Source organism: Ornithorhynchus anatinus, chromosome 7 (assembly GCF_004115215.2).
Source record: "Ornithorhynchus anatinus isolate Pmale09 chromosome 7, mOrnAna1.pri.v4, whole genome shotgun sequence".
Taxonomy (NCBI): Eukaryota; Metazoa; Chordata; class Mammalia; order Monotremata; family Ornithorhynchidae; genus Ornithorhynchus; species Ornithorhynchus anatinus.
The window spans coordinates 61,666,430-61,808,413 of record NC_041734.1 but is presented as its reverse complement, the minus strand read 5'-3'; the positions used below and the strand labels follow the sequence as shown (position 1 = coordinate 61,808,413).

Sequence of the window (141,984 nt, the reverse complement as noted above, 5' to 3'; positions counted from 1 at the left end):
TGACGGGCTTACAGTCTAATCGGGGGAGACAGACAGACAAGAACAATAGCAATAAATAGAATCAAGGGGATGAATATCTCATTAAAACAATAGCAAATAAATAGAATCAAGGCGATGTATATTTCATTAACAAAATGATTAGGGTAATGAAAATATATACAGTTGAGCGGACGAGTACAGTGCTGAGGGGATGGGAAGGGAGAGGGGGAGGAGCAGAGGGAAAGGGGGAAGAGTGTTTAGCTGCGGAGAAGTGAAAGGGGGGGTAGAGGGAGCAGAGGGAAAAGGGGAGCTCAGTCTGGGAAGGCCTCTTGGAGGAGGTGAGCTCTCAGTAGGGTTTTGAAGAGGGGAAGAGAATGAGTTTGGCGGAGGCAAGGAGGGAGGGCATTCTGGGACCACGGGAGGATGTGGCCCAGGGGTCGACGGCGGGATAGGTGAGAATGGGGGACGGTGAGGAGGTGGGCGGCAGAGGAGCGGAGCGTGCGGGGTGGGCAGTGGAAAGAGAGAAGGGAGGAGAGGTAGGAGGGGGCAAGGTGATGGAGAGCCTCGAAGCCTAGATTGAGAAGTTTTTGTTTTGTGCGGAGGTTGATAGGCAACCACTGGAGGTTTTTAAGAAGGGGAGTGACGTGCCCAGAGCATTTCTGCGGGTAGATGAGCCGGGCAGCGGAGTGAAGAATAGAGCGGAGTGGGGAGAGAGAGGAGGAAGGGAGATCAGAGAGCAGGCTGACACAGTAATCTAGCCGGGATATTATGAGAACTCGTAACAGTACGATAGCCGTTTGGGTGGAGAGGAAAGGGCGGATCTTGGCGATATTATAAAGGTGAGACCGGCAGGTTTTGGTGACGGATCGGATGTGTGGGGTGAACGAGAGAGCCGGGTCAAAGATGACACTGAGATTGCGGGCCTGAGAGACGGGAAGGATGGTCGTACCATCCACAGTGATAGGGAAGTCACGGAGAGGACAGGGCTTGGGAGGGAAGATGAGGAGCTCAGTTTTGGTCATGTTGAATTTTAGGTGGCGGGCAGACATCCAGGTAGAGACGTCTTGGAGGCAGGAGGAGATCCGAGCCTGAAGGGAGAGGGAGAGGACAGGGGCAGAGATGTAGATCTGTGTGTCATCTGCATAGAGGTGATAGTTGAAGCCGTGAGAGCGAATGAGGGTACCGAGGGAGTGAGTGTAGATGGAGAAGAGAAGAGGGCCAAGAACTGACCCTTGGGGAACCCCAACAGTTAGAGGATGGAAGGGGGAGGAGGAGCCCGCGAAGGAGACCGAGAATGACCGGCCAGAGAGGTAAGAGGAGAAGTGGGAGAGGACGGAATCCGTGAAGCCAAGGTGAGCCAAGGTATGGAGGAGGAGGGGATGGTCGACAGTGTCAAAGGCAGCTGAGAGGTCAAGGAGGATTAGAATGGAGTAGGAGCCATTGGATTTGGCATGAAGGAGGTCATGGGTGACCTTAGAGAGAGCAGTCTCGGTAGAGTGGAGGGAACGGAAGCCAGATTGGAGGGGGTCCGGGAGAGAATGGGAGTTAAGGAATTCTAAGCAAGGTAACTGAGGCACAGAGAAGTTAAGTGACTTGCCCAAAATCACACAGCTGGCAAGCGGCGGGGCCGGGATTGGAACCCATGACCTCTGACTCCCAAGCCCAGGCTCTTTCCACTCAGCCACGCTAGTGGCAATCAAACTTGGCATTGTCAGTTGGTAACCTTCAACCCTTTTTCCCCTCTATACTGTAAGCTCCTTACGGGCAGGGAACAAGCCGGCAAACTCCGTTGCATTGTATTCTCCCAAGCGCTCATTGTGGGCCGTGGGCCTGATATACTGTTTTACTGTACTCTCTCAAGTGTTTTGTACAGTGCTCTGCACACAGTAAGCGCTCAGTAAATCGGATTAGACTGACTGGCTTAGTTCAATGTTCTGCACATAGTAAGCGCTCAATAAGTGCCATTGATTGATTGATTGGTGGAGGGGGTGAGGCCTGCTGGTTATGGCCTGCAGATGTCGCTCTAGAGACTGTGTTGCTTCTGCATCCGATTCATTTATTCGTATGTATTGAGCGCCTACTGTGTGCAGAGCACTGTACTAAGCGCTTGGAAAGTACAATTCGGCAACAGATAGAGACAATCCCTACCCAACCACGGGCTCACAGTCTAGAAGGGGAAGACAGACAACAAAGCAAAACAAGTAGACAGGCAATACCATCAAAATAGATAAATAGAATCATAGATGTATTCACATCATTAATCAAACAGAGTAATAAATATGTGCAGATATACACAAGTGCTGTGGGGAGGGGGAGGGGGTAGAGCAGAAGGCAGGAGTAGGGGCAATGGGGAGGGGAGGAGGAGCAGAGGGAAAGGGAGGGTTCAATTGGGAAGGCTCCCTGGAGGTGAGCCCCAATTCTTTTTTCCAGGGAACTGTTAACTCTTTCAGAGATAAAGGCTATTTCTTTCCTCATTCCTGATGTTGCGAGACTTGGGAGGACCAGCCCTGGTCAGAAAGAGAAAAATAAATCCTGATGCTTCAGGATTTCCTTCAGGGTCCCAAGAATTCCTGGCAGTTTGTTCGCCTTGGTTCCTCAGGTTGAGATGGCAGAGGGCAGGACTGAATCGTTAGAGTTCTAGAGGGAGGGGATAATCAGAAAGTTTATCCTGAGAGAGAAAAGTAGAGCAGTGATCAGATGTTTATGTAGAGAAGGAACTGAGAGAAGGGCAATGAAGTGACCACAAAGTTTAAATTTTTTTTCTCTTTTTAAAATCCCAGGGTGGAAAAGGGAGGGACAGATAAAGGGGAAATCTGAGGAATAAATGTTGAAAAGAGATCCAAACTGAGCATAAAAAAGATTGGGGATCCCATCATCTGATAGAAACTGATGAAAATGCAAGGAAAAAAATAACACTTTTGACAGTTACATCATTTCTACCCTGACTCAACCTAAGCAGAACCATCTGTTGCGTTTGCTTTTTTTATGGTATTTTTTAAGTGTTTACTATACATCAGGCCCTGTACTAAGCATTGGGGTAGATACAAGCTCATCGGGTCGAACACAGTCCATGTCCCACATGGGGTAATCAGGTTGGTCACAGTCCATGTCCCACATGGGGCTCCCAGTCTTAATCTCTCTTTTGCAGAGGAGGTAACTGAGGCACAAAGAAGTGAAGTGACTTGTCCAAGGTCACCCAGCAGGCAAGTGGCAAAGTCAGGATTAGAACCCGGATCCTTCTGACACCCAGGCCCCTGATCTATCCACTAGCCACTTTGCTTCTCATGCTGTTGGGTGAGGAGTTGAGGTAGGGGAATGATCCATTTATAGAATTCTCAGTGGGACTGTCAAACACATTCATAGATCCATCAGCCCACCGATTTGAAATACACATCTCTTCTTTTTCACTAGTTTTCTGCGGCTACATTAATGCATATTTTTTAGTAATTTGGAAGTAGATTGCTTTACTGTGATTATTTAAATATACTTCAAGAAGCTCTTTCTGTCACAGTCTTCAGTCAGTCAATCATATTTATTGAATGCTTACTCTATGCAGAGCACTGTTCTAAGAGCTTGGGAGAGTACAAGAGAACATTTGATTCAATTTATCGTGATTATATTGTCTGGTTTTCCATCTGTCTCCCCCATTAGACCGTGAGCCTGTCATTGGGCAGGGATGGTCTCTGTTGCCGAATTGTTGTCCATTCCAAGTGCTTAGTACAGTGCTCTGCACATAGTAAGGGCTCAATAAATACTATTGACTGAGTGAGTGAACATTAAACAGTCACATTCCCTGCCCACAGTGAGCTTACAGTTTAGAGGGGCAGACATTAATATAAATTACAGATGGGTACCTAAGTGCCGTGGGCCTGGGAGGGGGATAAATAATGAGCAAGTCGGGGGATCCAGAAAGGAGTGGGAGAAGAGGAGGCTTAGTCAGGGAAGGCCTCTTGGAGGAGCAGATGGGCCTTCAATAAGGCTTTGAAGCCGGGGAGAGAAATTATCTGTCAGATTTGAAGAGGGAGGGCATTCCAGGCCAGAGGCAGGACATGGGCAAGAGGTCAGTGGTGAGATAGAGGAGATCGAGGTACAGTGATAAGATTAGCATTAGAGGACAGAGTGTGAAGGAAGGGTTGTAGTAGGAGCGTAATGAGGTGAGGTAGGAGAGGGTAAGGTGACAGACTCCTTCAAAGCCGATGATGAGGAGTTTCTGTTTGATGCCGAAGCGCATGGGCAACCATCGGAGGCTCTTGAGGAGAGGGGAAACGGGCCTGAAACGGGTTTTTGTGAGAGGAATTGCTATGCATATTTCATCCATTCATTCATTCAATCGTATTTATTGAGCGCTTACTATGTGCAGAGCACTGTACAGTGCTTACTATGTGCAGAGCGCTTGGAACGGACAATTCGGCAACAGATAGAGACCATCCCTGCCCAATGACGGGCTCACAGTCTAATCGGGGGAGACAGACGGCAGAGCAAAACAGAACAAAATAAAAACATGACAGCATCATCATGATAAATTCATTCATTCATTCAGTAGTATTTATTGAGCACTTATTCTGTTCAGAGCACTATACTAAGCGCTTGGAATGTACAATTCGGCAACAGATAGAGACAATCCCTGCCCATTGATGGGCTTACAGTCTAGTTGGGGGAGACAGACATGACATGACAGCATCATCATGATAAATTCATTCATTCATTCAATAGTATTTACTGAGCGCTTATTATGTTCAGAGCACTGTACTAAGCGCTTGGAATGTACAATTCGGCAACAGATAGAGACAATCCCTGCCCAGTGACGGGCTTACAGTCTAGTCGGGGGAGACGGACAAAAACAATAGCAATAAACAGAATCAAGGGGACGTACACTTCATTAATAAAATAAATAGGGTAATAAATAATGCAGACAAACGAGCACAGTGCTGAGGGGAGGGGAAGGGGGGAGGAGCAGAGGGAAAGGGGGCTCAGCTGAGGGGAGGTGAAGGGGGGAAGGGGGGAGGAGCAGAGGGTGGAGGGGGAGCAGAGGGAAAAGGGGGGGGCTCAGTTGGTGACATTTCTTTGAAAGAGACTCAAAAAATTGATGATAGGCTCATGTGATCATTTGGGTACCAGTTAGCAGTTCTGTGCAGGCAGGTGAGTGCTTAGTACAGCGCTCTGCACACAATAAGCGCTCAATATCATCGATTGGCCATCTGCCAAATTTAGTCTACTAGACTAAACTTGGCCAATGTTTTCTAAATAAATGTTTCCACAAATATACGTTTTATTTAAGAGAGTTTTAACAGCCCAGGCAAGCAGTGATGTTTTCTTCAGTAAACACATTTCACTACCAAGTGGTTCCGGAAGGGAAGTGCTTGTTTCAATTGTTGCAGTTTTAATAAACATTTGTCCCAGGGCTGTCAACATGGTCGCATGTTTTGCAAACATTACCTCCCACTGCTTTCATTGGGGGAACACTGTCTGTTGCAAACAATTTCTCTGGGAATATTTATTAGCCTGCTGCAGGATGAACGTTTGTGACAATGTCTTTGCCTTTCCAAAGGGCTGCTTCTGCTCATCTAATTCGGATCCTCACTCTGCCACAGGTCTGCTGTGTGACCTTCGTCAAGTCACTTTACTGCTCTGGGCCTCAGTTCCCTCATCTGTGAAATGGGGATTAAGCCTGAGTCCCATGTGGGACAGGGACTGTGTCCATACTGAGAGCATGGGAGTCAGAGGACGTGGGTTCTAATCCTGGCTACACCACTTGTCTGCTGTGTGGCCTTGGGCAAGTCACTTCACTTCTCTGTGCCTCGGTTACCTCATCTGTAAAATGGGGATTAAGACTGTGAGCGCCAAGTGGGACAACCTGATTACCCTGCATCTACCCCAGCACTTGGAACAGTTCTTGGCACATAGTAAGCGCTTAACAAATACTATTATTATTATTTTTATTAATCATGTGTCTACCTCAGCAATTAGTAGAGTGCCTGGCACATAGTAAGTGCTTAACAAATATCTTTATTATTATTAATAATCGTGTATTTACCTCAGCGCTTAGTAGAGTGCCTGGCACATAGTAAGCGCTTAACAAATATCTTTGTTATTATTACTATTAATCGTGCATCTACCTCAGCACTTAGTAGAGTGCCTGGCACATAGTATGCACTAAACAAATATCTTTTTTATTATTATTATTGTTATTAATCGTATATCTACCCCAGCGCTTAGTAGAGTGCCTGGCACACAGTAAGTGCTTAACAAATATCTTTATTATTATTATTATTAATCGTGTATCCACCTCAGAGCTTAGTACGGTGCCTGGCACATAGTAAGCACTTAACAAATATCTTTATTATTATTATTATTACTAATCGTGTATCTACCTCAGCTATTAGTAGTCCCTGGCACATAGTATGCACTAAACAAATATCTTGATTATTATCATTATTATTACTAATCGTGTATTTACCTCAGCGCTTAGTAGAGTGCCTGGCACATAGTAAGCGCTTAACAAATATCTTTATTATTATATTATTAATAATCGTGTATCTACCTCAGCGATTAGTAGGGCCTGGCACATACATAGTAAGCACTTAACAAATATCTTTATTATTATTATTATTACTAATCGTGTATCTACCTCAGCTATTAGTAGTCCCTGGCACATAGTATGCACTAAACAAATATCTTTATTATTATCATTATTATTACTAATCGTGTATTTACCTCAGCCCTTAGTAGAGTGCCTGGCACATAGTAAGCGCTTAACAAATATCTTTATTATTATATTATTAATAATCGTGTATCTACCTCAGCGATTAGTAGGGCCTGGCACATACACAGTAAGCGCTAAACAAATATCTTTATTATTATTATTATTATTATTATTAATCGTGTATCTACCTCAGCGCTTAGTAGAGTGCCTGGCACACAGTAAGCACTTAACAAATATCTTTTATTATTATATTATTATTAATCGTGTATCTACCTCAGAGCTTAGTAGAGTGCCTGGCACGTAGTAAGCACTTAGCAAATACCATTATTATTAATAATAATCATAATCATAGGGTATCCACCTCAGCGATTAGATTGAATGAATAATAATAATAACAATAATAATCATCATCGTGTATCCACCTCAACGATCAGATAGAATGAATGACTAACAATAATAATAATAACAATCATCATCGTGTATCCACCTCAGCGATCAGATAGAATGAATGAATAATAATAATAACAATAATAATCACCATCATGTATCCACCTCAGCGATTAGATTGAATAATAATAATAATAACAATATCGTGCATCCACTTCAGCGATTAGATAGAATGAATGAATAATAATAGTAACAATAATCATCATCATCGTGTATCCACCTCAGCGATTAGAATGAATGAATGAATAATAAGAATCATCATCATCATCGTGTATCCACCTCAGCGATTAGAATGAATGAATGAATAATAAGAATCATCATCATCATCGAGTAATTAGAATGAATGAATGAATAATAAGAATCATCATCATCATCGTGTATCCACCTCAGCGATTAGATCGAATGAATGAATGAATAATAACAATAATGATCATCATCGCGTATCCACCTCAGCGATGAGAATGAACGAATGAATGAAGAACAATTCTACTACCACTACTATCGTGTATCCACCTCGGCGATTAGGTTGAATGAATGAATAATAATAATAACAATAATCATCGTGCGTCCACCTCGGCGATCAGTAGTAGACAAGGACTTAAAACCAGGCCTAAGGGCCCTCAAGACTCGCTGCGGGGAGGGGACGTGTGGGGGGAGGAGGCCGGAAGCAGGGAGGCGCGCGCCGCCCTCCCAGCCGGGAGAGGAAGGAGCGGCCGCCCCCGGATGTGACGTAGGGCGGCTACGGCGGCCGGGAGGGCGGCAGGGCGGGGCCGAGCGCGCATGCGCGAGAGGGTTGAGGGGGGGGTGGGGGGGAGCGCGCATGCGCGAGGGGGTTGAGGGGGAGGAGGAGAAGAGATGCGGGCGGCTGAGGGGAGGCGGTGGCGGCGGGGGGTTCGCCTCGGCCGCCCCGCGTGAAGAGGAGGAGGAGGAGGAGGAAGAGGAGGACCGGCGCTCCAGAGGGGGAGAGGAACCGCGGGCTCGGTGAGCGCCCTCCCCGCCTTCCCTCAGGCCGCCGCCGCCGGTGGAGCGATGGTGGCCCGCCGCTCCTTCGCCCGGCCGCCCGCCCGCCGCCTCCCGAGGCGTCGCGTCGGGGCCCCCGGCGGGGGGGGGGGCGGTGTCGGGGCGGAGGGATGGGGAGGGGCGCCCCGAGGGAGGGGGAGGCCGAGGCGTCTCTTCGCGTGGGGCCCGGGCCGTGGGGAAAATGAAAGTGCGGGGCCCTCTCCCTCTTCCCTCTCCCTCTCCGAAAGCCTGGCCCTCCGCCGCCGGGGACTGGGATCTCCTAGGCGCCCCCGCACCGCTCGCCCCCAATCCGGGCCCGGCCTCTCCCTCCACGGAAAACAAAAATCTCACTCAACTTGGCCCGGCGGCAGCGGAGGACACCGGCCCCGAGGAGCTCTCGTTTTGGGGGGGGGGGGGACCCAAGAAACGAGGGCACTTGTCTTTTGGGGGGGGTGGGGGGAACCCGAAGAAACGAAGGCCCTTGGTTGTCTTTTGGAGGGGGAACCCCAAGAAATGAGGGCATTGGGTTGTCTTTTTCGGAGGGAACCCCAAGAGACGAAGGCCGTTGGTTGTTTTTTGGGGGGATGGGGGGGGATTCCCCAAGCAATGAGGGCACTTGGTTGTCTTTTTTTGGTAGGGGTGGGGGGAACTCCAAAAAAAGAGGACACTTGGTTGTCTTTTGGGGGGGGTTGGGGGGAACCCCAAGAAACGAGAGCACCTGGTTGTCTTTTTTGGAGGGGGAACCCCAAGAAACGAGGGCCCTTGGTTGTCTTTTTTTGGTAGGGGTGGGGGAAACTCCAAGAAACGAGGGCACTTGGTTGTCTTTTTGGGGGAGTTGGGTGGGGGGAACCCCAAGAAACGAGGGCACTTGGTTGTCTTTTTTGGGGGGACACCAAAAAGCGAAGGCAATTGGTTGTCTTTTTTGGGGCGATTGGTGGGGGGGGACCCCAGTAAATGAAGGCACTTGATTGTTTTTTATTGGGGGGATGGGGAGAACCCCAAGAAATGAGGGCACTTGGTTGTCTTTTGGGGGGGGACCCCAAGAAACGAGGGCACTTGGTTGTCTTTTTGTGGGGGGGACCCCAAGAAACGAAGGCACATGGTTGTCTTTTTTGAGGGGTTGGGTGGGGGAACCCCAAGAAACGAGCGCACTTGGTTGTCTTTTTCTGGGGGGTTGGGTGGGAGGAAACCCAAGAAACGAGCGCACTTTGTTACCTTTTTGGGGGTGAGTGGGGGGAACCCCAAGAAACGAAGGCACTTTGTTGTCTGTCCAAGAGATGGACCACCCTCTCTGGCTCAGTTAGTGTGGCTTAGTGGCAAGAACCGGGCCTGGGGAGTCAGAAGTCATGGGTTCTAATAATAACAATAATAATAATAATGATGATGATGGCATTTCTTAAGCGCTTACTATGTGCAAAGCACTGTTCTAAGCGCTTCTAATAATAATAATAATAATGATGGCATTTCTTAGGCACTGGAGAATATCTCCTTGATTCTATTTATCTGGATGATATTGTCTTGTTTTTTTTCTGTTTGGTTTTGCTGTCTGCCTCCCTCGATTAGACTGTGAGCCTGTCATTGGGCAGGGATGGTCTCTATCTGTTGCCCAATTGTATATTCCAAGCGCTTAGTACAGTGCTGTGCACATAGTAAGTGCTCAGTAAATATAACTGAATGAATGAATGTGCGAAGCCGTGTTCTAAATGCGGGGTAATCCTGGCTCCGCCCCTTTATAATGACATTTCTTAAGCGCTTACTATGTGCAAAGCACTGTCCTAGGCACTTATTTAGAAGCAGTGTGGCTCAGAGGAAAGAACATGGTCTTGGGAGTCAGAGGTTGTGGGTTCTAATCCCGACTCCGCTGCTTGTCAGCTGGGTGACTTTGGGCAAGTCACTTCTCTGGGCCTCAGTTACCTCATCTGTAAAATGGGGATTAAGACTGTGAGCCCCACGTGGGGCAACCTGATCACCTTGCACCCCCCCCCCCCAGCACATAGAACAGTGCTTCACACATTGTAAATGCTTAAAAAATACCATCATCATCATTATTATCAGCTGTGTGACTTTGGGCAAAGCACTTCACTTCTCTGGGCCTCAGTTACCTCATCTGTCAAATGGGGATTAAGACCATGACCCCACGTGGAACAACCCGATTGCTTTGTATTTACCCCAGCGCTTGGAACAGTGCCTGGCACATAGTAAGCGCTTAACACATGGCAGCATTGTTATTGTCATTGCCGTTTGAAGTTAGTCCAGATCGATACAGGGCTCTGCACACAATAAGTGCTCAATAAATACAATTGAGTGAATGAATCTGTCTCTCGAGTTATTAGAAACGTGTCCATGTTATTTTGGAATAGGGGATCCCTCCGCCTCCATCTACCCAATACCCTACAAGACCAGGCCCAAATAGTTGTCAAATTGTACTTTCCAAGCGCTTAGTACAGTGCTCTGCACACAGTAAGCACTCAATAAATATGACTGAATGAATGAATGACTCCTGGAGAGATACAGAGTTCGTTTATAGAGACCGAAACGCCTGCTGGATTCTGTCCAGATCCCGCCCTGGCGTTTTTATTTTGAATTAAAACCTCGTGCGATGTGATTTGTTGCTTCCGGTAAAGTGTGCCCTCGCTTTTATTTCCAGTATATTTTGCTGTTAATTCAGCACAGTTGGGGGCTCGTCTAATGAGCCGAGATTGCTCTGATTCAGCTTCACATTCACGATTTTAGAGGCTTGTTTATTTTTAGGGGTTTAGCTACTGTTTCTGGAGAATAGTCGTACTGTGTGTTGCCATAGCAATGATATTGTGTATTATAAACATATTTAGTGTGGAGAAGGTTTCATTTAAAAAGGATTTCCTTTGCATAATAAAGTTAGTATCCACAATGTGAACAGTGCCCTATTTAAACATTTGTTCAGGAATTATTCTCACCACCATCTTGAAGAGGCAAACGCTAGTCTGTTACAAAACATGATGTATTCAGCGTCCAACTTTTTTTTCAGTTCAGACTGGTTCAGCATGGGATAAATCAGTATTTGTTTCCTTTCGTGTTTGTCTCAAGAAATAGGCGTACCTTTTTTAAGCAAAATTTTCAGAGAGATTGGCATTTCATAAAATGTAAAATGAACCCCCATACCTCTTACAACCTTAGCCCCTGACTCGGCTCAGTGGAAAGAGCATGGGCTCGGGAGTTAGAGATGATGGGTTCTAATCCCGTCTCCACTTCTTGTCAGTGGTGTGACTTTGGGCAAATCCCTTAACTTCTCTGCGTCTCAGTTTACCTCATCTGTAAAATGGGGATTAAGACTGAGCCCCACGTGGGGCAACCTGATCACCTTGTATCCACCCCAGCACTTAGAACAGTGCTTTGCCCATAGTAAGCGCTTAACAAATGCCACTTTACTATTATTATTATCTCCTTCCCCCACCCCCCAGCTTGGCCAACATAAGGAAAAAAGTAGCATCTTTTGAACACCTATTGGGCACGATGTATTTTAGGAGGCACCTGAAGCGTGCAACACAACTAAAGTGTCCCTGCCCTTAAAAGTTTACAGTGTCATGGGGAGATACCAGCCAACACAATTCCTTAACCTTCCCCCACTTCTTCATCCTCCTCTTTCTTCCCCCTCCACATTTTGCCCCCATTTTTCCTCCCCCCTTATTTTTTCTCCTCTTTTCTTCTCTTCCACTTCCCCCTCTCTCGAGGAAATCTGTCCTTGCAGCCAAACGAAATTTCCTAAATTCTCACCATGCAAGTTGTAGTGAATTTTCTGGGGTTTGCTCCTTTGAGGGGAATAACCAAAAGTATTTTTTGAGTGTTTACTTGGTGTAGAGTACTGTACTAAGCACTTGGGAGAATACAACAGAGTTAGCAAGCACGCTTCCTGCCCAAAATGAGTTTGTCTAAGGGAATAGTTTGAGAACATGTTTTCTGATGTTAGAAAATATCACAGTAATGCACATTCACAGAATTGGGAATTTCTGAACAAAGTGAAGAGGGATTCAGATAATGTGGATGGCCAGCTGAATTTTCAACAACAGAATGAACCTGAAATCAAAATCGGCCCCCCTTGTAAGAATTCTCTTTTCTCCAAATCAGGAATCATGTTTTTCCCCAGCTGCCAATCCCCTACCCAGTCTACTTTGGACTTCTCTTCCCCAAATTCAGTCTTTGCCTCGAGTGTATTTATTTTGAGGCAGGGAGTGTAAGATCCATGTAAAACTGACTGCAGTGCTCAGCATCTACAGTGTACTTGACTGGCTAGAGAATAACTAACTTTTCAAGGACTGCCCTGTCAGTGGGAGTTCAACAACCTTTGACACGCAAATGCTAGGTGGAGAGAAGGAATGACTTTGTTAACCTTCCTTGTGTGATTAAAAAAATGTTAACCTTCCTTGTTAACCATTTGTGATTAAAAAAAATGCACACATGAGGTTCAACTATAATTTTTTTTTTCCTCCCCTTATAACTTGCAACATGCTTTGGAATTGTAAGCATTTATTTGCAATTCTGAATCTTCCAGTGATCAAATCTTTTTTTTTCCTTTTTGGCCCATCGCCATATTACTTCTCATTGAACGGCTGATGGAAGGGCATGTGGAAATCAAGTCTTTTAGTGCAAACTAATATTTGCTGCTAAGAATGTCAGGTAGTTTTAACAAGCTTTGACAAGCATTTAAACTGGAAGCCTCGTGCAAGCCTGAAGGCAGCTTGGCCTTGCAGAGGCATGGTTCATCACCAGAAGATTGCTCAAAAAGAATTTTGAAATTAGTTCAGTAAATCGTACATTCTGACATGGAAGAAAGGACATTTTATGCGGTCTGAGCTTTTGAAATCTATTGGCCAGGTGTTCAGAGGTCTGTTCAGGAAGGCTGCCCAATACACTAAAGGACAAGGCCTGAATGACTCTACCGGAGAGATGCAGAGTCCATTTATACAGAGCACAATTAATTTGCATTTATAATGTTTTATTTACAGATTATTAGGATTCAACATTTTTTGAATTCTAGGACATGAACGGATCTTCAACTGGTGATTTCCTTCTCCATTTAGGAAGACGGTTAAGGGATAGTATACCTAACTGAATTCTAGTCTCAGCCCTGCCATTTACACAGTATTTGACTTGGCAAGCCAATTCCCACTCTCCCCATACTAGAATTCACCCCCCTGTACAGTTGGGATAAATATTCCTAACCTTCTTACATGTCTAAGGACCCTACCCTACCCTACCCTAATAGGGGACGGTGGAAGAGGAGGCCGGAGAGAACTGGCTCAAGTAAACTTGAAAGAGAAGAGTCGATTGTCCACCAGCTTTTCCTGTAGCCACCCAGATAAACTAGGAGGGACCTTGCTGGGTAAAACTGGGAGCAGGCTGGCGGATTTCCCTTTGGTTTACCTTTTTGGGCTTTTCCCCCAGTCCTACTGTTTCTTGAGGGGAAGGAGTGGGGAGGTGGAAAACCAAATAGGTTGGCAAGTAGATCCTGATTGGTCTGAAACTCCTCATACATATAAGAAGAGTGTTATTTATTAAATGCTTACTGTGTGCCAAGCACTCTACCAAGTACTGGGGTAGATATAATATCATCAGGTCAGACACAGTATCTGTCCCACAAAGAGCTCAAAGTCTAAGTAGGAGGGAGAACAAGTATTAAACCCCCATTTTTCAAATGAAAGGAGGCCCAGAGTAGTTAAGTGACTTGCTCAAGGTCACCTCTAGGCAACTGGCAGAAGCCGGGATTAGAACCCAGGTTCTCTGATTCCCAACCCTTTGTTCTTTTCATCAGACCATGCTGCTTATCTAATCATTTAAGAGTTTCTGGTAGCCTGTTTTAACATCCTTGCTTCATTAATGTAGTGAGTTTGGGGATCATTAAGTGGTATTCTCTAAACACTTTGAACTTCTTAGAAGGAAACAAGAAACCCAAATTATTATCATTTTACACAAAGTCAGGTCAGAAAGAATAAAGACACTCAATTAGTCTGCAAGATTCAGGTCTCTTGACCAGCCCTCTGAGTGTGCTGATTCTTAATCAAGAATCTGCTTACCTGGCTGGAGTTGCAATTGGTGACTCTTACCTGAGTGACAGAATGAGCAGGAGGAGTTGAGCAACAGACCGAGTGTTTCTGTCTCTTCCCACTTCTCACCAATCCATGTCTGCCATTCTGCTTTCGGGTCCCCACTTCAAGCGTGCTTCTCATTTGGTTGTCTGCTTTTGTGAGTCCCGTCCTTTAGTTTCTTGAAGGTCCAGGTTTCTGCTGTACATTGATGAAATCCTCCCAGCAGGTGTGATGTTTTGAAGTTTTATAGGGTGAAATTCTCCCACGGTACTCCACCACTTAACGATGAGACGTCGTGCAACCTGTAGTATTGGCTGGGTTTTACTTCTGTCATTGTTGAAATGATCAAGAGAGGCCGCCTGGTTTAATTTATAAAGGCAGGAGTGTGTAGGAAAACATGTAAGCTTTCAAAATGAGATGATGGGAAAATACTGGCTGAATTCCCAGTGTTGCTCATTTGTCTACGAGTGATAGTTTTGTCACCTGTGAGATCTGTAGGGGATGGTGACACCTTCACAAATTCATATTGTTTTCCAAAGCTACCCGATCCATTTAATCATGGCAAATGTAGCCCTCTGTGGAAAAAAATAAGATATTCTGGAGGAATGCCGCCAGTTCTTAAAGGAAGATTTAATGTTGGAAAAGGCAGCGGCAATGCATAATAATGATTCTGACCCATTCATTCATTCAATCGTATTTATTGAGCACTTGCCGGGTTTTGAAGCACTGTACCGAGCCCATGGGGAGAGTACAATACAACAGACAGACATATTCCCTGCCCACAACGAGCTCAATAAATAAATAACAGGTATTTCATTTACAGCTTCTGGCAAGAACGTTCTCTCCCCTGCGACGTTACCTGAGGTGAAGGCCAAACCCTTTGTTCACCAGTCACTGTATGTCGTATCTGTATTCCTCTTCCAGCTCACTGCTATGGACAGTGCCATCACTCTCTGGCAGTTCCTCCTTCAGCTCCTCCAGGAGCCTCAGAATAAGCACATGATCTGCTGGACCTCTAATGACGGGGAATTCAAGCTACTGCAAGCAGAGGAGGTGGCCCGGCTCTGGGGCATTCGCAAAAACAAGCCGAGCATGAATTACGACAAACTCAGCCGAGCTCTCAGATACTACTATGTGAAGGTATTCCATCTTTCAACCTCCTTTTTCCGTTCTCCCTTCAACCCTGCTCCAGGTCAATAAGGATCATTTCTTTTGTTCCCTCCATTGAAAGGGGTAGGTGATAATAAACCATCCAGTGGGTTTATCCTAAGCCGAGTGACTTGGTTTTTGTGCCCAAATATTCCACTCCACTGATACCAACAGTATTTAATCAGCACGTACCCCGGGCACCTGATAACCTACTTTTACTTCTCTCACAAACCTCCTGAGTTGTCAGTATTACCAAGTGGAGTTAAGGACAGAGTGAATGAATAATTTGAAGTAGGATAAAGGTAGTTGAGGACTCACAAAACAAAATGTATTTTAGATCTTACTGTCCAGAACAGTAGGACATTTTTCTCTTATAACTTAATTGTTTTTAAAAGTGTCATGAGGTTGCTTTTCATTTTAACAAGCTTAATTTACTTGGAGCAGGGGATCAGTATGTAAATAACCATTTAATTATGTGAATAACCATTGCCTTATTAAAATCAGGATTTTAATTTTTTCACTGGACACCGAGACAAAAGCAAATAGTTCAAAAGAACTACATTTAAACAAATGCAGAGTTTTACAAACCTCAGGATAGGTGAATTATCCCGCAACTGTTTATATCCAGGTGTCTTAGGAAAGAAAATAGCCTGAAGTTCATGAGTGAAGGGGAAATCTTAGCAGAGATAATGTTCTAATCCTAGGGTGACGTTGATTGTTCTTCGTTTTCTCATCGTCACTGTTCTCTTAATACGTTTTGCATCTTTGGAATTTATTGAAATTCATTGCTTCTCTCAGCTTTCTGCTAGATATAAGACAGATGGGAGTGTTACAGTGTTAAATGTTGAAACGTTTTAATCAGTTCAGTTGATAAAACTTGATTGCCTCCTGTGTGCAGAGCTCTGTTCTCAGCACTTAGGAGAGTGCACTAGAGTTTTAGAAAGTAATTGGGGAAGGCCTCCTGGGGCAGATGAGCTTTCAGAAGGGTTTTGAGGATGGGGAGAGCTGTGATTTGTCAGGACGGAGTGGCAAACGGGAGAGGGCTTGTGAAACAGGTTAGTGGTGTGAGGTCCAAGAACGAGGCAGTGAGTAAGATGGCTGAGATAAAGGAAGAATATAAACTGGGGTACAGTGCGAGAAGAGTGGGTTAGTAGGAGGGTGAGAGAGCTGATTGAGTTCCTTAGCGTTTTCCTGAGGCTTCTAACTCTATTATATTGTAGTCTCCCAAGTGCTGAGTACACTGCTCTGCATGTAGTAAGTGCTCCATAAATACCATTGATTGATTAAGGGATTTCCAGAAGCTTGTGTCTTTTCTCTCCTCATACACGCATCGGTAAATCCATGTTTAAAGATTGCCAGCTTTATCGAGAGGAATAAAGGCTCACCTAATGAGAGGGGGTGTGAGCACGTTCTCTCATTTTGTGTCCCAACAGAACATCATCAAAAAAGTGAATGGTCAGAAGTTTGTGTACAAGTTTGTCTCCTACCCAGAGATTTTGAACATGGACCCCATGACCGTGGGCAGGATTGAGGGAGACTGTGAAATCGCAGGTTTCACGGAAGTCAGCAGCAATCTGAAGGATTTGGAGAATGGGGGGAAAGAGAAGCCACTCCAACCCTGCTCCAAGACTTCCAGCCGCAACGACTACATTCACTCTGGCCTTTACTCTTCATTTACCCTCAACTCTTTGAATTCCTCCAACGTAAAGCTCTTCAAGTCGATAAAGATTGAGAATCCGGCTGAGAAGATGGCAGAGAAAAAAATGCCCCAGGAGCCACCGCCCTCAGTCATCAAGTTCGTAACGACGCCGTCCAAAAAGCCTCCGGCAGCACCCCTTACCTCCGCCATTTCCACCGGCCTAAGTGTTTCCACGGCCCCAGAAGACACCCTCCAAGTCTTAGAGACTCTCATCCCTCCCAAACTGCCTCCCCCGGAAGCCCCGGTGTCGGGACTCGAGGCGGCCACCGCTTTCCCCACAGCGTCCCCTGAGTCCTCTCTCTCCCCTCCCTTAGGGGAGACGTCCAGATCCCCTTCCCCTCCCTTGAGTTCCAACCCAGACCTGGATATCGATACAGACATAGACTCGGTGGGCTCGCAGCCCGTAGAACTCCCCCAGAATTTATCTGTGGAGCCCAAAGAGCAGGAAGCAACTCTACAAGACAAGGACAGCACAAATAACTCATCGCGGTCCAAGAAACCCAAAGGGCTGGAACTAACGCCCACCCTCGTGATCACAGGCAGTGACCCAAGTCCACTGGGGATCCTGAGCCCATCTCTCCCTACGGCTTCTCTTACGCCTGCACTTTTTTCACAGGTAATTCTGCCCTCTCACTTCCAGTTCCGTTGTTGCTTGTTGGGTTTCATATCTGCTTTTTTTCAAAGCGAGAGCTCCCTGGAGTTCACTCGCTCGTTTTTCCGATCTGTTCCCGCGCTTGGATTACATTGAGTTTGGGGGCATTGCCCGGGGAGAGGATTGGGAGGGCTTCTGAACAGTCTGCTGCTACTCCCGACCCCGTGCTTCCCTCCCCACCTCCCCCCCACCGCCTCATTTAGCAAAGGCAGCTTCTCCTGCATGATTCTGGGCCTGGATTGAAGGTAGAATATTGGAATTATTGGGTTGGGTCAGCTGTTTTGTTCTTCTAAATAAAACTTGACTTTTTTTTAGTATCAACTGGGAAATGAATTATTGTCATTGAGTAGCAATATGTTAGAAAGCAAAAACAAGTACAGAAGGACCTTAAAAAGTTCTTTGTGATGTTGGGTAACAGGTTTGCACAATTACTTGTAGCTGTTCATTAACCTACTCATCTCACAAAAACATTTTTCTAGGTGGATTAGTCCTTTCATTTCAGAGGTCAGCTGCAACTTTCTCACATCACTAGGGAAGAGGCATGCTTTAGGATTGTTACTCAGTGCCCCTGCCTTGAAAAATGGAATTGTAATGAATTAGGAAAATTTTCTCTTAGAAAAGCCCCTAAGCTTTTAAAATGGTCTCTGGCCAGTGTGGACTTTTTAAAGTTGGATAGTAATATAGAGGTTTGGGGTGGGGGAAGGACATTAATTTGGCTTCAGGTTCATTGGGTACCAAGATAGAAATGGCACATTCTCTGATCTAAATGATTTGCTATTGTGTGTTCCAGACTCCTATCTTGCTGACGCCAAGCCCCTTGCTCTCCAGTATTCACTTTTGGAGCACTCTCAGTCCTGTCGCTCCCTTGAGTCCAGCCAGACTGCAAGGTGCTAGCACTCTTTTCCAGGTAAACTAGCTGCTACGCTTCATTATTTTTATATTTAACAGTTAGCATTTTGTTCAGGGACATGAGTTATCTGGGCAAGAAAGTAGGGACAAGGTGCTGTAGATTGTAAACTTGTTGTGGGAAGGGTACTTGTCTCCCAACTCTGTTACGTTGTACTCTCCTAAGTGCGTAGTACAGTGCTCTGCACGCAGTAAAGCACTCAACAAATACAATTAATTTTGCCGTAGTGTTATAACTTCCAATAACTGCATATGTTTGTCCCAGCTATTTTTTGAGGTTTGTTGTGAACCTCAGAGAAAGTTCACCCCTGGGATCTAACTTCTTGTAGCAGAGTATTCTCTCTCTCTCTCCCTCTTCCCGTATGTTTTGCATAAATTGGAATCAAAACAGAATGTGCCCCATACTGTTCTAATTTGGGCCCCTCCTCAAATATCTTCAGTCACTTTAAACATTGGGATAAAATACAGTGGGTAGATGTGTAACGTGTAGATGTGCATTTTTACATTCACACTTATAAGCTTTTGAATGTTTGGGCCCTTTTTAATTGGGTTGAAAATTTGAGAGCCCCAAATACTTGATATTTTGAGTAAGCATTTTCACTACTTTCATTCATTCAGTCGTATTTATTGAGCGCTTATTGTGTGTAGAGCACTGTACTAAGCCCTTGGAAAATACAATTCAGCAACAGATAGAGGCAATCCCTACCCAAGGGCTCACAGTCTAGAAGGGGGAAGACAGACATCAAAACAGGTAAAGTGGCATCAATAGCATCAATATAAATAAATAGAATTGTAGATATATACATATCATTAATAAAATAAATAGAATAATAAATGTACATATATATACACAAGTACTGTGGGGCGGGGAGGGGGGTAGAGCAGAGGGAGGGAGTCGGGGTGATAGGGCGGAGAGGAGGAGCAGAGGAAAAGGAGGGCTCAGTCTGGGAAGGCCTCCTGGAGGAGGTGAGCTTTCAGTAGAGCCTTGAAGGGGGGAAGTGTGCTAGTCTGGCACATCTGAGGAGGGAGGGCATTCCAGGCCAGAGGTAGGACGTGGGCCAGGAGTCGATGGCAAGACTGGCGAGAACGAGGCATAGTGAGGAGGTTAGCGGCAGAGGAGCGGTGTGTGTGGGCTGGGATGTAAAAGGAGAGAAAAGAGGTGAGGTAGGAGGGGGCAAAGGGATGGAGTGCTTTGAAGCCGAGTGAGGAGTGTTTCCTTGATAGGGATGTTGATAGGCAACCACTGGAGATTTTTGAGGAGGGGGGGTGACATGCCCAGCACATTTCTGTAGAAAGATAATCGGGGCAACAGGGTGAAGTATAGATTGAAGCCACGGGGAGTGTCGGTTAAAGAAGCAGTGGTAAAACTCAAAGCCTTCAAATTCTGTTAAAGTAGGGGTTGAAACTCGTGAGTAAAAGAGTCCCTTGATTTCACTCAGTTGTACTTTCTGTGTTCCCCATTAAGAGGGAGAATCAGGGTTTGACTGTACTTGGGAGGTAATTGGGGTGTCAGCCATCTTAAATATTTTAGAGTCCTCTTGAGGCAGCAGGACTGACAGGCAGTTATCCGAATGTTGGGTTATTCGAACCAAGGCTAGATCAATTTTTTAAATATTAGGTACCTGTGGATTAGAGATAGCCAAATCAAATTGCATGTGGTTATGTGAATTTTAGATGATCTGAACTCTTCTCCATCAAGTTATTTCAGATAAAAGACCTTCCAGCGGGAAAGTAGGTGACAGACTAATGATGTGCTAATTTTAAAGATTTCTCTAGACATTTTTAAAACGTTGGTATAGGAGGGGTTTCACAATCGTTTCTGCCTCACAGCCTGCTACAAGGAGTTTCCCACTGGTAGCGGAGCATCAGGCAAACCCTTGCCCCTTAAGCTGTGGAGTAACATGAGAGATATTTGTGTGCTTAGACTTTTCATTTCAGTACAGCAGGATGGGGAGCAATAACGTTTGGGTGGCTTTTAGAAAAGAAGATTTCTTTTGTCAGATGACTTTTCTAGATGATAAGCAGTGCCCGTTTCTGGCAGAGGACTGGGTCCCATCAGCTGCTGTAGAAGCTATTTTGTTCTGCCCCAGGGAGTTTAGTAGGGACAGCGAGTGAAAGTTGGGGTTGAGTAATAAGATTATAATGTGTGTCTATTTTCTCTCTCAGTTTCCTTCAGTGTTGAACAGTCATGGGCCATTTACGCTCTCCAGCCTGGATGGACCTTCCACACCTGGCCCCTTTTCCCCAGACCTTCAGAAAACATAACACATGAACTTGTGGACAGGGAGAACTGGGGAACAAAGAAGGAAGAGACGTCCAATGAATCCACATTTAAAAGGAGCATTTTGTAATTCCACAGAGCTGATAAGGGAGGGACACTTGTGATTTTTGCCCATTCCCAGGTTAAAAAAAAACCCAACAAACCATTTTGGAATTTTCTTTGGTAGGACTCAAGTGGGAATGGAAATGGAAATGCCTTAACTGGAGTCAAGACTCCACCTCTCATCTCCCTCTTTCCCTCTGGTAAGAAGATTTCAGTTCGGGTAACAAGAGCCTTTTGGGGGAATACAGTGACTGAATCTGCTCTGACCGAAGCCAGTGAAAGCGAGAGATCTTTTCCTTTTTGCTGCCAGAACCCACCAGCGGAAAGAAGATTCATGATCAAAATCGATGATTCCTTCAAGCTGGTCTTGAAACTGACCACCCCTTACTTAAGACTGTTGGTTTCCCTGAGTACCCCGTAATTTTCACCTGGTCACGTACAGCAGAAAGCTGAATATCATTTCTCTTTCATACAGGGTGAAATTTGAACACTTTCTGTAGGAAAGAGTCAAGCCAGTGTTGGGGTGAAGCACAGAAGAGACAACTCAGCAGAGGCATCTAGTTTCCGTTTCTGTAAGATGGTTGTCAGCCCATTTAGGCTACAGGGTGATCTTGTCTGAACTTGTCAAGAAAGTATGGGATGGTGGTTGTGTTCTCCAACTGCTGTAGCCTAAGGGGCCTCTTTAACTCAAGATGACAAGCGTTGGTTTGAAACCCAGTCCTTGGACGATCCACCAAGAAGGTGGGACTCCACATCTGGCATGGAAACATTGGCCGCTTTCTGGGTGGTGTGGTTGTACACCCACTGACTGCAAAGTCACGCGTAGGTGGTCAATAGGCTTTTGTGAGGATGGGGCTGAGTTGTTGAGAACGCTAGGCAGGCCTGGTGAGATACAGAATTGAGCAATCGGAGAGAACACTTATTGCTTTTTCTCAGTCCAAAAGCATACCCAAAGTGGAGGCCCCTTACTTTCTATTACCTCAAAGTCCATTGTTCATCCTTTGTGGTTTGGTTTTTTTTCATGCTTTTTTCTTTTCAGGCTGCGATATCCTTGGGGTTATAAGTAGACAAGTCACAAGAAAAGTGAACCATCCAAAATCAGCATTGAGTAGAACTGTGCTTGTCCAGCCTCTGGGAATGGCACTGTCTCGGAGGTGGGGAGTTCATCTGCAACTCTACTCTCCCAAGCGCTTAGTAAAGTGCTCAGCACATGGTAAGCACTCAGTAAATGCCATTGATGGATATCAGTGCTTAGAGATCCAATTGCCGAGTTATTGGGATTGGGAAGTGCAGGCTTTCGTTTCCAGGTCCCAGAATCAGCCAAACATCAGTCATAAAATAATGCATGGCCAATTCCCTACCTGCCTGGGACGGATGAGGGTGTAGGGCTCTCTTGGACAATTGGGCGGTAGGTCCACAAAAATTGGGCTGAGGTGACTGTTACGTTGGGCTCCCGAGTTGGTTGCCTTGTCTCGGAAGCCAGGATCAAGTATTCTGCAGAGTCTAAACCACTTTCTCAAGCCTAGAAATGATCCCTAGCGTGGAGTCACGTTGAGTGGAGTGAAAAAAAAGTATATGTTTACTTGTTGTGTTGAACAAAGAATTTAAGGCCTTCAGACCCTGTCGATCCAGCACCTTTCAGCCGCACAAAATTCACTTTAATAAAATTTTTTTAAAATATAGTTGTATAGGAAAGCTCACGGCCAAGGCTTAGCTTAGTGAGGAAGAGGTAGCTGGCGATCGAGAGGTAGCTGGCGATAGAGCTGTGTTGTAGACGATGTTTGCGGAAGCCCGCTAAACCAGTGTTCTTGTAGTTGTGTGGTGTTGCCCTCAGGATGGGATGCTTCAGGATGGCCAGTTTCTGTCTGATGTCTCTTTTCCTTAGCACAGTGGGGTGGAGGGAAAGGTTATATCCTGGAAGCGACCTTCATATTCTGTAGCATCAGAGGCACTTTGCTGGTTCATTTGTAGAGAACAACAGAGTAGCCTTCTGGGGCTCTCGACAAATGTGCAATAGTAACACTGAAAGGTATCTGTAGGTAGTGATCAAGAACGGGTGCATTGGCTTGGCAATCCCCATACCTGTTCTAAAATGAAATTTCCCCGAGGCACTTTTTGAAAGTTTTATATTGTTCCTAGGATTTTGTGCATTCAGTGAAGTCTTACCTAAGATTTTTTCTTTTAGTTAGCAAGCCACATAGGCTGGATTTTCTTTTCAAGAAATGAATGCAGTAAGGAGAGCAGTCGTTTGTTTTCAAAGATCCCATCTTCGGCCCTGCACCTTATGGAGGCCCAGACCGTTCTTGCTACTTGAGGGCAGGGAATATGTGTGTGTCTTCTGTTGTGCTCTTCCAGGAGCTTAATTCAGTGCTTTCAATCAATCAGTGGTATTTACTGGGGACTCACCATGTGCAGAGCACTTTCCGCAGTAAACACAGATTGATTACAAGAGAACTTGACTGCTCCAGTAAGGAATCAAGAAAGTTTGGTCCAGTCTTATCTGGTTCTCTGCTCCTGCATCCTCTAAGAGGAGTGTTGCCTTACCTGACTGGTGATCATAAACCTCCTCGTACGTTTTCCCCTGATTTGGGCGCTTTCATCACTAGGACTTTTCGGTTCTTAATTGAGTAAGCATAAAAAGGGCTCCTCTGTGATTTGCATTCGGTTTTCAGTCAGTCCAGTAGCATTATCCAACTTTTAACTCCCTTAAATCTGTTGCCGACTTGTTCATTCCAAGCGCTTAGTACAGTGCTCTGCACATAGTAAGCGCTCAATAAGTACTATTTAATGAATGAATGAACTCCCACAGTTCAGATTTTCCCCATGCCACTATCCTGGGGACTCAGCCCACCCCCTCCCCACTACAGACAACTCCAACCCTGGCTATTGTCACTTAGGCGTCCAAGACTCCCATCCTCCACAAGCAATTCTTAGCCCCAGATAACAACCCACACCATCTGGGCTATACTTATTCTGTACGGGGTGGGACAGATTCAAAGAATAATAATAATTGAGTTATTAAGTGCTTACTATGTGCCGAGCACTGTTTTAAGCCCTGGAATAGGTATAAGGTAGTCAGGTCGGATGCAGTCCCTATTTTACATGGGGCTCACAGTCTTAATCCCCATTTTGCAGATGAAGTAACTGAGGCCCAGAGAAGTTAAGTGACTTGCCAAAAGTCACAAAGCAGACATGTGGCAGAGCTGGGATTAGATCCCACATCCTCTGTTTCCCAGGCCCGGGCTCTTTCCACTAGGGATGCTGCTGGCCAAACAGTCCCAGTGTCCAGGAGCCTTGCTGCCCTTCCAGTGGCTTGTGGGTTACACTGGCTACAGTGTCAACATTTTCTTAGTCCCAGTTCTGCTGTGGTGTATTTTGTGAAGGTGGGAGGCCCTTGCCCTCCCTGCAGTAGAGAATGGGGAAACCTCTCTGAGCCCACTTTGTCATCACTCAGGAGCGAAGCCTGATATTTTGAATTTTTCCCATCTACAGTGTGCAACAGAGAGCAGATCTGGAGTTCCTTCCGAGAGGGAAATTTTCTTGCTCAACTCTGACATTGGTAATTCTATTCTCTACCTCCTTCCTGGCAAGTGCCCCCACAGCAAACCCTTTTGAACATCCCATTGAAGGTTAGGTTTCACCAGAGTGACTCTTTTAGATGCAGTGTGAGTTGGATCTGCTGTCTCTTAATAGACCTTTTGTCAGAATGAATGCTGTTGGGCAACTGTAGCCTGTTAAAGAAGGGAAGCCGGTTAAACTGGGTTTTAGATTTTCGGCGAGACAAGTTTTCTTAGCTTTCTCCCTTACATTCTCGCTCATCGTCTTTCCCATCCGTTGTAAAGGGGCCACCAGGTCGTTGGAAAAGAAATTCTGTAATACATCTCTGTAACTTTTTCCTTCAGATAAGGGCTTTGGAGTTAGTCTGTTGATATAGTCCCACTAGCAGGGTCTTTGGGCTCAATGGGTCGTCATCTCTATCTCTCAGCCTTCAGGCAGGGCTGTATTTAAACCTCCCTGATAAACATCTGTTTTATTTTTAAAGTTCTGCAGAAGAAGCGATCCCACCAGTCTGCCTTACCAGGTATTTTTCAGGGGTCTTATCAATGTACTCCTAGGAGCTGTATGTTGTTTTTTTAATGTAGATGATTACTTTTCAGTGGAGTCTCATTTCAATTTCCCCCACCTCACTTCAGCCTAGAGGGCTCTGGAAGGGTGTTTAAAAGAACCACAGTAACACTGCAGTGAGAGAAAAATATTGTATTCTTTAAAGTCCCTAGCTGTGAACTGTAATGCCGGCTGGCTTGTTTGAGGGCTGTTGGGTCCCCAAACAGTACCGTGAGAGAGGTTCTCTGCGGGTTTGGGATTGCTGATCTTTTGGGTTTGGGTGGGAACCACCCTGAATCTACCTTGTCACTTGACCACAGAAGAAGGGTGAGCCGAGGTCAAGAAAGAAGAACCCCAAGCCAATCCCAGGAGGGAGGTGGCTCGATGAGCTGAGAACTACTGGAGTGAACTTGGACTGCCAGAATGCAGCACTTGGTGTAGGCTTGTGGGATTTTTATGCCTCTGGGCCTTTGTGTTTGTCTTTTCTCTTTGGAGGGTGTTTTAGGGGCTTTCATCTCTTGACGTTACCCTATTGGGTGTTAATATACCACAGAAACTGACTACCATGTCACTCTTAGAGCTGGAACCCAGCCTTCTGACTCCCAGTCTGGGATTCAGTATTTTAGAACTTGCTTTTTTTTTTTTTTTTGTATTTATAAAGCACTTACTGTTTGCTGATCACTGGGCTAAGTGTTTAGGTTAACACAAAGCCACTGACTCAGACATAGTCCCAGTTCCCACACAGAGCTCACAGTCTGAGCAGGAGGGGAAATATGTATTTTATCGCAGTTTTACAGCTGAGGAAACCGAGGTCCAGAGAAGTGACTTGCCCAAGATCTTCCGGCAGGCAAATGACAGAGCCAGGACTAGAACCAGGATCTTCTGACTTGCAGGCCCTTACTGTTTTCACTAGGTTATTCTTCCTCTTTCTTGGTTGGGCGTAGTTTGGGGAAGACTGGTAATCATCATCTACCTTTCGCTTTTCTAGGAGGAGAATTCTGACTCGAGAGGGCTCTTGATTTAGCACTTGAGCTGCACAAAACTCATGAGACCAATTACTGACAGGAGACTTGTACACAGCCCCGGGAAGTTAGTAGGAGATGGAGTACAGATTTCTCTTCATGGTCTGATGGGAGTAGTAAGCTCAGGAGCCTCTGTAACTTATATAAGGGGTGCTAAATTATTAACTTTGGTGTAACTGGAAAAAAAACCCTTGGGGGCCTACATGCTGTTACTTCAGAGAGCAGGAATGCAGAGCTGACTGTTGAATCTAATTGCCAAACATGATTTCTAATCACACCGAGACTAGGTTACTTGGGTAGAAGGTTTAGAGAGGAAGAAAAAGAAACGGAGTGCTAGTTTTCTCACGGCTTCTGATCCTATCACTCCTTTTTTTTGCACACACCTGGTTGGAAAAGATGCACAAGAGACAGGAATGGCTAGGTAACCCATCAGCATCCTTCTTCTTGGATGAGGGGTCTTCATTTGACTCCTAAATTGGAATAACCTTTAATAAATTGAGCACTAAAGTTTAGTCCTGGGTGCAAGCGTATCTGTGCATACAATCAATGTAACCACACACAGAGGCACTTAAACACATTTTTCTTTAGGCATCACATCTGATTCAAATTTCGAAAATGACATCTGGTTTTCATTGTGGTACTTGGGGGAATCCCTCCAGTTTTAAATTCCCCACTCATCGCAAGCATATCTGTTACAAATTTGGGATTTGTACGTGAGAGCCTGTCCGGAACTTCTTTGAGAACTTCGTATTTACCTCTCCTAAGGAGGTTGTCAAATAGCAAGGGATTACAAATTACCCAATCATTTATCCAAGTTTTCCTATTGCTGCAGGCAGGTTTACAGGTTTGACTGTCTCTGGGCCAGCCCTTTCCTTCCCTCCAGTGCAACTGCCATGTAACAGTATCTACTTGCTAACTATTTAGTGTACTAGATAATTAAAAAGTCTCTTTTGTCAATCTTGATGTAATCACTCCAAAATTTACAGAATAATTTCAGGTTGGATTTTTCTGATGCATAATTACGTGGTTATTTCAGGGTTGCATGGGAGTATATGATTCATCACAAAGAAATCTATTTCAGGACCTTAAAAGGGATCTAGACTCCTCATTACTTTGGTTTTGGGTTGTCTGTAATAGCTCTGTTGTATTTACAGCAAATTAGGTTTTAAACTGTAGTAGAGCTGTGCTGACTGAAGGGCTAAGAAATTTATTCTTCCATAGTTTAGCACAGCCTGCAAGTAAAAGCCTAGTGTATCTGAGCCTCTGGACAGAAATCTGGGATCCTGAATTAATTTTGAGGCCTGCAAAGAGGTGGGAAGACTACTAATATTGTTGTTCTTGGAAGGGGGATTTGACAGAACACCTTGTTTCTAAAGCGAATTTAAAACTGAGTTAGGAGGTTCACTTTGCCATTGTGGGTGTCTGCCTTAATTCTTATCCTTCATTCTAGTTTTAATATATGGTTCTGGTTGTAAAAAGGTATTTCTTGATGTTTGAGGCATCTTTGGCATCTTAGGTTTGTCTGTCTTCATATCATCCGCTCTGTTTTTCTGTCAAGCAAACAGGCAATTTGGATGGTGATTTTAAAGCACTGCTGGCATTGCCTAAAGAGAAAGTGCCCTCTTCTGCTTCCTGTACCAGCAGGAGAACCACCATTTTAAATTGTTTGAATCTTCGAATCAATAATTTTTATAGGTAACAGAGACCCAAGAGAGGAGAAAGAGCAATTTGAACTTGGTTTGGTGCTTTCGATGGAGTTTGTGATTAGGAAATCATGCTTTGATTTGCCAGTTAAGCCCTTCTGATAGGTGAGTTGTGAATGGAGAATAGGTGTGTGACTGGAAGCTGTCTTTTTTTCTCATTTTTTCCATAGCCATTTTTCTGAAAATATTTTAAGGGGGAGGAAACTGCCAGGAAACTTAGCTGTTGCTATGGTGCTGCCATTCACACTGACCACTGTAAAAGATGATAATCTCGAGTGGTGCTTGTGAACAAGAGAACTTTGGCCTTATTTTAGGCTTTCTCCAAGAGACTGGAAATTTCATTTGATCATTTTACCAATTTTTGAGGAAGTCTTTCACAGGAAAATTCATGGAATGTGATCACACCCATAAACCTGGTTTGACTGTGCTCCGTACTCCTGGATACATACACATCAAGCAGTTGTAGAACTTAAAATTTATTTTTTAATATTTAATTGAGAAACTGGAACAGTTCCTTCTGTGTCATTCTGGAGTATTGGCTGAAAATGCATATTTATTTATAGATGTGTGTATATGTACATACACACAAAGTCTATTTTTTAGAGGGATGTGTTTTATCCATCCTCAAGGCTGGGATGGCTGTGAGCCTATATATTTTGTACTGAAAGGGAAAAAAAAGCTGCACTTTGCAGCTGCCACTTTTTAAAATTTAATGTCTTGCACATTTCAATTTTGTATTTAGTATTTATGTCCCCTAGACTGCAAGCTCATTGTGGACAGGGAACATGTCTGCCAACTCTGTTGTTTTCTACTCTCCCAAGCATTTAGAAAAGTGCTCTGCGCATAGAAAGCTCTCAGTAAATACCATTGATATGTCCATAAGCACTAAATAACTTGGCTCTGACAGTGGACTCATTGCTTGCCAACTTTTCAAAACTCAATTATGTTTTTGATTTAATAGAAAAATCATAATAAAAACCCATCTTAAACTCACTTGCTAGCCCTGTGAAAGTGGGGAACCAGGTTTCTTTCTAAAATCTAATTATCATTTCATTGTAGCTTGTGCCCAATTCATTTAGGTTCCATGCATATTTGAGGAGCATAGGTAAAGACCCCCTGTAGGTATTTATACCAGAAACAATGCCCTTAATTGCAAAACTGTGCCTGGAAATTAAAGGAGCCCGGAGATGTCCTGGCATTTTGGCCTAATTTAGCTTTATAAGCCAGAGTCCTAGCAGGTCAGTTTGCAATGGAAAATATCCCAGTGACCTTTTGCTTCTGAGTTCCCCCGAGGGCTTGGGTCCATCTTTCGGGGAGGGCCTGCCCAAGTTGACTGAAGCACACCAGCCCGATTTCTGTAGAGCTGACCTAAAACCCCAGATCAAGCGTAGAGTTGCCCTGGTCTTCCAGGTGCCTTCAGGAACAGGGCTGGGGTGGGGTTGGGCAAAGTAAGTGACCCATCCATCCCTCCCCCCACTGCCCCAGGGGTGGCCCAAAACCTTCACATCTGGCAAGAGACCTTCATTGAACACCATTTATGAGCACTATTTTTGTAACTGGAAGCACTTAATCTTTTTCCATTTCTCACCCAAAGGCTTTTGAGGATTGGGGAGAGGAGAGTATCATTATTATTATTATAATGGGATTTCTGTAGCTTGTACTTATTTTGGAAGGGGAAGGGCATAAATCGATTAGCACGATTGGCTAACTAGGAGGCTTCTCGAGGGTGCTGCTGTATTTTGGCTAAAATATTTTTATAATATACCAGCTTTTAAAATTGCGCTTTATGAAATGGGTAATATTTCTGGTTTGCTATTGATCGATTGCATAAAAGCTTTGTGAAATAACAGGTTTCTAGTTTCTTTTCTCTTTGTGGCTAACATAGCTGGGTGTTCATCAACGTATGGGGGAGAACTGAACACCCCCTCCAAGACATTTCACCTTTTTTTTGTTTGTTTCATGGTGCAGTGTTACCAACTGGCCTTATGTTCATAACATTCATTGCTTCCATTTATCAGATATTTTATAAACTCTTCCTGTGTGTATGTATGTATGTGTGCGTGTGTGCATATGCACACACGTGCGCGAGTGAATCTAGCTAAGATGCATGTACAGTATGTAGTACAGAAATGAATACAGTTAACTCTCAGTTATTCAGGGACTGACTTATCCAGTTTGAGTATTATCTGGATTTGTTGCTTTTAAGCGCTTAGTACAGTGCTCTGCACTCAGTAAGTGCTCAAATACCATTGATTGCTTATTCTTCTTTTGGCTGACTGCCTTCTGGCAATTTAATCCTCTTTATGGGAAGGGAAAATAAATTCAGGCAGTCATGCTCTTTGTTTTAATAAGTAACAGGTCGAGGAGGGAGGAAGCTCAAGTTTTGACTAAAAGGAGGTTTTCGGGTTATCTGAGGCGCTCCCATAAAACGCAGTGCCTAGCTCAAAGACCATGGATAATCGAGAGTTGACTACAAATATAGACTAGAATTTGCAATGCAAGGAATTGACTAATAATTCTCTGTGATCCATGTTGGATCCAACTAAAGAGCACTTTTGTGACTGCACAAACTGGGTGAGAGCCAATTGCGACAGTGAGCAGTTAGTGGGGAAAAAATTTAGGGCTACAATTTGTAGGTTCCAGTTGGTTGAATCTCTATGGCATTAGCAGCACATACTAATATGTCAACAGTCAAAAGTTTGGATAATGGTAAAAAAACAAAAAACAACCTTAAAATGAGCTGTTGCTAATCAGAAGACTTTCACTCTTGGTTCGCATTCACGTGTTCCATGGGGCAGATTCTGAAAAAGTACACTTCTGCCTCGGGAATATTATTGGTTATACATGTCAGCATTAAATGTTTGAAAATTTATTTTTTTGGGCATATGCTTTTGTTTGAGGTAGGTGGTAATTTAGAAGTTGTCAGGGGGCGTTACTCGCTCGTAAATCCTCCCGCCCCCCATTTTATTGCATTGAAACCCGTACAGAATCAAATCTAGTATGTATCATCATTGCATAATAATGCTCATTTATAACATAGGTGCATAAATAGCCAAAGTGGAAAATAACTGTTGAAGTGTTATTAATCCTGGTCTTAATTAACCCCAGTGTAATTTACATTAGGGAGACCTTCAGAGTGTTAAGATGGCCTTTTAAATGAAGCATTCAAAATTAGAGACAACTGAAAATTGACTCAGTAACATTCAGTGCTCTGCAGCTAGAGAAAGAGACAAATTCTGGCTGATAAATACAGTCTGATGTTGGACGTAAAGCAGTGGCAGGAAAGATTGATGAGAATGATTGAGCAGTAAATAGTCCTGAATGTGTTTTATCAGCAGTGATAGCAATTCTGGAAATTGGATGTAGCAGCATTTTGAAGACTTTAAAGGATGCTGCTTTCAAAGAAGAAAAAGTGTAGCCAGTCCTGGGGTCCTTTCCCAAGTGCTTAGTACAGTGCTCTACACACAGTAAGTGCTCAATAAATACCATTGATCAATTGAATCCAGCTAATCCCAATGAGGGGCTGCTCCTGAATAATCAGGTGACTTTTTTCTATTGCTTAAAGTTTTCTGCAAGAAATAAATCCTATATATGGCAATGTATCTTTTTTTATGGGGATTGGTTTCAGAAAAATATTTTGTGTAAGAACTGACAGGAAATCTGCTTTGTATAATGCAGCTGGCTTTAAAAGGCATTGTAGCAAACTTATTCATGTCAAAAGTCATGCATATCTGTTAATGGATATATGTGCAACCAGACAAGCAAAACAATTGTATTTTTTTAATAAATATTTTTAACAAAAATGTCTTGCATGGATTATTCACTGCCCTTTCCCACTCTTGTTCATCATATGAGCTCATCGCAGGTCAGGTAAAACGTGAAGGAGTTTAGCATCTTTGCCAAGTGGTGTGGTTTGTAGGTTTTGAACTCAAGCTGTAATGTATATTTTGTGTGCAAATGCACACTGTTGATGAATGGCCCCATAATAAAAATTGGGGTCCAACCTTCGGGTTATAACACATCAGGGGACAAAAGGGAAATTGATCTTAACAGGAATGAAGGCAGAAAAATTAAGTTGCAGAACTTATAAAATGTCTCTTCTCGTAAATATTTTTCCATTTAGAACCTCAAAAGGAGCTTTTTGTGCCATCCAAATGCTTTGTTCTAGTCTCCACAAGCAAACTTGTCTGCGATTTTCCACTCAACTCAATGGCTCCTCCATGATTCTTTGAAACAGGAAACCAGACACCTGGTGCGGGTGGTGTGTGAAATTAAACTGCTCCAGAACTGATCTACTTCCAGAAAAGTAGAATTAACAGATCACATCCAAAAAGTGAGTTGCAGTTATGATTCTTTGAAAATAGCAAGAGTAGAAAGTGCGAGATGAACATGTGTTAGTGACCTGCAACCTTACATGGGGAATAGGAAGGTGACATTTAGTAAGTTGCTTGATGTGTGTGTGTGTGTGTATTCACACTTGAAGATGCCACTGATGGTGAAATTCACCTAGGAGTATGTGTGTATGATGTGTCTGAAAATGGATCTGTTTACAAACAGTTTAGCAATCCTCATCAATTACTCCCCATTCAAGTGTTCTGATTATATATCTCTGGTAGGGAGCAGAGTGATCTGAAGGACAATGGCAGTGGTGTGCTGATTGTGCACAGTTTAGTAAATACATGACGATTTTAGAGGCTTCACTTCCGAAAAGACAAAGCAACCGAGGATTCCTTAATGCCAGATACCGACTTTGGGGAGTGTAGGATCTGAGTTCTAGGAGTTAGTGGGATTTCATAGTTATAGTAAAACTGGCATTTAAGGTGACAGGGTTGGTTCAGAGCATCTCTTCATGCTGTGGACTTTAAGCTAGATTATAAGCTCGTCATGGTCAGGGAATGTGTCTTTTTTATTGTATTCTTCCAACCGCTCAGTACAGTGCTTTGCCCACAGTAAGAGCTCAATAAATACAATTGAATGAAGTTGTGAGACACTGTGCCCAGAGTTAAGGGGCAGGTGGGGAGAGGGCCCTTGAATCAGTGTGATGATCCAGAGCCACCCTATCTAGCTCTACCTGCAGCAGGGCCTAATGGAAAGAGCACAGGCCTGGGAGTCAGAGGACCTGAGTTCTAATCCTGGCTCTGCCACTTACCTGCTTTGTGACTGTGGGCAACTACTCTGTGTTTCAGTTTCCTCATCTGCAAAATGAGTATTCAAGAGCTGTGCTCCTTCTACTTGAATGTAAACCCCATGTGGGATGTGATTATCTTGTATCCACCCCAGCATTTAGTACCGTTCTCGGCAATCGGTAAGCACTTAAGTGCCACTATTATTGTCACCTGGCTCCTCCCCCTTTGCCCTCCAGAATTTGACAAAAAAAAAGTTTTGTTTCCAAATTGTCGAAACTCACTGATTTGAGGGGTGGGCTCCAAACGATGTTGTTGTTCTCCATCTAAGATGACTGAGAGGAATTCTCCTGCCTAATTGAAATCTCACCCATTGGAGCCATATTATGATGGGAGAGGCCTGTCTTGTGGCAACATGAAAATTCACAGATTGTTTTTGCAGCTTGAAAGGATTAAGGTTTTCTCTGCCCTAAAGGATGACACACACCGGTAAAGTCAGTGAAACTTTCCAAACTACCTTAGCTCATGATAGGTAAACTTGGATAACCTGATTTTTAAAATTTAGCTTATAGTCCTCCCCCACCCCCACAATCAATCAAGACAGGAAAATTTACCCAGTGGCTCCTGAGGCTCATAGTGCCCCACTCTGAATGCAGTGTGGAAAGAATTGTAACTGGCTAAATAAGGAAGACAAAAACACTTCTGCTGATTTGTGTTTACTAAAGAAAGGCAAGCATGTACTCTCAGTGAGACTAAATGTGATGCTACTTCATTTTTGGTAGCTAAATTATTTTTAAACCTGAATGTCAGACTTCTTAGATGAATATGACTAACCAAACCATACCCCAGGCACTAGTTTTCAAAAAGCCAAGTCTGTGTGGCTCATAATGAATGTGTCTTCCAAGAGTATTTATTGCATTTGAACACCTCCCATTAAGCTGTTTATGAGTTCTTAGGCAGAAAGTGGCCAAACTGCTAACCCCTCGAGTGTGGAAGAAAAGCTTCAGAAGAGCAAACGAAACAGAGGCCAGCGAACAACACCCTGAGAACCAGAATCACTTTAATCTGAACATTTTCTCTAGACTTTAAGCTCCTTGTGGGCTGGGAACGTGACAACCAACTCTGTTGTACTGTACCCTACCAAGCACTTAGTACAGAGCTCTGCCCACAGTAAGTGCTCAATAAATACCACTGCTTGCTTGATTTAAACATATGCACTCACACATACAGAAACTGCAGCTAAACCAATATACCATCCAGAAGCCATTGTAAAAATCATTCCTTTACAAAAATACATCTAACTCTTATCCTACTCTCACTTTTTGATCCAGCATGGCTACATTCCTTGTTAATAGTACTTGTTGGCAATGCTATATACAGTACCTCTAGCTCTCTACAGGCACCACTTTTTTGTATTGCACTGATTTAACAGCCTTAGCTTTCCCTTAGCTAAGACCTTGCCCTGATTTTGATGTTCTGTGATAAGGGTGAAACTCTTCTCTACAGCAGGTACCCCATCTAGAAGGAGGGCTTACTTTTTTTTTTTTTTTTTTTTAACACTTTCCACCTCTGTCTCCCAGCTTTAGCCCTTCAGATTAGAGAAAAATAAACATCTTTTTCTTCGCTTCAGGGTTAATTAATCATGGATCGTACATCTTGGAAACATTGGCATTCGAGTTCACACTGAATTTACCTTCTCAAATTTTAAGCCCTAAATGAACCCCGCAGTTTCTACAAACTGGTTGGTTTCCCTTCAGCAACACAGGAGACTATTGGATTCTTTCCATGCCCCAAATTGTTAACAAGTCTAAACACACTAACAGCTGTCGAGTGCAGCAGTAAGTAAGCGCTACAATTATCTGTTAATTTTTTTAAAATCATTTTTCTATACCGACTACCAACGAGTGTCTTAACTATAAACTTTGCTATTTCATTGTTTCAGGTCATTACCCAAGTGACTGCCAAGAGAGATAAATACCACATATGAACTGTTCAGGAGGCAGCAGATGAACTCAGATCAAACCCTGGAAGTACAAGGGATTTGGATAGAAAGAGGAGTCAGTCTAAGAGGTCAAGGAGACATTGGAGATGATCTGATTCCTTCTGCCTCCAACACTGGGCCTTCAAACTCCCCAAAAATTCAGGGCTGAATTTCACAATGCTTCATGCACTGTACCTCCTGATCTTCCCCAACATTCCTAAGAGTGGATGGTGCTGTGCCCTGAGTTGGGGCGTTTCTTTTCCAGCTGCAAAGGTTCAGCCAGGTCTTTACCTCTGATAAGAGAAGTCGGAGCCGTGCATCTCGGTTGCCTTGTCTGGGCCGGTTACTGTGAAAAGAAAAAGGTGCAGCCTCCATTATGCAGGGGCTGAAATCCAGTTGGAGAATGAGTTAGGTCTTTTGGTTCTCCTCTTCTTGTTGGCTGACCTGTTCATTTTCTGTTGCTCAGTCAGCCCTTGTACTTATTGACCGCTTACTCTGTGCAGAGTATTGTACTAAGCTCTTGGATGATAGACACGGGGGTAGGGAACTGCAGCCCGTGGCTTGGAAGCCACGTCTTCCTCTTTTTGGAATCACGTGTGTCTCAAGCCAGTGGAGGCGTATGGGGCAAGGTGTTTAAAGGTGCTGCCCTGGCCTTGGGCAAAAGGGGTGGCCACCACCAACTACCCCAATACAGGGTGCCACTCTCCGGCCCAGCACCAGCCTGGCAACCTACCTAAAAGCCATACAGGTAGGAAGTGACCACTGTGCTCTGTCCAGCTCATTGCTGCCAGGGGCAGGGAGTCAACAACAGGCAGCCACCTCTCTGAGGTACTTAGGGAGGCACCAGCGGAAAGAGCACAGGCTTGGGAGGCAGAGGACCTGAGTTCTAATTCTGCCTCCACCACTTGTCTGCTCTGTGACCTCGGGGCTTCACTTCTCTGGGCCTCAGTTACCTCAGCCGTAACATGGAGATTTGAAGCTGGAGTTTCATGTGGGACAGCGATTGGGTCTGATCTTATTATCTTGTAACTATGCCGTGCTTAATAGAGCACCTGGCACAAAGTACGCACTTAAATACCATTTAAGAAGAAAAAAAGGCACCTGTGGGCCAGGCTGCTCTTTGAGGCTGGGAGAGGAGAGAGGAGAGAAGGCTGAGGGCAGGAGTAGGTTATAGACACTGACCACGCTGCCCTGGAAAGGCCCCACTCATCCTCCCCCTCTCATTCCCGCTGCCCTCCCCCCCGCCCACCCCAAAGGCTCCCAAGTAGCACCTCTGAAACCTGTCATTTGCTGCGGTTAGGGGAGGGAACCCGGCTCCAACCTGAGAACCTGGGCCCGGAACCCTTCCTGGCTGCACCCACGGGGGAGGGGAAAGAGGGATTCTCGTCCTCATATACTTCACTTGGGAATCTGGGTGGTGACAGAGGTGCACTACCCTCTAGCCTGAAAGCCCCTTCTGGGCAGGAATGGTGCCTAGCTATTGTATTGTACTCTCCCAAGTGCTTAGGCCAGTGCTCTGCACGCATTGATTGCACAATGATTCTTGGAACAAGGAGAATTAAAGGGGAAGAGACTAACCTTGGTCATTGTCAGGTTACCACCACTTTTTTTAATTTTAATGGTACTCGTTAAGCACTTATTATATGCCAAGCACTGTACTAAGCTCTGGGGTACATACAGGATAATCAGGTTCATTCATTCAATCAGCTGTACTTATTGAGTGCTTACTGTGTGCAGAATACTGTACTAAGTGTTGGGGGAAGTGCAATAGAGCAATAAAGAGAGACAATCCCTGCCCACAACCGAGCTGTAAATGATCCCTGGGGCTCGCAGTTGGAAGGAGGAGGATTTAATCCTCATTTTACAGATGGGGTAACTGAGGCACAAAAAATTAAGTGACTGGCCTAAGGCCAAACAGCAGGCAACTGCCAGAGCTGCGATTAGAACCCTAATCCTCCAGCTCCCAGACTCATGCTCTTTCCCCTAGGCCATGCTGCCTCCCTGTTGAGCTCAATGTGGAACAAGGACTGCATCTGACCTGATAGTCTTATCCCCCAACACTTAACACAGTGCTTGGCACATAATAAGTCCTTAACAAACACCACAGTTTTTACTCTATGCCAAGGACTGGGGCTCACAACCCTAAGCGGGAGGGAGAACAGGTATTGAATCCTCATTTGACACGAAAAAGTGGAGGCCCAGAGAACTGTAGTAACTTGCCCGAAGTCTGACAGAAGACAAGTGGTGGAGCTGGGATTAGAAACCAGGTGTCCAGACTCTCACTTGGCTTCGCTGCTTCTCCCCTGAAGCCGGAGTCTTTCTAAAGTAGTTTGTGAGACTCCACCTAAGGGTTCAGAGACTGTGACTGCAACTGTGGACCTCCCTGTCCCAGAGGAGGCTTTCTGTGCAACTTCGACTAGAAAGTGGAGTTTGGAAGAGTCAGCCTCTGAATAGCCCAGATCCCGCCAAACAGGGTCTTGGACCAGCTCCAAAAGACAAGAGGCAGCAGCCCTGAGGGGTTCAGGGGTGATCTCTTGACTAGTAAATCCTAGAGAGGGGCGGGGGTGGGGACAGGCAGCCAGCCAGGTCTGTGAAGCCCGTCTCTCCCGGCTGAGAAACTCTGAATCAGACACACAGCTTTCTTCACCCCTCCACTCCCAGCACTGACAATCGCAAGGCAAAGCAGGAAGAGGGAAAGGGAAGCAGCCGAAAAACAAATATTTCCTTGCATTTTGCTTGGAACAGAGGGAGGGAGCTGGCATGTTAAGCTCGACACCGCTTCCCCACTTTCCTCCTCCCATAGAAAAGAATACTTCCCTTACCTGATGAGGGCCTAGGGTGCATCCTGTGGAAAAACAGGAGCAAAATGTAGAAGGTAAAAGCCAAACAGCCAAAGATCACCCCACAGACCAGGAAACTGTAGCTGCCCTGTACCTGGAAAATCTGCCAAAGGAGAGAAAACACAGACAGACACAGGCTCATCACCGTCCCCAGGGCCCACTTCATGCACGAACCGCCTTGTTCTCTAAAGCTTCTTTCCAAGGCTCCGGATGCATTTTTAATGAAATACCAGCTCCTAACTCCCTTGTGAGAGACGGCAGGGACCCTGGTAGACCATAAGCTCCTTGTGGGTTGGGATTGTGTCTTAACAACTCTACTGTTTTGTACTTCCCCAAATGCCTAGTACAGTGCTCTGCACACAGAAGCGCTCAGTAAATACCACTGATTGATTGCCCACTTATTTTGTAATTAAGCAACTTCGGAGAGGAGAAGGGGGCAACGCTAAGATGACCTCTTAGGGTCTCTGCCCCCTTTGAGTACTACAAGACTCATAGTTCCTTAATCACCGACCAGGCTGGAAGCAGTATAGTCTAGCAGATAGAGCGCATGCCTGGCACTCAGAAGAATCTGGGTTCTAATCCCAGCTCCGCCACTTGTCTGCTGTGTTACCTTGGGCAAATCACTTCACTTCTCCGTGCCTCAGTTCCCTCATCTGTAAAATGGGGATTAAGACTGTGAGCCCCAAGTGGGGACCGCCCCCCCCCCCCCGACCTGATTACTTTGTATTTACCCCAGTGCTTAGAGCTGATTTGCACCAGGTGGCTAAGCTCCCCTCTCTGCCTCTAGCCTGCAGGGATAAGAGCCTTCATGGGAGGAAAAGGGGCCATTGACCTGAGCCTTATCATCATCCTCTGTCTCTTGGACTGAAAACAGAGCAGACTTTAGGACAACTAGACAGACCCTGGAGTAGGAGATTTTTTCCCAGGCTGGCTGCCCTCTTTGCAGAACAACCCTGCAGGCTGGAAATGAGAGAGCGCAGCTGGAAGTAACTCGGCAAACAGAATGGCATTCCCACATGTCAGCTGGCCCCTCTCCCTGACAATCCTCTTGTTTGTTCTCGCCTTTCCCATGCATCCCCTCCCTGCTCTGGCTCCCACTTCCCATCCCCAGGTCACCAGGCAGCCTCTGCCCAAAGCAGGATGGGGAGGGGTGGGGTTTGCCAAGCTCAAGATGGGTAGGGGCCCCTTTTGGAAATTCAGGCAAGCTCTGCTGGGCTTCAGACTTGGCTCTGAAGAGGGTCAGTAAGAATTTCTTGTACTTAAGCCAGAATTCTCATATGCACTCACTAGGATTTCCTACTTACCGAACCTACTAGCAACTGCAGTACCATTTCACCAATGCCCGCTCCTGTCACCAACACAGTTGTAGCACAGCCTGGCATGAGGGGGGAAAAAAAGCTTTGGTTTTACAGCAAGTGGGCAAAGGTCCCCGAGGGAATCTTTTTTACTTATGTCCATACTGAATCAATCATATCTATTGAGCACTTACTCTGTGTAGAGCAATATACTACTAAGCACTTGGGACAGTTGGTAGACACGTTCCCTGCCCTAAAAGTGCTCACAATCTAGAGAGGCAGAGAGACATTTTTGGATGCTCCCAAACACTAAGTATAGTGCTCTGCACACGGTAAACACTCAATAAATACAATTGAATGAACATGGATATAAGTAAATAAATGATGGATATGTACATAAGTGTTGTGGGACTGAGGGAGAGGTGAATAAAGGAAGCGAATCAGGGTGACACAGAAAGTAGTGGAAAAAGAGGAAATGAGGGCTTAGGGAAGGCCTCTGAGAGGAGATGTGCCTTTAATAAGGCCTTGAAAGTTGGGAGAGCAATTGCCTGTCAGATATGTCAGATTTTAGTGTTGTTCTCTGCCCATAATGAGCTTAAAACCTAGAGGGAGAGAGAGATAGTAGTATAAATAAATGAACAATTGATACTATATAATTTAAATGATAATATTAATTGTTAATGCTTACTAGATGCCAACCACTATACTAAGCTTGAGCATATTTAATACTAGTAGATCACGCACAGTCTCTGTCTTAAATGGGGCTCACAGTCTAAGTAGGAGGGAGAACTGTTACTGAATCTCCCATTTTACAGATCAAGAAATGACAGCACAGAGAGCTGACTTGACCAAGGTCACACAGTGGGTAAATAGTAGTAGTAGAAGTGATATAATCAGCTAATCAATTGTATTTATTGAGTGCTTACTATGTGCAGAGCACTGTACTAAGCACTTGGGAGAGTACCTTACAATAGAATTAGCAGGCACGTGCCCTGCCCATAATAAGCTAAGTCTAGAGGGGGAGACATAAATCAATGTGAATAAATAATTTATAATATATAATTTAAAGATATGTACCTAAGTACTGTAAGGTAGGGGGTGGGGCAAATATCAAGTGTCCAAAGATCACAGATTAAAGGGCATAGATGACGCAGAAGGGAGAGTGAGCCAGGGAAAAGAGGCAAGACCTCAGCACTCAGGTATATAAGTATAATTGGTGGAACCTTCAATTTTAAAAAATTGATTCCACAGTTGTTTGTGGCTATTTCTACACCTGTCTCCCCTGAGGAGGGTAAGTTCCTCACGCGCAGGAATCCCATCTTGCGCTATTCCTTGTAGTTCTCAAATGCTCAGTATAATTCATTCCAATTAATAGGAGCCCAATAAATACCATCATCATTATTACTATGACCAACCCTACCACCTCAATGCTCTGAACTGTGAGGTGGGAGAGTTGTTCCCTTTTGGGCTTCTAGACTAAAGTCCAGTCCCTAGACCGTAAGCCCGTTGTGGGAAGGAAATATGTCTATCAACAGTGGAAAGCCGTGGGGCCTAGTGGATGGAGTATGGGGCGAGGAGTCAGAAGGACCTGGGTGTTAATCCCAGCTCCACCTCTTGTCTGCTCTGTGACCTTGGGCAAGTCACTTCACTGTGCCTCATTTACCTGATCTATAAAATGGGGATTAAAACTGTGAGTCCCACGTGGGACATGGACTGTATCCAACTTGACTAGTTTGTATCATATACCCCAGCTCTTAATACAGTGCCTGGTACATGGTAAGTGCTTAACAAGTACCATCCCAAACAAAAACAAAACTCTGCTGTGTACTCTCCCAAGCGCTTAGCACAGTGCTTTTTACACAGTAAGTGCTCAATAGATGCCAGTGATTGATTCTAGAGAGACATGGTGGATCTTGGACATTTTAGAGAAGCTTCCCATCTCTAAGTTTTTTCTCCATTTCTTCTTCAGTTTGGGGCTCTCCAAGCCCTCTGCTTCTCCTTCCCACCTTCTGGCTCATTTACGGCTCAACAACAAGTCCTTTAGAGCCGAGGCAGGAAAAATAAGAATGAGTCTCCCATCATGCCTTGTTAGCTTTGATGGAAAGGTTTGTTGGGGGAATACATTAAAACTAGTCATTCAAATAGATTTTGGGTTGATGCGCAGTTCCACATCAGGGTGTGTTTTCACTACACATCTTGACTAGGACTCGGTTTGGGAATAATATTAATAATAACTGTGGCATCTGTTAAGTGCTTATCATGTGCCAGGCACTGTACTAAGCGCTGGGGTGGATACAAGCAAATCGGGTGGGACACAGTCCCTGTCCCACATGGGGCTCCCAGTCTCAATCCCCATTTTACAGATGAGGTAACAGAGAAGTGAAGTGACTTGCCCAAGGTCACAGAGCAGACAAGTGGCGGAGTCAGAATTAGAAAGCACAACCTTCTGACTCTCAAGCCCACGCTCTATCCTCTACGCCAGGGAATTTTGGAGAACATTCTTCCGAGCACGCAGGTCAGCATGGTAGCAGAAGAAACCGACTGTGGGCTCACAGTGGCTTTGTACGGGTGAATACCACAGTGTGAATTGTGTGGAGTTTAAAGCAGTGCAAAGCCCACTGTGTAGGAGAACTGGAGGGATTAGGGTGTCAATGAACTTCTCTCCCTGGTCCCCAGAAGCACAGGAAGTTGGGGGCCTGCTGTCTGGCCTGTCATCTTCCCAGATCACTGTTTTCCTCAGCTCCTTCCATCTCTCCACCCTGTGAGAGACCTAGTTACGTGAACCCCACCCCCAAGCAGCCCTCATTTCCTCTTCTCCCACTCCCTTCTGTGTCACCCTGATTTGCTCCCTTTATTCATCCCTCCCTCAGCCCCAACAGCACTTATGTCCAGCTCCTTAATTTACAGTCCCTCTAGACTGTAAGCTCGTTGTGGGCAGGGAATGTGTCTATTTATTATTCATTCATTCATTCAATAGTATTTATTGAGCACTTACTATATGCAGAGCACTGTACTAAGCGCTTGGAATGTACAAATCGGCAACAGATAGAGATAGTTCCTGCCTGTTGACGGGCTTACAGTCTAATCTTATAGACTGTAAGGCTTACAGTCGTATAGTAATAGTAAGTTATTACTATCTTGTACTCTCCCAAGCACTTAATACAGGGCTCTGCACAAAGTAAGTGCTCAATAGATATGATTGAATTATTTATTCCTATTAATGTCTGTCTATCCCTCTAGACTGTAAGCTCACTGTGGGCAGGGAGTGTGTCTATCAACTCTGTTATATTGTGCTCTCCCAAGCACTTCGTACAGCGCTCTGCACAAAGTGAGTACTCAATAAATACAACTGATTGACTGAGCTGCTCACCTAGGCTGTAAACTCCTTGAGGGCACGGAGCGTTTCTACCAACTCTTTTGTAGTGTACACCCAAGCGCTTAGTGTGGTTCTCTGCGCACAGGTGAGCACTGAATAGATACCATTTGATTGACCTGAAAGATTGAAGGGAGATCTGGAGACCCCCCCCACTTCCCAGTCCTCCCCACCCCGGCTTTCCTTGGCTCCCCTAAACTGACCTTTGTACTGAAGGATGTCTTCTGTGTAGGACAGCATGCTGGGGAAGGTGCTGCTGAGAAAGAGCCCCAGGCAGGCCGTCCCCACAAACAGGAAGATGACACTGTGGGAGAAAATGAGTAGCAGCAAGAAAGTCCCCACCACGCCGACCTGAAAGAGCAGAGACAAGGTGGGTGTCAGCCCAGGCCGGAGGTGACCTTCAGAAGCTGGTGCGGAGAGTTACTAAGCAGGAAGACTTAAAAACCTCACGGTCTAGTGGAAATTGCGTCAGCCTGGGAGTCCAATCCCGGCTCCCCCAATTGACTGCCATATGACCTGGGTCAAGTCACTTCACTTCTCTGTGCCTCAGTTCACTCATCTGTAAAATGGGGATTAAGACTGTGAGCCCTATGTGGGATGTGCGCAGTGTCCAACCTGATTATCTTGTATCTACCCCAGCACTTAATGCAGTGTCTTGTTCATAATAAGCGTGAAAAAAAAAAGAAAAGAGAGAGGAGAGGAAAGAGGAGAGAGGAGAGGAGAGGAGAGAGGTGGGGAGGAAAGAAAATAATATGCCTGAAAAGCCCAGATCTGGATTTCCCTGAAGTCATGCCACCTTAGTCTGTGTGGTGCTCAAACTTCAACATGATCAACCCTGCTCATCAAAAAAGTCACCCCAATCCAGACCTACATCATATGTATGAGCTGAACCCCAAATGGCCTGCTTGATCCGCTTCCTGCGTTTCGATCCGTGATGAGCGAAGAGCACAGCCTCTTCCCTCCCGGTCAACTCCTGGCTAGCCAAGGTGGGAGAGGGAATCGGGCCTTCTTTCTTAATCAAAGACTCACAGGGGGCTGCACTTCTAGCCCCCCTGGCTCCAGCAGGGGGCGCTACCACGTTGGAGTTGGCGATCTGGCCGCAAAAGAAAGGATCCTTCGATGAAATTTTGAGATCCAAAAGGGTGGAGAATCCCAAAGTGGATTCCAAGACTCTTGGTCCCCAAGGTCGGGCAGAGGTAACTAACTTCTAACTTCTAACTAAAAACCTCCAGTGGTTGCCCATCAACTTCCGCACAAAACAAAAACTTCTCACTCTAGGCTTCAAGGCTCTCCATCACCTTGCTCCCTCCTACCTCTCCTCTCTTCTCTCTTTCCACTGCCCACCCCGCACGCCTCCGCTCCTCCGCCGCCCACCTCCTCACCGTCCCCCATTCTCGCCTATCCCGCCGTCGATCCCTGGGCCACGTCCTCCCGCGGTCCCGGAATGGCCTCCCTCCTCACCTCCGCCAAACTCATTCTCTTCCCCTCTTCAAAACCCTACTTAAAGCTCACCTCCTCCAAGAGGCCTTCCCAGACTGAGCTCCACTTTTCCCTCTGCTCCCCCTCTACCCTCCCTTCACCTCTCCTCAGCTAAGCCCTCTTTTCCCCCCTTTCCCTCTGCTCCTCCCCCCTCCCTTCCCATCCCCTCAGCACTGTACTCGTCCGCTCCACTGTATATATTTTCCTTACCCTATTTATTTTATTAATGAGATGTACATCACCTTGATTCTATTTATTTGCTATTGTTTTAATGAGATGTTCATCCCCTTGATTCTATTTCTTGCTATTGTTCTCCCCCGATTAGACTGTAAGCCTGTCAAAGGAGCTCTATCTGTTACCGATTTGTACATTCCAAGCGCTTAGTATAGTGCTCTGCACATAGTAAGCGCTCAATAAATACTATTGAATGAATGAATGAACTTCTTATATTCAAAATATAAAGGAAACAAACTGAAGGGATAATCTAATCACTGGGCTTGAAAAAGCACCCTGATGATTCACAAAAAATCCGTGTTGAATGGTTTTCCCAGACGATCCTTCCGGGCAGCCCTTTGTGAGTTTAAGTGATTTCTTCAAAGCCTAAATAATCCAAGATCATCTTAAAGAGAGGCAGGCGAGTTCCACTTAAAGCATAAACAGTAACCCAAGAACCTCACTGAGTGAGGTCTCTACCTTTACTCACTTAGGTCTTCCAGTGCCTTAGCAGCCCCTCAAGCCAGAACCGGCATCCTTACAGGGTAACGAAGCTAAGCACAGAGAAGGGTCATGCAGTAAGGCCAAAGAAAACTAGAATCCAGGGGTCTATAGCCCATCCCTTAAGGTCCCGAATAGGGCGGTAAATGGGTTGCCAGGTAAACCTGGTTGTCTTTTCCCTTCCTTCTTCGACTGGAGATCCAACATGAAACATGGAGGAGCTATTACCGGCAGGCCCGGGGTAGGCACCAAAGTGCTGCCACTGCAAGTCAGCGTGAACTGAAGCCACACATCGGGCTAGCTGCTCCCGCCTCCTCAGGAAGGTTTGCTGCTGCCTTTGCCCTCCCCCTTTTTACTTCAGTCCTCTCCCACCCCAGTCTTTTTGGTTATAATAATTATAATAATGGTATTTGTGAAGTGCTTACTATATGCCAGACATTAAGCACTGGGGTGGATATAAGCAATAAGGTTGGACCCAGTCCCTGTCCCCTGTGGGGCCCATAGTTTCAATCCCCATTTTACAGATGAGGTAAGTGAGGCCCGGAGAAGTGACTTGCCCAAGGTCATCCAGCAGACACGTGGCAGAGCTGGGATCCCATCGTGGATGCATTCCATGCCCAGTGAAATACCTGAAGGAAGCGCCTTAAACTCCTCCCTGGTCCCCTGGAGGTGGGAAATGTTGGGGGAGGAGGGGCTACTCACCACGTTGATGAGGACCATGGTCGCTGGCTTCAGCCTGTAGGAGATGGGGATGGAGAGGAGACGTCCTAGGGTGATGAAGCCCCAGAAGAGACTGGGGAGGTAACCAGCCACCTTGTGTCCCACAGAGAGTGGCTCTTCCACGGCATAGCTGTACACAAACCCAGAGTACTCGCCCTGTGGACACACGCCCGGATAGGCTGGCTGAAGGCGGCCAGGGAGGAAGGGAAGAGGGGGACATATCCCTTCCTTTCACTTTGCACCTCCACTGTCAGCCAATCCTCAACCAATCATATTTATCGAGCACGTATTGTAGGGAAGTGATTAGGGCAATAGATATGTTGGTTGATGCGTTCCCTGCCCACAGGGAGTTTACAAGTCTGGAGGGGGAGTTTAAGTTTCCGGGGGAGCAGGGTGTCTGTCCCACTGTTGAGGGGGAAATGGGACAGGACCTTAAAGCCCTGCCGGGGCAGAGTAAATAATAATAATAATGATGGTATTTGTTAAGTGCTTACTATAGGTCAAGCACTGTTCTAAGTGCTGGGGTAGATACAAGCTAATCAGGTTGGACACCGTCCCTGTTCCACATGGGGCTCACGGTCTTAATCTCTACTTTACAGATGAGGCAACCGATGCCCAGAGAAGTGAAGTGGCTTGCCCAAGGTCACAGAGCAGACAAGCGACGGAGCTGGGATTAGAACCCAAGTCCTTCTGACTCCCAGGCCCATGCTCTATCCAGTAGGCCATGCGGCTTCCACAGTCCAATGCCAGGGCTTCCCCTCCCAGAGAAGGCCAAGACCTTTCCTTTCACCGCACACTGAGAGTGGCCGACCGGATTCCACTCCCAGTCCAACATGTTGTGGAGCAAGAAGCGGCAGCGGACCCAGAGCCACATTTTTGTAGCTGTTCGGTTCAAGGGAAAGGGACCGCCCAATTCCCCAGAGCCCCTTGCTGCCCTCGGCCTACTCACCATGATCCCGTCCGTCATGAAGAGGACCAAGGCTCCGGCGATGTGGATGGCGAAATAGGAATACGGGGCCCCTTTGAAGTTTTTGCCTTGGCAACAGCTGAACAGGTCGTCGTGCCCTAGAGGAGCGGGACAGAGTACGCCGGGGTGGGACTCCCTACTTCCAGGTGGCTCCCCGACTCTCCCCTTGGCAGAGTCGACTGAGCAACTCTCCCTTGCTGAACGGACTGAACCCATTCTGAGCATCCCCCAGCCCTGGATCTGGATCCCCAGTTTTCATCTCCCTGCAGAGTGGTGAAGGGAGACTCAAGTTAATCCCTCCTCCCTGCAGAGTGGAGGTGCAGAGAGGTTATTAATAATCATCATCATAATAACGGTATTTGTAAAGTGCTTACTATGTGGCAAGCACTGTACTAAGCACTAGGGTAGATACAACAGCCACATGGGGCTCACAGTCTAAGTGGGAGGGAGGTCAGGTATTGAATCCCCATTTTGCAAATGAGAGAGCTGAATGACTTGTCCAAGGTCACAGCGGAGAAGTGGTGAAGAAGGGATTAAAGAAGTGGTGTGGCCTAGTAGAGGGACCACTGGCCTGGGAGTCTGCCACTTGTCTGCTGTGTGACCTTGGGTACGTCACTTCACTTCTCTGGGTCTCAGTAACTTCATCTGTGAAATGGAGATTAAGACTGTGAACCCCATGTGGGACTGGGATTGTGCCCAACCTGAGCCTCAGTAACTTCATCTGTGAAATGGAGATTAAGACTGTGAACCCCATGTGGGACTGGGATTGTACCCAACCTGATTCTCTTGTACTTACCCCAGAGCTTAGTACAGTGCCTGGCACATAGTAAATGCTTAACAAATACCACAGTTATTTACAACCCAGGTCCTCTGATTATCAGGCCTGTGCTCTTTCCACTGGGCCAGGCTGCTTCCCACTGTTAAAATACGGTTAAGTTATGAGCTCACAGTCTGACAGTCAGGAGATGGCATCCTGTCCTCTAGTAAGGTTTCTTCGTCCCCTCCAAAAGAGGGGCAGAGAGCTCAGAGACAGTGACCCCCCAGCCCCTGCTCCCTTACCCACACCCCAGGAGGTAAAACTCCTCTCTTACCTGCAATCCCATTTCACGTCTGCTACCAGCCTCACCTGTACCCACAATGGGCAGTGTGGGATGAGAGGACTGTTTAAATGGGAATAATAATAATAATAATGATGGCAAAGCACTGTTCTAAGCGCTGGGGGGTGTTACAAGGTGATCAGGTTGTCCCATGTGGGGCTCGCATTCTTAATCCCCATTTTACGGATGAGAGAACTAAGGCACAGAGAAGTGAAGTGACTCGCCCAAAGTCACACAGCTGACAAGTGGTGGAGCCAGGATTAGAACCCATGACCCCTGACTCCCAAGCCCGTGCTCTTTCCACTGAGCCATGCTGCAGGAAGGCAGCCCCAGCTAGGGTCAGCCCAGCAGCTGGCGGGTGCCCCTCCCACCCCCCGGCCCCCATCCATCCCCGACACCTCACCTTGGTCCAGAGGGGCTTTGGGAGGCAGGGAAGACCCACTGTCCTTCTCGGTCGGCTGCGTCTCCAGAGCCAGCTCGTCTGCGGCCAGGAGCCGGGGGCTTCTCCACCAGCAGCAGGGAACCAGCCTCTCCTTGTACAGCAGGAGCAGGACTGCAAAGGGCACGGGCAACTGGAGGGGTGGGGGGAGAAGGACTGCACGCTCAGGACAGCAATCAATCCGTGGTATTTACTGGGTGCTCACAGACACTTAATGTCTGTCTCCCCCTCTAGACCACAAGCTCACTGTAGGTAGGGAACGTGTCTGCTAATTCTGCTCTCCCAAGCGCTTAAGACAGCTCTCTGCACATAGTAAGTGCTCAATAAATGAATGCAATTGAATGTATTGATTGAGTATACAATAGTGCCGTACGCATGATCCTTGCCTAGATCCCTGCCAACTTTCACCCCCAGCCCAAGTTAACCACAGAGGGCGGGATGAGAGGCACACTGCCCAAGGTCACACAGCAGACCCGTGGCAGAGCCGAGATGAGAACCCAAGTCGTCTGACTCTCAGGCCCGTGCTCTTTCCACTAGGCCACCCTGTTCCTTGCAGCAAGAGATTTTGATTAACTACAAACAAGGCCAATTCCTTGGCACGAGTAAGGCAGGGGAAGGTATTGAAACAGGAGACTGAGCGAGGTTTGAGGAGTCTCCACTCTGGGAGAGCTTTATAGCAGGGTGAATCGGGATGGTCTAAGGATTGCTTGCCCGCAGGCAGGGGGTTGGAACTGATGACCTCCAGGAACCCCATCCAGTTTGGGGATTCCCTGGTTCTAAATACTACTGGATGGCTTCCAGAAAGGAGTGTTAATGTGCTTCAGAACTCTCTGAAATGGTACAAATAGAAATGTTAGCATTAAAGTGACAGGGTGATGTAAGAGCCAGAAGGACTTGGGATCTAAACCCGACTCCACCACATGTCTGCTGTGTGACTTTGGGCAAGTCACTTAACTTCTCTGTTACCTCATCTATGAAGTGGGGATTAGGACTGTGAGCCCCATGTGGGAGAGGGACTGTGTCCAACCTGATTATCTTGCATCCACTCCAGCACTTAGAACAGTGCTTGGCATATAGTAAGTGCTTAAAAAATACCACAATTATTATTATTACTATTAATAAACTCATTTACTCTTGTCGATGAATAATTCTCTTTAGCCTTGGAGAGACCAGAGACCAGTAAGGAGTCCCATGGGTCCAGGTGGGGAGTTAGATCGGACTTTATTTTTCAGTGGCATTTGTTAAGTACTTACTCTATGCCAGGCATTGTACAAAGTGCTGGGGTAGATATAAGCTAATCAGGTTGGACCCAGTCCCTGACCCACATGGGGCTCACAGTCTTAATCCCCATTTTACAGATGAGGGAACTGAGGCCATGGTGGGAGGGACGACCATGGAAGGACTGTTTATTTTGCGACCAGTTCTGGTGGAGAAAGCCCGGAAATCCTCCAGTGAGCACAAACTCCCTGCCTTGGCCCGCTTGGAAAGGCAGTGCGAGCTCTGGTTCGGCAGCCTTTAGTCCTCCTCCTCCTCCTCTTCCACTTCCCCCCACCTCCTCCCCTTCTCCCCCAACCCTGGCTGCACGGGTGAGAGCCCCATTGTTCCGATAACAATGGGAGAGCACCCAGTCCGTTGGTCCCTGCCGGCCGCCTGGACGGACTCACGGAAGGACTCACGGAAGCGGGCCAAGTGGCTGGCGGGGCCGAAGGTCGGGCCACTAAAGCGGGCCAGCAAGTGGAGCGAGGATGGGCCAGGATGGGGGTGGGGGGAGGAGACAGAGGGGGGTACGCTGGGGGAGGGGGCCCTGGGCCTAGAGCAGCCCAGCAGCACACGGGTTGATGGGCCGGGCCTTCCTGCTACTGCCTGTCAGGCCGCAGTTTGCAAACATTGGCGGTGCAGCTGGAGGCAGGGGTGTGGCGGGGAGGAACATCAGGCCCGCAGCCGTGCAAACGTGGCCAATGGTGGACACCTTCCAGGCTCTCATCCGGAGGACAACTGCCACTCATGGAGGGCGACTGGGGGAGGGGAGGGTCATCTCTCCAGCCTCCTGGTCCAGGCAGGGACGCAGCACCCCAGGGGATCCTGTCCTGAGAGCTCCGGGCCACGGACCCGTCCTCACAGCCAACCTCTTCTAGACTGTGAGTCTGTTGTGGGCAGGGATCGTCTATCTTCGTCGCTGAATTGTACTTCCCAAGCACTTAGCATGATGCTCTGTACACAGTAAGCGCTCAATAAACATTAAGCGTGGCTCAGTGGAAAGAGCCCAGGCTTGGGAGTCAAAGGTCATGGGTTTGAATCCCGGCTCTGCCACTTGTCAACTGTGTGACTGTGGGCAAGTCACTTAACTTCTCTGTGCCTCAGTTACTTCATCTGTAAAATGGGGATTAAGACTGTGAGCCTCAAGTGGGACAACCTGATGACCCTGTATCTACCCCAGCACTTAGAACAGTTCTCTGCACGTAGTAAGTGCTTAACAAATACCAACATTATTATAAATGAGATTGAACTGAATTGAACCTCAACCCACGCTGCAGCTGGAAGACCTTCTCCAGCCCAGGAGAAGCAGTGTAGCCTCAGGGATGGAGCCCGGGCCTGGGAGTCAGAGGATTCGGGTTCTAATCCCAGCTCTGCCACCGGCCTGTTGGCTGACCCTGGGCAAGTCGTTTCACTTCTCTGGGCCTCAGTTCCCTCATGTGTGAAATGGGGATTCAATCGCTGTTCTTTCAACCCCTTAGACTGTGAACCACATGTGGGAAAGCGACTGTGTCATCCATTCATTCATTCAATCATTATTGGGCACTTACTGTATGCAGAGCACTGTACTAAGTGGTTGGAAAGTACAATTCGATAATAAACATTGACATTCTCTGTCCACAACGAGTGTCCAAATTGATTGCACTGTATCTTCCTCAGAGCTTAAAATGGTGCTTGCCACATAGTAAGGGCTAACTAATACCCTTATTACGATGCTGCTCCATGTCACTTCAGATCAAATTTCTGCTGACACTTTTTCATCTCCAGGCCTCCATTTTCACCTAAACTAACGAACTCTTCTAGGTGCTTAGTATAGTGCTCTGCCCAAAGTAAGCACTCAATAAACACCATGGATTGATTTATCTGAAAAGGGCAACTACAGAGGTTGGAAGAATGGATAGCCTTCTTGAGCCTGGTGGCTTAACCCAACAGAGCTCCCGACCTCCAGCCTCCCAGAGAGACCCCACCAGGGATTAGAAACACCTCCCCCAACAACCAGGTCCAAGGAAAGGATGGTTCACAGCTCTATGGGGGAGAGGAGAACATGCCCATGCTCAAAAGACACCATTCCCAACCCTTAGGAAAGACCTTTATTTCAAACCACAGTTATCTGTATTCTCTTTTTATGCACTTACTCTAATAATAATTATGATGATAATGGTATTTGTTAAGCTCTTACTATGTGTCAAACACCGTTCTATGTGGGGGGGTAGATACAAGCTGATCAGGTAGGACACTCACTGTCCCACATTGGGCTCACAGTCTTAATCCCCATTTTACAGAGGAGGTAACTGAGGCACAGAGAAGTTAAGTGACGTGCCCGAAGTCATACAGCAGATGAGTGGAGGAACCGATATTAGAACCCAGGACCTTCTGACTCCCAGGCCCGTGTTCTATCCACTAGGGTATGTTGCTTATTAAGCACTAGGGTAGGTACAAGATAATCATGTTGGGCATTGTCCCTGTCTCATATAAGGCTCACAGTCTTAATCCTCTGAGGGAACTGAGGCACAGAGAAGTTAAGCAACTTATCCAAGGTCACAACAGACAAGTGGCAAAGCCTGAATAAGAATCCAGGTCCTCTGCTCTTTCCACTGGGTCAAGCTGCTTCTCACTCTTACTGTCCCACTCAGTAACTGGAATTTTATTTCATGTGCCACAATATGTGTTCTGTGTAAATGGGGATATGATCTGGGTCCCTTTAGGCCCTGGAGCTCGTTGTGGGCAGGGAACGTGTCTACCAACTCTGTTATATTGTACTCTCCCAAGAGCTTATACAGTGCTCTGCACACAGTAAGCGCTCAATAACTACGATGGATTGACTGGTCTAGCAGAAAGAGTACAGTCCTGGGAGTCAGAGGACCTGGGTTCTAAATCTAGCTCAGCCACATTGCCAACCTCGGCCAATTCACCACATCTCTGTACCTTAGTTGCCTCATCTGTCAAATGAGGATTATACAACTTTTTTCCCCCTTAGACTGAGCATCTAATGTGGGACAGTGACAGGGACTGGGTCTGATCCACCTATACTTTATCTACCCTAGTACTTGGTACAGTGTTTGGCACATAGTAAGAATTTAACAAATCCCCCCTCCCCTGCCCAAACCCTCCTCCTCCCTGGTCTTCAGTGGGTGTTTAGGCTTTTGGAAACGGAAGGTGGGAAGCTATCTGATTCTTGGGCATCAGACAAACCTTTCTGACAAAGCTGAGAAGCAACATAGACTAACGGATAGAGAATGGACCTGGGAGTCAGAAGGTCCTGGGTTTTAATTCCGGTTCTGCCACTTGCCTGCTGTGTGACCTTAGGCAAGTCACTTAGCTTCTCTCTGTCTCAATTTTCTCATATGTAAAATGGGAATGAAATGCCTGTTACCCAATCAATAGAATTTACAGAGTGCTTACTTTCTGCAGGGCACAGCACTAAGCTCTAGACTGTAAGCTCATTAATAATAATAATTATTATGGTATTGCTAAACACTTGTGCCACTGTGTGCCAGGCCCCATACTAAAGCACTGGTCACTAGTGGGCAGGGAACGTGTCTACCAAGTCTGTTATACTGTACTCTCCCAAGCACTTAGTACAGTGCTCTGCACATAGTAAGCACTTGATAAATACAACTGATTCTATGCACTTTGAGAGAGTACAATACAGGTCATTCAGGGACTATGTCATTCATCCATTCAATCGTATTTATTGGGCACTTACTGTGTGCAGAGCACTGCACTAAATGCTGGAGAAAGTATAATACAACAATAAACAATGGCATTCCCTTTTCACAGTTCTAGCTCACAGTCTAGAATGGGGGAGACAGACATCAGTACCAGTGAATAAAATTAAAGATATGTACGTAAGTGCTTTGGGGCATTGGAAGGCATGATCCGTGCCCTCAAGGAGCTTACAGTTTAATTGGGGAAACAGGCAATAAAATAAACTACAGGTGAGGGAAAGAACTGAGTCTAAAGATTTGTACATAAGCTCTGTAGGGGTGGGGTTGGATGGGGGAGTGCCTAAGGGCTAAAGGGGGGGGATTAAGTGCATGGGAGAGAGATAGTAGGGAGGGAAATAAGATGGGGGAATGAGAGCTAAATGACGGAAGGCTTCCTGCAGGATTTCAGTAGGCCTTTGAAGATGGGAAGATTGCTGGTCTGTGGGATGTGTTGGAGGAGGGAGTTTGTTGAGCAAGGGGTCACAGGCAGGTGAGGTGAGAATGAATGAGGGACAGGGAGTAGGATGGTATTAGAGGAGTAAAGTGTGTAGGTTGGGTGAATAGTGAGGATAGATAAGGGGGAGAGAGCTGATTGAGACCGATGGTAAGGAGTTTCTGCTCAATGAGGAAACGGATGGGCAGCCATTTGGAGGCACTCGTGGAGAGGGGAGAAGTGCGCAGAACAATTTTTTAGGAAGGTGATCAGGGCAGCAGTGAAGTGTGGACTGGAGAGGGGAGAGGCTGGAAGCAGGGAGGTCACCGAGAAGATTAAGGTAGTAGTGAAGATGGGATATGACAAGTACTTAAACCGATGTGGTAGCTGTTTGGATGGAGAAGAGGGAGAGAAGTTGGAGTTTAGTGAGTGACAATATGAGGGCTGAAAAAGAGAGATGCGTCAGGGATAATGCCAAGATTGTTGGCTCAAGAAACAGGAAGGATGGTGGTGGGGTCTACAGTGATTTAAGACTGTTAGCCCCCTGAGGAACAGGGACTGTGTCTGATCTGATTGCTTTGGCGTTGCCCCAGCATTTGGCATAATGCTGTTTTCTACCACGTTTGCTGGCAGGACTGGAACAAGACTTTGGAAGCATCTTTCCTCTGACATCAAGATCCCCTGCCCCCCCCCCCAAAATAATAATAATAACTATGATATTTGTTAAGTGCTTACTATGGGCCAGGCACTGTACTAAATGCTGGGGTAGAAACAGGATAATCAGATTGGCACAGTCTCTGTTCCCCATGGGGCTCCAAGTCTCAATCCCCATTTTACAGATGAGGTAACTGAGGCACAGAGAAGTGAAATGACTTGCGCAGCGTCACACAGCAGACAAGCGGCAGAGCTGGGATTAGAACCTATGTCCTGACTCTTAGGCCCATCTCTATCCATTAGTCCACACTGCTTCTCAAGATGCTCCGTACCCACAGGCTGGGAGTAAAAGCTGCTTCCACATGCTCTTGGATCTGACTGAGGTCACACAGACCTTATTTTTCTGTTATCTGTCTGTGTATTTATCTGTTGTGTTTTCGGGTTTCATTATTCCTGATGTATCTGTCTCCAGTCCCCTCTCCCCACTCATACTCTTCCCTTGTGAGCTTCCCCGAAGGACAGGGACCATGTTTAATTTCCACCTTGGAATTGGAACAGTGTTCTGCACACAGTGAGTGCCTGATAAATACTTCCACCACTACTGCAAGAGAGGTTTCTTAGAGCCCCAGAGTAACTGTGAGAATGGAATGGGGGGATGACAAGAGAGGAGGTTGGAGGGAGAAGGTGATGGAGGGAGTGGGACAGAGAGGAAGGAAAGGGTGAGGGAACTAGCCTTCTATTGCTAGGCCACGCCCTCCCTCTTCATACCTGACAGGTAATTACTCTCCCCACCTTCAAAGCCTTACTGAAGGCACATCTCCTCCAAGAGGCCTTCCCTGGCTAAGCCCTCATTTCCTCTTCTCCCACTTCCTTCTGCGTCACCCTCACACTTGGATTTGTTTCTTTTATTCACCCCTCCCTCAGCCCTACAGCACTTAGGTACATATCCGCAATTTATTTATTTTAATAATAACGTTGGTATTTGTTAAGTGCTTACTATGTGCCGAGCACTGTTCTAAGCGCTGGAGTAGACACAGGGGAATCAGGATGTCCCACCTGGGGCTCACAGTCTTAATCCCCATTTTACAGATGAGGTAACTGAGGCACAGAAAAGTTAAGTGACTTGCCCACGGTCACACAGCTGACAAGTGGCAGAGCTGGGATTTGAACTCATGACCTCTGACTCCAAAGCCCGTGCTCTTTCCACTGAGCCACATCTCCCCCTCTAAACTGAAAGTTCATTGTGGGCAGAGAACACGTCTATCAATGTTTCCATTGTACTCACCCAAGCACTTGCTACTGTACTCTGTCCACAGTAAGTGCTTAATAAATACCACTGATTGATTGATTCTGCTGTTGCAGCCTGAGCCAGGGCCACTGCTGCCCGGGCTGTGGCAGAGGGGTGGTGCCTGGAGCTGGACACCCACCCTGGCTCCAGAGTCCCCGCTAGGCTATCTGCTGGGCAGTGGGGAGACGAGGGGGCCCCTCTGCTCATCCCCAACGGGCTCCGGCGCAGGGAGCAAAGAGACAGCCCATCTTGTGGCTCCATTTCTGGCCCTGCTCTGACTCCAAGGAGTGGAGCAGGTCAAATATGGTAGACATTCCTGACCCCAAAATGGTGGGACTGGTGATCTGGGGGAGCCCTCTGAACTTGCCCCTTGCAGCTGATATTCCTCAAGGTAGCATGCAGAAGGAAAATTTGGATCTGGCCCAACTGGCAGGGACCACTGGCTTCCCTCCACCTTCAGAGAGCCAGACATCAGGAGACTGGAGGGGGGAGGGAATTGGAGGGGTAAACGTAGCCCCAACCTGTCCTCGGATGACAGAAACACCAACCCAGCTCCCTTGCTTTTGGAGTCACGAGGCTCATCCCCAGAGGTCACCTCATCCTTCTTCCAGCCTCTCCCAGAGAATTTGAGTCCACACCTTTACCTCGGCCACCATGCTAAGGGCTCTGTCACTGAGTTCTTCCTTGTGCTTAAACCACATCTCTCCTGAGATGTAAGCCTTTTTCTGCTTTTCTCAGCTTTCTCTCAATAATAACAATAATAATAAGTGATATTTGTTAAGTGCTTACTATGTGCCAGGAACTGTACTAAGCACCGGGGTGGATACCAGCAAATTGGGTCTGAGTGCCACATGGGGCTCACAGCCTCAATCCCCATATTACATATGAGGTAACTGAGGCCCAGAAAAGTTAATTGACTTCCCCAAGGTCACATAGCAGATAAGTGGCATAGCTAGGATTAGAACCCATGACCTTCTGACTCCCAGCCCCGTGCTCCATCCACCACACCATGCTGCTTCTCCTTCAGACTGAATAACGCCCGTTCCTTTAGTCTTTCTTCCTGGGTCTCAACCTGGAGCCCTTTCTTCATCTCTGTGACTTCCAGGGAATATGCCTGGGTTCTCCCCCATGCAGGAGCTCATAAGAGAGCTAAGCATTAGGGTACACTATGCTTCCTCCTCTCCCACCCCTAACTCCTTGCTGGTAAGCGTAGAGGTATTTGTCAAGTGGAAGTGCTGGGATGGAGACAAGACAATTAGTCCGGGACTACAGAGCTCACAGGAAGGGGGAGGGAGAACAGGTATTGACCCCATTTTACAGATAAGGAAACCGAAGGCACAGAAAAGTGAAGTGACTTGTCCAACGTTACACAGCAGACAAGTGGCAGAGCTGGGATTAGAAACCAGGTCCTCTAAATCCAGGTGCCTTTTCTTTCTACTAGGTCACGCTGCTCCTCCTGATCTGTCTTCCCACTGCCCCATTCCCTCCACATGTCGCTCCTCCCGCTCCCACCCTCCCCGGCCCCCCAGGCTCCCCGGTTGGGCCGGACCGAACACTCACATTGATCAGGGCCATGATCCAGAAGGCGTAGGACAGGCGGGTGACCACCAGCCCCTCAGAGGGCAGTTCCAGGTGGGACAGATTACGGGGCTGGTGGGGGAGGCTGGAGTTGGCTGTGCCATTAGCCTGGATACAGTTGGATTCAGAGAGGAAGGGGTCGGCGATCAGGGGGCTCAGCAGGGCCCCAAATCCCATGAAGAAATGGAGAACCTGCAGGGGGGTGGGCAGGGGAGGGGAAGGAGTTAAGTTCTTGACTCCCCCCCGGAGCACTGAAGCTACCCAGCCCAGATTTCCTCTCAGGAGATGGGGGCCCACCCCAAGACTGGGCTCTATCACCATAGTCCCTTCCCCAACCCCACATTTCATCCCTATGGTACACAAAGACCCCCACCTGCTGTCCTTGCAGGCTCAATTACCCACTTTGCTTCTGCTCAAATGAACCAATCCAGTCAAATCCAATCCAGTCAAATGAACCCACTACTACCCCTCCCTATGGATTCTCCTGCCTCCGGGCCACCCAACGAACCACTTCCTTGACCGAGGAATGCTCCAAAATCAGGTCCCTTCCATTCTCCAAAATGATCCTAAAACCCACCTCCTCCAAAAAGCCTTCCAGCTCCTCTCAAACACTTATGGGCCAGAGCAAGGTGTGCACATGTGCCTGTTGTCTGTGTTCTTGGGTTTCTTTGTTTTTTATGGTATTTGTTAAGCACTTACTGTTTGTCTAACACTGTTCTAAGGGCTGGGGTAAATTCAAGTTAATTAGGTCCCGCACAGGGCTCACAGTCCAGGTAGGAAGGAGAAATGAGGCATGGAGAAGATAAGTTACTTGCCCCAGGTCACACAGCAAGCAACTGGCAGAGCTGGGATAAGAACCCAGGCCCATGCTCTTTCCATTAGGCAGAGCTGCTTGTTTTCAAGTTGGATATCCCTCTATACTGTAAGCTCCTAGCGGGCAGGGAACATGTCTACCAGTTCTATCGGACTCTCCTAAGCGCTTAGTACCGTGCTCTACACACAGTAAATGCTCAATAAATATGATTGATTGAAAACAGGTAGGATGGAGAAGGGCAGGTGGGACAGGGGTCAATCATATTTATTGAGCACTTACGGTGTGCAGACCACCGTACTAAGCACTTGGGAGAGTACAATATGATCAGAGTTGGTAGGCACGTGCCCTGCCCACAGTGAGCTTAGAGTTTAGACGAGGAGATAGACCTGAATATATATAAATTACAGATATGTACATAAGTGCTGTGGGGCTGAAAAAAGGGGGAAATCCAAGTGAAAGGTGATGCAGAAGGGAATGGGAGAAGAGGAAATGAGGGTCAGAGAGGAGGTGACCGAAAGGCAGAGAGTGTGTCCACGGAGAGCTCACCTGGAGGAAGATAGCAGAGTCCTTCTGGTAGATCTTAACGAGCTGCATGTTGGAGATGGTGTCAATACAGCCCATGGCCAGGCCGGCCATCGCCATGACAATGGCCAGGACCACCACATTGAAGCAAAAGGGGATGACAGCAAAGACCAGAGAGATGGCCAGGGACGAGGTGAAGAGAACCCACAGGGACTGGGCCAGCCTGCGAGGGGAGAGGACCGGCCAGTCGTCAGGTGGGGCCCCGGGACCTAGCCGATCGACCCCAACCCCACCGGGTCCCTCCCAGAAAACAAGCACCCCGGCGGGGGTCCCCCTGGAAGCTGGGATCCATCCCTGATGTACTGGGTAACCTGGAGTAAATTGCTTCATCTTTCTGCGTGCCAGTGTCTATAAAAAGGGGAAAGATGACCCTGTCCCCTCCCCGATTCATGGAGAGATTGAGCAGACAAGCGAGACCAGAGACAGGAGGGCCCTGCAGAAGTCAAGTTATTGTCTTTGGGTCAGAGGTCTTTGGTCACTTGCAATTATGCTGACCATAAATGAGGAAACCAGGGACACCCTGTCTCAAATATATTTCCTTCTGAACGATTTTCTGATCCCCCTCATCTTCTTGGTGATTATGACAACTGCAGGGGCCAAGAGAAAGGGGAGGCCTGTGCCCCTCTACGATCCTGGGATTCGTTGTAAAGGCGACTGAGCAGACACATTCAACCAGCCTGTGGGTTCTAAACCCAGATCCAGAAGCCTGGGTATGTGCTGTGAGCAGAAGCCCAGGACAGTTTACCCAGGGTCGGGGGGGAGGGGGTGGGGGGAGATGGCTAGGGTTTAGCTGGGACCATCCTGATTCTGGGGAGATGAGTATCTTTTCAACAACTGGCCGAAAAATTTCAGACTCTCCTGGCTAAACCATAGACAGTCTAACCCAAGGGAATGACACTACACCTAATTCGGTGCCAGATGATTTCCTTGAGGTGGTGCTCATCATTCCCACTGCTACATTGTGCGAGGCTAAGACTCTGATCTCATCTTTTAGAGCAACACGTATACTAAAGCCATCTTGGAAAGAGTAGAAAGGTTCCCAACTGGACAGGCTTTATGGATGGCATTGGGAGTTCCTCATTTAGAAGGCTAGCTTCTGACACCGCTCTAAAGAAGCAGCATGGCTTAGTGGATAGAACACGGGTCTGGGAGTCTGAGGACATGGGCTCTAATCACGGCTCTGCCACATGTCCACCATGTGACCTTGGGCAAGTCTCTTAAGTTCTCTGTGCCTCAGTTTCCACTTCTGTGAAATGGGGATTAAGACTGTGAGCCCCATGGGGGACACGGATTGGGTCCAACCTGCTTAGCTTGTATCTAGAGGTTAGTATGGTGCTTGGCGCATAGTAAGCACTTAAATAGAGGAGCGGGGACCAGAGCAGAGCCGAGGAGGGTGGGTTTAAGGTGCATGAATGAGGGCTCAGTAAAGACCATTGATTATAACATTATAATTTAAATGCTTCATCTTTCTGTGCTCCAGTGTCTATAAAAAGGGGAAAGACGACCCTGTCCCTTCCCTGATTCATGGAGAGGTTGAGCAGACAGACGAGACCGGAGACAGGAGGGCCCTGTGGAAGTCAAGTTGTTATGTTGGGTCAGAGGAGGTGGTCTTCAGTCACTTGCAATTATAGCAAATAATAATAATAATAATAATTGTGGTATTTGTTAAGATTGATTGATCCTGACTTCCCCCAGCACACATAGAGGCTCTAGCACAGCCTAGAGAAAGTACATTTTGAGTGCTTGGCAAAAGTGGACTTCATATACTGCCCTGCCTCTTTCTAATCCCCATTTTACAGATGGGGAAATTGAGGCACAGAGAAGTTAAGGGATTTGCTCATGGTCATACAGCAGGTGAGTGGCAGAGACAAGATTAGAACCCAGATAATAATGATAATAATAACTGTGCTATTTGTTAAATGCATACTCTGTGCAATGACTGTATTAAGTGATGGGGTAGAAACAAGATAAGCAGGTCAGACACAGTCCCTGTCCCACAAGGAGCTCCCAACTCCTAATCTCTCCACTGGACCACACTGCTTCTCTGTTGGCACTTTGGAACAGATTAGGAATTCTGAATCCTAGTATCAGTACCAGTGACATTCAACAGGAGAGCATGACCTAATTAAAATAAATCCCATTTGAAAAATGCCATTCATACAATATCTGTTTCCAAAGCTCAACTCTCTAGAAGAGAAGTGTTATTCAAAGGAGGTAGGTGAGTCTATTGAAGAGCACTGGGCTGCGAGACAGACATCCTTGGTTCAGGTCCCGATTCTGCCCTTATTTGAGCAAGTAGTTTAACTCTGGTAACAGTTTTCCCCTCTATGTATCAGTTTTCCCCTCTGTAAAGTGGGTCGGATCATCCCTGCTCCCTTGTCCTGGGACTCGGAAGGATTGGTGTGACTGGAGATGGAAAAGTCTTCTGGGACTCTTAGCTGGGGAGGGGCTGGACAATACTTTCTAAGCCCAAGGGGAGCTAGGAGAGGGAGGGAAGAGGAGCCGTGTTGCCTAGTGGATATAGTATGGGCCTGGGAGGCAGTAGGACCTGAGTTCTAGTCCCGGCTCTGACACTTGTCTGCTGTGTGACCAGGGGCAAATCACTTCACTTCTCTGTGCCTCAGTTACCTCATCTGTAAAATGGGGAGTAAGACTGTGAGCCCCATGTGGGACAGGGTCTGTGTCCAACCTGATTTGCTTCTATCCACCCCAGTGCTTAGTACAATTTCTGGCACATAGTAAGCACTTAAATACCATAATCATTATTATTATTATGAGGTTACCTCTAGAGTCAGAACCAGCTCAGGATGATTCAAGTCTCTTTGCTTCTGCTCTCCATCTGTCCTGTCTTTCCTCCATTGCCAGATTAAATTTTTTATCGCAAAACTGGTTTGGTGTTCTAGTTTGTTATCTTGTGGTCTGAATGAGGTGCTTCCCCAGTAGGCTGGGACAGGATGGATTCGGGGTAGGAAGACCAATCTGTCATGAAATCCTGTCAGTTCTACCTTCACAACATCTCTAGAATCCGCCCTTTCCTCTCCAAACGGCTACCCTGCTGATCCAAGCACTCATTTCCCGCCTTGACTACTGCATTAGCCTCCTAGCTGACCTCCCTGCATCCTGTCTCTCTCCACTCCAGTCCATACTTCATTCTGCTGCCTGGATCATTTTTCAAAAAAAAAAAAGAAAAAAAATAGCATTCAGTTCATGTCTCCCTACTTCTCAAAAAACCTCCAATCATTACCCATCCACCTCTGCAAACACAAAATTATTGCCATCAACTTTAAGGCACTCGATCAGTTCTCTCCCTCTGACCTAACCTTGCTGATCCCTTACTACAACTCAGTCCACTCACCCCGCTCCTCTAGCACCAACATATTTTCTGTACCTCCATTTCAGCGATCCTACCACCAACCTTCTTACCCACGTCCTCCCTCTGGCCTGCAACTCCTTACCCCTTCATATTCTACAATCCACCACCTTCCCCACCTTTAAAACCCTCCTTAAAAAATAAAAATAAAAACCACCTCCTCCAAGAGGCCTTCCCAGACTAAACACAATATTTCTCCTATCCACCCTTCCCTGAATCAACTATGAACTAAGTTGTGTACTTCTTAAGCACTCTGATACTCACCCTAGCCCCACGATAACTTTATAACTCTTCTTACATCCTATTTCCCCTATTCAAAACCTATTTTAATGTCTTTCTCCCCCTGTAGATTATAAAATCCTTGTGTACGGGGAGAACATTTACCAACTCCATGGTACTGTACTTTCCCCAAGCGCTTAGTACAGTGCTCTTCACACAGTAAGCACTCAATAAATGCCCTTGATTGATATTGACCAGAAAGTCCAATTTGTAACTGTTTGGTGCTTTTTTAAATAGTATTTGATAAGCACTTACTGTGTGCCAGACATTGTATTAAACACTGGGATAGATACAAACTAATCAGGTTGGACACAGCCCATGTCCCACATAGGGTTCACAATCCCAATTTACAGATGAGTTAACTGAGGCACAGAGATGTCAAGTGACTCGTCCAAGGTCATGCAGCAGACAAGAACCCAGGTCTTTCTGACTCTCAGGTCCTAGTCATTAGGCCATGCTGCACGTTCTCTGGGATCAGCATAGGAAACTTCTATGGCCAGAATATTTTAGTTTTCCGTACCCAGTGGCGGCCCCCTGCCTTAGCTCCTGCAGCTTGGAGATGGTGGCTTGTGTTCTCAGCGACCTTGGAGGGGAAACCAAAGACTCTGGAGTGGTGGGAGTGGAAATCAGAACTCTCTCAGTAGAAATGCTTCGCCAGATTTCATGAGTCCCCTTAGGTCACTGTTATGTTAAGTTGTATCAAGCAGCCTGAATTAATGGATGGAGCATGGGCAGGAGAATCAGAAGGATCTGGGTTCTAGTCCTAGCTCTGATAGTTGTCTGCTGTGTGATCTTGGACAAGTCACTTCACTTTTCCGTGCCTCAGTTACCTCATCTGTAAAATAATAATAATAATATGGTGGTATTTGTTAAGCACTTACTATGTGCAAAGCACTGTTTTAAGCGCTGGGGGATACAAGGTGATCAGGTTGTCCCACATGGGGCTCACAGTTTTAATCCCCATTTTACAGATGAGGTAACTGAGGCACAGAGTAGTGAAGTGACTTGCCCAAAGTCACACAGCTGGCAAGTGGCGGAGCTGGGATTTGAACCCACAACCTCTGACTCCCAAGCCCGGGCTCTTTCCACTGAGCCACGCTGCTTCTCGATGAAGACTGGGAGCCTCAAATGGGACACGGACCTTGTCCAACCTGATTAGCTTGTATCTACTGTAGTGTTTAGTACAGTGCCTGGAACATAGTAAGCAATTAACGGGTACCATGAAAAAAAACGGGGGCATCTGCTACCCCTGGGTCAGGAGAGGGGCATCTGAGGTTTCCAGGACCATTCTTAAAGAGCCAGAGAAAGCAAGTTCAGGCTGAGGGCAGGAAAAGACTTTGGGAGCAGAAACTCCTGACTTCTCTCTCCCAGAATGCTGGACCAGGACCAGTCTCTAGACTGTAAACTGCTTGTGGGCAGGGAACGTGTCTACCGACTGGGTTGAATTGTACTCTCCCTAGTGCTTAGTACAGTGCTCTGTACACAGTAAGCATTCAATAAATATCATTGATTGATCTCACCCTATGGAGTAGCCATTTCCCCTCTCATGTCGGAGAAATGGACGATGTTTAAACTGGTTTCCTTCTCTTCATCATCATCCGTGGTGTTTATAGAGCACTTACTATTTTCAAAGCACTATGCTAAACACTTGGGAGAGTACAAAAAACAGAGTTGGCGGGTATGTTCCCTGCCCACAGGGAGTTTATTGCTTCCCACTGGAGAGCTTCAGGAATAGGATGCCTCAACAGCATTTAGAATAGCCCCACCTGGAAGGACCCGGACAGAACATTTCATAAGAACAATAACTGTGGTATTTAAGTGCTTACTATGTGCCAGGCACTGTACTAAGCGCTGGGGTGTCCATCCCCCTGCCTCCAGGCAGGATGGCAATGCATTCCTCCAAACGGCTGAGAACCTTTCCTGGGTTCACAGAGGAGGGATGCCCTACTCTGCCCAGCCCAGAGGCTGCCACCTAACGGACCAGAACGTCTTCCTTGCAGCAGCCACCAGCCGTGAACCTGCTCAGCTCATTAAGTGAATTAGAAACAAGGACACCTGACTGATTCCTCCAGAAGCTGCCCCAGCCCTCTGGACCCGTAGGGAAGAAGGTGGCCCAGAGCTGGGGGCAGCTCTGGCCCCGAGTCCCTAAGGACCACCTCCCCACCCCCTCCAGCTCCCCAGAGCCTAGCCAGCTTGCCTGTGTCCGTTCCTCCCTCCCACCCACCCGCCCATTCCCACCGGATGAGACAAGCAGACTCCAGCTGGCAGTGGCTGAGGCCTTCGGTGCCAAAGTCCTTTTGGCAGGAAGGAAACGGAGACCAGACAGCGAGGGAGCCGGCCGAGCCAAGTGTGGGAATCAGTAACAGAGCAGGAGGCTCCTGTGGGAGAGGGCTCCTCCTCCACTCCCAGCTCCCGGCTCGCTTCTCATCTCCCACCGGCAGCACCATTCCCAACCGGGCCACGGGGCGTGGTGGCGGAAGATGGGGGGGCGCTGGGGCCTTCCCGTTCCCCCAGGAGGACGACGCTGGCCGAATTCCAGAGCCTGTGCTGACCTGGGAGAAGTTGCAGGGATCCACTGATGGGATTCTCCTTTCTCCCCTGAGCCACGGCTTCCCTTGGGTGGGTGGCATGATGAAGAGAGACAGACGGAGATCCAGAAGGGGCTAAGAAGACCCCAGGAAGAGGGCAGCTGGAAGTGTAGGGCCAGACCCTCGGCCTCGGGGGGCAAGGGTGGGGGAAGAAATATGGGGAACCTGGACCGAGAGGTCAGCCTGGGTCCCGGGAATCTGGACATGCTGGATCTGGAAATGTCTTGTCCTGACTACCATTCACCACCCAGTTTGCTCAGGGAAAGCAGCGTGGAGTAGTGGATAGAGCATGGGCCTGGGAGTCATAGGACCTGGGTTCTAGTCCCAACTCTGGTTCTTGTCTGCTGTGTGACCTTGGGTAAGTCATGTCACTTCTATGTGCCTCAGTTGCCTCATTTGTAAAATGGGGATTAAGACTGTGAACCCCATGTGGGACAGAGATTGTATTTAACCTGATTAACTTGTAATCTACCCAGTATTTAGCACAGCGCCTGGCTCATAGTAAGCCCTTAAGAAATACCATAAAAAAAAAGAGAGGATGGCATTAAATGTTGCCCACTTTGACCCCTTGAGAAGCAGGAAGCCCCAGGGGCCCAGAATCTCTATGCCAGGTCAGCTGGGCTAGAGGAGGGGGCAGATGACAAGTCTACCACTGGGGAGTCATACTGGGGATCCCAACTCTGAGGAGAGGGGGCAGAGAACAACTCTCTGCTTTGTCCATCTGCTGGGCGACTTTCAGTAAGTCACCCAACCTCTCTGTGCTTTAGATCCCTCATCTAAGGGAACAGGGAGAGGGAGCCCCTCCTGCCTAATCCAGGGTAAATGGGGCTCTAGATGGCCCAGGACAATTGCACCAAGAGGGTGGCCCATGGGGTCGGGTGGACAGCAGAGGGCAAGCTGGGTTGAATACAGGAGGTCCCGAAAGACTCATGCGCTCCCCCAGGCTGTTGGACTAACCCAAGCAGCCAGCCTAACCACCCACTCAGACTTCATCTTCCTCCTCCCCCTGCCATGGCCTGGCCCTAATATGGGGGCCTACATCCTGCCCACAGTGGCCCAGATGCCCTTGGTTTTCTCCCATTCTGGCCTTTTATCTCTTGAGCAAGTGGTTGAGTCAGGCCCAAGGAAAGCCGGAAAGGCTACATTGGCATCCTCAAGACCCTGCCAGTCTCGGCCTGGGGAGGGGCCAAGATCACCATCCTTCCTGAGCGGAGGGGGGTGCGGACAGCGGGGGGTAGGGGGGGTGTCAAGCCCCAAGAATAGATGCCAGTCTGACTCCCAGCAGGCAGACCGTGCCCCGTCACTCCCAATTAACCCCAGGGAGAGTTAGCCTACCCAACCCGATGGCTTGATCAACCATATTTATTGAGAATTTACTTTGTGCAGAGTACTCTAAGCGCTTAGGAGAGTACAATATGACAGAGTTGGTAGACATGTTCCAAGCCCACAGTGAGCTTACGGGGGAGCTGAGGGCCAAGGCAGGTACACCGGCGGTAGAGGGGCCCTAAGGGTGTGGAGAAGCTATGGGCAAGGAAGAGCAGTGTGGCCTAATGGATAGCACACAGGCCTGGGAGCCAGAAGGACTGGAGTTCTAATTCTGACTCTGCCAAATGTCTGCTGTGGGTGACCTTGGGCAAGTCACTTAACTTCTCCATGCCTCAGTTACCTCGTATGTAGAATGAGGGTTAAGACCATGAGCCCTTCGTGGGACAGGGATTGTATCCAACCTCCCCGCTTCTACAGTGTGAGCCCGTTGTGGGCAGGGATTGTCTCTCTTTGTTGCTAAATTGTACTTTTCAAGAGCTTAGTACAGTACTGCACACAGTAAGCACTCAATGAATACAATTGAGTAAATGAATGTTTAACTTATATCTACCCTAGTGCTAAGTACAATTCCTGGCACCTAGTAAGCACTTAACAAATATCATAAAAACAAAATGAAAACGGCACACAGGGCCCAGAACAGATGCTCTGAGTCTAGAGAAATACCCTGTGCTGTAAGGAGGCTGACAGGTAGAAGAAAGAAGGAGGGCCGGGATGGGCTGGGATTTTACAAACTGGGCTCAGGGGACAGGGTGGGGATCTTACCTGTTAGGTGGGAAGGTGGATGAGAGGAGGCAGGTGGCAGCGAAGTGTCATCTAACCCAGAGCACTAGAAGCAAGGTCAGGGAGAGGGCAAAAGGAGAGGAAGAAACAGAAACTGGAAAGAATCCTACAGCCTCTGCCGGACCATGGGGCAGCTGCCGGCCAGCAACAACAGAACAAAGATAACACAAAACTCTCAGGGCTAACATCCTGATCTGGGGAAGATAAGTTTGCTCAGAAGGTCCTGGAATGAAAAAAACAAAAACAAACCTGCTTCCAAAATAACCTTCCTGGATCTGAGAAAACCTAGAACCTGGAAGGTCAGCACCGGAAGGATTGAGCCAGTGAATTTCACCCAGCAGACAGCTGCGGGCTCTCAGGCATCAGGCCCACAGCCATTCTGTCACTGACCTGACGGCTGGGAAGTCGCTCATTATGCTCCACCTCAACCATTTCTACTGCAGTTTCACCCCCCCCCCCCCCGTCTTTGTCTCTCGATCAGGATTAAATGGAAGTGGAGATCAGCTGTGACCTCTTGAACGCAAAGGACGTGGGCACCTGCCCTGGGGCTGTGGGGAGAGGCTGACAGCCTGGTTCAGGAGGAGCCAAGAAGCCCTCATTTGAACTTTAACCCCTCCCTACCTGGGAGGAACCTAGGTTTAGAATCAAAGAGTGGTTGTGGGGAGAGGGAGGCAGGTGACCTGTATAAAGACCTAACTTCCTAGCCTTCCACATTACAACTCACAGAACGATAAATGTGTCTTCCACCAGGGCCACCCTGTATCCCTGGTGGGTGGGATGCACCCTGAGGAGGCAGGGGAGACCCAGTTGTTTTCAGGACCAAGGTCTGAGGGGGGTTGTGGGGGTCGGGGGTGGGGAGTTGGGAGACAGCCAGGGTTAAGAATGGAGGAGAAGGCCAGAGGGCAGGAACCCAGGTGACTTCAGAACATGACTTCAGGTCAGGGCCTTTAGAAAGAACAGAAGAGGCTTTCAAGAACACACACGTATGTGCGCTCAAGCAGGCGTGGGCATATGAGCCACCTTGGCTGGGCACTGATCCAGAGACAAGTCAACTCTGGCTAGAAGTCAGTCTCTACTTCATTTTCACTTAAGTGTGGCATTAACTATGCGTCGGTGGCTTCAGAGCTTCTTTTGTGGATGGGGATAGGGAGTGCTTATCTTCTAATAGCAGGGCACAGATGTCCTGATAGACACATGCATATATGAGTGTGTAAACACACCTAGATGTGCTGCAAGGTTTTTTTACACCCCTCTGACATCCCTGCAGCTCCTTGCAGGGGATGGGAGAGCAAATGGCCCAGGGCATTTTTCCAGGGACAAAAGCTGAGAGGACCCAGTGGCCCCTTTGGAGACTGACATAGGGAGCCCCTCCATCAAAGAAGTAGTGGACAGGAAGGTGGAAGGGAGGAAGCACTGTAATCTAATGGATGGAACTGACCTAACCTGTCTCTAAGCGCTTAGTACAGCGCTCAGTAAATACGATTGAATGAACCTAAACCTGTCTCTACCTTGTCTCTAACCCTGTCTCTAACCTGATGCTAATCTATCTCTAACCTGTCTCCAACCTGCTTCTAACTGTCTCCATCTCTAAGCCCACCTCTAAACCTGAAACTCTGGATGACTGTGAGCAAGTCACCTAATTTATCTGGGGCGTATTTGCTCCATCTGTAAAATAGAATATTCTCCCCTGGATGATTGTGAGCATGTCACCTAATTTCTCTGGGGCTTATTTGCTCCATCTGTAAAATAGAATATTCTCCTCTCTGCCCCTCCCTGGAAGGACAAACGAGATCACAGAGAGGAAGCTGCCATCCCAGAGATGGCATGTGCCATCCAAACTTTCTGCTCATGAGGGTTCAGACAAGATACCTCACCCAAGGCTCCCCCCCAAGACCAAGAAATGCCAACATACCAATGAAGTAGTTGGGAGACGCAGGATCCCAGAGTTCCACGGAAAGAATTGTACTTCCTGTCCAGTAAGGACACGGTTAGCCGGTGTCCCCATATCACCTGGGTCCTAGTTTTAGTGGTTTCCCCACCAGCACAGCCCAAGATGCCATTCTAGGTGGACCAGGTTTTTCCGGGGTGTTTAGACCTAAGTCAGGGGCACGCGGGTGGGAGAGGAAATTCCCAGCAGCTCCTGTCAACAGCAACCCTGGGGAAGGTTGACATTCAGCCTGACTGATCTAATCCCTGACCCAACCTTGGATTTAATAATAATAATAGTATTCGTTAGGCACTTACTATGTGCCAGCTACTGCACTAAACATTGGGGTGCTTACCAGCAAATTGGATTAGACAGTCCCTGTTCTGCACAGGGCTCAGTCTTAATCCCCATTTTACAGATGAGGCAACTGAGGCACAGAGAAGTGAAGTGATTTGCCCAAGGCCACACAGCAGACAAGTGAGGGAGTCAGGATTAGAACCTATGACCTTCTGATTTTCTGGCTCACACTAGGCCACACATCTCAATGTGTGTGGAGATGGTTGGGGAAAGGGGGAGAGAGGAAAGGAAACACAGAAACAGAAGAGAGGGGGAGCATGCAGGCACTTTTTAAAAAATGGTATTTAAGTGATCACTATGTATCGGGCAATGTACTAAGAGCTGCTGATGCTTTCACCTTTTTACCAGGCATGATACCACCTAGGTTCTAGTGGGAAGAGAGGGATGGTGGGAGAAGGGTCACGGCCCAATTTAGCCCCCTCCCTTGGCCCCCTTTTTCCTTCAAATGGGTGAACTGTAGTTTTAACCATACTCTCTTGGAGGTTGTGGTGGGGGGAGGGGGTGTGAAGCGGGGGGGAGGGGGTGTGAAGTGGGGGTGGGAGCCCGTGTTCACTTGGTGAGTTCGGGAAAATAAATAAACCAGGAGTCACCTTGGGAGCTGCCTAAGCTTCAGTTTGAAGAAAGAAGTTTCTGGAGGGAATTTCAATAGTTGGTAGTAGTAGGAGAGAGGAGGGGGAGGAGGGGAGTGAGCCCGCTGTTGGGTAGGGACTGTATCTGTTGCCGAATTGTACCTTCCAAGCGCTTAGTACGGTGTTCTGCACACAGTAAGCGCTCAATAAATACGATTGAATGAATGAGGGGGCAGGGGGCAGAGACGGGGAAGGGGTCAGGAAGAAAGCATCGCCTATGGACTCCAGTAGTTGCCTATCAACCTCCACACTTAACGAAAACTCCTCACTCTGGGCTTCAAGGCTCTCCATCCCCTTGCCCCCTCCTATCTCTCCTCCCTTCTCTCTTTCTACTGCCCACCCCACATGCTCTGCTCCTCTGCCGCTCACCTCCTCACCGTCCCCCGTTCTCGCCTATCCCGCCTTCGATCCCTGGGCCACGTCCTCCCGCTGTCCTGGAATGCCCTCCCTTCTCACCTCCGCCAAACTAACTCCTTTCCCCTCTTCAAAGCCCTACTGAGAGCTCACCTCCTCCGAGAGGCCTTCCCAGCCTGAGCTTCCCCTTTTCCCTCTGCTCCCTCTCTACCGCCCCCCACCTCCCCTCAGCTAAGCCCCCTTCCCCCCCCTTCCCCCCCTTTCCCTCTGCTCCTCCCCCTCTCCCTTCTCCTCCCCTCAGCACTGTGCTCGTCTGCTCATTTACATATATTTTTATTACCCTATTTATTTTGTTAATGGGGTGTACATCTCCTTGATTCTATTTACTGTGATTATGTTGTCTTGTTTTTGTCCGTCTGTCTCCCCCGATTAGACTGTAAGCCCATCCCTGGGCAAGGATGGTCTCTATCTGTTGCCGAATTGTACATTCCAAGTGCTTAGTACAGTGCTCTGCATATAGTAAGCGCTCAATAAATACTACTGAATGAATGAATGTCTGTAACCTTAAACCACTTGATATTCACCCCACAGCACTTGGGAACAGATTCCCAATGTATTTATTTATATTAACGTCTCTCTCCCACTCTAGACTGTAAGCTCATTAGGGACCGGGGAAGTGTCTACCAACTCTATTAAATTGTATATTGTATATTAGTACAGTGCTCTGCACTTATTACTCTATTATGTTATCTATTTCTCTATTTTATTAACGGTGTGTATATATCTATGATTCTATTTATCTTGATGGTATTGATGCCTGACTACTTGTTTTGTTGTCTGTCTCCTCCTTTTAGACTGTGAGCCGTTGTTGGGCAGGGATTGTCTCTAGCTCTTGCCAAATTGTACATTCCAAGCACTCAGTACAGTGCTCTGCAGACAGTAAGCGCTCAATAAATATGATTGAATGAAAATAAGTGCTCAATTAATACCACTGATTGATTAACGGATTGAGGGGGGAGAGGACAGAGAGAGGGGGAAAGGGAGCAATAATAATAATTGTCATATTTGTTAAGCGCTTACGATGTGCCAGGTACCATATGAAGCGCTGGGGCAGATACCAGCAAATCATGTTGGACTCAGTCCCTGTCCCACATGGGGCTCACAGTCTCAATCCCCATTGTGCAAATGAAGTAACTGAGGCACAGAGAAGTAGAGTGACTTGCCCAAGGTGCCCCAACAGACAAGTGGTGGAGCCGGGAATAGAACCTTCTGACTCCCAGGCCCATGCACTATCCACTATGCCAAGTGAGCTGCCCCACCTCCTTCAGTTATGGTATCTGAGGGGCAACTGACGGGCAGAGATGTCAGGTATCAAGACCGCAGGGGCAAGCTGTGACCCACCCCCCCTCCCCTAGCAGGGCAGGGGAGGTGAATGGGGGTGGGGGCCAGGAGCCAGCGGAGAGAAGAGACAGAGCAAAGGGAGAGGGGTCGGGAAAGAAGTTGAGAGAGGAGAGGGATCTGGAAGATAATGCAGGGAGGCAGATGGGGGCCCGAGGGGGTCAGAGGGCAGGGTGGCAAAGGGGGCAGAAGAAGACAGAGGAACAGAGACGGTTGGGGTCAGAAGAGGGGGGTGGCAAGAAGACAGAGGTGGGGGAGGGCTAGGAGATGAAGGGGGTGGGGGAGGTAGGGGGATGGAGGGAGAAGCGGTGGGACAGAGTGAGAGGGATGGGGGACACGGGGGGAGGCAGGACTCAGGGGACACTGGGGGAGGGAGGAGGACACAAGGGGAGGCAGGGGGATACAGAGGGCAAGCAGGGGCATACGGGGAGGAGGAGGCAGGGGACACAGGGAGGGAGGAGGCAGGGGGACACAGGGAGGAAGGAGACGGGGATACAGAGAAAGAGGGAAGAGACAGGGAGAGAGGAGGCAGGGGGACACAGGGGGAGGAAGAGACAGGGGGACCTAGGGAAGGAAGGAAGAGGCAGGGGACAGAAGGGGTGGTAGGGGGACACAGGGAGGGAGGAGACAGGGGGACACAGGGAGAGAGGAGACAGAGGGATACAGGGAAGGAGGGAAGCGATGGGAGGGAGGAGGCAGGGGGACAGAGGGGGAAAAAGAGGCAGGGGACAGAAGGGGAGGCAGGGGGACACAGGGAGGGAGGTGACAGGGACACAGGGAGGAAGGAGACGGGGGAGAGAGGGAAGGAGGGAAGAGACCGGGGGGGGGGGGGGAGAGGAAGCAGGGGGACACGGGGGAGGAAGAGGCAGAGGACAGAAGGGGAGGCAGGGGGACACAGGGAGAGAGGAGACAGAGGGACACAGGGAGGAAAGAGACAGGGGGAGAGAGGGAAGAAGGGAAGAGACAGGGAGGGAGGAGGCGGGGGAGGCAGGGAGGATGGAGGCAGGGGAGCCCAGGGGTAGGCAGGGGGATATAGGGAAGGAGGAGGAGGAGACGGGGGGAACAGAAGGGGACGCAGCGGGACAGCGGGAGGGAGAGGATGGCAGAGGGACCCGGGGGGAAGGAGGTGGACAGAGGGAGACCCGAGGGGGGACTCACGTCCTCTTGAAGACGCCCCCCAAGGTGCTGCCCAACAGGAGGCAGAACTGCTGGGCGAAGAAGACCCAGGTGACCTGGGGCAGGGAGCTGTGGGTCTGGCAGCGCAGGTCGAAGAGCGTGGGGCCCAGGAAGGCCACGCACAGCCCGAAGCTGAAGAAGACGCTCCAGTAGGTCAGGGTGGGCTGCAGGTTGCGCACCAACAGCGCGGAGGCGCGGCCGCCCCAACCCATGCCGCCTCTCCGGCTCCCCGCCCGAGGTCTCCGGCTCCCCGCCCGAGGTCGCCCGGGCTCCCGGCGGCGAGTGGGCAGGGCCGGGGCTGGGGGAGCCGAGGGCAGGGCAGGGGAGGGCGCCGTGTCCCCGCCTCCTCCCGGGAACCGCGCCTCCCTCCTTTTATAGCGCGCCTCCTCCCTCCTTATACCGCGACGCCCCGCCAGCTCCGACCCCTTCGCGGCCCTTGCCTCCCCGACCCCTCCAGGGTCAAGAACCGGCGGCCAGAGCCCGGGCCTGGGAGTCATCGGGTCCTGGGTTCTAATCCCCACCCCGGGCCTGCTGGGTGACCTGGGCGAGTCGCCTAACTTCTCTGAGCCGCAGGGACCTCATCTGGAAAATGAGACCGCGAGCCCCACGTGGGACAAGCAGCGTGGCTCAGTGGAAAGAGCACGAGCTTGGGAGCCAGAGGTCATGAGTTCGAATCCCGGCTCTGCCACTTGTCGGCTGTGTGACTGTGGGCAAGCCACTTCATTTCTCTGTGCCTCAGTTACCTCATCTGTAAAATGGGGATTGCCTGTGAGCCTCACGTGGGACAACCTGATTACCCTGGATCTACCCCAGCGTTTAGAACAGTGCTCGGCACATAGTAAGCGCTTAACAAAACCAACATTATTATTATTATTACCCCCGGGGCTTAGCACAGTGCTTGGCACATAGTCAGCGCTTAACGACTACCATTATTCTATTTATTGGAGAAGCAGTCGTGGCTCAGTGGAGAGAGCCCGGGCTTGGGAGTCAGAGGTCATAGGTTCGAATCTCGCCTCTGCCACTTGTCAGCTGTGTGACTGTGGGCAAGTCACTTAACTTCTCTGGGCCTCAGTTCCCTCATCTGGAAAATGGGAATGAAGACTGTGAGCCTCACGTGGGACAACCTGATTACCCTGTATCTCCCCCAGCGCTTAGAACAGGGCTCTGCACAGAGTAAGCGCTTAAACACCAACATTATTATTATTTACCATTATTATTATTACTCTGCGCTGCGGAACAGAGTTCTTCCCCATTCATTCAGTCGTATTTATTAAGCGCTTACTGTGTGCAGAGCACTGTGCTAAGCGCTTGGAAACTACCATAGAGCAATAATAATAATAATAATGTTGGTATTTGTTAAGCGCTTATTGTGTGCAGAACACTGTTCTAAGCGCTGGGGTAGATACAAGGTCATCAGGTTGTCCCACGTGGGGCTCACAGTCTTAATCCCCATTTTACAGATGAGGTAACTGAGGCACAGAGAAGTAAAGTGACTTGCCCACAGTCCCACAGCTGACAAGTGGCAGAGGCAAGATTCGAACCCACGACCTCTGACTCCCAAGCCCGGGCTCTTTCCACTGAGCCACGCTGCTTCTCTATAAAGAGAGACATTCCCTGCCCACAACGGTTTCACAGTCCCCACTTCGCTCCCCTCCATCTCCGAGTTGGGGAAACTGAGACCAGAAGTCCGGAGGGCGAAGGAGGAGGGGCGGTGGCTCAATGGCAAGAGCACGGGTTTGGGGGTCAGTAGATGTGGGTTCTAATCTCGGCTCCACCCCTTCTCTGCTGTGTGCCCTTGGGCAACTCCCTTCACTTCTCTGTGCCTCAGTTCCCTCATCTGGAAAATGGGAATGAAGACTGGGAGCCCCACGTGGGACCACCTGATGACTGGGTATCTAACCCGGCGCTCAGAACAGTGCTCGGCACAAAGTAAGTGCTTAACAAACACCATTATTATTATTATTGTTATTATTATCGATAAAATAAGGAACCCGAAGGATCAGAGCAGCGCCCAATGTCCCCCCCTCCCACCCAGGGTGCCCTGTGCCACCACCCCTCCCCCATCCCTACCCTCCTTTAGAGCCCCCCAACTCCCATCCCCGTCATTCAAACCCAGTTTTCCCACTGCAAAGACTTACGGAGCACCCCTGAAATGGGGCAGCCCGGAGCTTGCTGTTGTTATTGTTCTTATTCATCTTATTAGTAGTAGTATTAGAGAAGCAGCATGGCATAGTGGATAGAGCATGGGGCTGCCAGTCAGAAGGTCATGGGTTCTAATCCTAACTCCACCACTTGTCTGCTGTGTGCCCTAGGGCATATCACTCAACTTCTCTGTGCCTCCATTACCTCATCTGTAAAATGGGGGTTGAGACTGTGAGCCCCAAGTGGGACAGGGACTGAGTCCAACCCCATTTCTTGTATCCACCTCAGCGCTTAGTTAGTACAGTGCCTGACACATAGTAAGTGCTTAACAAGTACCATTATTAGTATTATAATTATCATCATCATTATCAGAAAGGGGGCAGGGCCACCACAGAGAATCCAAGGTCCTTCAGCTTCAGCAGTTAGGAAAGGACTCCCCAAACAACTCTAATATGACCCCACCAGCCCCACCCCCTAACTCGAACGACCCCTTCCTCTCTTGCCCACCCCTCCTAACTCTTGCACCCCCCAGCCCTCACACCTCCTTCCTCCAACTCTACCACTCCCCACCTGCCTGCCCTCCTGACCCTAACACTCTCCCTCCTACCATCCCCCCAACCCTAATGCCCCTCTCCCCCACCTACACTCAGCCACCTGGTGAGGCTGGAAGGGGCAGGGAACTCCTTTAGACTCCAAAGATAGGGAAAGCACCCCTAAAGCCCCAGAGAGGGAAAAAAATAATGATAATTGGGGTAATTATTAAGTCCTAATGTACCGAATGCTGTATAATACAGCCAGATAAGAATAACAGTAATTACAGCATTTGGTTTTTATTATTATTTGTATAATTATTTATTTTTATAATTATATTTTAATTATAAATTAATTATATAATTAATTAATTATAAAATTGTAATTATTTGTATAATAATTAAGCCCTTATGTACCAAATGCTGTATAATACAGCCAGATAAGAATAACAATAATTACAGTATTTGTTGAGTGCTTACTATATGCCAGGCACTGTACTGAGCTTTAGGGCGGATACAAATAATTCGGGTTGGAGACGGTCCCTGTCCCTCATGGGACTCACAGTCTCAGTCCCCATTTTCTAGATGAGGTAACTGAGGCCCAGAAAAGTGAAATGACTTGCCCAAGGTCACACAGCAGCCAAGTGATGGAGCTGGAATGAAACACAGTCCCTGTCCCACAACCAGAGTTTACAGTCTAAGCGGGAGCAAGGAGCAGATATTTAATCCCCATTTTAGAGGTGAGGAAACTGAGGCCCAGAGAGGTTAAGTGACTTGCCCAAGGTGATACAGCAGGCAAGGGGCAGAGCCAAGATTAGAAGTCAAGCTACTGACACAATCAGTAAGTGAATCTGCATGGTCTAATGGATAGAGAACGGACCTGGGAGTCAGAACTGTGCCACAGTTACCTCATCTACAAAATGGAGATTAGTACAGTGCCGGATGTAGAGTAAGCACTTAACAAATACCACAAAATATTAATGGCTTTTATTATTTACTGTGGGTAGAGCACTGTACTAAGCACTTGAGAGAGTACAATACAGTAGAATTGGTTGGCACGATCTCTGACCACAAGAATTTTGCAGCCTAGAGAGGAAATTAAAGTCTTGAGTGTTTTCCAGTGGACCGTGCTGGTTTCCTTGAGGGGGAAAGAATCCCTCACCCCTAAGAGAGATGGTTCATTTCAGTGCACTGGAAGGTTATGGGCTGATGTATATGTCTGCAAATGAAAGCCTGGGCCAGAGATTATGAGTATTCCATATTTCTGTGCAATCAGATGTGGCTCTGAGACAGATCTCCTGGGCTGCCAGGGCACTGCCAGCTCCTGTACCCCCTTGGGAGGGCTGATAGTGCCTTTCAGCTCTAACTGGAGGCATCTGCCTTTTATGCTCCCCCTTGGTTACTGCGAGTCCTTTGTGGTTAGTTGTTTGGGGGCCACAGGGGGCAAAGACATTCCAAGCACTTAGTACAGTGCTCTGGACATAGTAAGCGCTCAATAAATACTATTGACTGAATGAATGAATGAAGAGTTGGGGGTCTATCGTGGATGGGATGAATTTGGGAATAGCCCCACTGGCTATAAATTTGTTTAACAAGGTGTGGGCTGGCGTTTTGTCAGATCTCCATCTCCAGGGCTCTTGTAATACCTTAATAGCAACAGCAATTGTCATTTCCGTCTGGATTTTCAAGACACCTTTCTTCCCAAGAACAAGCTCCCACATCTGCTACCCCATGCGTCTCGCCGGCGGTGACGGGAGGCCAGGAGGAACGTTGGGTTTTTCTCACCACGTTACAGATGGGAAGACTGAGGCTCAGACTGCAAAGTCAGTTGGTGGTGAATGCCCCTTCCTTCCCCCCCCGCCCCTCCGGCCCCCAATCTGGGAGCCACAGAGAGCGGGTAGAGGAGTTGGGTTCCCGGACCAGGTGGTGGGGCCAAAGCTGGTTGGATTAGCTGCTCTTGCCAAGAGTAAATACAAATACCCAGGATGCTTAAGGCACACAAAACCACCTTCCTCAAATATCCTGTTGAGTTCCTCCCGGGCACAGGGTGCCCAGGGGACCAGGGGAGGAGGCAGGAGAGAAGGCTGGTGGGTGCTGGCTAAAATAAGAGCAAGTAGCCAGTGGGCCAGTGGGCTAGGGAGCCTGAGGAGCTGTAGGTCTAGGGCCGGCCTACTAGGTCTAGGGCAGGGTAGTTGCGGTGACTGACGAGAGGCTGAAGCGGTGGGGGAAGAACAGGACAAGACCCCCGGCCCCCGACTCCCGAGTGGCATCTTGTATTGATTCTCAGCTTGCTGTCACAATATATTTCCATTACCCTATTTATTTTGTTAATGAATTGTACATTGCCTTGATTCTATTTAGTTGCCATTATTTTTATGAGACGTTCTTCCCCTTGACTCTATTTATTGCCATTGTTCTTGTCTGTCCGTCTCCCCCGATTAGACCGTAAGCCCGTCAAACGGCAGGGATTGTCTCTATCTGTTGCCGACTTGTTCATTCCAAGCGCTTAGTACAGTGCTCTGCACATAGTAAGCGCTCAATAAATACTATTGAATAAATGAACCAAGACTAATTGACTAGATTAGCTCAATCAGTCAATGGTCAACTGATGGTATTTATTGAGAGCTTACTATGTACAGAGCACTGTACTAAGTGCTTGGGCGAACACAGTACAACAGAATTAGCAGAATCATTCCCTGCCCATAATGAGCTTACAGTCTAATTATAGTTTACAGCTTACATAATGAGCTTACAGACTGCCCTATCCCCTTCCCTGGTGTGGTTGGGGCTGGGAGTGTTCAATCTCCTTGGGGGAGGAGGGTCGGGAGGTCAGGCCAGGACCCTGGGATTGAGGGAGGGAGTGGGGCATTTTGGAGGGTGTAGGCTTGGAGACTGGTACCCCCACTCTCCCACCTTTAGACTGTAAGCCCGTCAATGGGCAGGGATTGTCTCTGTTACCAAATTGTACATTCTAAGCGCTTAGTACAGTGCTCTGCACATAGTAAGCACTCAGTAAATACTATTGAATGAATTCATTCATTCATTCAGTCAGTCATCTGTTGAACGCTAACTGTGTTCAGAGCACTGTACTAACCGCTTGGGAGAGTATAATATAACAATAAACAGACACATTCCCTTCTCACAGTGGGCTTACAGTCTAAAGGGATAGACTTCCCTCCTAACCCTCTTTCTCCTGCTCCCTTTCTCCCACCGGGTCGGGCCAAGGAATGGGGAACATAACCCCCACCTTCCTTGCTCCCCCGTCCCACCTTTACCCCTACAAGTCGTGCAATCGAGGTAGAGCCACAACTCCCCTTTCCATTCATTGTTAAGGTCAGAAAGTTCTTCCTTAGGTTAAACTAAATGCTTCCCACTGTATCTTCTTTTTTTTTCCCCCAGAGAAGAGTGAATACTGAACAGTCCAGTTACCCGAGGCCTCTGGGGTCAGAGGTCAGTGGATGGGGTGCCCCAGCAGGCAGCATGGATGTAAATTGGTTTGCAAGTGGGCAGGGAACGTGTCTGCCAACTCTGTTGTATTCTCCCAAGCACTTAGTATAGTAGTCTCTGCACATAGTAAGTGCTCAGTAAAAACCACTGATGATGATAATAATAATAATAACTGTGGTATTTGTTAAGCACTTAGTATATGTCAGGTACTGTACTGAGTCCTGGGGTAGACACAAGCAAACTGGGCTGGACAAAGTCCCTGTCCCACCTGGGGCTCACAGTCTCTATTTTACGGATGAGGTAATTTAGGCCAGTGAAATGAAGTGACTTGCCCAAGGTCACACAGCAGATAAGTGGCAGAGCCAGGATTAGGACCCAGGTCCTTCTGACTTCCAGCCCTGAGCTCTATCCACTAAGCCATGCCATTTCTGATGATGATGATGTTGATGATGATGATGGAGGCGGTGGCTGTGATGGTGGAGTCTTTGGCGTGGAAATCTGCTCTGGCAGATGCTGGCTGAGGCAGCAGCAGGGTCGACACCCAAAATGAGTCTCGGATGACTCACCTTGACTGTACTTCCCCTGAAAAACACCAAGACCCCTCCTCCCAGCCCCAAACCCTCCTCTGCTGGTCCCCTCCCTGGCCCTCTTGTTCCTGGGAACAGTTCCTTGGATGCAGCGGACAGGGTAGGGGATCAAGGAGCTGTCGGGGGACAGGGAAAGTTCCTGCTTTCCCTGAGGACATTTGGACATTTTTCTGAGGCTCAACGACCTCACCCATCCCGCTCCAGCAAGTTGTGTCCCCAAGCCCTAGGCTGGTAACCTGCCTGGGTTGCGGGGGACCTTCCTCCAGGTGGTGAACTCTTTCCCTGCAACCCCAGGCCAAACATTTCCCCTCTCCAGGGCTCCGTCTCCTCAGCAAAAATGAAGAACTACACTGGGGAGTCTGGAGTCACCCAGCCTCGGATCTTGCTCCGTGGGGAGGAAGAAGGGGGCCAGCAGATCGGAAACTCTTGTTCATTCAAGACAAGTGTCTGGGGGTGGCTAACGGCCCAGGGAATTGTGGCAGAATTTATGACAACTCAGGTTTAATATAGTTCCGGGCACAGTGCCAGGCTTTCTTGCTCCCAGAGCACATTGTTTCTGCCGTGGGGCCGTTTCTCCTGTCGGTCAGCCCTCTCGGAGAAGCTGGACACCCTCTCCCTCCCAACCCTGGACATAGGGCCTGGGGCAGTGGGGTCTAGAGGAGGCGGTACTGGTGGTGAGCCCCAATCAATCAATCAATCAATCAATCAATAGTATTTATTGAGTGCTTGTATGAGTGCACTACTAAGCGCTTGGGAGAGTACAGTATAACAGTTAGTAGACACATTCCCTGCCCACAATGAGCTTATAGTTTAGAGAACCAAAAACTGGGATTTCCTTTTTTGTTCTGCTCGGTGTCCTTAGGCGACCCCTAACTGTGCCTCAACTTCTCGGCTAATTTAAATGGGAGTAACTCACCTGTGCTGGGCAGCAGCGGCGTGGGAGAGAGTCGAGGGCAGAGACTCAAATCTACTGCATGGAAGGAGGCAACGGTAAACCACTTTCTTATTTTTATCAAGAAAACTCTGTGGATCCACTACCAGAACGATTGCAGATGGAGGTGGGGAGTTCTGGGAGAGATGCGTCCATGGTGTAGCTATGGGTCGGAGATGACTCGAGAGCATAATACGAGACAGCAGTCTATTGAGCTCCTCCGAGGGGCCCAAGAAAGAATTGGATATGGAGAATGAGGGAAATGGGGCTCAGAGGAGGAATCTGAGCTGGGACTTCCTGGAAGCTGGAACTCTGAGAAATGTGAGGTGTCGGTGTGGGGGCGGTGGGTATGGAGGGGGATAGGCGAGGGAGCTGTGGGCAGGGAAGGACCAGACAAATCTAGAGGGCAGGATTAGGGGTCTTGGCTGCCCCTGCTGCCCCCTCCCCATTCAACTCAAGTGATTCTCCCTTTCCTCACCTCTTCCCTTCCCTCCTCCCATAAACAGCACTTCTGAATTAGCTCCTCCAGCAGAGAATAGAAAGTCTTTGGATTTATCCTCCTGAGGCAACAGTTAAGAGTTGGGGAGGAGGCTTGGGTGAGTGAAATTTCACCAACCTTAGAACAGTCTTGAGAGAAGCAGTGTGGCTTAGTGGATAGAGCACAGGCCTGGTAGTTGGAAGGAGCTGGGTTCTAATCCCAGCACCTCCCTGTGTCTGCTGTGTGACCTTGAGCAGGTCACTTCACTTTTCTGGGCTTCAATTACCTCATCTGTAAAATGGGGATTAAGTGTGTAAGACCCATGGGGGACAGGGACCGTGTCCAACCTGATTAACTGTATCTACCCCAGCGCTTACAATAGTGCTTGGCAAATAGTAAGCACTTATAAAGTACCATAATTATTATTAAATAAGAGCCTAGAATAGACCAGTCTACCAACTTCCCTTCTTTTCCCTCCTTCCTTTCCCCAAGAGTAAAATCAAGGATCTTGGGCAAGTTGGTGGGAAGGTCCTCGGTCAATCGACCAGTCTCCCTCCTACTTAGATTGTGAGCCCCATGCAGAACAGGGACCACGTTTGACCTAATTAACTTGTACCTACCCCAATGCTTAGAATAGTGTTTGGCACATGGTAAGCACTTAATAAATATCATTAAAAAATCCATCAAAGGCATTTATTGAGCACTTCCTGTGCACTGAGCTCTGTCCTAAGAGCTTGGGAAAGTACAGTACAACAGAGTTGGTAGACGTGATCCCTGCCCACCAGGAACTTGCAGCCTAGGGAGGGAAGACAGACATTAAAATTATTCTGGGTTTGTAAATAAATACCAACCCCCGCCCCCCACCCCAGCCTTCCCTCCGGTAGCGCTCCAATCCTCAACTGTAACAGTGAGGGGAGGCTTTTTGTTGGGAGGGAGGAAACAGCTGCCAGGGCCGGAACAGGGAATCCAGATGGAATGAGAAAGAGCCCGCTTCACCCATGAAAGGCCCCCCTCTGCATGACCGAGGCCCAACACTGACTCAAATCCAGCCAATAGATTTGCCCTCGTGTTCCCTCCGTAAACCAAATTCTGTGGTGGTTGACCTAAGGGATTCAGGCCAAGTTCCGATCAATTGATCATTGGTATTTATTGAGCACTTTCTATGGCAGAGAACCACTCTGTTGGAAGAGTACAAGCAATCACTTGGCTTTATTGAGTGCTTACTGACTCCGGAGCACGACACTTGGGACGAGAGGTTATGATCTATCGCAGGCCGAGTGGCCCAGTGGAAGGAGAAAAAGGATTTGGAGACCTGGGTTCTGGTCTCGACTCTGCCACCTGCCTGCTGTGTGAGCTTGGGTAAGTGACATAACTTCTCTCTGCTTCACTTTCCTCACTTGTGAAGTTGGGATTAAATACCTGCTTTCCCTCCCTCTTTGTGAGCCCTGTGTGGACAGGGATGGTTTCAGATCAGATTCTTCTGAGTTTACCCAGAGCTTGGCAAGGAGTGTTCTATAAATAGTATATTATTATTATTCTCTAGAAACCTTTTTTTATGGTATCTGTTGCTCACTTACTATGCGTCAAGCACTGTTCTAAGTGCCCAGGTAGATACAAATTAATCAGGTGGGGCTCCAGTTAAATAGGAGAGAGAACAGGTACTGAATTCCCACTTTACAGTTGAGGAGACTGAGACACAGGGAAGTTCAGTGGCTTGCACAGAGTCCCACGGAATTCAAATGGCAGAGCTTTGTGGGCAGGGATTGTGTCCACAAACTCTATTGCATTGTAATCTCACAAGCACTTAGTACACTGTTCTGCACACATGAAGTGCTCAATAAATGCCATTAATCAATTGATATTCTTCCAAGCACTTAGGACAGTGCTCTGCACACTCATTCATTCATTCAATTGTATTTATTGAGTGCTTACTGTGTGCAGAGCAATGTCCTAAGCACTTGGGGGAGTACAATATAACCACAGACAGACACATTCTCTGCTTACAGTCTCACTTGGGAGAAGAGGCCACTCTAGAAGAGCAGCTTGGCCTAGTGGATAGAGTACGAGCCTGGGAGTCAGAAGGACCTGGGTTCTAATTCCAGCTCAGCTACTTATCTGCTGTGTGACCTCAATAATAGTAATGATGATGATGGTAATAATAATGATGATGGTATTTGTTATGCAGTTGCTAAGTGTCAAACACTGTTCTAAGCTCTGGGGTAGATACAGGCTAATTAGGTTGGACACAGTCCCTGTCCCACATGGGGCTCACAGTCTCAATCCCCATCTAACAGATGAGGTAATTGAGGCACAGGGAAGTGAAGCGACTTGCCCAAGGTCACACAGCAGGCAGGTGTCAGAGCCGGGGCTTAGAACCCTGCTCCTACTGACTCCCAGGCCTGTGCTCTATCCACTGGGCCATGCTACTTCAAATCACTTCACTTCTCTATGCCTCAGTTACCTCATCTGTAAAATGGAGATTGAGACTGCGAGCCCCACGTGGGACAGGGACTGTGTCCAACCCGATTTGCTTGTATCTACCCCAGCGCTTATTACGGTGCCTGGCACATAGTAAGCGCTTAACAAATACCATAAAAAAAAGAGAGCGAGTGCAATAGAGTTAGAAGACATGATCCCTGCTCTCAAGGAGTTTAGTCTCACAGGGGAAGAAGACACTAAAATAAATCAACAGGTTGAAGAAGCAGAGGAGTACAAAGATCTGTATGGAAGTGTGGTGCGGGGGTCGGGGGGAGCAGGGTGAGTAGCTAAAGTGCTCAGGGGGCATGGACGCGGGCACAGGTGACTCAGTAGGGAGGGAAATGAAGTGAGGAGATGGGAGCCGAGATGAGTCACGGAAGGCCTCCTGAAGGCTTTGTCCTCCTTCCTTCTGGCAAGCAGTTCTCTGAGGTCAGGTGTCCGAGAACCACACGTCCTCCCCTAACCGACCAGCCAGGTGGCAGCTCCTGAGGGCCCTTTGCCCTCCCCCGGCCCACCCGCCGGAAACACGCCCTCAGCCCGGACGCTGGCCCTCTCGCTCGGCGCCGTGGGCCGTGGACCGTCCCGGCTCCGCCACACAATGGGCTCGGGGCAAACAATGGGCCGGGAAACATTGTTCAGAAGGTCACATCCCCTCTGGGGACTGAACCTGCCAGGCTCCAAGCTTCGAGCTGAGCCTCAACTTGCTCACTGAGTCCCGGGAGGGCGGTGGAGGGAGAAGGCCAGCAAAGTTAGGCGGGTCTGCAGCTCTCCCCTCTCAGGGCTAGGGGCTCCAGCCCCACCAGGGTTTGCAGTATGGCCTAATGGAAAGAGCTGTGCCCGAAGAGTCTGAGGATGTGGGTTCTAATCCCACTCTGCCACTGGCCTGTTGAAGAAGCAGCGTGGCCTTGTGGATAGCCCACGGGCCTGGGAGTCAGAAGGATCTGGGTTCTAATTTCGACCCCACCATTCGTCTGCTGTCACTTCAAGTCACTTCACTTCTCTGTGCCTCAGTTACCTCATCTGTGAAATGGGGATTAAGACTGTGAGCCACAGTTGGGAAAGAGACTCTGTCCAACCTGATTTGCTTGTATCCACCCCAGTGCTTAATACAGTGCCTGGCGCAGAGTAAGCGCTTTACGAATACCACAATTTTTATCACTTCTATAGGCCTCAGTTTTTTCATCTGGAAAATGCGGATTCAGAATCTGTTCTCCCTCCTATTTAGTTGGTGAGCCCAATGAGGACAAGGACTGTGTCCAACACTCTCATCTCGCATTTACCCCAGCGTTCGGCACAGTGCTCGGTGCTTAAGGAATGCTACATGATTAGCAGTATCATTGTTCAGCTGGCAGGTCAAAGTGAACGAGAGTGCCAATTTATAGTGCTTTGTTGCAGCCCAGTCTGCCGGTACCCGTCTTCTGGTTCAACGTTCTGGTTTAATGCAGAGGCAGGTTTACAAATAAGAATAGAGCATCTCCCCAGCCAATCTTCCCAGCTTTGCTCCCTCCCACCCTACCCACTTACACTGGTCTGCTTATTTGCCCTGGCTACTTGGCAGGGTATAACTCACCAGCAGGAAGCATCCCGAAGGGTCCCCGAGCCCTCCAGAGATCCCAGAAACCCAAAGCACTGAGCTCTATCAATTGACTCTAAGCTTGTTGTGCCTACCAACTCTCCTATTTAGTTAATTATGGTATTTGTTAAATGCTTACTAGGTGCTAGGCACTGTACTAAGCGGAGGGGTGGATACAAGCAGATCGGGATGGACATAGTCCATGTCCCACGTGGGGCTCGCAGTCTCTATCCCCATTTTACAAATGTGATAACTGAGACACTGAGAACTAAAGCTACTTATCCAGGGTCACATAGCAGACAGCTGTACTTTCCAAGAGCTACTGTACTTTCCAAAGGCTTAGTACAGTGCTCTGCACACAGCAAGCGATTGAATGAATGAAGTGACAAAGCCGGGATTAGAATACAGGTCCTTCCGACTCCCAGGCCCGTGCTCAGCGTAGTGCTCTGTACGCAGTAAGCACTCAATAAATAAGATTGATTGACATCGTCAGGGTGAGGAAGGGAGGGTTTGGAATTGACTGTGGGGATCACACCCAAGAGGAAACAGGCTGGCATTAGCGCAGAAGGAGTTGGTTACTGCTAGGGGAAAAAACTCCCTTTCTGTCAGGGGATCAGCTGGACCAGGTAATCAGATTGTGGACTGAATACTCTTGAAGTGGCATCTAAATCAAGGTAGATTCCGATCTGCCCCAAATAAGTTAAGCATTTTCTTTTTTGGAAGCAGAGGGTTCTAGAATGTAAGCTCATTCTAGAGCTGTAAGACCCCAACTCTTATGTACATATTTATGTATTTATTTCTATTAATGTCTATCTCCCTTTCTAGACTGTAAGTTTGTTGTGGGCAGGGAGTGTCTACCAACTCTGTTATATTTTACTCTCCCAAGCGTTTAGAATACTGCTGTGCACACAGTAAGGACTCAATAAATATGATCAATTGACTTCTTGTGGTCTCTTCTCTCAGATTCTGTGATTCTAAGATCAAAAATGTCTTCCCCAGTGATGAAGGGGCTTGAAAACCTGGCACAAGAGGCAGGGAGAGACTGTGGAATCTGCTTCCTTGGAAGGCTGGAGAATGAATGAAATGACTGGAGAGGGGACGTACAGGTAACCTCAATCCACTTCCCCAGTACAGATTCCCAATGGATTAACTGGGGAGTGAGAGAGAGAGAGAGAAAGTATGTGTGTAGCTAGCTCCAGTTTATGCCCTGCTGGTCTCCTTGTCTGTGTCACCAGAGCCACCCCAGGAAACTGAGGCCTGGACACTTATCATTCCTGCTGCACATTGGGAAGTCAAGGAGGGGGAAGGCCAGGCTGGCATCACTCGGCACGCCACAGGCTCCCCAGGTTCCTGCCATGTCCCCCGCCTTGAAAAAGCAGGACCGACTCCCCTCTGCCCTAAGTGTGGGGACAATCTGATGATGCAAGGAGGACACGGCGGCTTGGGAGAGCACTGTGGGAGGGCAGCTGTGGAGAAGCAGCGTGGCTCAGTGGAAAGAGCACGGGTTTTGGAGTCAGAGGTCATGGGTTCGAATCCCAGCTCTGCCACCTGTCAGCTGTGTGACTGTGGGCAAATCACTTAACTTCTCTGTGCCTCAGTGACCTCATCTGTAAAATGGGGATTAAGACTGTGAGCCCCATGTGGGACAACCTGATTCCCCTGTGTCTACCCCAGCGCTTAGAACAGTGCTCGGCACATAGTAAGCACTTAACAAATACCAACAACAACAACCTAGCAAAAGAGGGAACAAGCAAGGTACACTGCCTGCGGCCCCCCTGAACAGTGGGTACCCGGTGCTGAGCCCAGGACATAAAGCTGGGAAGGAGAAGATCCAAATCAGGTTGGTTCTCACTGGCGGCACACAGTCTCCTGTGGGGCACCAGCTGCTACTGCTGGCAAGAGCGGGACCTGGATGGAGGATCCGGTTTGCCCACTGCGAGGCTGGGTACGGCCAACTTTTGGAAGCCTGCTCTTTGCAAACAGGGGTGATTTCAGTCTTTGGTGAACCAAGGTGGGAAAAGAATGGGGCGGCCCCTTCCTCACCACCCTCCAGGCTGCAAATATCAGACAACTGGACAGGTAATAATAATAATGATAATAATAATGTTGGTATTTGTTAAGCGCTTACTGTGTGCAGAGCACTGTTTTAAGGACTGGGGGAGATACAGGGTCATCAGGTTGTCCCAAGTGAGGCTCACAGTTAATCCTCATTTTACAGATGAGGTAACTGAGGCACAGAGAAGTTAAGTGACTTGCCCACAGTCACACAGCTGCAAGTGGCAGAGCCGGGAGTCGAACCCATGACCTCTGACTCCGAAGTCCAAGCTCTTTCCACTGAGCCATGCTGCTTCCAGTTGTGGTATTTAAGCACTTGTACTACGTGCCACGTACTCCACTAAGCAGTGGGGTAAGCACAATAACATCAGGTTGCCGAATTGTACATTCCAAGTGCTTAGTACAGTGCTCTGCACATAGTAAGCGCTCAATAAATACTATAGAATGAATGAATGATTGAATGAATGAATCAGGTTGGGCACCGTCCCTTTTCCAAGTGGAGCTCAGTTGAAGTAGGAGGGAGGACAGGTATTGAATCCCCATTTTCCAGAGGAGGAAACTGAGGCATAGAGAAGTTGTGACTTGCCTAAGGTCGCACAGCAGGTAAGCGGGAGAAGTGGAATTAGAACCCAGGTCCTCTGACTTGCAGGCCTAAACTGTTTCCACTAGGTCCCACTGATGCGTGGAGAATGCCGGGGCAGCAGTGCTCTGTAATGACATCACACGGAAGCCCGGCTGACCCGAGAGAGTGTTCTGGGGCACCCCGACCTCCACCTGGCTCCAGAACCCTGGCATCGTTACCCTGCTGGTCCCGTGGGAACTTGGGGGCCTCTTCTGAGCAGCGGAACTCAGCGGGCAGGAGCCAAGGGAGCCTGTGCCTCCCAAACCAAGAACACCAGGCATGAAGGGAAAATGTTACTCTGTGGAATATCGGCTGAAACTAGCACATCAGAATGTCAAGGATATAACAATAGTACACATAAATGACACATGCAGCCTTTTAAGAATTTTAATCTTCCAACTTAACCCCGAATTGCTATTTTTCTCTCTGCTCCTCCAAAGCTGACAAGTGGTGGAACCAGAAATAGAACCCAGGTTCTCTGACTCTCAGATCCATGCGCTTTCTGCTTGGCTACTCTGTTTCTCTTGCTGTAATAATGCTAAAGATGCTTATTGGTTTCACTCCATTACACTTTGCTCCACAGCCTGGCACTCCCCGCCTTGCTCCTTCCCCTGCACCAGATACTACCTCCCCCTTTCAATTCCTCAGAACACAGCCCTCTCCCCCGTGAGAGTTCCTAACAGCCCACTTCCTCCTGGAGGGCTTCCTCTAATTAGTGTCCACCTCCTTCCATTGCTCCAAGCCAATAGGCATCCTTGGAGTTAATGTTTATGGAGAAAGAGGAGAGTAGTCTAGTGATAAGAGCACAGACCCGGGAGTAAGAAGAGGTTCTAATCCTGGCTCCAACACTGTCTGTTGTGGAACCTTGGGTAAATTTCTTAATTTCTCTGACCCTCGGTTTCCTCATCTGTAAAATGGGGATTAAATCCTACTCCTTAGTTAGACTATGAGTACCACGTGGGAAGGGATGAAGACTGTCCATCCTGATGATCTTGCATCTACCTCAGTGCTTAGCACAGTGCCTGGCTCATAGTAAATGCTTAACAAGTGCCATAATTAGTTTTCTTCAGCCCCCGCCAATTGAGTAGGCTCATTTCTTCTGTCTTCATGCCCCTCTTGGGACAGAATACAGTGAGGAATTGCAGAAGGCCCTTCCAGAAACACCCATGTTTCTAGATGGAACCCAGTTGGGTTTTTTTAAATAATGGTATCTGTTAAACACTTACTATGTACCAGACACTGTTCTAAGCACTGGGGTAGATACAAGTTAGACTGGTTACAGTCCCTGCCCAACATGGGGCTCACAGTCTAAGAAGTTGTGCACGCGCATCCTGTTTGGTCTCAGTATTCAGGCTACACAACCTGTCCTTAATTCTGGATTTGTTGAGAACATAGCCCCGCCTTTTAAAACTGAACCAATTGGCTTAAAGGAAAGCTTGTTTCTTCACTTTGTTCATCTCATACTTCTTTAATTACCAGTTGTTGCTGTGCTTTCTTTCTCTTCGGCTACTGGCCCATAATTAGTCTATGCCCGGCTCCCTCCCTGGGTGGTAGGCAAGTTGAGGGCAGGACCTTGGTCTCAGTGGTCCCGCCGAGAAGCAGCATGGCCCAGTGAAAGCTGCCCGGGCCTGGCAATCAGAGGATGTGGATTCTAATCTGCTCTGTCACCTATCTGCCGTAGGACCTTGGGCAAGTCATTTCACTTCTCTGTGCCTTGGTTTCTTCCTCTGTAAAAGGGCGATTAAACACCCTTCCCCTCTCCCACTTGGACCGGAAGAGCCTCCTCCAACACCGCACCGCATTCTGTCCTACGTGGGTGCCTGAAGACATCCCTCAGGTTGACAGGGACTGTGTCTGACCCGATGATCCTGTATCTACCCCAGCGCTTAGTACAGAGTTTGGGACACAGTAACCTCTTAACACCAATTTTCCCAGGAGTCACCACATCCACTCAGACTCAATCGTTTATTTCTCTCTTGTGTTCACGATACATCAGAGAACAACGGGAGGCAGTGAGGTCGCCAGGGCAGCAGGCTCACACAAAAACCAAACTCCGCCTGAAAAACCCAACCAGTCCAAGCCCCTGCCCTAAATCTCTGCCTCCTAATCCCAGGGAAGGTCTGGGAAAGAAACCACGTCTCCTCATCATTTAGAAACACCCATTTTAAATTATCTCTTTGTTTCGATGCAGCTTTCGTTTTTTTGTTATGTTACAGTAAAGTTAAATATATTATCTGTCTTTGCGCTGAAATCACACACAGGACGTTCACAGTACAGTGAGGGCTGGGGTGCTGGACCCCGGCATGGGCAGAAGCAAGAGGACTGGGGGGGGGGGATGTGGCTCAGAGGGGAGTGGTCCCTCGGTGGGGGGAAAGGAAGGAGGGTGTTGGAGGCCAGGCTTAATACCCCAAATGGTACCAGAACCAGCAGGCAGGATGGAGAGCAGCAGAAGGTGGGGGAAAGCTAACCGTCCTGCTGATGTCTGGGAGGCACAGCAGGGGGAGGGGCAGGGTTCTGCTCTGGGCCAGGGCTCCTTTCCATCCCTTCTGTACAGACTTCGATCTTTGTTGCGCTGCGACTCCAAGCTCCAAAGCCAGCACTGGTCCCCTTCCTCCCGCGGTCACCTCCAGCATCACTCCATCTTCCTTGCCGTCTCAGGAATCCTGAACTCCCAAGGGCTGAACTCCAGCAGGGAGGCTAAGGCCAGCTTGAAGTGGAGGTGGGGGGCGCAGACTGTGGGGCAGGAGGAAAGATGCAATCTGGGCCAGAGCCGGTGGCCCAGGCCCTGCCCCCTGGTCCCTCTAGCCTCTGTGAGGTCTGGGAGCCAATATTGACCTAGAATATCGTGGCTCCAGCCTCACCGAGGATGGGGTCCAGGGGTCTGGTCAGAGCCTGGTATGCAAGAGGCTCATCAACACTTGGGGGAAGATGAAAGAGAGCACACGACCAAATGGACGTCATGGACGTCGATCAAATGAGCGGATCGACCAAACGCGCGGATCGTAGTCATCATGGTGGGGAACAAGCCCCTCGGGGTGGGGCTGGGGTCTATTGTCATCTGTTTTACGAGCTCCCGACCCTCAAGGGGTGGGGGTGGAGGGCGGGGGAGATTAGGCCCTCAGTTCCCAGCTTAAGGCAAATTCTATCCAAACCCAGGGGTCAGGGGTGAGGTGGATGGATAGTTTAGGGGGAGTCAGTGGGCAGACCCACCATGGGCTTTGGGCCAGAACTTGGGCTGTTCAGAGAGAACGGGACATGGCTGCCATCCCTAGGCTTAGTGCCCCCAGTGACCGGGAAGGAGGACAGCACTGCCCCTGAGGCGGAGGATTCGAGGGGCTCCAGGGCAGGGATTGAAGCCTCCCTCGCCATTCCAACACACCCAGCGGGTGCCAGCCACAGAAGTGCAGGGAAGGGGTGGGGACCTTTGGCATAAACACCGGCATTGGGGAGAATGGCCCCGTTCCCAAGCAGAGGAAAGAAAGGGGAATTAAGTCTCATTTGGAAATGGGGGCAGTAGGGTCTTCCTCTACTGAGAAGCTGCCATTTGGGATCCCCTTGGGCATGAGGGACGGCTCCAGAGAGTGACTGTGCCATACTAAGGAGTCAAGCTAGTTGTGCCCTCTTCCCTCTACCCCACATCCACGCTATGGTCCCCAGGTCCCCGCCGGTCTCCCCTTGGCCTCGTCTCCTGGCCTGGTCCCCACCCGGCCCCGGTCCCCACCCGCAAGTTGTCAAAGGGCAAAGCAACTCCATCCCCAGCCCTGAGGATTGTGGCAGGAGAGAGGCCCAGGGGAAGCCGGGAAGTAGGTGGAGGAGGAGGAGGAAGAGCAGCAGCAGCAGCAGCAGTCGGCCGGGGAGGGCAGCCACCTCTTCTGCCCAGTGGGGGCTCAGGCTCCGGCCCCTCGCTGATGGCTTCCAGGGGCCCCTCCCACCTGTGCTCACTGCGTCGATCTCTGAGGTGCCGGCTGAGGGACGGAGCGCAGGGCTCAGAAGATGCTCTGTCGCCGGTTCTTCCCTCGGCCTGGTGGGGCAGGGAGACGTCAGAGCTCGAGAGGAGGGTGGCAGGGCGGTGGGGAGCGGGTACTGGGGGAGAGGTGAGGGGGAAGGGAGCCTATAGGGTTGAGCTGCACTCCCCGGAGGCAAATCTGGGTCAATTGGGGCTTCCTTAGCCAGAGAGGTTGGGTGAGGGAGGGGGCAGACTCCTCCAGATCCCTGTCTCCTCCCTCACCCAGCTTCTCTGGCTAAGGAAGCTCCGTTTGACCGAGAGGTAAGTCTAGCGAGGGGAGCTCCCTTCCCAATAGGAGGATTCTGTCCCTGCCTCCCAACCACCACGCACCACCATGCAAGCCATTTTCCCCCAGGGCCTGGAGAGGCCTTCTCCTTGGGCTGGGCAATGTGTGACTTAGCTGAGGTTCTGAGGGAGGGCAGAACCCCGGTGATCGGCGACTCCAGGGAGGAACAGAAATATGAAAAGAAAGGAGGGAGAAGAAAAAAATTGAAGAGAAATAGGAGGAGGAGAAGAAAAACGGGCAAGAGAATAAAGGAGGTGGACTAAAGGAGAGAGGAGAGGGGAAGAAGGAAGGATGAGTCTTACCTGGATGTTGAAAGGCAGAGCCCCTGTAACCTGGGTCCTTCTGGAGCTGGATTTCCTTCAGGGAAAAGATGGAGGTGGCTGGGGGAGGGAGAGAGGGAGGAAAAGGGCAGTGAGGGCCAGCACTGGGGGCACAAGGCTCACTCCTGGGGCTGAGGGTGAGCCCGCAGCCTTCAGTCCCCTGGAAGAAGCAATGCTGGACAAGGGCTATCATACAGCTGGGAGAAGCGGGCCCTGTGAGACAGGGCTAGGCCACCTCCTGTTTGCTCCCTCTGTGGGTATCAGCTCCTCTCCCTTCCAGCTCCGGCCCTCCCACTCCAACCACCTCCGCCCCTGGCCCTTCCTTCCCCACAGCTCTCTCATAACCTCCCTTGCCCCCGACCCCTTCCACGGTCCCCGGCTCCACTCACTGTCTGCCAGCTGGTGCACTCGCTCCCCCAAAGCCTTGAAGTAGGGGTGTCTCATTGCGGCCTCGGCCGACACCCGGCTCTTAGCCTCGTACTGAAAGACAGAGAAGGACGATCAGGGGATGAGACTCCCAGGGGGACAGAAGCCCCCCGCCCGCCTCCCCAGCCCCAGACAGACAGAAACAGCCCAGTGGGGCAGGGGTCCTGGCTCCAGATTCGCAGGAAGGGCAGACATGTTAAACAGCTGTGAGAGAACTGAAAGGGGGAAGAAAGATACGCTCTTGGGGCCAGGGAGTTGGAAATTCAGCTTCAGACCTTCCATCGGACGCAAACTGCTCCATGGTCAGGAGTGAGGCAGAGAATGGTGGGGTTAGGGAGATGGAAGGGCAGGGCAGTAACCCTCGAAAGCAAGGGAGAAGGGGCAGGAAGTGGGTCCCAGAGAGATGTGTGGGGAAGGAAAGGGTTGGAGGTGTGGTCCAAAGTGGGGGCTCTTGTCCCAGATTTTCTAGCCCCTCACCTTTAGCAGGGAACTAAAAGGGGGAGGTTTGTGGGGAACTCACCAGGAGGAGGCTGTTGAGCAGGTCAATTCCATCTGTGTCCAGCCTGGAAGAGACCCAGTGTTGGCATCCAAAGGCACCAAGAGGCAGCTGAGCCTGGAGCCCCCCAAACCAACCCTCAGGGATAGGGGCTGGAGCCCCGAAGCCCAAACTGTGCCTGCCCTCAGTGTGCCATCCTTCAATCTGCCTAGGCTAGAGATGGACAGTCAGGCCCAGTCAGAGCCGAGAGGATGGAAAAAGAACGGGACCCTGGGTGCTCCAGATGGCTTCTTATGGAGAGAGGGAAGAGGAGAGAGAGTGGGGATGCCAGTTGGGGAAGGAAGCAGGAGTAGGACGTGAAGGACCAAGGTAGGGAGCAGGGTTGGCAGGGGTACCTGGGTGCGTGGTTGATGAGTGGCTGGGGCCGATACAGGGGGAAACTGTAGGCCCGGAACTCTGTGTTGGCCATCACCCCTGGCCAAGTCTCCTCTGTGGGCGTTCCTGGGGGAATAATCAACCAACCAAACGATGGTATTTATTGAGCATTTACTGTATGCAGAGCACTGTACTGAGTGCCTGGGAGAGAACAATACAACAGAGTCATTCAGTCCAGAGGGGGAGACAGGCATTAATATAAATAAATAAATAAATTATGGGTAAATTAAAATAAAGCAGACGGAAGACTCCTGATTAGAAGTCTTGAAAGGCATGTTGGGGAATGCACTGGGAAAGGACAAAGACCAGAGGATCCCCTTGGGGAGCTGGAGAGAGGACAGAGATTCGGTGATCCAGATAGAGTAGGTTGGGGATCTGGATGTAGGAGTCTCTCCCCACTCAGCCCCACTGTCTTGATGGCCCCTGGAAGAAGCGTTTGGGGTCTGAGTGGACAACTAAAGAAACTCCTCAAGAAACTCCAATGGTTGCCCATCCACCTCCGCATTAAACAAATTGGTTTTCAAGCCGTCAATCACCTTGCCCCCTCCTACCTCATCTCACTACTCTACTACAACCCAGCCCGCACACTTCATTCCTCTAATGCTAACCTTCTCACTCTATCTCCATCCCACCTATCTCGCCACCAACCTCTCACCCACATCCTGCCTCTGGGCTGTAACGCCCTCCCTCCTCCTATCCAGATAATTGCTCTCCCCGACTTCAAAGCCTACCTGAAAGTACATCCCCTCTAAGAAGGCTTCCCCGACTAAGCCCTCCTCTCCTCTCCCTCCCCCTGCATCATGCTAACTTGCTCCCTTCAATCATCCTCCCTCCCTGCCCCACGGCACATATGTATCTATCTGTAGTTTATTTATTCATTTACTTCTGTATATTAATGTCTATCTCCCCCTCTAGACTGCGAGCTCACTGTGGGCAGGAAATGGGTCTGCTCGTTGTTGCACTGTACTCTCCCAAGCGTTTAGTACAGTGCTTCACGCATAGTAAGCACCTTTGAAGGAATGAATAAATGAACAACCATGAGGGGTCGGTGCCCTCTGGTGGCGAAAGAGATGTCGGAAGTGGGCGAGACTCACCCAGCAGCCGGAAAATAAGATGCAGCTCCTCTTTGACCGTGGACCCCGGAAAGATGGGCCGACCAGTGGCCATCTCATAGTGGATGCAGCCCACACCCCTGCGAGCAGACTTGGGATCAGCAAGACCGGGCGCCATCTGGGCTAAGGCTTCAGAACTCCCGCGGCTTAACCGCCCGATTGACGGGTCGAGTCCACCCTCCCTCCCGGCCCCTCTGCCCTGGACCCACCACATGTCGATGGGCGTGGAGTACTCCGTGGCCCCGAGGAGGATGTCCGGGGGGCGGTACCAGAGGGTGACCACCTCGTTGGAGTAGGTCTTCGTGGGCACGGACTTGGCTCTGGCCAGCCCTGGGAGGAAAGGTAGGGTGGAGGTGGGGACGAGTTGGGGGAGCAAGAAGGGAAGGTTAAGAAGGTGGGGACCCCCAGAAAAACATAAGAGCGGTTATCAGATTATAAATCCACCGAGGGACAGGGACCATGTCTAATTCCCACCTGGGTATTCTCTCTCAGAATTTGGTACAGTGCTCTGCCCACAGCAAGCACTTAAATACTATGACTATGGCTCCCTTCATTCATCCCCCCTTCCCAGCCCCACAGCACTTAGGTACATATCTATATTTTCACCTATTTCTATTAATGTCTGTCTCCCCCTCTAGACTGTAAGCTCATTGTGGGCAGGGAATGTGTCTGTTATACTGTCATATTGTACTCTCCCAAGCACTTAGTACTGTGCTCTGTACAAGGTAAGCGCTCAAAAAATAGGACTGACAGGTGGATGGTCCTGCCGGGCCAGGATCCTGCCTCTAACAGTGACAGCAGGATGCTTGGAGAAAATATGATGTTTGCTCTCCTTGATATTTGTTCTCAAGTCTGGGTGGGGGGACAGCTAAGTCCCTGACTTTCCCCTTCGCCACCCATAATAGAGCTCTCGCCCACAGATCAACCAAAGAGCTTGTCTTGGATGTTCTTCCAGTCCGGACAACTTCCCGTGGCACAGAGTCATCCGCACCCTCAATGCCCGCACTTCCCCGGCACCCCATCCCCTGGCTTACCAAAGTCCGCCAGCTTCAGCTCCCCCTTCTCGTTGATGAGCAAATTCTGGGGCTTCAGGTCCCGGTGGAGGATCTTGCGGTGGTGACAATAGGAGAGGCCCCGGAGAAGCTGGAACATGAAGATCTGCAGAGGCAGAGAGAGAAGAGAGTGGCCATCTAGAGTCCAGAGAGAGTCTGGCTCCCCTCCTGCTGGGCCTCTCCATTCGTTGGGTCCTGGGCCCCAGAGTCGCAGCACCGCAGAGAGAGGTTGGTGGTCATCTCAGATAAAAGAGCCTGGCACATGGTACATGCCCACTGCATCCATCTTAACACCCCCTCTAGAATGTAAGCTTGCTGGGGGTAGGGAATGCGTCTACTCTCCGAAGCACTTAATGTTGGTATTTGTTAAGCGCTTACTATGTGCCGAGCACTGTTCTAAGCACTGGGGTAGACATAGGGGAATCAGGTTGTCCCACATGGGGGCTCACAGTCTTAATCCCCATTTTACAGATGAGGTAACTGAGGCCCAGAGAAGTTAAGTGACTTGCCCACAGTCACACAGCTGACAAGTGGCCGAGCCGGGATTTGAACTCATGACCTCTGACTCCAAAGCCCATGCTCTTTCCACTGAGCCACGCTGCTTCTCTGCACAGAGTACGTGCTCAATAAATACGTTTAACTGGAAGAGGTGCAACCATGCGGCTATGGTGGGCCTGAGTGGAGCTCACCCCTGCACTCTCTCCCCAACTTTTACACATACACACTCGCGTGGGCGCAGTCCTGGTACTGCCTGGATTGTCCGTGCCGCTTGGGTCGCTCACCTTGACGTTGTGCATGCTCATCAGATTCCCACAGCTGTCCAGGTACTGCTTCAGGTCGCTGTCCTGGAACACGGTAGCCAGCTCAGCCCGGCCCAGGGCTGCCACCTGGGGCTTGGGACTGGGGGCAAGGGGCAGAGACCCTGGGGAGGGCCAGGGTTGGCGGGGGAGGGTGGGGGGAAGGGCGGGCCAGGTCTGGAAGGAGGAATCGATCGGCTCTGCCGCACCCTCTTTCCTTTTTCTTTTTAAAGAATTTCTTAAGTGCTTTCTTTGTGCCGTGGCCTGTACTAAATAATAATGTTGGTATTTGTTAAGCGCTTACTATGTGCAGAGCACTGTTCTAAGCGCTGGGGTAGATACAGGGTAATCAGGTTGTCCCACGTGAGGCTCACAGTTAATCCCCATTTTACAGATGAGGTAACTGAGGCACAGAGACGTTAAGTGACTTGCCCACAGTCACTTAGCTGACAAGTGGCAGAGGCGGGATTCGAACCCATGACCTCGGACTCCCAAGCCCGAGCTCTTTCCACTGAGCCACGCTGCTTCTCTAAACGTTGGGGTAAATAATACAGAATAATGAGGTCGTTCACTGTCCCTATCCCATATGAGGCTCACAGTCTAGATGGGTGGGAGCACAAGTATTGAATCCCCACTTTACAGGCGAGGAATCTGAGGCCCAGGGAAGTTAAGTGACTTGCCCAAGGTCACACATCAGGCCAGTGGTAGGGCCGGGAATAGAACTCGGGTCTTCTGACTCCCAGGCCCGTGTTCATTCCACCAGGCCACACTGCTCCTCTCCTACCCTAGCCAGCTGCTCCTCAACCCTCAGGATGGAGAGCTGAGGATCTCCTGGCCTCTCTCTACTTGATGCGAGGGGTGGTCTGGCTTGAAGCGAAGGGACGGGGGTGGGCTGGCTGGCTCCTGGGCCCTTTCCCCCCAGCCCCGCTCCCCCCTCACCAGATATTCAAAGACGAGGGTGAGGGATCGCTCCGTGTGGATCAGATCGTGGAGGGTGACGATGTTCGCGTGCTTCAAGTTCTTCAGCAGGGACACTGAGGAAGGGGCCGCTGGGTCAGTGGGGGGGGCGGCTGCCAAAGGCCTCCACCAATCCATCCCATCCCAACGCCCCACTCCAACCCTGGCTTCCCCACGACCGCCCCGGCCGGATGGAGGGGAGGAAGGTCACAGGTCCTGACGGCCCCACGGATGGGGATGGGGGAGGAGGGGGTTGGGGGGGCCGTGTACCCTCTCGGATGGCGGTGCAGGGCGCCCCCTCCTCATGCTCCAACCGGATCTCCTTCAGCGCCACCAGGTTCTCGGTCAGCTTGCTGCGCCCTTTGAAGACAGTGGCATAGGTGCCCTGGAACGAGAGCCCCAGTCCCAACCGCCCCCACCAGGCAGGGTTCAAGTCTTGTTCTTCCCACTTGACGGCCTCTGTCTGGCTCCCACCGGCTCCCGGACTCCACGTCCACCCACCCCCCCATCCTGGGTTGTGGGAATGAAACCTGCAGGGTGGGAAGGGGCCCGAAGGGCTGAAGGGGGGATGCCCTGAGTTCTTTTTTAAGAATAGAGATCTTGGGGAGAGGGAGGTAGGAAGGTAGAGAAACACTGACCCCATAAAAAGCCTACCCCAAGGAGGGGCAGGATGAACTGGCTAGATCAGTGTCCCCTCCAGACTATCCAACTGGCACTGCTCAACCAGGACCATCGCTTCCCTCTAATTCCAATTAATTAATTCATTAATCACAAAATTGTATTTACTGAGTGCTTATTAGGTGCAGAGCACTATACTAAGCACTTGGGAGAGTGCATTGCAACAGAGTTGGTAGACACTATCCCTACTCTTAAGGAGGGTATGAGAAGCAGCATGGTGTATTGGATAGAGCCCGGACCTAGGAGTCAGGTCATGGGTTCTAATTCTGGCTCTGCCACTTGTCTGTTGCCTGACTTTGGACAAGTCACTTCACTTCTCTGGGCCTCGTCTACCTCATCTGTAAAATGGGGATTGAGACTATGAGCCCCACCTGGGACAGGGACTGTGTCCAACCCGATCTGCTTGTATCCACCCCAGCGCTTAGTACGGTGCCTGGCACATAGTAAGCTCTTAACAATACCACATTCATCATCATCATCAAGGAGCTTATGGAGTCTAGTTGGGGAAATAGACATTAAAATATATTATGGATAGGGGAAGTAGCAGAATATAAGCCTATGTCCATAAATGCAGTGGGGTGAGTATCAAAGTGCTTAGAGAGTAAAAGACTCAAGTGCATGGGGGATGCAGTACGAAAGGAATATATGGGGCTGTAAGCTCATAATAGGCAGGGAACGTGTCTATCAACTCTTTTTTTTTATCATTACTATTATTATTATGTCATCTGTTAAGCACTTACTATGTGCCAAGCACTGTTCTAAGCACTGGGGTAGATGCAAGATCATCAGGTGCCACACGGGGCTCACAGTCTCAATCCCCATTTTCCAGATGAGGTAAATGAGGCCCAGAGAAGTGAAGTACTTGCCCGAGGTCACCCAGCAGACAAGTGGCAGAGGTGGGATTAGAATCCGTGATCTCTGACTCCCAACCCCATGCTCTAGCCACCGGGCCCCGTCGCTTCTGTACAACTCTGTTGGATTGTACTCTCCCAGGTGCTTAGACGCAATAAGCACACACAGATAATTATTTGATCGAGCAGGGAGATGAGCAATTGGCCAGGGAGGGCTTCCCGGAGGCGATGCGATTTTAGTAGGGCTTCGAAGACGGCAAGACTTCCTTCCCTCAGGAGCCCACGGACTCTTACCTCCCCTAGTTTGTCCAGTTTCACGTACGTTTCCAGTTTTCCAAAGCCAATATCTGACTGGGGAGGAGAGAAATAGAAAAGGGGTGTGGAGGGAGGGAGGGGGGAAGAGAGGGAGGAAAGAAAGACCCGTCAACAAGCCGGCCTTCCAACCAGGAGAGCTCTCTGGTTCTAACTGCTGCTGACAGGAGGACCTGCCGGGTCCCAAGCTCCCGGGCTAAGGGTGGACGGGGCGGGGAGTGGGTAGAGCTGGAAATGGGCGGAGCTAGGAGTGGGCAGGGCTGGGAGTGGGAGGAGTTTGGAGTGGATGGGACTGGGAATGGGTGTGGCTAGGAGTGGACGTGGATGGGAGTGGGCAGGGCTGGGAGTGGATGGGAATGGGTGTGGCTAGGAGTGGACGTGGCTGGGAGTGGGTGGGGCTGGGAGTGGGCAGAGCTAGGAGTGGGTGTGGCTGGGGGTGGGCCGATCTGGGAGTGGATGGGACTGGAAAGGGCGTGGCTAGGATTGGGCCTGCCCAGGAGTGGGCGGAGCTGGGAATGGATGGGACCGGGAATGGGCATGGCTAGGATTTGGGCATGGCTTGTGGTGGACGTGACTGGTAGTGGGTGGACCTAGGAGTGGGTGGGACTGGGAATGGGTGTGGTTGGGTGTGGGTGGGGCTGGGAGTGGGTGGGGTTTGTGGTGGGTGGAGTTCGAAGTGGGTGGGGCTGGGAGTGGGCAGGGCTGAGTGGATGGGGCTGGGAATGGGTGGAGCCAGGAGTGGGCAGAGATAGAAATGGGCCTGGCTAGGACCGGGCGTGGGTGGAGCTAGGAGTGGGCGTGGCTTCGAGTGGGCGTGGCTGGGAGGGGGCCGGGAGCATGCAGGGGGTGGGGCTGGAGGCTGGTGGGAACCCTGCTGAGAGTGGGCAGGGCTGAGAACAGGAAATAATAATAATAATGATGACTGTATTTGTTAAGCGCTTACTATGAGCATAGCACTGTTCTAAGCGCTGGGGGGATACAAGGTGATCAGGATGTCCCACATGGGGCCTCACAGTCTTCATCCCCGATTTACAGATGAGGGATCTGAGGTACGGAGAAGTGAAGTGACTTGGCCAAAGTCACCCAGCTGACAAGCGGCAGAGTCGGCATTAGAACCCACGACTTCTGACTCCCAAGTCCGGCCTCTTTCCACTGAGCCACGTTGATTAAGGGGTATGGGTGGGGCCGAAAGTAGGTAGGGGTGGGGCTGAGGACAGGTAGGGCTGCTGTCTTTCCCCCCATTTCCCACCAGCTCTCCCCCATTGCCCAGGGCCTCGGTCCTGTAGTCCAGGGCACTGGGGCCTAGGTCCCGGGAAGGAGATCGGGTGAATTTTGGAGGCGTTCCTCCACGGGACGGGAAGAGATATTCCCCAGGCGGGAGCGGCCCGGCCCTCGGCAGCAGCGGTGGGATACTCGGGGGACACTCACCAGGGATGCCCGGCGAGACATCCGGCTCAGAGGCTTCAGCAGCTCTGGATTCTCCAGCTGCAGCTTCTGCAGGAACTCCTGGGGCAGACGGATGTCTGCGGGCAGGGACAGTCGCTTGCTCAGGTCCTGGGAGGGGCAGTCGATCGGTGCCGATAATTAATTTATTATTGTTGTTGTACTTAAGCGCTCACTACGTGATCATCAGTGGTGTAGATACGATTGAATCGTGTTGGACATGATCCCTGGCCCACAAGGGGCTCACACTCTAAGTAGGCGGGAGTAGGATTTATTTCCCATTTTACAGAGGAGGTAACTGAGGCACAGAGAAGATGAGTGACTTGCCCAAATCCACACAGCAGACATATGCCAGAGCTGGGATTAGAACGCAGGTCTTCTGACTCCCAGCCTGTGCTCTTTCCACTAGAGCACACTGGTATTTATTGAGCGCTTACTGTGTGCAGAGCACTGTACTAGGTGCAAGGGAGAGTACAATAACAATACAGTTGTCATAGGAGAGTGGATTTGGGGCGGGGGGGCTCATGACTCTACACATAGTAGGCACTCAGTAAATAAATACCCAGAGGACTCTGGGACTCAACAGGTCCTCACCTTTTTCCTCCGCCCCAGGACACTCATTGCCCCACTGCGAGACTGCCCACACAAACACTTATACGCTCACTTGGGAGAGTTGCTTCACACAAATACATGCTTCAATTGCACCTGCACAAATCAACATCTTTCCTCTATATATACGAATAATAAAAATAATGATGGTACTTGTTAAGCGCTTACTACGTGCCAGGCACTGTTCTAAGCACTGGGGTAGATTCTAGCTAATCAGGTTGGACACAGTCCCGGTCCCACATGGGGTTCACAATCTTAATTCCCATTTTTCAGATGAGATAACTGAGGCACAGAGAAGTGAAGTGACTTGCCCAAGGTCACAAAGCAGACAAGGGGCAGAGCAGGGATTAGAACCCAGGTCCTTCTCTCTCTGTGCTCTAGCCATTAGGCCATGCTGCTTCCCACATACATCCACACAAGGACAGAGAGGCATCGCCACCAGTCTCCTGGCAGGGATGAGGGTTGAGCCTCAGTCCTGAAACATCACTTTAATAATATCTGTGGTATTGGTTAAGCACTTTTTATGTTCCAAGCACTGTACTAAGTGCTGGGGTACATGCAAGATCATCAGATTCCACATGGGGCTGGCTCGCAGTGTAAGCAGGAGGGAGAACAGGTGTTGAATCCCCAGTTTGCAGATGAGGGAACTAAAGCAAAGAGAAGGTAAGTGACTTGCCCAAGGTCTCAGCAGGTTAAGTGGCAGAGCCAGAATTAGAACCCGGGTCCTCTGATTCCCATGCCATTTTTTATTTTTTGATAGTATTTGTTAAGCACTTCCTCTGAGACTGGCATTATTCTGAGTGCTGGGGTAGATACAAGCTAATCAGGTTGGACAGAATCCGTGTCCCACGTGGAACTCACAGTCTTAATCCCCATTTTACAGGTGAGGTAACTGAGGCACAGGGAAGTGAAGTGACTTGCCCAAAGTCACACAGCAAATGGCAGGGCTGGGATTATAATTGTGGCATTTGTTAAGCGCATACTATGTGCCAAGCACTGTTCTAAGTGCTGGGATAGATACAGAATAATCAGGTTGTCCCACGTGGAGCTCACACTTTTAATCCTCATTTTATAGATGAGGTAACTGAGGCCCAGGGAAGTTAAGTGACTTGCCTGAGGTCACACAGCAGACAAATGATGGAGCCGGGATTAGAACCCAGAAGCTCTGACTCCCAGGCCCATGCACTTTCCACCAGATCACACTACTTCCCCACTCTAGTGCAGGTAGTTTGCGAACACCACCTGCCCTCTCCCATCCCTGCCGGTCACACGCCCGTCGGGGCAGGGAGTGCAATAAGTGAGTAGGTGGGGAGGGTTGTAGCATGTGGGAAGCAGCGTGGCTCAGCGGAAAGAACCCGGGCTTGGGAGTCAGAGATCATGGGTTCAAATCCCGGCTCTGCCACTTGTCAGCTGTGTGACTGTGGGCAAGTCACTTAACTTCTCTGGGCCTCAGTTACCTCATCTGTAAAATGGGGATGAAAACTGTGAGCCTCACGTGGGACAATCTGATTACCCTGTATTAACCCCAGCGCTTAGAACAGTGCTCTGCATATAGTAAGCGCTTAACAAATACCAACACTATTATTATTATGTGGCATGGGGCATATAAAGGTTTTCCAAGGCGGTACCCATTTGGGGCTGAAGCGACTACAGCCTGGCCCCCATGCAGCATGGCTCAGTGGAAAGAGCCCGGGCTTGGGAGTCAGAGGTCATGGGTTTGAATCCCAGCTCTGCCACTGGCAGCTGTGTGACTGTGGGCAAGTCACTTCACTTCTCTGGGCCTCAGTGACCTCATCTGTAAAATGGGGATGAAGACTGTGAGCCTCACGTGGGACAACCTGATCAACCTGTATCTACCCCAGCGCTTAGAACAGTGCTCTGCACATAGTAAGTGCTTAAGAAACACCAACATTATTATTATTATACCGGCAAGCGGTTGGCTTAATGGTCACTCAGGCCTTTACTGCCCACACTAGCCAGCTGGTTTTCAGCTCTCCTGCTGGGCCCCACCATCTTGCCAACCTCTCAGCATGGTTCTCTGGTCAGAAGCCAACAAGGGTAAAGACCAAGCCCCAAACAGGCAGACTTCCAGAGTAGTGATGGAAACCCCCTATACATCAAGACAACTGAGAAGGCACACAGAGGGCACACGGCAATTCACTAGTGCACATATATGCCCGCATAAATAATAATAATATTTATGGTATTTGTGAAGCGCTTACTATGTTCATTTATTCAGTTGTATTTATCAAATGCTTACTGTGTGCAGAGCACTGTACTACTACTACTAATAATAATTATGGTATTTATTAAGCGCTTACTATGTGCCGAGCACTGTTCTAAGCGCTGGGGTGGACACAAGGTAGTCAGGTTGTCCCACATGGGGCTCACAGTTTTAATCCCCATTTCACAGATGAGGGAACTGAGGCACAGAGAAGTTAAGCAACTTGCCCAAGGTCACACAGCAGACAAGTGGCAGAATCAAGATTAGAGCCCATGTCCTCTGACTCCCAAGCCCGTGCTCTTTCCACTAAGCCACGCTGCTTCCCGGCACTTGGGAAAGTACAGTACAATAATAAACAGTGCCATTCCCTGTCCACAATGAGTTTACAGCCTGGAGGCATTGTTCTAAGCGCTGGGGTAGATACAAGATAATCAGGATGGACACACTCCCTCTTCCACACAGGGTTCACATTCTTAATCCCTATTTTACAGATGAGGGAACTGAGGCACAGAGAAGTGAAGTGACTTGCCCAAGGTCACACAGCAGATGAGTGGCAGAACCGGGATTAGAAAACCATGATCTTCTGACTCCCAGGCCTGTGCTCTATCCACTAGGCCATGCTGCTTCACATCCCGGGACACTGTCCCACTCCCAGATTCCCAAAGCCTCAGGAAAAATCACTTACTTCCATGGAGAAACGGCGTTGCTGGTGGTTGCGGAAGTACACGGCCTTGGGGGACCGGCTCCCGCCCCCCTCGGCCGGGGAAGTGGCACTAGGCTCTGGTGGGAAGTCTCCGCCAAGGCGGCCGAGCTGGAGGTGCCCTGGGCCGAGGTCTGAGAGGGAAGACAGGGTCAGTCAATCCATCCCTCAATCCATGGCATTTATTGAGCATTTACTGATGCAGAGAACTGTACTGAGCGCCTGAGAGCAGTCAACAGCTACTCCCCATTCTTTCGCCTCATCCCCCTCCCTGGCAGGAAGGGAGGGATGGAGCGGTGCACTCCTCAGGGTTCCTCCCCACTTCCTGAGGGAACAAAAGCTCTGCCCAAGGTCCAGTGAGCTGGCGAAGCAGCTGGAAAGAGGAGAGGACCAGGCAGGGCTGCGGAGGAGAAGGCTCTTCCACTCAGCATGGAGAGAAAAGAGAGGGAAGAAAGGAAACCTGGAGATCGGGGCATAGCTAGGAGATATTGGGGGGCGTCGTGTGTATGTGTACACTTTCATCAGGGACCTTGACATTGTTCTTGTCTGTCCGTCTCCCCCGATTAGACTGTAAGCCCGTCAAACGGCAGGGACTGTCTCTATCTGTTGCCGACTTGTTCATCCCAAGCGCTTAGTACAGTGCTCTGCGCATAGTAAGCGCTCAGTAAATACTATTGAATGAACCTTCTATGTAGGTGCATAATGTAGGGACGGGTGGGAGTTTGCCGTGAGAGTGTTAGTGTTTGTGCTTTCATCAAGGATGGTCTGTATGTGTGCCCAGAGTGTGTATTTACACACTTTCATCAAGGACTGTCTATATGCGTGTACAATGCAGGAATGGGTAGGGGTGTGCCCTGAGGGTGTGTGTATATATATATATATATGTGTTTGTGTTTTCCATCAAAGATTCATTCATTCATTCAATAGTATTTATTGAGCGCTTACTATGTGCAGAGCACTGTACTGAGCGCTTGGAATGGACAAATCGGTAACAGATAGAGACAGTCCCTGCCCTTTGACGGGCTGACAGTCTAATCGGGGGAGACGGACAGACAAGAACAATAGCAATAAATAGAATCGAGGGGATGAACATCTCATTAAAACAATAGCAAATAAACAGAATCAAGGCGATGTACATTTCATTAACAAAATGATTAGGGTAATGAAAATATATACAGTTGAGCGGACGAGTACAGTGCTGAGGGGATGGGAAGGGAGAGGGGGAGGAGCAGAGTGAAAGGGGGAAGAGTGTTTAGCTGCGGAGAGGTGAAAGGGGGGGTAGAGGGAGCAGAGGGAAAAGGGGAGCTCAGTCTGGGAAGGCCTCTTGGAGGAGGTGAGCTTTAAGTAGGATTTTGAAGAGGGGAAGAGAATTAGTTTGGCGGAGGTGAGGAGGGAGGGCATTCTGGGACCACGGAAGGACGTGGCCCAGGGGTCGATGGCGGGATAGGCGAGAATAGGGTACGGTGAGGAGGTGGGCGGCAGAGGAGCGGAGCGTGCGGGGTGGGCAGTGGAAAGAGATAAGGGAGGAGAGGTAGGAGGGGGAAAGGTGATGGAGAGCCTTGAAGCCTAGGGTGAGAAGTTTTTGTTTAGTGCGGAGGTTGATAGGCAACGACTGGAGGTTTTTAAGATGGTTTGTAAGTGTGCCCAGAGTGTGTGTGTGTGTGCATGCGGGTGTGTGTACGTAAGTACGCTAGTGTACGTAAGCTGGTCTGTACGAATGCATGATGCAACAGGACTTCGGTAGGGACAATGGTCCAGCACCGGTCTTTTAAGCCAAACATTAATCCACAGGTGAGTTTCATCGGCAGCTTGGCGAACGTTCGTTTTATCTAGCTAGAGATTCTAGTCACCGCCCGCCATCCTGAGTGGGCAGTGAAGAGCTAGAGGGCAGGGCCAACCTCAACAGAACAGGACACTGGGATGCCTGTTGTGTCTGGGTGGCCATGTTTGTGGAAGTAAGCACTTGGGTCCTGGGGCGTCTCTTCTAATGGAGTCCAGATTCCTTGGGCCTGATGCCTCCCTACTCCCAGCCCTGCCCCACCACTTTCATGTACGTCACACGTCCACCGAGCACCCAACAAACCATGCAGAGCTCTGGTTTCCCTCCAGCCTGGCCCAACTGGCTTTGATCTCCCAAAAGGATGGGGGAGGAGGAGGGGAAGGAGGCCAGGGGAGAGTGGAGCAGGAGCAGGTAGGAGGGGGTCTACCCTGCTCCTCCCCCTAACTCTCTCCAGGACTCAAGCCCTCCCAACATTGAAGTCTCCCCCAATTCATGGAAGCTGGCGGGACCGAGAGGAGTAGAGGCTTGCCCTCTCTCCCCAAGGCCCCTTCTGTGAATTCCATTATTGTCAGAGAGCCTGGGAGAGAGGAGGGGAGGGGAGGAGGTGAAGAAGAGAGGCCTGACTTAGAAGAGGATGAACACAGTGGCAGAGCTGGCATGGGACCCAGGAATTCTCAGTTCCCAGGGCTCCCTCCCCCTGAGCTGCCTCGGGCACAGTCAGTCCTGGCCCAGGGAAGAGAGTGGGTGGGCAGAAGCTCGGAGGAGGGGTAGGACCGGAGGCCCAGCGGAGCAAGCCCAGGACCGGCAGGGCAGCTTGGGACCCATCTGCCTTTGGAACTGGTCAAAGCGGGGGAAGGGTGAGCGTCTTCTTGGTGTGAGATTCCCCACCTCAGCACTCCCTCTTCCCTCATGGAAACCTAAGTCCAGGCTAGGGAAAGAGAGGTGCACTGTGGAGATGCCGTCTGCCCGCGTTGCTCTTACCCTCATTTCGCCGGTTGTTGATCTGGTTGATCTGCTCGGCGAACTCAGTCAGGGACTCCTCGATGGTCTCCGTTCGGGGCACCGACAGGGAGAAGCGGCGCTTAAAGTTTTTCATCTTGTTCATTGTTGGGGAAGGAGGGGGGTGTCCTGGGATGGATCCGGGCCCGGACAACGAAGCCTACAGGGGCTGGAGGGAGGGGGAGAGGAGCAGAGTGAGAGAAACAGAGTGAGAGTCAGTCAATCGTATTGAGTGCTGACTGTGTGCAGAGCACTGTACTAATCACTTGGAAGAGTACAGTATAACAATAAACAGACACATTCCCTGCCCACAGTGAGTTTACAGTTTAGGGAGAGAGAGTGGGAGAGCGAGTGTGTGGCTGTGTGTGTGCTATGTGTGTGCATGCCTGAGTGTAGTGGAAACAGGAAAACCAGGACCGTCAGCCTCCATTCTGTCCTGGATTTCCCTTCCCCATTCATGTACCCTGGGAGAGGGCTGAGGGTGTTGAGGCGGAGACAGACAACTCAAGCCAGTTCACCTCTCTTACCTGGTGAGATACAGGAGGGCTGAGAAGGAGATTGAGGCAGCTGCAGGAAGAGGGAAAAGGGGATCATGTCAGGAGCCTCTCCATGTTGCACCCAGACTCCCCCCCGTGAGGCAGCAGATTTGAAGAACCAACTCTTGGCCTTCTGTGACCCGTTGCTCTCCTCAGGTTTTTCTGACTTCAAAACCCAGAGCCCCTCGGTCCTTTGTGGAGGCGATCTCCCCTCCCGCTACCCACCGCCCCGCCCCAAAAGCACCTTTCTTTTCCCACCTTCCTCCTCTCCTGCCCTGCCCCACCCTCACAGCTCCACCTTGACCCCCAATCCCACTGCTAGGACCCCATCGACTCCCCTCCTGCTCCCCCATCCCAGCTCTCCCTCAGACTCTGCCCACTCCAAAGCCAGGGGAGTGGAGGGACAGGTTAGAACGGAAGCAGCAGCACTCCTGGGTCAGCCCACTGGTCCACCCAACCTGGGGTTCTGCTTCCAAAGGTGGCAGCAGGACCTTGGGAGGCTGTGATGGCTGAAGTTTCGCTAATGGTTAAGGATGGGCCTTAGAACATTTCCCCCTGTGCTGACCAGAACTGCATGCCCCGTTCCAGGTGTGGTCATGCCAGGCACTTGTGCAGTGTTAAAACCTAACTTGTTTTGCCTTGAATCCCTCTCCTGAGACTGGCCAGGATTCTCCTGGCCTCTCAGAGCTGCACTTGGGCTGATTTACAAGAACAAGCAACAACTCCTCCAAGATATTTTCAGCATCGCGGGTTAATAGCTCAGAGTGCCCGCCACCCACCAGATGAAGTTTGGAGTTTATTTATCCATCATCCATCATCATCAGTGGTTTTCACTGAGCTCTTACTGTGTGCAGAGCACTGTACTAAGCACTTGGGAGAGTACAATATGACAGAGTTGGCAGACATGCTCCCTGCCCACGAGTTTATAGTCTAGAATGGGAGACAGACAGTATAAATAATTTATAATATATGTTATATTATACCCCAGGTATGTTAGTTTTTAGGTCATGTTAAAACTTTGCAGCCTCTCTTCAGCTCCTTGAGGTTCTCCCACAACTCATTCCTACCCCAATTATGCCTTCTTTTCCCCAGCTTCTTCTCCTTTCTATGTCTTCTCTGCATTTGGATCTGTGACCTTTGGACATTTAATATCTGCCCCACCCTCAACCCCACAGCACCTATGTACATATATTAAATTATATTTTCAGGTACCTCATCTGTAAAATGGGGATTAAGCGTGTGAGCCCCATGTGGGGAAGGGACTGTGTCCAAACTGATTGACTTGTATCTATTCCAGCACTTACAACAGAGCTTGGCACATAGTAAGCACTAAACGAGTACCATTACTATTATTATTAAATTTCCATTTTTATTGTTATATAGAGAAGCAGCATGGCCTAGTGGAGAGAGCAGAGGCCTGGGAGTCAGAGGACCTGGGTTCTAATTCCGGCTCTGCCAATTGCTTGCTATGCGACCTTGGGCAAGTCACTTCACTCTCTGTTTCCTCAACTGTAAAATAGGGATTAAACACTTGTTTTCCCTCCTACTTAGACTGTAAGCCCCATGAGGGACTGTGTCCGACCTAATTAACATGTACCTTCCCTAGCACTTAAAATAGTTTTCGACACACAGTAAGCACTAAAATACCACAACAAAAATGAGTCTCATTGATAATTACTGAATGCCAGCTAGTGCTACTGCTAATAATAGCGTTTGTTACATGCTTACTATGCATCAAGCATTGTGCAAAGCACTGGATACTATCAGATCAGTCACAGTCCCTGTTCCACAGCGGTTTCACAGTCGAAGAGGGAGGGAAAACAGGTATTTCAACTCCATTGTGCAGATGAGGAAACTGAGGCACAGTGAAGTAACACATCTTGCCCAAGACCATACAGCAGACCAGTGGCTGAGCCGGGATTAGAACTCAGGTCCTCTGATTCCCAGGCCTGTGCTCTTTCATTCATTCATTCATTCACTCAATAGTATTTATTGAGCGCTTACTATGTGCAGAGCACTGTACTAAGCGCTGGGAGTGTACAATTCGGCAACAGATAGAGACAATCCCTGCCCAATAACGGGCTCACAGTCTAAGCAGGGGAGACAGACAGCAGAGCAAAACAGAACAAACGTGACTTCTCTATATCGATTAGACTGCAAGCCCGTCAAAGGGCAGGGACTGTCTCTATCTGTTACCGATTTGTACATTCCAAGCGCTTAGTGCAGTGCTGTGCACATAGTAAGCACTCAATAAATACTATTGAATGAATGAATGAATATCCACTGGGTGCAGAGCATTCTACAGGGGTGCTTGGTGAATTTACAAGAATAAAAGCACCACCTGGGCTCTTGTGAACCTTATAATCGAAAAGATCCAGGCACCTATTCCTGAGAATTACACTATTTACATTTCCCTAGATAGAAAAGTGGTCTGTCCCTCTCCTCTTTCTCAGCCACGTCCCAGAGCCCCTCTCCCCTTAGGAGAGGGTCACCTATTTGGCGATGTTTCCCACAAAAGAGAAGGCTCCTATCATCGCCTCCCTCTGTAGGTAAGGCCTCTTCCAGATTGATGCTCTCAGCCCTGCTATCCGCCTGCATTTTATCACCATGGTAACCGGGTCACTCCTGCATCCTCCGGGTTTAAGGGATTGTGGGTCAGTTAATATGCCCACTCTGCTTTGCGATCAGGTTCCACTGTCCTCACACCCCTCTCCCCGGCTTGGTGTGGCTCTGCTCCTTTGCCGCCTCCAAACCCGGCTCTCTGTCTCCCTGAAGCCGAACTCTGAAAAATTACGCGAAATAACCAAAAGATGGTGGTGGCCGGGATTCCAGACATCTACTCCCCTGGAGTCTCGGTGAGAGACGAGAGGAAAAGGGCTTCAGGGTGAGCTCAGACGTGGGTCCCACCCCGCCTGGCTCGCTCCCACTTGCAGTGAGCTCTCAGCTATTCCACCAGCAAAAGGCAGGATGCCAAGTGGCGATGCCAGTGTCTCTGTGGCCCTCTGGCTCCTCTCTCCCACGCAGGTATATGCCTACAGGCATCTTCACTCTCGAGAAAGAGGTGGCGGCAATCACCAGCCCCTCTTCACTGGTGGGGAAAACTGAAGCTGGAGAAAGGGTCAGCACTCAGCCACCCGAGGGGGTCAGAGCTAGAGGCAGGAGAGAGCCAGGGTTGGAAGTCTATGGAAAATAACCAAGGAAAATATTGCTCCTTTGCAAGCCAAGGAGCTGGAAATCCAACCCCCTCCCTGCCCCATAAGGGTTTTAAAGGGAGCGATTCCAATGCATAAAATTCTCTGGTCGTTGCCACCTCCTGCTGTCCAAGCTGTAAAAAGGTGCTAAATATAACCGGGAGGGAGGAAGGGTAAAAATAGACAAGTGGAGTAGCAGGGCTATTGTTAGGTACCCAAACCCAGGTTGGCTGAATTTCCTTTACGAGTCCCCAGGTGGGGCAGGTCACTCCCCACTCTAAAACCAAAGGCTGGGGGCGGCAGGGGAAGGACCCCATAAAGCTGTCAGTGACTGGTATTTATGGGGTTTGGGGTTCTCCATTTGCCCTTCAGTAATTCACCGGGAGCCGTCGTAAATCACCAGCCCGGTCTCCGGGAAGGGCCGGGTCAGAGGAGGGGTGGCAGGCAGGCCGAGGAGCCTGAAGCTGGCCAGGAACTCTGAGAAGAGGCGGTGGCTTGAGGTTCCTGTCTGATTCTGAGAAATTCAAAGGCAAACGAGGAGATCCCGCTCCTGTCTCAGCCTTGCCCTCCCCTAAGTCTGATAGCCACTCTCTAATAATAATAATGGTATTTGTTAAGCCCATACTTTGTGCCAGGCACTGTACTAAGCACTGGGGTGGATACAAGCAAATCGAGTTGGACACAGTCCCTGTCCCATGTGGGGCTCACAGTCTCAATCCCCATTTTAAAGATGAGGTATCTGAGGCACAGAAAGGTGAAGTGACTTGACCAAGGTCACCCAGCAGACAAGTGGCAGAGCAGGGATTAGAACCCAGGTCCTTCTTACTCCCAGGCCCTGCTCTATTCACTACACCATGTTGCTTATAATAATAATAATGATGATGATGGCAATTTTTAAGGGATTATTATGTGTCAGGCACTGTTCTAAGCGCTGGGGTAGACACAAGCTAATCTGGTTGAGTACAGTCTCTGCCCTACATGGGGCTCACGGTCTTAATCTCCATTTTACAGATGAGGGAACTGAGGCACAGAGAACTGAAGCGACTTGCCCGAGGTCACACAGCAGACAAGTGGCAGAGCCAGGATTAGGACCCAGGCCCTTCCGACTCGCAGGCTCACGCTCTGTCCACTAGGCCATGTTGCTTCTCTCTAGAGTGTGGATGGGCAGGAGTGAGGGGGGACTAGGGTTTTTGGAGCTGAGAGGGAGCTGGGGTGAGATCCCATCTATGAGGGGCAAGCAGACAATGGGGCAGGGAGAGGGGAAGCAGTGGCAAGCGAGGTCACTATATGAGGAACTCAAGAAGCCGAGCCGATTGGGCACCAGCTGGTTTTCAACTCCCCAAAGGCCCAAGTGGCAGAGGGAATGGAGCAGCAGGAGGGAATGGAGCTTCATCCCATTAAGGGACCCGGAACCCCAAAGTGGGTAACCAGGGAGGTGACCCTGTCCACAAAATGGATGCCCCCCGAACCTCCCTCTCCCTATAGAAGAAGATCTGAGGGTGGAGCATGCCTAGTGGATAGAACAGGGGCCTGGGAGTCAGAAGGACTTGAGTTCTAATCCCAGCTCTGCCAGTTGTCTGCTGTTGTCAAGTCACCTCACTTCTCTGTGCCTCAGTTACCTCATCTGTAAATGGGGATGAAGACTGTGAGCTCCATTTGGGACATGACCTGTATCCAACCTGGTTAGCTTGTATCTACCAGTGCTTAGTACAGTTCCTGGCACATAGTAAGTGCTTAACAAATGCCACAAAAAAACCCGGGGGATTTACTAGGGTGTGCCTGGGCAGTCTGGTCATCAGAAGGCTGTGAATAGCTCACTGTCATCTGCCAGCAGCCCCCCACACAAGACGCCTTCTGTCAAGGCGCCCTCGAGAGAACCAACTTCCCAGGTTGGAGGGACGTAGGGGTGGAGGGAGGGGAGGAAGGAGGTCTGGTCACTTGGAGGCAGGGACAGGAGCGGCAGTGTGAGCCAACCTCCTGCCCAGGGCCGGACACAGCATCGCCTTTGTCCCCAGAGCCTGGAGGAGCCGTCTGGGCCCAGCACCATAGAGGAAGAGGCTTCTCCTGACTGGTGCCAGGATGGGGAGAGGAGTTCACGGCCCAGCTGATCCTAGGCCTGGAGTGAAGCAGTGGAGGGGAAGTGGGGGAAGAGGATGGTCCTCCCCAAGCAATTAAAGAGTTAAAGCAGGACTGTATACTTGACCTAAGTTTCTCCAGCACCAGCAGCAGAATGAGGATGGCTGTAAGAAGGATTCCTGAGCCCATTTCTCCCAAATAATAATAATAGTAGTGGTATTTGTTAAGTGCTTATTATATGTCAAGCCCTGGGGTAAACACAAGATTATCAGGTTAGACACAGCTCCTGTCCCAAATGAGGCTCACAATCTTAATGGGAGGAAGAACAGGCATTTCATCCCCATTTTACAGATGAGGACACTGAGGTACAGAGAAGCGAAGTGACTTCGCCAAGTTCACCGACAGACAAATGACAGAGTCAGGATTAGAACTCAGGTCCCCTAATTCTACTTATGGAACTTAAGTGCTTCCAAGAGCTGGGGTAAATACAAGTTAATCAGGTTGGACACAGTCCCTGTAACACAAAGGGACTCAGGGTCTAAGTAGGAGGGAGTAGGATTTAATTCCCATTTTACAGATGAGGAAATTGAGGGACAGATGATTTACTCAAGGTCACACAGAAGACACCTGGCAGAGTCAGGATTAGAACCCAGGTCCTCTGACTCCCAGCCTGCACTCCTTCCACTAAGGTCATGCTACTTCCCCTCCACCAACATAACAGAGTGGTCTCTTCTCTGGAGGGTAAGCTCCTTTTGGGCAGGAAACGGGTCACTTCCTTATCCTGTATTTCCCAGGTGACTGGTACAAGGCACTGCCCAAGTGGGCGCTCAATAAATACAACCACTAAAATACTCTTAGCTCTCTCCTCCGCCTCCCCCAAGCCCATTCCCAGTTCAGCCCCAGCGTATTTACTCCTGCCCACCATTGGCAAGGTTTGGGAAAGTAATCTCCAGAGCGTGTCCTTAAAATGTGTAGATTGCCATCATGATCAGTCAATCCATGATATTTATTGAGCGCTTACTGTGCACATAGCACTGTACTAGGTGCTTGGGAGAGTACAGTACAACAGAGTTGTTAAACACGTTCCCTGACCACAAGGAGCTTACAGTCTAGAACTACAAGACCAGGGTTTCCTGGAACCATCAAGATCCAACTTTGTAATTGCAAGGGAGTCTCTTCATATCTGCCAAACTACCTCTCTTCCCCTCTTCAAAGCCCTACTGAGAGCTCACCTCCTCCAGGAGGCCCTCCCAGACTGAGCCCACTCCCTCCCTCTGCTCTTCCCCCTTCCCATCCCCACAGCACTTGTGCATATTTGTGTATATTATTTATTACTCTATTTATTTTGTTAATGATATGTCTATATCTATGATTCTATTTATCTTGACTATAGTGACGCCAGACTACTTGTTTTGTTTTGTCGTCTGTCTCCCCTGTTTAGACTGTGAGCCAGTTGTTGGGCAGGGAGTGTCTCTATCTGTTGCCGCATTGTACATTCCGAGCGCTTAGTATAGTGCTCTGCAAATAGTAAGTGCTCAATAAATACTATTGAATGAAAGTCGGTGGTGGGGAGGGCGCATCTTGGAGCCGCCCGGGGGCATTCTCCCAGGCAGAGAAGGGCTAAGTGCAGTTGGGACAGTGAACTGGTCGGATGGAAGGGACCGGTTTGGGGGATCAGAAACTACCAGTCAGGCCTCTCCTGCTGCTTCTAGAGAGGAGCCACAAAACAGGGCCCAGCTCCCATCTGGCGAGGTTTGGAGGAGATCTCCATCTCAGGCCCACAGGAAACCTTCTTTGGGCAAAGCCCCCCACCCTCGCCTAGTACCTCTGAAGAGAGTCATCCCACCCAGCTCCATGCCTGTTCTTCCGGCCTCATCTTTCTCAGGCACTGCCAGGGCGGCCCAGCTGCCAGCCTGAGCCTGGGCACTTCCTCCTGGTGCTGGAGGGTGGGAGGAGCTGGATGGAGGCATGCAAAGCCTTGCATGTGCGCACGTGTGTGCATACAGACACATATACAAAAGCACACGGAGAGAGTCATGACCCCCACCCTTACCACAGCCTCTCCTTGAAGGAGAAGTCCCAGGAATCCCATCAGGCAGTAGCTGACCCCAATACCCTTTCCTCCCCCTAAGACAGGACACGTCCACTCTCTCCCCATCCTTCATCGCACCCCATTCCCCTGAGCTTCCTCTCACCTTCTTTCCCCATCTAAAGCAGCTGTGGACTGGGATTGGGTCTCTTAACCCTACTGTATTGTACTCCCTCAAGTGATTAGTAAAGTGCTCTCTGCACCCAGTAAGCCCTCAGGAAATACCATTGATTGATTGATTGATTGGGAGAGACCAAAGTGCCCTAGGCTCCTAGGCCCAGTCATTCCTGGCACTGCCAGTCGGGAAGAGCGGCAGAGAATGGGAGGCTCCCTGAGGTCCAGTTTCTGAGGTCATGGTACCACACCCGTGAGAGATCTGACTTCCCTTGCCTTGGAGCCTGGGAGAGCTCAGCCGTGCTAACATGGGAGGTTTCACAAACGATGTGTGTATATCTATAACTCTATTTATTTATATTGATGCCTGTTTACTTGTTTTGATGTCTGTCTTCCCCCTTCTAGACTGTAAGCCTGGTGTGGGCAGGGATTGTCTCTCTTTATTGCTGGACTGTACTTTCCAAGTGCTTAGTATAGTGCTTTGCACATGGTAAGTGCTCAATAAATACTACTGAATGAATGACTGAATGAATGAAATGCTTTGAGATTCCGAGATGGAAGCCTTGGGCAGGGATGCAGAGATCTGGGGCAAAGGGTGCCCCACGTCCTAAGTAAGGTGAGGGCAGAGGAATCACAAGGGAGGGAATAAACAAAGTAATCAGTCCAGCTCTGAGCAGGCCCTAGGCTTACCGGCCACAGAGCCGGGCTCTGGGCTCGCTGGCCACATGACCGGAATCTGGGCTCACTGGCTACAGGATCAGGCTCTGGGCTCGCTGGCCACCAGACTGGGCCTTGGATTTAACAGCTGCAGTAATGGGCCCTGGGCTCACTGGCCACAGGACCAGGGCCCTTACTCACTGGCCATGGGACCGGACTCTGGTTTCACCCAGCTACAGGACTGGACCCCAGGCTCACCGGCCCCAAGGCTGGGTCTTGGGAAGAGTCAGGAAAAGCAGAACTCCAAAGTTTGCCCCTGGGTCAAGACCCTAGGGATTCCCCAGTCATCAGGTAGCCCAGGGCGAGCCACATGCTGGAAAGCAGAACTGCCTGGGAACCCCGAGACCCCATCAGCCATCTCACCAGGCAGCACAGGCCCCAGCCAAGGGCTCTACCTGAGATGCTTTGGCTCATTCCATTCTCACTGGGTATCTGGTCCCCAGTTGAGCAGAAAGATCAGTCCAACTCATACTCAGGAATCTTTTCCCAAGCCACTGTTTTCCCTCAAAATAAGAAGTAGCGTGGCTTAGTGGATACAGCACAGGCCTGGAAGTCAGAAGAACCTGGATTCTAATTCTGGCACCGACATTTGTCTACTGTATGACCTTGGGCAAGTCACTTAACTTCTCTGGGCCTCAGCTACCTCATCTGCAGAATGGGGATTAAGACTGTGAGCCCTATGTTTCATATGGACTGTGTCCTATCTACCCCCGATCTTAGTAGAGTGCCTGGTATTCATTCAATCGTATTTACTGAGCTCTTACTGCATGCACAACACTGAATTACGTGCTTGGGAGAGTACACTATAACAATAAACAGACATCCTCCCTGCCCACTAAGCATGTAACAAATACCATAAAGACCAAAAGATAACTATTCTCCATGCCCAGAGGCAGGAGGATGGACAAGGCTACTTCCCCAGGACCTTCCCTGGGCTTCCTTCCATTCCAGGAGAGGAACTCAGTCTCCGGGCTGTGGACTCAGTCCTCTGAGCTGATAGAGCCCCTACTTAATCAACCTCCACTTCCCCACCATCTGGGATGGTTTTAGTAAAGTACATTACTTTTAAAATGCCATGAGTTAAACTCTTTAAGAGGCAGGTCCTCTGGAGGGGAAGAATTGGCCGTAGCTACCACTGAAAGCCGGAAGATTTCATTGATAACATCTCTTCTGTTCATCAGGGCAACTGCCCCTTTGGCAGCTCATCCAAAGGTTTCTTTCTTTTTTTCCAGAACTTCATGCCTGACTTTTGCTTCCTGCTTCGCTTCTCTCAGCGTGTTGGTGCCTGTGGGAGCTTCCTCACCCGCTCCAATCCAGAGCTGAGAGCTCTTTACGAGAGGCAGGCACAAGAAAACCAATAGACCAACCCCATTTTTTAAAAAATGATATTTGTAATGCACTTACTATGCACCAGACACTGTATTAAATGCTGGGGTAGATACGAGTTAATCAGGTTGGACACGGTCCATATCCCATGCGGGACTCACGGTCTTAATCCCCATTTCACAGATGAGGTAACTGAGGTACAGAGAAGTTAAGTGACTTGCCCAGAGTTATACAGCAGACAAGTGGCAGAGCCAGAGTTAGAACCCAGGTCCCCTGACTCCCAGGCGCTTACTCTATCTGCTATGGCCAAGCTGCTTCCCAAAAGCCCTCAGGGGCAACTGATTCCAAATAGGATGGGAGAGATTTAATCCTTCTGCTTCAAATAGAATACAGAGACACTCCTGGAAAGTGGAGACAAGTGTCAGAATTTAAAGCCGATTTCTTGCCCAGGCAAGCCGGTGGACCTGGCCCCTGCCCTTCCCGCCGGACCTGCCTGCCGCCTCTGGCGTTAGCCCTGTGCTGAACTCTAATGGCGGAAGGGAGCTCCAATCAGGAAAATCTCTAAAGCCCCCAGGACAGACACACCAAGAATGCCCAGGTTTGGGAATTAGACTTCTTTCAGGAATCAATCAATGATATTTATTGAGTGCTTAATATGTTCAGAACACTGTACTATGAGCTTGGGAGAGTACAATGAAACAGAATTAGCAGACACATTTCCTGCCCATAATGAGCTTACAGTGTGGAGGGGGAGACAGACGTTAATATGAATAAATAATTTATAATATATAATTGAAATTTTCAGGAATGGGAGGGAATCGGCTGCTCTTCCCAGTGGACCTTTAAGAGTGAGAGACATCCTCTTTCATACCCCAGCCAGATTGCTGTATCGACTTCCTCACTGGCCTCCTGCCTCCAGCCTCTCCTCTCTGCTGCCTGTTTTGCCCAGATCTCTCCATTCCTCTAGAGCCTTCAATGGTTACCCTTTCCTTCCCGAGTCAAGCAGAAACTCCAGACCATTTGCTTTAAGGGCACTCACTCAAAGCTCAGTGTGGGCAGGGAATGTGTCTAGAAGGGGAAACACACATTAAAATAAAATAAACTATTTATAATATATAACTTAAAGGCATGTACATAAGTGGGGTTGAAGATGGGGCTTCTAATATAAATTTTTCTCCACTTCCACCACTAATGTAACCTTTCCCTCCCACCCTGAACCTCTATGCTAGGTTTCAGGGAATGTGTCTGTTTATTGTAGTATTGTAGTCTCCCAAGTGCTTAGTACAGTGCTCTGGACACAGTAAACGCTCAATTAATACTATTGAATGATTCAATGAAATTCTGCCCTCGCCACACTCTCATATTCTTCCTCCCTCCCTTCCTCCCTCCCCCATACTATTTTTGCTGCCTTGACCTTATTTGGCATCTTTCTTAAGCATAAATAAACAAGAAACTGCAGAAGCCAACTAGTCTCTCTGGGACCCATGCTGCTCTGGTATCCACTAGCTGCCGGGCACTGTCTGAGTTTCCAACCTAGATCTTCAAGGCTGATCACCCTCGTCACTCTACGTGATGCATTTTTAGCCTTTGGACAGTTCAGACAGGTGTCAAGTGGATGCTGATGCAGGAGGGGCTGGGTCTCCATCTCCTGGACTTTCAAGAGTGAATAATATGAGGTTTCAGTTTTTGCAAAGTCACAGAGAAGACCCAAACTTGGGCCCAAGAAGAGAAGGTTCAAGAATCTGGGGCCCGGGAGAATTATTCAGCAGTTATCTCATCCAGCACCCTCCCCCCACCCCCCACCTCACCCCCTAGGCCTCTTTGAAGGATGCCTCTCAACTAGTCCAGATTGATGGGATTAGCATCCAGAATAAAAGTTCCTAAAAAGGAAGTTTTCCCCAAGTTCCCTCGGTCATCGGTCCTCAGGTTTATCCATTAAAAGATTTCCAATTGTCTACCCTAAATCCCTCCCACTTAATAATAATAATAGTATTTGTTAAGCACTTACTAGATGTCAAGCACTGTACTAAGGTCTGCTGGGGTGGATACAAACAAATCAGGCTGGACAGAGTCCCTGTCCCAGGTGGGGCTCACAATCTCAATCCCCATTTTACAGATGAGGTAACTGAGGCACAGACAAGTGAAGTGATTTGGCCAAGGTTACACAGCAGACATGTGGTGGAGCTGGGATTAGAACCCATGACCTTCTGGATCCCAGGCCCCTACTCTAACCACTATGCCATGCTGCTTTTCATGCTGCTCCCTACCATAGTCACTCACTTCTCTTTCTGCCTTGATGGAGCTGGGAAAACTTCAACTAACTGTATTTATCGAGCGCTCACTGTGTGCAGAGCACTGTACTTAGCCCTTGGGAGAGTACAATATAACAAAGTTGATGAACACTTGAACTCATCAATGGTATTTACTGAGCACTTACTTTGTGCAGAGCACTGTACTAAGCGCTTGGGGAGTGCAATGCAACAGAGTAGATAGACAAGTTCCCTGCCCACAGTCAGCTTACATTCTAGAGAAATAATCATCATACCCTGGAAAATGGTTTGTAGGTTCCTTTGTTAGGTTGAAACCATCCTAATTTCTTTACCCTCTCTTTCACAGATCCTATCCCTCAGGTCTTCCAGCCTCTTATTTCTCTACAACTCTAGGCGGGGTCTCACCGAGGCTGAGTAAATGCTAAATTCCTATTTACGCAACATTAGGAGGGTCTAGAAAATGTGAACTCCCTCCACCCATGGGCCTGCTTCCTAGCCTATTTAGGAGGAAGGGACCTAGGCAAGTGGTGGAGGGAGGATTAGAATCCAGGTCCTCTGACTCCCAGGCCTTTGCTCCTTCTACTAGGCCATGCTGTTTACCAGCATTTATGGAAAACCCCCACAGTGAGGAGACCCCGCGCAGTAGTACCCACCCCCAGCCCATCAAGGTGAGGGGTACGCACAGGAACTGCTGCTGGTGATGTTGTGGGGCCCTGTATCCAAACAGGGTAACAAAGGGGAACAGATGCTTCCTAATTCCTCAACTTTTTATCCAAAATGCATCGTGAAAACACAGGTTATAAGTTTATTTACTGAGCACTTGTGTGCATCATCATCATAATCAATGGTATTTATTGACCACTTACTCTATGCAGAGCACTTTACTAAGAGTTTGGGAGAGTACAATAACAATGAATCATATTTATTGAGTCTTTACTGTGCACAGAACACTGTACTAAGTGCCGGGGAGAGTTTAATACCACAGAGTTGGCAGACATGTTCCCTACTTGCAAAGAACTGACAGTTTAGCGGGCAGAACACTCCACTAAGTGCAGGGCGAATATTCTTTTTATTATTAGATTGTGAACCCCCTGAGAGACAAGGATCATGTCTAATTTCTGTGTATTCTTTCCCAGAGGTTAGTATAGTGCTCTGCATATAGTAAGTGCTCAGTAAACTACTTCTACTAGTCTTGCACCATGAGACAAACTCAGGACTCTCTGCCTATAAAAAAATACTTGCCCTAAAATAAGTCAAACACAGACTCATCCAGCAAGAAGTCTTATTTGGAAACTTCCCCAGGGAGGTTAAGTCACTTGTTCAAGGTTACATGGCATGTAGGCAGCAGATGAAGGAAAAAAGCCCAAAGTCCAGACCTCCCAGGCACCGCCTACTAGGCCACTTGCTTCTCTTTCTTTGTGGGACTGGGGTGGGGGGAGGGCCAGAGACTAAACCTTACCTTTGTTTAATTCCCCTTTGTTTCCTGAGGCTGCCTCTGAGTACGGGAATCGGCAGGGAGGCAGGGGGGTGAGGGTGTGTGGTTGTGGGAAAAGGCATTCAGGAAAAGAACACCGCTCCCTCCCGTTAACCTCCCCCTTCCACCTCTATGCCCAGCACAAGTACCCACCAGGGTGTCCACCCTGCTTTGGGGAGGAGCTTCAGTGGAATCTGGTACCTTGGCACCCAGCTCAACTCAAAGATGGGGCCAGCTCTTTCCTTTGAGACCAGGGTCGGGGGAGGGCTGGTGTGTGTGAGGGGGTGGGAGTTGTCCTATCATATGTCCAGTGGGGAGAGTTAGGCTCAGATGGTCCAGGAGTCCCCAGCCCTAGCCTCATCTCTGCTTTCTTCAGTCATGAGGCTGCCGGCCCTCCCCTCCTCAGAACCTGAGGGACCCAATCATTTGGTCAGATAGAGCTGCACAGGGACAGATGGAGAGCACAGCCAGCACTCTTCCTACACTTTGCCTTCCAGCGCCTTCAGGTCTCTGACCTTTCCCCCTGACTCCTGACCCATGGCAGTCCGCTTGCCCTGAAGGAGAGGGGCAGCTGACACCCCCCAACCTCAGCACTCAGGGCAAAATGTGGAGAATTCCTCACGTGGGGAACTGGAAGTGGGTGGGGGGAGGGCAAAGTACAGGAATTTCATGGAAAGGGGACTCTCCCAAGTGCTTAGTACAGTGCTCTGCACATACTAAGTGCTCAATAAATAATAATAATAATAATGGTTATTTGTTAAGTGCTTACTTTGTGCCAAGCACTGTTTTAAGCGCTGGGATAGACACAAGGTATTCAGATTGTCCTTTGTGGGGCTCACAGTCTTATCCCCATTTTACCGATGAGGTAACTGAGGCACAGAGAAGTTCAGTGACTTGCCCAAGGTCACACACCAGACAAGTGGCAGAGCCAGGATTAGAACCCGTGACCTTCTGACTCCCAGGCGCATGCTCTATACACTACTCCACGATTAAATGAGACATAGGCTGAAGCTTTCCCAGGGCTTGAAGCGACTGGCAAAACGTGGCCTGGAAGTTCAGAAAATTCTGGGGGAAGAATCAGGAGCCCCCCCAGTTCTTGCCCAGAAGCAGGAATGCCTCCAGATGAGACATTCCAGACTGTTGAGACTGTCAAACTCATCACACTAACCCAGGGTGCTCACCTAGATTCTCTGCCCCCCACCATCTCGTTGGCTAGAAAGAGATTTGTTTACAAACAGAGCAGAGGATCCTAAATTTCTCAGCCCAGGAGGCCTTCTGGAGCCAGCTCATCCATGCCTCAGCCGCTGGGCAGGCAGGCTGGTCCCTAACTAATCCAGCCAGGTGGAGCTCTCCCCTTTCGAATACGATCTTTGAGAATGGAGACACCAGAATCACAGCTCAAGCAAGTCAACTTGGTAACTGTTGGTAAAATCCTCCTCTTGTATAAATTCACTCTCTTGTGCTACGGCACATTTTAATTCAGATTAACAGCAGCCTGAACGAGTTCAATGTTGTCTGCTGTTCAAAGCTAAGCACACCCAGGCCCAGCTACAACTCAGAAGCCAGGTGGGGCTGGGGGTGGGGAGGCAGGGGGTGCAGCAATGAAGAAGATGGCATTCATTAAGTGCTTACTGTGTGTCAAGCACTGTTCTAAATGCTGGAGTGGGTAGAAGAGAGTCAGGTTGGACACAGTCCCTGTCCCACATGGAGCTCATAATCTTAATCCCCATTTTACAGATGAGGTAACTGAGGCACAGAGAAGTGAAGTGCTTGCCCAAGGCCACACAGAAGACAAGTGGCAGAGCTAGGGTTAGAACCTAGTTCCTTCTGACTTCTAGGCCTGTGCTCTATCCACTAGGCCATGCTGCTTCCCAGTAAGGGCTGGGACATATGAACTTGAGACCTCGTCCAGCTCCACGATGTTCCTTGGTCTCTGCCTCCACTTGCCTTCTTTTAACAGTGGCCATTGCAGATACTTCAGAAGTGGAAAAAAATTCCCAGAAGGCCTGGCTGGGCAGATGTGCTGGTCTCTGTTTTCCTGGAGAGACACCCGGCCTTCCGGACTGAGTCAGAACCCTTGCCAGGAGGTGATGAGAGGAGCTAGCTGAACTAAACTGTACCCTAATAATAATAATAATGATAATGATAATAGTATTTGTTAAACATTATGTGCCAAGCCCTGGGGGTAGATACAAGACAATCAGGTTGAACAAAGTATGAACAAGGGACTCAGAGTCTATATGGGCAGGAGAACAGCTATTGAATCCCCATTTTACAGTCACAGAAAAGTCAAGTGATTTGCCCAAGGTCACACAGCAGGCAATTGCCAGAGAGGGGATCAGAACCCAGGCCCTCTGACTCCTAGGCCTGTGTTCTTTCCATTAGGCCTCTGCAGATTCCCTCACTGGTCACGGAGGAGAAAGTGCCCATGCAGCACCTTGTGCTGGGAGGGCAAAGTGTGTAGGTGGGGTTCACGGCAGGACACAGTCCCAGTAGGAACATAAGGTACCAGGACGTGCCCCCCACCCCCATCTTTGGAAACAAAGGGGTTAAGATAATCAGAGAGGACTGGAAGAGGGCCAAGCACTCCCTAATAGACCAGTAGAGCAAAACAGTTACCGTAATTAATTAAATATGGGGGGAGCGGGAGGAGGGGACATATAGGTCTTCTGCTCCAGGGGCAAAGCCAGCCAATAGGCCCTGGGGGGTAAGGGCACGGAGAACCCCGGAGTCTATATCCTCTCTCCCCACTCTCTCTGTTCCACTTTCAGGTCAGAAGCTAGAGGCCAACACCAACATGTGGCATCCACAGATATGGTTTGGGGATTTGGATTCCCTAGTCCTCTAGATCTCCACTGACTTCCTCCCCACTTCCTGCGCTCAGAGGGAAGAAACCTCCTCCTCTGACTTCTCACCCCATCCCCAGGTTGGAAATCCCACAACAACACAGCAGAGCCCAGATCTCCAGGTTGTCCACTCCACCACCAAGGGGCAGGTCCTGCCCTTTCCAGGGCACTGGAAGGTCAGAGAAAAGCCACATCCGGCTGCTGCCGAGGTCTGGTCAGGGTGAGATTCAAAGTTCAAAAGTGGAAATCCTGGCGAGACCCTCTCTGCTCTGTGGGGTGCAGCTGGTGAGGCCCCAGGCAGGAATGTGATGGGGCGGGCCGAGCAAACCCTGGGCTGACAGGAAGGGCAGAGGGCGAAACTGAGGAAGGCGAGACCTAAACCCCAGTGGGGCGGTGAGGAGCTGCTCTGGACCAGGATCCATCAGTCAATCAATTGTATTTATTGAGCACTTACTGTGAGCAGAGCACTGTACTAAGCCCTTGGGAGAGTACAATTTAACAATATAACAGAGTTGGTAGACACTCTCCCAGGTTCAAGCAGAAGCCCAGGGGACTCCTACCCCACACACGATTCCATTCCTCCAACGGCCGGGAAACCCCCGCTTCCCTGCAGGAGGGCGGGAGCCAACACCCTAGCCAGTATGGGAGTCCCAGGAGCTGAAAGGGAAACACAACCTTAAAAGGCTGCTCAGATCCCTGTCCAGACCTGGAAGCCAGTCACCCAGGCACAAACTGGCTGAGTCTGAACAGAGGAAAGGGACAACAGGCGGGATGAGGAGGGAGGGGGGAGCGGGAGGCGGGCTGCTGGCTCAATGCCTGGCCTGCTTATTAGCCACAGCTGCAAAATAAGTGCATGGTCTGCTGGGGTTGGGGCAACCTTGCAGAGCCTGCAGCATGCGGGGATCTCCAAGTATGTACACATGCGTGAGCCAGATTAACCTTTGCAGGAAAGGGGAGTTGGGGATGCAGGGGAGGCTAGGTGGATTGGGACCAAGCCAGAAAGTCACATCTTGCAGCCTGGGAGGTCTCCCCCTCTGGCCCTTTCTCCTGGCCTCCAGCCAGCACTTTCAAGGGTTCCAGCCACATCTCTGTCTTCTCATACAGGCCCAGCCATCCTTAGTCTCCCCCCACCCCACCCCACCCCGACAGGAGGTCAGCTGCCCTCCTGGAATGTGGGTGTGAGCGTGTGCACATGCGTGCAACCCTTCAGAGGCCTCACATACAGCTGACGGGACAAGGAGAGGCAACAGTAGCATTAGAAGTCGCTGGCCACTGGCCCCGGTGGAGAGGGGGACAGAGAAGTGGGGCAAGAGTGGGGAGGGCAGGGACATGGGATTGGGGTAATGACAGACCTTCCTGGAGGTTTGGGACAGTTTTTCTTTTTTTTTTATGGTATTTGTTAAGCACTTACTATGTGCCAGGCACTGAGTAGGTACAAGTTACTCAGGTTGAACCCAGTCCATGTCCCACATGGGGCTCACGGTCTTAATCCTCATTTTACAGCTGAGATAATTGAGGCTCAGGGAAGTTAAGTGGGTTGCCCGAGGTTACGCAGCAGACAAATGGCAGAGCCGGGATTAGAACCCAGATCCTTCTGACTTTCCGGGCTATGCTCTATCCATTAGGCCACACTTGCTCCTCAGTTAAATCGGTACTGGTACTGAGGGATTTACCTTTGGTAATGACCCCTTCTTGAACCCCAGCACCCCTACATTCCAAAAAACCACCATATCATATATTTTTTTGAGGAAAGAGGGTTGGCAAAGGATAAGCCAAGGCTCAAGCTGGTAGGAGGACATATCAAAGCAGCTACAGCTGGGCTCCAGAGTGCAGTACTCAGGTCAGGAGTTCTAATCCTAACTTCACCACTTGTAACCTCGGGCAAGTCACTTAACTTCTCTGTGCCTCGGTTCCCTCATCTGTAAAATGGGTATTAAGACTGTGAGCCCCACATGGGACAACCTGATTACCTTGTATCTACCAAAGTGCTTAAAACAGTGCTTGGCCCAGAGTAAGCACTTACCAAATACTATAATTATATATTATTATTCTCTGGGATCCCTCTTCTTCCGCCCTCAAGAATCCCTGAAAGTTGATGGAGCGGGGAGAAGGGGGGTGTTGCAAAGAAGTCAGAGAGAAGCAGACAGAGCCAAGAAACCTACTGGTGCTCCCCAGACACAACCAGTCCTCTGCTTGCTCCAGACACTCCCGTTTCCCCCTCCCCGGGCCGGGGGTCTCTCCAGAGCCACTCTCTGGCTTGGAGAGGTGGATTTCTGATCCTCAAACACCCCTGAGCCCCCACCCCTACTCTGCTTCTCCAAACTGCAGTAACAAGGCAGCCCCTCTTTAGCAGAGGAAGGCCACCCGGCAAATTTGTTCATTCGATCGTATTTACTGAGCGCTTACTGTGTGCAGAGCACTGTACTAAGCGCTTGGAAAGAACAATACAGCAATAGAGACAATCCCTGTGCACAACGAGCTTATAACCTAGAGGAATAATAATAATAATGGTAATCGTTAAGCGCTACGTGCCGAGGACTGCTCTAAGCGCTGGGGTAGATACGAGCTAATCAGATTGTCCCCCGTGGGGCTCCCAGTCTTAATCCCCGTTTTACAGAGGAGGGAACTGAGGCACAGAGAAGTGAAGTGACTTGCCTAAGGTCACACAGCAGCAGACAAGTGGCGGGGTGGGATCAGAACCCAGGACCTCTGACTCCCAAGCCCCAAATGCCACTGCGTTAACCCTAAGTTGGCCGGCGAGCGGATAGCCCGAAGGTAGAGCTCCCGATCGATCTCCCCGCCCTCCCCCAAAACAGCTGGGGGTGGTGGGAAAGGCCGCCGCCTCCGGGGGGTAGGCCGGGATACGAAGCTTCCCGGGAGCTGGGGGGGCCTGAAGCCCGGCCGGGCAGCGAGACACCCCCATCCTCCCTTCCTTCCTCCGCAGCCTCTTCCCTGGAGGATCCCCGGGCCGGGGGCGGCGTCGGTCGGACTCCTGGGTCCTCCCCGGGGAACAACTGGTCCCCGGCTCGTCCCGGGGGAAGAGGAGGGCCCGGCCCGGGCCGGAGAGGAGAAGCTTACGTTGGGGCGAGGGAGGGAGGATCCAGCTGATCCCGGATACCTAGAGTCCTACGACGGGGTGGGGGGGTGAAGCGGGTCGCAGCTCCCTCCCGCCCCAGTTTGGGGCGCTTCGCCCCTCGGCGCGGACACCCAGGCGGCAGAAAGCAGAGGGCGTCCAGTAAGGGCCGCTCCGCTCCACCTTTGCTCCGTTTACAGGGAACCGGCCTGTCCTCCACACTCCCCTCCCCCTTCCTGTCCCCCGGCCTGGCCCTTCTCTTGGCCCTCCTCCTGTCCCCCCGGCCTGGCCCTTCTCTTGTCTCCCGTCTTGGCCCCCCTCCTGTCCTCTGCCCTTCCCTCCTCCTGTCCCCCCCGTCCTGTCGCCCCTGTCCTGTCCCCTCCTCCTGTCCCCCGTCCTGTCCCCCCGTCCCGTCCCCCCCGTCCTGTCCCTCCTTTTGTCCCCCCCGCCCGTCCCTTCTCCTGTCGCCCCGTCCTGTCCCCCCTCCTGTCCCTCCTTTTGTCCCCCAGTCCTGTCCCTCCTCCTGTCCCTCCTTTTGTCCCCCAGTCCTGTCCCTCCTCTGTCCCCCCCCCCGCCCTGTTGCCCCTGCCCTGTCCCCCCGTCCCGTCCCCCGTCCCTGCCCCCCTCCCCGCCCCCTGTCCTGTCCTGTCCTGTCCTGTCCTGCCCCGTCCTTCCTCCCGAGCGGGACGGAAGGCGCTGGACTCACCGGTCCGGGGCCCCCACGGCCGGTCGGGCTGCGGGCTCCGGTCCCCGGTGTCGGGGCTGCGGGCTCCGGTCCCCGGTGTCCGGGCCGGGCCTGGTGGGGCGGGGGCTCGGGCTCCCGGGGCCCGGCTGCTCCCCTGCCCCCGGCCCCCAAAGGTAAACGGCTCCCGGGGACCTGCCACCTCAGCTCCGCCAGCCCGGGCCGGACCGGGACCGGGACCGGGCCCGGGAGCGGGAGCAGGAGGAGGAGGAGCCCGGCCAACCGGCCGGACCTATCCCGGGCCCGTCTCCGCCCCTTGGGGACCCAGCTTCCCGCCCCCTCCCCGTCCGGTCCGGCTCCCCACCCCCACCCCAAGGCAGGCCTCATCCTAATAGAGAAGCGGCGGGGCTCAAAGGCAAGAGCCCGGGCTTGGGAGTCAGAGGTCATGGCTTCTAATTCCTCCTCCGCCACTCATCAGCTGTGTGACCTTGGGCAAGTCGCTTCACTTCTCCGTTACCACCCCCCGCCCGTAAAATGGGGACTGAGACTGTGAACCCCACGTGGGACAATCTCATTACCTTCTATCTCCCCTAGCGCTAAGAACAGTGCTCGGCACATAATAAGCTCTTAGCAAATACCAACATTTTCTTGATTCTATTTATCTTGTTTTCGTTTCGTTCTGTTTTGCTCTGCCGTCTGTCTCCCCCCATTAGACTGTGAGCCCGTCATTGGGCAGGGATGGTCTCTATCTGTTGCCCGATTGTCCATTCCAAGCGCTTAGTAATAATAATAATAATGTTGGCATTTGTTAAGCGCTTACTATGTGCCAAGCACTGTTCTAAGCGCTGGGGTAGACATAGAGGAATCAGGTTGTCCCACGTGGGGCTCACAGTCTTAATCCCCATTTTACAGATGAGGGAACTGAGGCACAGAGAAGTTAAGTGACTCGCCCACAGTCACACAGAAGACAAGTGGCAGAGCTGGGATTCGAACTCATGAGCCCTGACTCCAAAGCCCGTGCTCTTTCCACTGAGCCACGCTGCTCTGCACATAGAAAGCGCTCAATAAATACGATTGAATGAATGAATGTTTCTTGCATCGACCGGGGGAGTGGGGGGCGGCTAGTACAGAGCTGGGATAAACCAGCAGCTCCTATCCCCAAACTGCCTCTCCCACCCCTCGCCCAGAGATAACCCCTGCCCCTCTCCGCCCTCCCCCAACCCCCTCCACCTCACGGAGTCAGGGTCTTCCCACCCCCCACCCCACCAAGGGGGGCTTCGGGCTACACCTACGACAGCCCCTGGCTCCTCTCCCCGCCTCCGGAACCGCACTGGATTATCTCTCTCTGGAGATTGCCCGCCTTCGTTGCTGAACTCTAATTTCCCCCCCCCCCACCTTTCAAAGCCCTCCTGAGTGCTCACCTCCTCCAGGAGGCCTTCCCAGACCGAGCCCTCCCTTTCCCTCTCTTCCTCCTCCCCTCCCCCTTCTCCCTCCCTCTCCTCTTCCCCTTCCCCTCCCCACAGCACGTGTGCATATTCGTATATATTATTTATTACTCTATTTTATTAATGATGTGTATATTAATAATAATAATGTTGGCATTTAAGCGCTTATTATGTGCAAAGCACTGTTCTAAGCGCTGGGGGGATACAAGGTGATCAGGTTGTCCCACATGGGGCTCGCAGTCTTAATCCCCATTTTGCAGATGAGGTAACTGAGGCTCAGAGAAGTTAAGTGACTTGCCCAAAGTCGCATAGTTGACAAGTGGCGGAGCCTGGATTTGAACCCATGATCTCTGACTCCCTAGCCTGTGCTCTTTCCACTGAGCCACGCTGTATCTAATAACAGCAACAATAACAATGTTGGTATTTGTTAAACACCTACTATCTGCCAAGCACTATTCTAAGCACTGGGGTAGATACAGGGTAATCACGTTGTCCCATGTGGGGCTCACACTTCTAATCCCCATTTTACAGATGAGGTAACTGAGGCACCGAGAAGCTAAGCGACTTGCCCAGAGTCACACAGCTGACAGGTGGTGGAGCCGGGATTAGAACCCATGACCTCTGACTCCTAAGCCCGTGCTCTTTCCACCGAGCCACGCTGCTTCTCTTTAATAATAATAATAATGTTGGTATTTGTTAAGTGCTTACTATGTGCCGAGCACCGTTCTAAGCGTGGGGTAGACACAGGGGAATCAGGTTGTCCCACGTGGGGCTCATAGTCTTAATCCCCATTTTACAGATGAGGTAACTGAGGCACCGAGAAGTTAAGTGACTTGCCCAAAGTCACACAGCTGATAACTGGTTCTCTTTATAATTCTACCTATTTATATTGATACTATTGATGCCTGTCTACTTGTTTTGCTGTCTGTTGCCCCCTTTGTAGACTGCGAGCTCATTGTTGGGCAGGGATTGTCTCTATTTGTTGCCGAATTGTATTCTCCAACTGCTCAGTACAGGGCTCTGCACACAGTAAGTGCTCAGTAAATATGACTGACTGAATGAATGTTCTGCACACAGTAAGCACTCAGTAAATATGACTGAATGAATGAATGCTCCACATGCAGTAAGCGCTCAATAAATACTATTTTGAATGAATGAATGCTCTGCACACAGTAAGCACTCAATAAATACGATTTTGAATAAATGAATGCTCCTAGAGGGTCCAGTATATGTCATGGTCATTAGCTGGAGGGCTCTGCCTGTTTACTTGTTTGGTTGTCTCCCTCCCAGACTATGAGCCCATTGTGGACAGGGATTGTCTCTCTTTACTGCTGAATTGTACTTTCCAAGCGCTTAGTTCAGTGCTCTGCACACAGTAAGAGCTCAATAAATACGAATGAATGAATGAATGAATGAATGAATGAATGAATGCCCTGGATTACCTTCCCCAGGGCCAGAAGGATGACACGATTTTCCTCTTGGAATAACTTGCTTGGGGACTCACGTGTTGTGGAGGCTGAGAGCAAGGGGGAAGGGAGGAAGCAGAGCCACACAGCTAGCTGGGGAAAGAAGCAGGGAGGACTAGTGGTTAGAACACGGACCCCGGGTGTCAGAAGGACCCGGGTTCTAATCCCTGTTCCACCACTTGTCTGTTGGGAGACCTTGGGTAAGTCACTTAGCTTCCTGGACCTCAGTTCCCTCATCTGCCAAAGGGGGATTAAGAGTGGGAGCCCCATGTGGGACATGGACCGGGTCCAACCTGATGATCTTGTATCTACCCCAGTGCTCAGAATAGTGTCAGGCACATAGTAAACACTTTGCTAATACCATAAAAAAGGAAGCACTGCCAGACAGTGGGATACTTAAGAAAGAGGGGCTTTTCTGCCCTGATCCATCCTTGCCCCCACCCAACCTCAATAATAATGTTGGTATTTGTTAAGCGCTTACAATGTGCAGAGCACTGTTCTAAGCGCTGGGGGAGATACAGGGTAATCAGGTTGTCCCACTTGGGGCTCACAGTCCTAGTCCCCATTTTACAGATGAGGGAACTGAGGCACAGAGAAGTGAAGTGACTTGCCCACAGTCACACAGCTGACAAGTGGCAGAGCTGAGATTCAAACACACGAACTCTGACTCCCAAATCCAGGCTCTTTCCACTGAGCCACGCTGCTTCTTGTGTCCACCCCACATCCTAGCTCTTCCTTATAATAATGATAATGATGATGATGGTATTTGTTAAGCACTTACTATGTGCAAGGCACTGTACTAAACACTGCAGTGGATACAAGCAAATTGGGTTGGACACAGTCCCTGTCCCACGTGGGGCTCACAGTCTCAATCCCCATTTTACAAGATGAGGGAACTGAGGCTGGGAGAAGTGAAGTCATTTGCCTAAGGTCACACAGCAGACAAGTGGCTATCCCTTTTCAGCCTACTCCCACCACCGACTCCTCTCCCTTTTTCTGCTTCAGGATAATCTCCCTGCGCCAGTCTATCAGACAATCAAAAATATTTATTGAACACACACGGTATGGAGAGCACTATAATAAGCACTCAGAAGAGTTCAAGGGAGGTAAACGACACAATCCCTGACCTCAGGGATCTAACAGGGAAAACAAGCAGGCACAGATGCTTCCCAGTGTATAAGGCAAACAGATAAAACTGAATTATTACAAGAGAAGGGAAAGATGGGTAACTGAGTAGAGAGGGGTAGATAGATATTTTCCTACCTTTTACCAGAGGCTGAAGAAGCACGGGGGGTGGCTGTTGGAGTGACACGACCTGGAAAGGAGGAAGCTAATCTGGGAATCCTTCCTGGAGGTGGTTGAATTTCCAGAGGGGAATCCCCAGTGTACATGTACACATTCGCAATCTTTTCCTCTCCCTCAGCCCCGCAAGGACCGATCGCAATGCCTTAGTGGGAATATGTTGGCTTCCTCTCTGGTAGTGGATCCCGGAACATGTGAGGCTGAAGTCCAGCTGAGGGATTAAAATAACTTCGAGCTAACCCTTACCCAAGCCCTAGAGCATCACAACACATCTCCCTCAACAGACACTGGCAGTCTGGGAGGGGGGAGGGGATGAGAGCTAAGGGTGTTCAAAAAGAGACAGGTGCTACCAGTTTTTGACTGGCTCTCTGGATTGCGCAGATTTTTCAGTATATTTAGAAAATATATGCAGCTCCTCTTTCCGGCAGCCACTCTGTAAACATGAAAGTGCCGGGGTGGGAAAGCTGGCCCAGAGATCTCAGCCAGGGAAGATCCTAGCCGTTTCTCCTCCAGCCCTGTCTCAATCAAGCAATAGTATTTACTGACTGTCTATTATACACAGAGAGAAGCAGCCTGGCTCGGTGGAAAGAGCACGGGTTTAGGAGTCAGAGATTCTAATCCCGGCTCCACCACCAGCCAGCTGTGTGACTTTGGGCAAGTCACTTCACTTCTCGGTGCCTCAGTTAGTTCATCTGTAAAATGGGGATTAAGACTGTGAGCCTCACGTGGGACAACCTGATTACCTGTATCTACCCCCAGCACTTGAAACAATGCTCGGCACATAGTAAGCGTTTAACAAATACCAATATTATTATTATACACAGGGCACTGTAAGTGCTTGGGAGAGCACAACAGAGACAGGCACAGTCCCTGTCCTCAAGGAGTCCACAATATAAACGGGGAAGACTGACAGAATAATTTTCTGGTGGGGGAAGGTGTGTTTGTTAAGAGTAATGATAATAATAATAATTGTGGTATTTGTTAAGATAGAATATACAAATTAATCTGGGAGGTTGTGAATGCTAAAGTGCTGAAGTGGTGCAGCTAAAATAATAGAAGTGCTAAAATAATAGTAGGATAGAAGTGACCCTGGGAGAAGAAAAATTAATTGGGGAAGGCTTCCTGGAGGAGATGGGATTTCAGAAAACCCAGAGGGGCTTTGAATATGGGCAGAGCTGAGATCTGGCCACTTGAATTTGAAGGGGGAGGGAGCTCCAGGTCGGAGGAAGAGTGTGAACTAGGGGTGGGAGGAGCAAGATTCAAGAACAAGGTACAGTGAGACCGGGGGCTTGGGAGAAAGGGAGAATGTGAGCTGGGGTGTAATAAGGGAAGGGAGTGTATAGGGAAGGGGAAGAGAGCTAATGGGGTGGCTTAAAGCCAATGGTCTGATGTTTCTGTCTAATGTGGGGAAAACTGGGTGACCATGGCAGATTTTTGAGGAGTGGAGAAATGGGGGCAGAACAAGATTTGGTTGGAGAGGAAGGGATGGATCCAGAAAATGATGCAGAGGGAAAAAAGTGAGAGGATTTAGTGGCATTACTGAATGTGTTATTTGAAAGAAAGTGAGAAATCAAGGATAATACCAAGGTTGCAAGCTTCGGCTTTAGGGAGGACGTTGGGGTCACCAACAGTAATGACTGCATTGGACGGAAGAGAGGATTCGCTAAGCAAGATGAGTTCAGTTTTAGACATATTGAGCTTGAGGCAAGAGGACCCGTGAGATGGCAGAGGGGGAGAGAAGGCAGCGTTGATATGGATCAGAACTAGATCTGGAAATTATTCACATAGAGTAGGAAGCTGAAGCTATGGATAAACTCCCCCGAGGGAGTGAATATAAAGAGAGAAGAGTAGGACAGAGCTCAGAGGTTTCAACCATACCCACAATAAGGAGGTGAGGGACAAAAGAGGAGCTAGTGGAAAGATAGACAGAGATAGCAGGAGAGAACTGGTCTCCTTGGTTAGTAAAACGGAGATTAGTGTTTCCAGGAGAGGGGGTGGTCTGTGGTGTTGAAGGCAGCGGAGAAGTCGTAGAGGATTAGGATAGAGGAATCATTAGATCTCCTCTGTGAATATACATTACATAATTAATATGCTTGAGTTGGAAGAGGGTTGGGGGGAGGAGGGAATGAGGAGCTGTAGCGTGGCCTTGTAAAAAGAACCCAAGACTGGGAGTCAGGAGACCAGAGTTCTAATCCCTGCCCTGCCACTTTTCTCCTGAGGCATCTTGGAGAAGTCACTTCACTCCTCAGTTCCTCAGTTTTCTTCATCTGTAAAATGGGAATTAAATGCTTGTTCTCCCTCACTGCGGGACAGAGACTGTGTCTGGTCTGATTGCATTCGAACTACCACAGTGCTTGACACATAGTAAGTGCTTAACAAACTACTAGTATTTATCAATATTATCGTTGTTGTTGTTGTTATCAATAGAGACTCCAGGACTAAAAATCTGAGGGTTAAGGGACAGATGGAATAGGGAGGACGAGTTCTCCCAAAGAAAGGGGCAGAAAGGAAGCCAACAGACTCTACCTAGTGGAACAAAGCACTAGGCATTTCTGAGCCCAGAGAAATATTTGTTGTATTCATTCATTCCATCATATTTACTGAGTGTTTACTGTGTACAGAGCATTGTAATAAACTTTTGAAAAATTCAATTCAGCAGTAAAGTGAGGCAATCCCTGGTATCTCTGCCTTCCGCCCATGCCCCCATCTTTACTCTACTCCTCCACTTCCATCCCTGCTACTTGGACTCTCCTCCCCATTCTTAGAACCCATCCACACCTGGAGCATTTGAAATTGCTTCTGATTGAGAGCTGGAGAGTGTAGAACCAATCCTTGAAAACATTATACATTTTCATCCAATGTTCTGATCTACCTCAGCCATACCCTACATTTAGCTGAGCCCTGGCAGAACTGAGCAGTGAGGCCACCTTCCTTAAGGTCATCGGTGACTTTCTTTTTGCCCAAGCCAATGCGTTCTTCTCCATCCTAATCCTCCTTGACCTCTCAGCTACCTTCAACCCTGTGGATTACCTCCTTCTCATGGAAACATTATCTGGCCTTGGCTTCACTGACACTGTCCTTTCCTGGTCCCCTCGTATCTCTCTGACTGCTCCTTCTCAGACTTTTATGGGGGCTCCTCTTCTACCTCTTACCCTCTAACTTTGGGAGTTCCCCAAGGCTCAGTTCTGATCCCCTTCTATTCTCCACCAACACCCATTCCCTTTGAGAACTCATTCGCTCTCACAGCTTCAACTACTATCTCTGTGGGATTGATTCCCAAATCTATCCCTTCAGCCCCGACCTCTCTCCTCTTTCTCCTTCTCTGTAGACTCACATATCCACTCAAGACATCTCTACTCAGCTGTTCTGACCCCTCAAATGGAACTCTTCATCTTCCCACCCAAACCCTGCCCTCCCCATGTTTTTCCCACCACTGTAAACAACATCATTATCTGATCTCACAAGCCTGTAACCTGGACATTATCCTCAGCTCATCTCTCCCATTCAACCCACTACTGAATCCGTCACCAAATCCTGTCAGTTCTACCTTCACGACATTGTTAAAATCTGTCCTTTTCTCTCCATCCAAACTGCTCGCTGATCTAAGCACATATCATATCCTGCTATGACTACTGCATCTGCCTTCTCACTGACCTCCCTGCCTCCTGTCTTTCCCCACTCCAGTCCATATTTCACTCTACTGCCCGGATCCTTTTTCTAAAACCATGTCTCAGTCTATGTTTCCCCACTCCTCAAGCCCTCCTAAACAGAAATTCCTCACCAACAGCTTGTAAAGCACTCAATCAGTTTGTCCACCCCCATCTTCACCGATTTCCTACCACAACCCAGTCCACACACTTGGCTTCTACTGAGGGCTCACCTTCTCCAGGAGGCCTTCCCAGACTGAGCCCCCCCTTTTCCTCTGCTCCCCCTTCCCCTCCTCTCAGTATTGTGCTCATTTGTATATATTATTTATTACCCTATTTATTTTATTAGTGAGGTGTATATCTCCTTGATCTATTTATCTTAGTGATGTTGTTTTGTTTTGTTCTGTTTTGCTTTGCTCTCTGTCTCCCCCATTTAGACTGTGAGCCCATCATTTTGCAGAGATTGTCTCTATCTGTTGCCAAATTGTACATTCCAAGTGTTTAGTACAGTGCTCTGCTCATAGTAAGCGCTCAATAAATACTCCTGAATGAATGAATGGAATAACACCAACCTACTCACTGTATCTTGATCTCATCTGTGTCGCTGCTGACACCTTGCCCCCATCTTCCCTCTGGCCTGGATCTCTCTCCCCCTTCATATATATAACAAGCCACCACTCCCCCCACCTTCCAGGCTTAATTAAAATCACATCTCCTCCAAGAGGAGGAGATTCACCGAATAGACCCTCTTTTAATGAAGGTGGGAAGAGTGGTGATCTGGTGAATAGGGTGGGGGACAGAGTTTCAGAACAGAGGGAGGTCATGGGAAATGCACCAGCGGTGAGATAGATGAGATCGGGGCCCAGTGAACAAGCTGGCACTAGAGGAGCAAAGTGTGTAGTCTAAACCCTACAAATAAACCTTCATTTCCCCTACTCCCCCTCCTTCTGCATCACCTATGTACTTTAACCACTTGATATTCACCTCTCCTTCAACCCCGCAGCCCTTATGTGCATATCCGTAACAAAGTTCAGTGTCTGTCTCCCCATCTAGACTGTAAGCTCCTTGTGGGCTGGGCATATGTCTACCAACTGTGTTGCATTGTTTCAATCAATCAATCATATTTGTTGAGCACTTACTGTGTGCAGAGCACTGTACTAAGTGCTTGAAGAGAACAATATAATAGTATAAGAGAGTTGGTAGACAAATTCCCTGCCCACAAGGAGCTTACAGTCTAAAGGGGGAGACAGACATTAGTATAAATAAATAAATCACGGATATGTACATAAGTGCTGTGGGCTGAGGGAGGGGTAAATAAAGGGAGCAAATCAGGGCAATGCAGAAGGGAATGGGAGAAGAGGAATGGAGGACTTAGTTAGGGAAGGCCTCTGGGAGGAGATGTGCCTTCAGTAAAATGTGCCTTCAGTTGTACTCCCCGAAGCCCTTAGTAGAGTGTTTTGCACACAGTAAGCACTCAATAAATAGTACTGATTGATTGATTGAGGGTTGGGGGCGGTGGGGAAGGGAGACAAGTAGAAAAGTCTCCTTCGATCTGGGAAGTAGAGCCCAAGTCGAAGCTGGCGTCTGTAGCCTGGATTCTCGGTGGGGCTCCTATTCCCCGGTACCCCCGCCCCTGCCGCAGAGTGGACATTCTCAGAACTTGAGCTCTGGGCCCCAGGGGAGGCAGCGGGAGAAACAATAACAAGTACCCAGATGGCACGAGAGCCACCACTATCCTATTAGGCCACCTCCACTTTCCAGCCAGAGCCGAGGGAATGGCAGCCTTCTCCAGGATAGGATCTGAGTGCAAGAGGTCACAGGCTAAAAGTTTTGGGTCAAATGTCTGGGGACTCCGGTTCTGAAATGTGCTTTCCACCCAGAGTCCAGGAGCCGTTGGGGAAAGGAGGTTCGGTAGAGCCGGTCCAGGTGGCCTGAAGGCCGGAGGTTTGGGAGAACTGCAGGTGGGAACAGGGCAGCTGCTGGGGCCAGAGGAACCAAGTGGAAGAGTAAGAGGAAAGCGAATGGTAAAACTTGGAGGGGGTGAAAGTGGGTATGTAATTGTGTGGTTCTGGTGTGTGGGTATTTCATTCATTCAATCGTATTTATTGAGTGCTTCCTGTGTGTACTGTACTAAGAGCTCGGGAGAGTACGTTACAACAATAAACAATCACATTCCCTACCCGCAAAGAGCTGACAGTTTAGAAGAGGGGAGACAGACATCAATACGAGTAAATAAACTAAAATTTCAGATATCTACATAAGTGCTGTGGGGCTGGGAGGGGGCAAGAGCAAAGAGAGCAAATCAGAGTGATGAAGAAGGGAGTGAAAAGCGGGGCTTAATTTGGGAAATCCTCTTGGAGGAGACGTGCCTTCAATAAGCTTTTGAAGTGGGGGAGAGCAATTTTCTTTCAGAAAATTGAGGAGGGAGGGCATTCCAGGCCAGAGGCAGGATGTGGGCGAGGGGTCGGCATGATATAGGCTAGATCGAGGCACAGTGAGGTTAGAATCAGAGGAGCGAAGTGTGTGGGCTGGGTTGTAGAAGGAAAGAAATGAGGTGAGGTAGGAGGGGCAAGGTGGTGGAGTGCTTTAAAGCCCATGTGAGAAGTTTTGGTTTGTTGTGGAGGTGAATGTCTTTTGAGGAGTGGTTCGACATGTCCTGAATGTTTTTGTAGAAAAAATGATCCGGGCAACAGAGTGAAATATGGACTGGAGTAGTGCCTCTGGCAGAGGCAGGAGGCTGGGAGGTCAGCAAGGAGGCTGATGCAGGAATCCAGGCGGGATAGGATGAGTGATTGTATTAAAGTGATAGCAGTTTGGATGAAGAGGAAAGGGTGGATCGTAGCAATGTTGTGAAGGTGGGATCGACAGGATTTAGTGATGGATTGAATTTGTGGATTGAATGAGAGAGAGGAGTCAAGGATAACACCAAAGTTACAGGCAGGAAGGATAGTGGTGCCCTCTACAGTGATGGGAAAGTCAGGGGGAGGATCGGGTTTGGGTGGGAAGATAAGGAGCTCTGTTTTGAACATGTTAAGTTTGAGGTGACGGGAGGACAGCCAAGTAAGGCAGGAGGAGGTACGAGATTGGAGAGAAGGAGAGAGATCAGGGTTGGAGATGTAGATTTGGGTATCATCCGCATAGAGTTGGTAGTTGAAGCCAAGGGAGCGAATGACTATGAAATGTGATTGTGTGGTATCTCCCTATTGGTGTAGGTGGACCCTCGCTTTCTTGACAAACTAATTTTTGGGGTTCTACCCCCTTCTTACTATTCTTCCCCTCGCTTTCCCTATCTCCGTTCCTCAAAATCTCACCCCTCGCCTGCTTCTTCTTCCAGCCCAGCTAGAGGCCACAGGCCCACCCTACTTCCTGCCTCTGTTCCCACTGCTACCTCCCGCCTGGGCCTCCGCAGCCCAGGCCCTCCTGGTGAAGAAGGCCTGCCATTCTGGGGCAGGTTATGACCTGAGAATACAGACCATAGCCCTGAGGCCTCAGAGCAGGGGTGAGGCTGCTTGCTCATCTGGATTTGACCCAGGGCTTGACCCCACCCAGCCCCCAGACACAACCCTTCACAGACCGCTGACCATCCCCCATAACCAATCGAACACACACAAGCATAAATTCCCCCTACCCCCTCCCACCAGTCGGCTCAGGCACTGGATCCTCATAAGTCACCAAGATTATTGGCTCTGACTCCCCCCCATTCCGGCTCCCCTTCTCAGGAGGAGCACTGAAAGCAGAGACCCCCCGAGTCTCCCAGCACCACTGGTGAGACAAAGGAGACCTGAGCAGCATTTCAATTGCGGCCAGAGCCCCAGGATAACTTTGTTTTTCTCTCTGTAGCAATCCCACCCCCGCTCCAATTTACACAACGCTGCTCTGCAAATTGAGCGGGAGGAGAAAGACTCCTCTTTTCTACCCTCTATTCCTGTCCTTTCCCCTCTCCCCTTCCCTCCTCTCCTCTTCCCTCCTCTCCCCATCTCTCCCCTCCTCCCTCTCCACTGGTCCCCCCAACTCCCACTTCACCTGTACTCAAGCTCACTGGGTAAATATCCGCAGAGAACAGCCATTGAAAATCTGAGTGCCTCTATCTGCCCCACTCTCCTGTATGATCCACAGGGAACCCCTCCCTTCTACTGCAAAAAGCAATTTCAGTTTGGAAATCTTCCTCTCTTCAATCTGCTGTCTTGGCAGTCACTGTTAACAGGAGAGAGAAAGGGAGAGACCCAGGATCTTGAAAGGGGCTGGAACACCGAGGAGTTTCTTGGAGAAAGCAGTCTCCATCACTCAATATATCAGTGGTATTTACTGAGGGCATATTTTGTGCAAAGCACTGTACTAAGCACTTGGGAGTGTGCAATACAGGTGGTAGACACGATCACTGCCTCCAAGGAACTAAACAGTCGAACAGCCTCTCCTTGACTTTGGCTAAATTATGCTAAAGAGGGAAGAGAAGGCTGGTGTGGGAAGAAAAAGGCCAGGCAGGTTGATGGGAGGGGACACTGAATGTAGAATCCAGTGGAATGATTTGGGAAGCAAGGGGAGAGGAAGCAGAAGCAGTGGTCCTCTGCACTTTCTGGTGAGGGAAAGGATTTAGGATTTGGGAAGGAGCTCCCTCAGGTCTGGTGGTGGAGGAGGTGGGCAGGAAGGCCTTTTGGTTCAAATTTTTTTTTACAAAAATTTCAGCATGCATACTTTAAGTAGTGAGAGGGAGGGATGATGGTTCTACCCATTTTGCACTGAGGGAGACTGAGGCAGGAGAGGTTTTAAACAGTTTGACCAAAGTCACATATTATATGCCGTGCAAAGAATTCCAAGCCAGGTTGGGAAAATAGGAAGCATGGTTTCAGCTTTCAGTTCTGATCCCATTAAAAGCAATAACCTCAACAGCAATTAGGCAGCTGTAAATTACAGGGACAAAACAGCAGTCAGTTGGCTGCTGCTATCATTAAACAGGGGGTGGGGAAATTCTACAAAACGCCTTCCGGAAACATCTCACAGCAGGTTCCTGCTCCATAATTAAATGCAACCCCTCACCCCCACTGTACCCCTACCCCACACCTCTCTCCCTCCTCGGGGGTACCAGCAATGAAGATTTTCAGCCCCTGAAGATCTGCACCTGGGCACTTTGTTTAGTCTGGCTAACTCTGCCTAGGCTGTTAAGACCAAGACCTCTGGTTGGCAATGCAGAGTATCTGAATGACTAAAGTGGATATTACACCAGTACCGGCCTTGAGGAAGTTGGGGTGGAAGGGGAACGAGGGGGCTTAATATGGAAGAGAAAATTATCCTCTCCTACCGCTTCCCCCCTTCCCCAACCAACCCTTAAAAGAGAAAGTGGAGTTAAATGGAAGGGGAGAGATTCAGTTTAGAACTTCCCAGCCTGGGGATTCAGGGAAATAGGAGTAGGTAGCTGAGGGGAGTTGTGGAAAAGTTTTCCCTGGAGATCTTGTAAGAGGAGGGGCTTCCGGAAGCAGGGCAATGGATGAGATACATTCTGGAGGACACACCTCTGTGGCCTAGATGATAGAGCATGAGTCTGTGAGTCAGAAGGACCTGGGTTCTAGCCCTGGCTCTGCCTCTTGTCTGCTGTGTGACCCTGGGCAAGTTCTTAATTTCTCTGGACTTCAGTTACCTCATCTGTAAAACGGGGATTAAGACCGTGAGCCCCATGTGGGGCATAGACTATGTCCAACCTGATTAACTTGTGTCTACCCCGGTGCTTGGAATAGTGCCTGGCACATAGTAATCACTAAACAAACACCATTCAAAAATAAGGAAATGGGAAAGGCTTACCCAAGTTAGTCATTCATTCAATCACATTTATTGAATGATAAATTCATGGAGAAGCAGCATGGCTTAGTGGAAAGAGCACGGGCTTGGGAGTCAGAGGTGATGGGTTCTAATCCCAGCTCCACCACTTGTCAGATGTGTGACTTTGGGCAAGTCACTAAACTTCTCTGTGCCTCAGTTCCCTCATCTGTAAAATGGGGATTAAGACTGTGAGCCCCATGTGGGACAACCTGATTACCTCTTATCTACCCCAGTGCTTAGAACAGTGCTTGGCACATAGTAAGCGCTTAACAAATGCCATCATTATTATTTATTGAACGCTTACAGTGTGCAGAGCATTGTACTAAGGCAGAGCATTGTACTAAGTGCTTGGGAGAGTACCATAAAACAATAAACAGACACATTCCCTACCCACAACAGGCTTACAGTCTACGGAGCGGGAAGGCAGACATCAGTACAAATGGAGCGGGAAGGCAGACATCAGTACAAATAAATAAGAAACAACATGGTGTAGTGGATAAAGGACAGGCCCGGGAGTCAGAAGGTCATAGGTTCTAATCTCGGCTCCTCCACTTGTCTGCTGTGTGACCTTGGGCAAATCACTTTGTGAAATGGGGATTGAAACTGTGAGCCGCACATGGGATGGGGACTGTGTCCGACCTGATTTGCTCGTATCCACCTCGGCGCTTGGGTCAGTGCTTGTCACATAGTAAGGGCTTAACAAATACCACAATAATTACTATTTTTAGTCAATAAATTGCCAATATGTACATCAGTGTTGTGGGAGTTAAAGTGCCGGGTGCCCTAGTGAAGTTAAGCTGTTGAGCAGAAGTTACATGAGGGGGCCTCTCAACTCAGCAGTGATCCTTTGGCCTTTGGATTTTGGAAAATAGCAGCAACATGGTCCCTTTGCCCTCTTGGCTCCTGACTCCTCTGGGAGTTGGATGGCGGCTGCCTTAGAGGTAGGAAGGGAGTTGCAGTGGCACAGCAGTGAAAAACCTCCCTGGGAAAGGTCAGAGTTAATCCATCAACTAATCAATTGTATTTATTAAGCATTTACCGTGTCCTGAGCCTGTACTAAGTGTTAAGGAGAGTACAATATAAACGGTACAATATGACGTTTCCTGTCCACAAAGAGTTGAGTTAGCATGGAAGTAGGTAAGGACTGAGAAGCAGTGTGGCTTAATGGAAAGAGCACAGGCTGGGTAGTCAAAATACCTGAGTTCTAATCCTGGCTCTGCCACTTGTCTGCTGTGTGACCTTGGGTAAGTCACTTTGCTTCTCTTCACTTCAGTTACCTCATCTGAAGGAGCCCCATGTGGGACTTGGACTGTGTTCAACCAG

At 49.3% G+C, this 141,984-nt stretch overlaps 3 protein-coding genes across 6 annotated transcripts; 1 reads left to right on the top strand and 2 right to left on the bottom strand.

The window, feature by feature from the left end:
- Positions 1-8,000: 8,000 nt before the first annotated feature.
- On the top strand, positions 8,001-21,957 carry ELK4 (ETS transcription factor ELK4). Its single transcript, XM_029069434.2, has 5 exons — positions 8,001-8,110; positions 15,115-15,330; positions 16,773-17,654; positions 18,481-18,597; positions 20,763-21,957. Exons 2-5 carry the CDS (start codon positions 15,124-15,126, stop codon positions 20,859-20,861), a joined length of 1,305 nt encoding a protein of 434 aa, XP_028925267.1. The 5' UTR covers positions 8,001-8,110; positions 15,115-15,123; the 3' UTR covers positions 20,862-21,957.
- An 11,954-nt stretch (positions 21,958-33,911) lies between these two features.
- On the bottom strand, positions 33,912-72,520 carry MFSD4A (major facilitator superfamily domain containing 4A). Of its 3 annotated transcripts, XM_029069878.2 has the most exons (10): positions 72,253-72,520; positions 58,051-58,249; positions 56,673-56,882; positions 47,741-47,909; positions 46,223-46,338; positions 45,256-45,429; positions 42,564-42,711; positions 38,997-39,067; positions 37,675-37,795; positions 33,912-35,198 (listed from the first exon to the last, which is right to left on the bottom strand). In XM_029069878.2, exons 1-10 carry the CDS (start codon positions 72,480-72,482, stop codon positions 35,140-35,142), a joined length of 1,497 nt encoding a protein of 498 aa, XP_028925711.1. In that variant the 5' UTR covers positions 72,483-72,520; the 3' UTR covers positions 33,912-35,139. The 3 variants fall into 3 exon arrangements, with proteins under 3 accessions (XP_028925711.1, XP_028925712.1, XP_028925715.1); XM_029069879.2 differs by lacking the exon at positions 45,256-45,429; XM_029069882.2 differs by lacking the exon at positions 56,673-56,882.
- A 16,539-nt stretch (positions 72,521-89,059) lies between these two features.
- CDK18 (cyclin dependent kinase 18) lies at positions 89,060-131,392 on the bottom strand. Of its 2 annotated transcripts, none has more exons than XM_029069254.2 (17): positions 131,165-131,392; positions 107,124-107,163; positions 106,579-106,765; positions 103,803-103,951; positions 100,270-100,395; positions 98,824-98,880; positions 97,271-97,385; positions 96,983-97,077; positions 96,029-96,091; positions 95,229-95,352; positions 94,404-94,524; positions 94,177-94,274; positions 93,043-93,148; positions 92,672-92,714; positions 92,115-92,205; positions 91,708-91,785; positions 89,060-91,134 (listed from the first exon to the last, which is right to left on the bottom strand). In XM_029069254.2, the coding sequence occupies exons 3-17, from the start codon at positions 106,700-106,702 to the stop codon at positions 91,100-91,102; spliced, it is 1,425 nt and encodes a 474-aa protein (XP_028925087.1). In that variant the 5' UTR covers positions 106,703-106,765; positions 107,124-107,163; positions 131,165-131,392; the 3' UTR covers positions 89,060-91,099. The 2 variants fall into 2 exon arrangements, with proteins under 2 accessions (XP_028925087.1, XP_028925086.1); XM_029069253.2 differs by lacking the exon at positions 131,165-131,392 and adding an exon at positions 127,015-127,108.
- Between the last annotated feature and the right edge of the window lie 10,592 nt (positions 131,393-141,984).

What these genes read in the sequence shown, in the direction of transcription:
- ELK4 (XM_029069434.2), top strand. Translation starts at nt 15,124, where the DNA reads ATGGACAGTGCCATCACTCTCTGGCAGTTCCTCCTTCAGCTCCTCCAG. An exon ending in TCAGATACTACTATGTGAAG is followed by an intron (nt 15,331 to 16,772) that starts GTATTCCATCTT and finishes GTGTCCCAACAG; the next exon opens with AACATCATCAAAAAAGTGAA. An exon ending in CGCCTGCACTTTTTTCACAG is followed by an intron (nt 17,655 to 18,480) that starts GTAATTCTGCCC and finishes TGTGTGTTCCAG; the next exon opens with ACTCCTATCTTGCTGACGCC.
- MFSD4A (XM_029069878.2), bottom strand. Translation starts at nt 72,482, where the DNA reads ATGGGTTGGGGCGGCCGCGCCTCCGCGCTGTTGGTGCGCAACCTGCAG. An exon ending in AGACATCCTTCAGTACAAAG is followed by an intron (nt 39,068 to 42,563) that starts GTCAGTTTAGGG and finishes CCCTCATGCCAG; the next exon opens with GCTGTGCTACAACTGTGTTG. An exon ending in TGCAGTTGCTAGTAGGTTCG is followed by an intron (nt 37,796 to 38,996) that starts GTAAGTAGGAAA and finishes CTCCTTTGGCAG; the next exon opens with ATTTTCCAGGTACAGGGCAG.
- CDK18 (XM_029069254.2), bottom strand. Translation starts at nt 106,702, where the DNA reads ATGAACAAGATGAAAAACTTTAAGCGCCGCTTCTCCCTGTCGGTGCCC. An exon ending in AACGCCGTTTCTCCATGGAA is followed by an intron (nt 100,396 to 103,802) that starts GTAAGTGATTTT and finishes TGCCCCTCCCAG; the next exon opens with GACCTGAGCAAGCGACTGTC. An exon ending in CTCTGCCTTTCAACATCCAG is followed by an intron (nt 91,135 to 91,707) that starts GTAAGACTCATC and finishes CTGCCCCACCAG; the next exon opens with GCCGAGGGAAGAACCGGCGA.